The sequence below is a fragment of the Salmo trutta genome, chromosome 39 (genome assembly GCF_901001165.1).
Source record: "Salmo trutta chromosome 39, fSalTru1.1, whole genome shotgun sequence".
Taxonomy (NCBI): domain Eukaryota; kingdom Metazoa; phylum Chordata; class Actinopteri; order Salmoniformes; family Salmonidae; genus Salmo; species Salmo trutta.
In genome coordinates this window covers 18541131-18685309 of record NC_042995.1, presented here as the reverse complement: position 1 = coordinate 18685309, position 144179 = coordinate 18541131, and the positions used below count along the sequence as shown (strand labels likewise).

The window sequence follows — 144179 nt, the reverse complement described above, 5'->3', positions numbered from 1 at the left end:
CGTCAAGACACCAACCATGATAAAGGGTTAAACAAATTTGATTGAATATAGTAATGATCCCCTTTATAGCTTAATGTAATGATTTTTTTTGCAGATTATTATCGATGACTTATCAACAAGTTGTCCAGTTTAGGAAATCCTCACTGGTACCCTAGTTCATAGAAAGACCCTGCCCCCCCCCCATCTCTCTCTGCACACAGAAGGGGCAGGCCATCACATCACAGGGCGCTTACAGAATGTTTTTTAATGAGCCATCAGAAGAATTAAGGCTGATGTAAAAAAAAAAGCCCCGTATCCCCTAATTTCACCTCATTAATTAGACGGAAATTGCGCTCATCAAAGGGATCCTGGAAGCTTCCCTCTCTGTGGGAAACATGGTGGGGGGAGTTTAGTTCCAGGGCACTTAGTTTTCCTGCATGGAGCTAGCTAGGGTGCTTATCTGCATCCCCAATGGCACCCTATCCCCTATATATTGCACTACTAGGGCCCATGAGGCTCTGTTCAGAAATATTACACTATAAGGGGATAGGGTGCCATTTGGGATACAGGCTATGCCTAGTGTTCCTGCTTGGAGCTAGCTAGCCTCCAGACATGGGCCTAGCTCTAGCTGCCAGCCAAAGCAGGCTTCATCAGCACACAACGCTAGGGGATGAAGACAACTGTTGATTAAGCACATACACCAAGTAATTTCACAGTTTTGGAAGGGAATTTTTTTCAAATGATGAATAGACAAGGAGACATCATTGTACACTATGTTAATTACAATGACTTGACTTAGCTACTTAACTTGTTCCTTTTAGCTCCTTGTGGAGCAAAGGTCTTCAACAGTGCAACGTCAGTATGTTAAGAAAATCAACCTATTTCTTCATTGCTTGGATCCAGTGGAGGCTGCTGAGTGGAGGACGGCGCATAATCATATCTGGAACGGAGCTAATGGAATGGCATCAAACACATAGAAACCATGTGTTTGATACCATTCCACTGATTCCGCTCCAGCCATTACCACGATCCCGTCCTTCCCAATTAAGGTGCCACCAACCTCCTGTGATTGGATCACTTGAAATGAAACACACATAGGCCTACAATATGTTTGATGACGGTCATAGTACTGTTCCACTCACGCATCCGTAGAAAGTGTTCGGTTCATTGTGAAGACCGCATATTCTGCTATTGTTGCTTGCATCTTCACGTACAAAGGCGAACATTCAGCCATGGATTCTAGCAGCTTTTTTAATTCATCATGTCCTGACTCACCAGAACCAAGGTCGTGTACACCCCCTCTCAGCCTGCCAGCCCTTTATTTACAAAGGTCTGCCTGCTGAATTTTGAGAAGACCCACTGTCTACTGGAATTAAGTTAACACTGGCCAGAGGAATGGGTTGCAATTAGAGAGAGTTGAAATAGAAAAGAGTGTGAAGGGCGAGTTTGAATTAAAAAAGAGGGGAAACCAGCACCAGGACAGACAGTATAGCGCTCCTCTTCAGATACTGTACATGAACAGAATGCTACAGACATTTCAAAACAAACCTTTTTCTTTTCTCTGTAGCGCAAAAAAAAGGTACAATAATGGTTCTAAAAATAAAGATGTAATTTAGCGTAAACATTTGTTAACTTTTTAATTTGGCATGAACACAACCAGCCATGATGTTTTCATCATATTGTCAAACAAATCACTTCAGAAAGTAGGCTACCTGCGCATGTTCATCCACTGTTTAGATGCTGGAAAAACCTGTTCCTGGAGAGCTACTAATTAGCTGTTTGAGAAGCTGAATCAGGATGGTTACAACTGGAGTTGGAGCAAACATCCACAGGAGGGTCGTTGCTAAAAGTTTTGAGAATGACACAAATATACATTTTCACAAAGTCTGCTGCCTCAGTTTGTATGATGGCAATTTGCATATACTCCAGAATGTTATGAAGAGTGATCAGATGAATTGCAAAGTCCCTCTTTGCCATGCAAATGAACTGAATCCCCAAAAAGGATTTCCCTGCATTTCAGCCCTGCCACAAAAGGACCAGCTGACATCATGTCAGTGATTCTCTCGTTAACACAGGTGTGAGTGTTGACGAGGACAAGGCTAGAGATCACTCTGTCATGCTGATTGAGTTCGAATAATAGACTGGAAGCTTCAAAAGGAGGGTGGTGCTTGGAATCATTGTTCTTCCTTGGGTACCTGCAAGGAAACACATGCCATCATCATTGCTTTGCACAAAAAGGGCTTCACAGGCAAGGATATTGCTGCCAGTAAGATTGCACCAAAATCAACCATTTATCGGATCATCAAGAACTTCAAGGAGAGCGGTTCAATTGTTGTGAAGAAGGCTTCAGGGCGCCTAAGAAAGTCCAGCAAGGGCCAGGAACGTGTCCTAAAGTTGATTCAGCTGCAGAATCGGGGCACCACCAATACAGAGCTTGCTCAGGAATGGCAGCAGGCAGGTGTGAGTGCATCTGCACGCACAGTGAGGTGAATACTTTTGGAGGATGGCCTGGTGTCAAGAAGGGCAGCAATGAAGCCACTTCTCTCCAGGAGAAACATCAGGGACAGGCTGATATTCTGCAAAATGTACAGGGATTGGACTGCTGAGGACTGGGGTAAAGTCATTTTCTCTGATGAATCCCCTTTCCGATTGTTTGGGGCATCCGGAAAAAAGCTTGTCCGGAGAAGACAAGGTGAGAGCTACCATCAGTCCTGTGTCATGCCAATAGTAAAGCATCCTGAGACCATTCATGTGTGGGGTTGCTTCTCAGCCAAGGGAGTGGGCTCACTCACAATTTTGCCTAAGAACACAGCCATGAATAAAGAATGGTACCAACACATCCTCCGAGAGTAACTTCTCCCAACCATCCAAACAAAACATCGATATTTTGGGTCCATGGCCAGGAAACTCCCCAGACCTTAATCCCATTGAGAACTTCTGGTCAATCCTCAAGAGGCGGATGGACAAACAAAACCCCACAAATTCTGACAAACTCCAAGCATTGATTATGCAAGAATGGGCTGCCATCAGTCAGGATGTGGCCCAGAAGTTAATTGACAGCTTGCCAGGACGGATTGCAGAGGTCTTGAAAAAGATTGACTCTTTGCAAATATTGACTCTTTGCATCAACTTCATGTAATTGTCAATAAAAGCCTTTGACACTTATGATATACTTGTAATTATACTTCAGTATTCCATAGTAACATCTGACAAAAATATCTAAAGACACTGAGGCAGCAGACTTTGTGAAAATTAATATTTGTGTCATCCTCAAACTTTTAGCCACGACTGTACACTCTTGTAGCCTAAATTCATTGATGCACCTTGCTTGCAAAATTACCTTTTTTGTATTAAATTAAAGTTGGGACACCTGAAAAGGCCTGCAATACGGGACTGTCCCAGGATGACACACACACACACACACACACACACACACACACACACACACACACACACACACACACACACACACACACACACACACACTCTTTCTCTCTCTCTCTCTCTCTCCCTCTCTCTTTCTTTCTGAGGGACCTGCGATGCATCTGCATGAATTATTCCTTTCATTTGTCAGCCAGGTAAAACAGGAGGATGGAGAGGGATGAGAAGACGAACCGTGTTGACTGGTGAAAGATGTTAGCAGCCATTCCTCATGAATTCTAAATCACATTGAATTAATTCATGTCTAAACCGCACCACAAATAGACATTCTCTGCTGCAAGACAGAGGATCCTGGATCCCCATTTAGCAGGTTGTTTCTTGAAGTTGTTCGTTCATCAAGGGGCCGGGCTGTTGGGCAACTGTTTGTCAGTTCAGTTCAGGTAGCTAGAGATGGAAACAATGGTGCAACGTTAAGATACTGATGACAAATCAAATATTATATCTGGCAAAACTCCTGCGGCTTTTCTGAAGTGAATGATGTTCTGAAATGGATGACTAGTGTCAGTGTCAGCAAAGATTTGTGGATGATTCAGAGGATATATTGCCACTTAGTACAACCTCTGAACTAGCATGTTCAAGGTAGTTGAATACTGCTTGATAAACAGCCCATAATACTCTGGGAGACTAGATACGATGTTGGTTGATGCATGTACCACAGCATAGCATAATACATATAAAAGTGACTATTTTCACAGCATGAAATGACCTCTAGGTTATACAGAGCAGTTTTATGGTACATATAGGCTGTAGTCTAGTTTTTGAGACATAACTAGACATACATAACTATCTATATGTTGGCATTGTATATTCATTTTCCATTAATGTTATACTCAACCTGCTGTCAATTTCTGGATAATGAATTGTTGAGAGGCTTTCGTCGCAAGCCTCTCTCTGGGTTATTATGTTATCTTAGGGAAACAGATATTCAAACGAAAGGAAGGAGAACAACAGAAATTAGGTACAATTCCACCACTGGGAGATGGTGGACTGAAAATAGGTGCAGAAGCACAAAAACAAATTGGGTAAGGCGGAGAGAGACAAATCCAGTGGAGGATTATGTTATAGCCACATCAATTTCGTAAGCAATCATCAAAGAAAGGAGTAGGAGCCATTAAAACATTAAAACACAGACAAAGAGAGAGCTGCAGCCCTGGATTTAAGCAACAAGGGCGAATAGTGGAGACTTTGAACTGAACAAGCAGCTCATAAAAGAAAAGAAAGCTTTGAGCAAAGGATACATTTTCAATACTTTTTTACACTCGTCACAGACATACCATACCATTATTCGCAGTCTGGGAAACCATCAATATATTGAAAACACAAGAGAGCAACAACTGTATTGTGCATATGATCAAAAACCTACACCATACAATATAGAATTTACCTATAGACCTGAATTTACAGTTTTGTAGCAAAGATTTGTATAACTAACCCAAGATAGATCAGGGCTTGTCGTTTCCAATGGGAGCAAATTAATCATAGTGGCAGAACAAGCAAGGAGGTGGGCAGAGCCAAGCACGAGCTAGTGAGACTCTATTGACATCCTAGCATGTATTTGGATATTTCCATTATGGAACACCTATTCTGTGAAGTGCGCACGTGTAGTCCACTCTGTTCATAACATATTTTTGTTTTGGGAACAGAAAACTGTGTTGAGGTCAAATGTTTAATCGATGACAAAATGAGCAAAATGTCTGCCAAAATCCATCTCGCTCCATATTCTCCCACTGCCAGCCACTGGGCTTCCTCTCAATACCATATTTGGTGGCGAGTGGAAATGCCAACTGGATGCTTTAGATTCATACATCTGGTAAAACATCTGGTATTTTAGTATTATTTTGTCCTGTACACTGGTGCAGTATGTTGATGTCAGTCTAATAGGCGATAGCAAATACCTGTACAAAATATTAATAAATTAGAGTGTACCATGTGAAGTGACGTGTGTCATGTTGTATAAATCATTGTCATCATTTTGGTTTACTGTAGATGCATTTCACAGTGTACGTGAGCCATTGTAACCAACGATGCATGAACATGAATACACAATTGGCCCTTTTGGGCAATCAATCGCGACTTTCCAAGGATAGCAAATGTCGTCGAGTCCGACATCTCGGACAAGCTCACGTTTAAATCGCATGGAAACCAGTATCAGGGCTATGGCAAAATCAAGAGTTTTCTTTTTAAAAAAGTACATTTTAATGGTTAAATAACTGAACAGTGCAGCAGGAGTACTTGTTACTGTGATTCCTGAAATGCAGAGCCTGTTGGAGTATTTTTCTGAATCCGAAATTATACTTTTGTTACATTGTTTGCCAACTCAGTCGGTTAGCTAGCTCTCAGTCTCATTGGCCATAAAACGTTGCTAATCCATCTGGGCCAGAGGCCTTATTAGAAACACAGTTTGAGTTCATTGTGAGGGGATTCCCTCAGCGGTTGAATGGGGAATTGGTCTTCCAGGGAAGAGCTTAGTGAAGGGTAAATTGTTGTTGACCAATAGACAGTGGGAAATGACTGAACTGAGTAGGGAGAGGCTATACAGACACGCCTGGTGCTCATATTGATCACGTATGTCGCACTGCTGAAAGTCGAGTCAAGGCGAATGGATTTGGTTCGGTCAGTTCAGTCAATCATCCTGACGATGAGCCCTTCCTAGCTAGCTAGTTTATGCTGGCTAGCTGGCAACAACAGCACAATGGCGCTTGCAAAAGAAAGTCATGTTTATTTCGATGGGTGAGGGAGAAATAACTTGTAGTGTCACCGTGACATGCCAATTAGCTAATGTAATGACAAGCTGGTGTAAATGACCGGTGCAACGATGTTGTATCGAGGTGCTTCCCAGTTCCCACCAGTGTTGCTTCCCACTGGGCAGCAGTATCACATGTCGCTGGGGGGAGCAACGTGGGCAATTTGTTCCATCCCACTCAATTATATACTGCTCAAAAAAATAAAGGGAACACTTAAACAACACATCCTAGATCTGAATGAAAGAAATAATCTTATTAAATACTTTTTTCTTTACATAGTTGAATGTGCTGACAACAAAATCACACAAAAATAATCAATGGAAATCCAATTTATCAACCCATGGAGGTCTGGATTTGGAGTCACACTCAAAATTAAAGTGGAAAACCACACTACAGGCTGATCCAACTTTGATGTAATGTCCTTAAAACAAGTCAAAATGAGGCTCAGTAGTGTGTGTGGCCTCAACGTGCCTGTATGACCTCCCTACAACGCCTGGGCATGCTCCTGATGAGGTGGCGGATGGTCTCCTGAGGGATCTCCTCCCAGACCTGGACTAAAGCATCCGCCAACTCCTGGACAGTCTGTGGTGCAACGTGGCGTTGGTGGATGGAGCGAGACATGATGTCCCAGATGTGCTCAATTGGATTCAGGTCTGGGGAACGGGCGGGCCAGTCCATAGCATCAATGCCTTCCTCTTGCAAGAACTGCTGACACACTCCAGCCACATGAGGTCTAGCATTGTCTTGCATTAGGAGGAACCCAGGGCCAACCGCACCAGCATATGGTCTCACAAGGGGTCTGAGGATCTCATCTCGGTACCTAATGGCAGTCAGGCTACCTCTGGTGATTACATGGAGGGCTGTGCGGCCCCCCAAAGAAATGCCACCCCACACCATGACTGACCCACCGCCAAACCGGTCATGCTGGAGGATGTTGCAGGCAGCAGAACGTTCTCCACGGCGTCTCCAGACTCTGTCACGTCTGTCACGTGCTCAGTGTGAACCTGCTTTCATCTGTGAAGAGCACAGGGCGCCAGTGGCGAATTTGCCAATCTTGGTGTTCTCTGGCAAATGCCAAACGTCCTGCACGGTGTTGGGCTGTAAGCACAACCCCCACCTGTGGACGTCGGGCCCTCATACCACCCTCATGGAGTCTGTTTCTGACCGTTTGAGCAGACACATGCACATTTGTGGCCTGCTGGAGGTCATTTTGCAGGGCTCTGGCGGTGCTTCTCCTGCTCCTCCTTGCACAAAGGTGGAGGTAGCGGTCCTGCTGCTGGGTTGTTGCCCTCCTACGGCCTCCTCCACGTCTCCTGATGTACTGGCCTGTCTCCTGGTAGCTCCTCCATGCTCTGGACACTACGCTGACAGACACAGCAAACCTTCTTGCCACAGCTCGCATTGATGTGCCATCCTGGATGAGCTGCACTACCTGAGCCACTTGTGTGGGTTGTAGACTCCGTCTCATGCTAAGACTAGAGTGAAAGCACCGCCAGCATTCAAAAGTGACCAAAACATCAGCCAGGAAGCATAGGAACTGAGAAGTTGTCTGTGGTCCCCACCTGCAGAACCACTCCTTTATTGGGGGTGTCTTGCTAATTGCCTATAATTTCCACCTGTTGTCTATTCCATTTGCACAACCGGATGTGAAATGTATTGTCAATAAGTGTTGCTTCCTAAGTGGACAGTTTGATTTCACAGAAGTGTGATTGACTTGGAGTTACATTGTGTTGTTTAAGTGTTCCCTTTATTTTTTTGAGCAGTGTATTTAGACGAGGATAGCAGCCTATAAGAGAAATAACTTGTAATATTGGTATTTGCTAGTATAGTAACCATCTAGATATCACCGTGATACAGCCTACTGCTCATTGGGGAGAGTTTGCGCTACAAGCCGGCAACACAACAACATCCAACAGCGTTGCAGTTCTTGACAAACTCAAACCGGTGCGCCTGGCTCCTACTACCATATCCTGCTCAAAGGCACTTAAATCTTTTTTGTCTTGCCCAGTTACCCTCTGAACGGCATACATACATAATCCATGTCTCAACTGTATCAGAACTTAAAAATCCCTCTTAACCTGTCTCCTCCCCTTCATCTATACTGATTGAAGTGGATTTCACAGGTGACATCAATAAGGGATCATAGCTTTCACCTGGTCAGTCTATGTCATGTTTTGTACACCCAGTGCACATCGTCATCAATTTTGGTCACCAGGCTTGTCCGTCTAGCCTCACCCAACTGAGTAGGATGCATTTGAATATGTAAGGTTTGCAGTTTCCACAGACATCTCTGTGGAACAGTACTACGAGTTCAGTACTTTCATTGTGATAATACGTACAGTCTATATACTGAAAAAAATATAAAAGCAACATGCAATTTCAAGGATTTTACTGAGTTACAGTTCATATAAGAAAATCTGTAAATTTAAATAAATAAATTGGGCCCTAATCTATGAATTTCACATGACTGGGAATACAGATATATATTTTTTATTAAGTTAGGGGTGTGGATAAGAAAACCAGTCAGAATCTGGTGTGACTATATTTACCGCATGCAGCGCAAGGTAAATGCAGCGCGAGGCATCTCTTTCGCATAGAGTTGATCAGGCTGTTGATTGTGGCCTGTGGAATTTTGTTTCACTCCTTTTCAATGACTGTGCAAAGTTGCTGGATATTGGCCGGAACTGGAACAGGCTGTCGTACATGTCGAACCAGAGCATCCCAAACATGCTCAATGGGTGACATGTCTGGTGAGTATGCAGGCCATGGAAGAACTGGGACATTTTCAGCTTCCAGGAATTGTGTACAGATCCTTGCGACATGGGGCCATGCGTTATCTTCTGAAACATGAGGTGATGGCGGCGGATGAGTGGCACGACAATGGGCATCAAGATGTCGTCACGGTATCTCTGTACATTCAATTTACCATTGATAAATGCAATTGTGTTTGTTGTCTGTAGCTTATGCTTAACCATAGCATAACCCCACCGCCACCATGGGGCACTCTGTTCACAACGTTGACATCAGCAAACCGCTCACCTACACGATGCCATAGATGTGGTCTGCGTTTGTGAGGCCTGTTGGAAGTACTGCCAAATTCTTTAAAATGACATTGGAGGTGGCTTATGGTAGAGAAATGAACATTAAATGACCTGGCAACAGCTATGGTGGACATTCCTGCAGTCAGCATGCCAATTGCATGCTGCCTCGAAACTTGAGACATCTGTGGCATTGTGTTGTGTGACAAAACAACACAATTTAGAGTGGCCTTTTATTGTCCCCAGCACAAGGGGCACCTGTGTAATGATCATGCTGTTTAACCAGCTTCTTGATGCCACACCTGTCAGGTGGATGTATTATCTTGGCAAAGGATACATTCTCACTAACAGGGATGTAATCAAATTTGTGCACAAAATTTGGAGGCAAGAAGCTTTTTGTGTGTATGGAACATTACTGGGATCTTTTATTTCAGCTCATGAAATATGGGTCCTACACTTTACATTTTGGGTTTATATTTTTGTTCAGTATATATTTAAGTGATGAGGAAATTAAGGAAGTCTTGGAGGACAGTGGAAGTTCATTAAAGTGCTTCTTAATTATTAAAAGTATTATGAATAAATCTACTTTGCATGCGATTTTGACATTTTCAAGTTTTGACCAGGTGATCTCAAAAGGAACAGCCTTGTCATTCTCTAACAGAACATTTTAAGGAAGAAGCATTGAGGACAAGGAAATAATAATAACAATCATATTTTAAACTTTTATAGTGCTTTTCATTACAGACAGGATCTCAAAGCGCTTGTTAAGCAAAATTAACAAACAATTATTTAAAATGATATATAGGCTACCGCAGTACATTTTAGTAGACACCCTTATCCAGAGTGACTTACAGGAGCAATTAGGGTTAAGTGCCTAGCTCAAAGGCACAATGATAGATTTTTCACAGTGTCGGCTCGGGAATTCAAACCAGCAACCTTCCAGTTACTGGCCCAACACTCTTAACAGCTAGACTACCTGCCGCCCTACAGTAGCTAGATCAGCTTGATCAAGTCTGTTTGAAGCATCCAGCAGATGGGTAGCCACGGTCATGAGAGGATCTGGAAGCTCTGCTAGATGGTCAGCGGAGGTGGTGGTCGGAGGTGGTGGTCACGTCAGCATGTCCAAGGGCAGGCAGACAGGCAGCTGGGTTGTTGCCCTCCTACGGCCTCCTCCACGTCTCCTGATGTACTGGCCTGTCTCCTGGTAGCGCCTCCATGCTCTGGACACTACGCTGACAGACACAGCAAACCTTCTTGCCACAGCTCGCATTGATGTGCCATCCTGGATGAGCTGCACTACCTGAGCCACTTGTGTGATGAGGACAGGCAGCTCGATGTCATCAAGGCATCTCTGCTGTATGCAAGTTCTCTGTATTGAGACTGATGAAGTTTGAGCTCCCCACAGAATACAGCCCACTTCTTACTTCAGAAATGTCATCCTTAGCAATGTAAATCTGGCCCATTGCCAACTCTAGGGTCACCATTGGTGGAAAAACAAGCTAAAGTCAGTAGGTGTAATTCAAATTAAAACACACTCCTGCTAGCTAGCATTAGCTAGATTGTTGACAACACTGATTTTCATCGTTACGGCCAGGAATCCAGTTCAAGATATCAAGATTTGATTTGCACTCATTTATTTAGCTATTTACATAAAAACTATTAAGTATGATTAAATATGTATATACAGTGCATTCGGAAAGTATTCAGACCCCTTGACCTTTTCCACATTTTGTGACATAACAGCCTTTTTCTAAACTGGATTAAATAGTTATATTCCCTCATCAATCTACACAAAATACCACATAATGTCAAAGCAAGGCATTTTTGCGAATTTATAAAAATAAAAAAAATGGAAATATTACATTTACATAAGTATTCAGACCCTTTACTCAGTACGTTATTGAAGCACCTTTAGCAGCAATTACAGCCACGAGTCTTCTTAGGTATGACGCTACAAACTTGGCACACCTATATTTGGGGAGTTTATCCCATTCTTCTCTGCAGATCCTCTTAAGCTCTGTCGGGTTGGATGGGAGCGTCGTCGCACAGCTATTTTCAGGTCTCTCCAGAGATGTTCGATCGGGTTCAAGTCCAGGCTCAGGCTGGGCCACTCAAGGACATTCAAAGACTTGTCCCGAAGCCACTCCTGCATTGTCTTGGCTGTGTGCTTAGGGTCGTTGTCCTGTTCAAAGGTTATCTTTCTCCTCAGTCTGAGGTCCTGAGTGCTCTGGAGCAGGTTTTCATCAGGGATCTCTCTGTACTTTGCTCCGTTCATCTTTCCCTCGATCCTGACTAGTCTCCCAGTCCCTGCCGCTGAAAAACATCCCCACAGCATGATGCTTCCACCACCATGCTTTTGTAACAGTGTAGGTTCCGTCCCTCTCTTCGCCCCAACCCGGGCTCGAACCAGGGACCCTTGCACACATCAACAACTGACACCCCACGAAGCATCGTTACCCATCGCGCCACAAAAGCCGCGGCCCTTGCAACGCAAGGGGAAACCCTACTTCAGGTCTCAGAGCGAGTGACGTCACCGATTGAAACACTAATAGCGCGAATCACCGCTAACTAACTAGCCATTTCACATCGGTTACACTCACCCCCCTTTTGACCTCCTCCTTTTCCGCAGCAACCAATGATCCGGGGCACGGCACCAATGTAACAGTGTAGGTTCCGTCCCTCTCTTCGCCCCAACCCGGGCTCGAACCAGGGACCCTTGCACACATCAACAACTGACACCCCACGAAGCATCGTTACCCATCGCGCCACAAAAGCCGCGGCCCTTGCAACGCAAGGGGAAACCCTACTTCAGGTCTCAGAGCGAGTGACGTCACTGATTGAAATACTATTAGTGCGCACCACAGCTAACTACTAGCCATTTCACATCGGTTACACTCACCCCCCTTTTGACCTCCACCTGTTAGCGGTGATTCACGCTAATAGTGTTTCAATCGGTGACGTCACTCGCTCTGAGACCTGAAGTAGGGTTTCCCCTTGCGTTGCAAGGGCCGCGGCTTTTGTGGCGCGATGGGTAACGATGCTTCGTGGGGTGTCAGTTGTTGATGTGTGCAAGGGTCCCTGGTTCGAGCCCGGGTTGGGGCGAAGAGAGGGACGGAACCTACACTGTTACATTGGTGCCGTGACCCGGATCATTGGTTGCTGCGGAAAAGGAGGAGGTCAAAAGGGGGGTGAGTGTAACCGATGTGAAATGGCTAGTAGTTAGCGGTGGTGCGCGCTAATAGTATTTCAATCAGTGACGTCACTCACTCTGAGACCTGAAGTAGGGTTTCCCCTTGCGTTGCAAGGGCCGCGGCTTTTGTGGCGCGATGGGTAACGATGCTTCGTGGGGTGTCAGTTGTTGATGTGTGCAAGGGTCCCTGGTTCGAGCCCGGGTTGGGGTGAAGAGAGGGACGGAACCTACACTGTTACACTTTACAGTAGGGATGGTGCTAGGTTTCCTCCAGACGTGACTCTTGACATTCAGGCCAAAGAGTTCAATCTTGATTTCATCAAATTAAAGATTCTTGTTTCTTATGGTCTGAGAGCCATTTAGGTGCCTTATATTTTTATTATTTGAGATTCTTCAAATAGTCACCCTTTGCCTTGATGACAGCTTTGCACGCTTTTGGCATTCACTCAACCAGCTCCATGAGGTTGTCACCTGGAATGCATTTCAATGAATAGGTGTGCCTTGACGAAAAGTAAATGTGGACAGTTCTTCATTATCTTCAATATGTGCCTCCGAATTGGACAAGGACGCATGCAGTTGCATCCACGATGTGTCTTTCTTCACTTGTAGCCTGTGAGAAAGACCCGATCACATGATGGAGAGCCATGTGAATGAGAGGTGTTCGGAGCAAGCAGCATGAGGGCACAATGGCCACTGGGTGCAAAAAGCATGGATTTTTTTAAGGGGCATTATGGCCACACAAAGGGATGCAGCTGGGAAATTTGAGACATTATCAAGTGATGGTGAAATTGTGAATGAGAGACTGATGAAGTGTGTATATCCTGTGTAAAAACAAAAACAAAGCAGAGCTCATGCCTTTCATGCAATTCTTTTCAAATCATCAATAGAGAGAATGTATTAAAAATCTAAACATATATCCCAACGTTTGCATCACAACTAAAGTTACACAAATACCTCTAAATGAAGCATATGGGAGTACCTATTTCTTTGTTAATCGCTCAACACAGAATTGCCGCATGTGCACACTGTCACGTCCTGACCAGTAAAAGGGGTTATTTGTCATTGTAGTTTGGTCAGGGCGTGGCAGGGGGTGTTTGTTTTGTGTGTTTCGGTGTTTTTGGTTTATGTTCTATATTTTATATTTCTATGTGTATATCTAGTTTTCTTTTTCTATGTTGGGTTTTTGGCAATGACCTCCAATTAGAGGCAGCTGGTTGTCGTTGTCTCTAATTGGAGGCCATATTTAGTTGGGTTTGTTTTCACTTGTGTTTTGTGGGTGGTTGTTTCCTGTATAGTCTGTGCACCTTATGGGACTGTTTCGTTGTTCGTTTCTTTTGTTCAAGTGTTAATTCTAATAAACTAAGAAGATGAGCACTTTACCCGCTGCGCCTTGGTCCTATCCTTACGACACACACACTCCCTCAAATCGTTTGGAGAAAATATCCTTTCTATTTTATTCAGCTCTGTACAATTGTATCCTTCGTACTATAAAATACTACAAAATAATGCCAGGGAACTCTAAGCATATCTTGTCTGCTAAATTAACTGCCGTATGGCATAGCCAAATCAGGACCTAACATAAGGACAACTCAGAGTTTACTATTCTGTTCTTCTGAAATAGGCTACATTTTCTTCATATCATGTTTCTTTAGACATGGCTAAAATACATTTGTGGAAATGACACTCTCTAATTGTTTTATATTTTTTACATTTTGTCAGGAAATGCAGATCCTGCTCGGGTTCTGCTGTGGTGCTGTGGTTGCACAGCCTATCCTCTACAGGGAGCCAGGTTTTCCTGTGTCTACCCTTCTCAATGGCAAGGCTGTGCTCACTGAGCCTGTACTTTGTCAAGGTTTTTCTAAGGTTTTGATAAATAACCATGGTCAAATAGTTTGCCACGGCGTACTGTCGATTTAGGGCCAGATAGCACTGCATTTTGCTTTGTGCTTGTGTTTCCCGATAAGTAATGTAGTTTTGTTTTGACTGTGTTGTAATTTGGTTTATCTCTCTCTCTCTCTCTCTCTCTCTCTCTTTGTTCATTGTTCAGGCAGCAGCAGGAGAGTAGACAGTTGTTCTGTGCTAATGCTTAAACCATGTATTGTTTTGAAAGGAGTTCTTTCCAATGGGCTGTGTTCCGTCACGTCACGTCACGTCACGTCACCCACCCGTGTTCCAAATGGCCCGGGTCAAAAGTTGCGCACTACATAGGGAATAGGTTGCCATTTTGGACACAGAAGAAAGAAGCCAACTCAGGAACCTGGGCAGCAGAGAGGGTGCCTTCATAAATGATGCAGAAATGATCTTTAATTAAAAGTTTTCTTCCTGTGTGAGCCCAGCTCAAGTGGAGCATCTTTTCTTCCCTCCATCCTTCCTTCCTCCCTCCCTCATTTCTCTTCCTCCTTCCTTCCTCCTCCCCTCCTTCCTTTCTTTCCCTCCTTCCTTCCTTCCTCCCTCCATTCTCTCCCTCCTTCCTTCCTCCTTCCTTTCTCTCCCTACTTCCTTCCTCCTTCCTTCCCTCCTTCCTCCCTCCATTCTCTCCCTACTTCCTTACTCCCTACTTTCTCTCCTTCCTTCCTCCCTCCTCCCTCCTTTATCTCCCTCCTTCAAATGGTGTGGGTGGGTAATCCAAGGAGAGGAGTTTCATGTTTTAGAAGTGGGGAACAACAAATACTCTTTACCTTTATCGATGAACAGTTAGGACCGGTTTTCCTGGACACAGATTAAGCCTAGTCCTGGACTAAAAAGCACTTTCAGTGGATATTCTCCATTGAGTTTGCTTTCAGTGAAGATTCTCCATTGAGTTTGCTTTCAGTGGATATTCTCCATTGAGTTTGCTTTCAGTGGAGATTCTCCATTGAGTTTGCTTTCAGTGAAGATTCTCCATTGAGTTTGCTTTCAGTGGAAATTCTCCATTGAGTTTGCTTTCAGTGAAGATTCTCCATTGAGTTTGCTTTCAGTGAAGATTCTCCATTGAGTTTGCTTTCAGTGGATATTCTCCATTGAGTTTGCTTTCAGTGGAGATTCTCCATTGAGTTTGCTTTCAGTGGAGATTCTCCATTGAGTTTGCTTTCAGTGGATATTCTCCATTGAGTTTGCTTTCAGTGGAGATTCTCCATTTAGTTTGCTTTCAGTGGATATTCTCCATTGAGTTTGCTTTCAGTGGAGATTCTCCATTGAGTTTGCTTTCAGTGGAGATTCTCCATTGAGTTTGCTTTCAGTGGAGATTCTCTATTGAGTTTGCTTTCAGTGGAGATTATCCATTGAGTTTGCTTTCAGTAGAGATTCTCCATTGAGTTTGCTTTCAGTGGAGATTCTCCATTGAGTTTGCTTTTTAGTCCAGGACTAGGCGTAATCTGTGTCCAGGAAACAGCACATTTGCTTGTCTTTCTATTTAAAAGTATTTTCAGATAGTGCTTGATATCATGGTGTAAAAAAAATTATTGTTTGACATGTAGTTATCATTTGTTTCAATGAATCATGGCTACATCTACTTTTCCAAACTCAGATTGCATATTTTTCAGTTGTGCACTTTTGGGTAGCAAATGTTTTCTTCAGTTTTGATAGAGACCTTGAGTCTTTGTTGGTGTCTGCAGAAGCCATTGGCTTTCAATGTGCAAAACACACAATGCATGTTGTACTCATGACCAAGACTGGATATATTTGAAGTATGGTGTGTGTAAAAATTGTAAGCAAACTTGATCACTGCAGTCGACAAACACACATAGCCCATCTCCACCTCCTCTTCAAGTTTGAGTCACGTCAAATGCCTTTCACTGTACAGACCATTCATCAAACATCCAATTGAATCCAGTCTGTTTAAACCTCCTCACCAATGTCACATATGGCATACTCTGTGCCAAATCCTGATCTGCTCCGAAAAAAAAGCCAATGTTCATTCATGGCTTACAAATGAGTTTTGTGCCATCGGCCAGATAGCTAGGCTACTGTTCAGATATAGGCTGTGTACCAAATGGCACCCATTGTGTTTATAGACACTGTCTGCAGTTTCTGCTTCAGCCTCATGCTCTAACTCGGACTGAATTAGACAGGCTTAACGCCGGAGAGCGCTGGATTTGGGGAGGCGTTTCACACTGTTGCAGATGGAGAACAATGCAAAGCGAATGAGCAAAATAGTTCATAGACTTCTTTCTGAGAGTTTGAAATAGATATTCGAAGGAGAATAAAATGGGCCGGCTTTAATGAATTATCATTCAGAATCAGAAATACTTCCGTTGGGCTATTCTGTAACTTAATAGTATAATGAAGCAAATGAATATCCGTTGTTTTTTTTTCTCTTTACAAGCTAAATAACATATTGTTGGCTTGTGAGTCATTTGTTGGTCTGAGACTAGGCTAGTTTAGAGACCAGCTGGTGGAACATGGTACCCAAGCCAAATTGAATTATTCTCAAATGCAGACAGCCATAAGATCAATAGCAATTAAAAGCCTATTACAATTCACTTTATTCAGCTTGATTAACAATTAGAATACTGCAGGAACGTTTACAGGGTTGAGTCGAGTTTAATGTGATGATGGATGAACTTGATAGTTACTTCGAAATAAAGAATAGATCGCAAAGCACATTAGTCCACGCATACTTTTTCTATTGGTGGAAAGACATGAACCCATGATCCCAGCATTGCAAGCACTATGCTTGCAATTGAGCTACACAGGTGTAGGATCTTAAGTTGACCTACACTGATTATACCAACATTAGGAACACTTTCCTAATATTGAGTTGCACGCCCCCCGTACTCCGTTCAAAGGCACTTATATATTGTGTCTTGCCCATTCGCTCTCTGAATGGCACACATGCACAATCCATGTCTCAATTGTCTCAAGACTTAAAAATCCTTCTTTAACCCATCTCCCCCCACTTCATGTACACTGATTGAAGTGGATTTAACAAGTGACATCAATGAGGGATCATAGCTTTCACCAGAGGAAGAGAGAGAGAGAGAGAGATGAGAGAGAGAGAGAAGCGAGAGAGAGAGAGAAGTGAGAGAGAGACGAGAGAGAGAGAGAGAGAAGAGAGAGAGAGAGAGAGAGCTGGGGGAAGAGAACGAAGCGTTCAGACTGTGACAGTTAGACTGAGAGAGAGGCAGCTCAGCTCAACAGAGAGAGAGAGAGACCAGCTGCAACACTACTGTCAGCCAACAGTCCAGCTCAGAGATATTATTGTCAACCATTCACTATGACTTCATCATGAGGAAAAGCATGGGATCATTTTGAGCACAATTAAAATAAACATTTGATGATTATAACCTGAAGCATCAACATTTAAAGGATGGTCTCTTGAATTGTGATGACTCATTTGTCTGTTCACTGTAACATAATAATACAAAAAGCATTGAATCATTTTGAGTATAATTCCAAATAAATGATGTGTTGATTATTTAATTGCGTTGTCAGATGTGTCCTTGGCTGTGGAAGACATTTCAGGAAGAAGGGGGAGGCAGCATCTGCCTGTCTGTCTTTTTTTAATAACCCTACTTCATGGCTGTCAAATTCAGGACATGTTCCGTAATTGTTGACATATCCGCCTAGCAACTACTATAGTCCACGCGGGGATTTGTTTTACACCTGTGATCCAATGACTTATTTGCCCGTAGGGTTCTGAGTAAGTCTCACTGGAACACCTGAGCATGGGCAGTTCCAGGCACAGTTGAACCGAGTTCATGTAATATCAACAGACTTTTCACATAGTATACCTACATGTTACACTTTATAGACACAAGAAAGCTGATGGAACTTACTCAGTGGCACGCACGCACGCACGCACGCACGCACGCACGCACGCACGCACACACGCACGCACACACACACACACACACACACACACACACACACACACACACACACACACACACACACACACAGGTGACTGTTCTAATCTCCACACACAATTTCCACCTTCAAATGAGGCCATCGTTGGCAGCGTCCCCATGGGTTGCACTGCCACCATAGTATTTCCAGATAGAGCCAATGACTGACCATTACTGAACGGGACAATGTATCTGGGGACACTATAGTCAGCCTCTCCTTATGATCCTGTGGCTAGAGCTGGATAGAGTAATCAGTAATGCCTGTGAAGGATTGGGACACACACACATGCAAGCACGCACACACACAAACAGATGTTGATATTGTGATTTATGCAATCACCAGTCTCGCTGTTTAGGCCCAGTTAAATGGTAGCTATTAGCCAGAGGCTGGTTCAATACCTAATTGATTCTCCCAACCATTGGTGTCTACAATGATCAATCAATCAGAACCATGTTAAGATGTTCTTGATTTATATCGCATGACTTCTACACTCTCCTGTTATAGCGATGTCTGTTTCCTTCTAAAAATGTCAATGAGGGAAGATTTGTTTTTCTCAAGAGATAACAAAGAAGTGGCTAATTCCGAAGCTTCATTATGGCATGAATGGTTCATTGAAATGTGTCATTTCTGGTCTAGAAGTCACCAGAGCACCTCAGTCTGAACGCATCTTGATGGAAGTAGTGTACTTTACTACTGCTTCCCTCAACATAGGCTCCTGTAGCCTATAAAGAGAGCCTGGTAGAGTTGATGGACGGTCCAAGCTAAGGCCCCCTTCCGAGCACAGCAGAATGGAGACGTTGTATTGGCTAGGTTAGCTCAGGGGTCAAGGCCTCCCTCCCATCAAATGGTTAATATATCTGACACCCATTCAAATGTAGTTAAGTAGCTTTGTCAATATGTCACATTTTAAAAGAAGCTAATTTCAATAATGGAAGATAAACTATGAATCGTTTTTTCTTACTTTATTTTTCCAAGATTGATTGTGAACGCACAAGACAGAACAACAACAACTTCAAAACAGGAGCCACTGTAACGAAGACGCAGGGAGTCAGGAAGCAAGTGCAGTTGGAGGGTTTAAGAACAAGGAACGTGAAGATATACAAAACAAGAGAAGCGTACTGGACATTAAAAACGAAACCAATACCGCCTGAAGACTGAGACTACTGAGGGCCGGTGGTTAGCAGACCGGCGACGATGAGCGGCGGAGCGGGAGTAGGCGTGATAACCACATCCAGATCCATGACTATACATTGAGGCTATAAACCGCTCTGACCCCCCTATTGCCCTCTTAGCAGAGGAAGTTGTAACCGCTTGGACAGGGAGAAGAGAAGCTGCAGGGTTAGAGAGGCGGCACACAGGTGTTGACGTGAGGGATGGAGCTAGCAATACATTCCAGATGGGCAGCAGGTGGTGACTGCATCGACCCGAACCGAAACCCATCAAGCCATTCCAAGAATATGTCCCATGGATCCAACACCCTGTTTATGGCTCATTCTGGATGCGTCCCAATTGGCACTACAATAGTACACTACTTTTGAACAGGGCCCATAAGGGGATGAAGGGGCTCTGTTTAAAAGTAGTGCACTATGTAGGGAGAAGGGTGCCATTTGGGATTCAGACTCTGTGATCTGTTGTCCCTTACTGATGTGTACTCTGCTGTACATCATAAAGGACACAAGCCAAGCTATCCTATCCTTCTTTGATGCGTTTGGATGAATGATTTTTCTCCTACCTTGATCAGCTTCTGTGATCCTAGAGTAATATCCACAAACATACAGAAGACGACTCTCGTGCATAATATCTAACCTCAAGATGTCATATTACTGCAGACACTACATACAATACATTACTTATAATGTACTCAACAACAGAAATACCCAGTACACTCCTCATGAAATATAGAAACAAATACACGCAGGTGTAAAAAAATGATGTTTTTTTTGCACTCTGCACACAACTCCAAACATGTCCTGCAGCGTATCCTTTCCTCTCTTGTTTTATAAGAGGTATTCTGTGTCAGTGATCTTTCTGCGTCTGTGCGCTCGTCCACACATTAACCTCAGGGGCTCAGCTCAGCCTTGTTTTATGCATGTCCTCTCTCGGCGCGGGCGGGCGAGGCGGATGGGCGCCATCCGGTAATGCTTTCACAACAGGAGGGAGAAGTGGGGCAGTGCTGCTGATGCGTGCCAGTTACATGGGGTGTGGAAAGCCATTGGTTGTGGAGGGATGTTGCATGTCAGAGGGAGTGTTGCCCAAAGCAGAGCCTCTGAGCCTGAAGTGAGGGCTGGGCATTCTCTGCCTCTCTCTTTCACGGCCTGGATGGCTCTGAGTCAGTCATGGTCCAGTTATGGGCCAGTTATGGGTCAGTCATGGGTCAGTCATGGGTCAGTCATGGGCCAGTCATGGGCCAGTTATGGGTCAGTCATGGGTCAGTCATGGGCCAGTCATGGGCCAGTCATGGGTCAGTCATGGTCCAGTCATGGGTCAGTCATGGGTCAGTCATGGGCCAGTCATGGGTCAGTCATGGGTCAGTCATGGGTCAGTCATGGGCCAGTCATGGTCCAGTTATGGGTCAGTCATGGTTCAGTCATGGGCCAGTCATGGGTCAGTCATGGTCCAGTCATGGGCCAGTCATGTCCTCACGTCATGCACAGTATGAGAGCTAGAGACAAGATTAGAGAAAACAACAACAACAACCAAAATAACAACAACAACAACAACAAGAGAAACCCAATGAATTCCTAGAGCTACACAACTACAGTTGCATTGTCCCAGACCCATGGAAGACCTTCTAAGAGGTTTCAGAGAATTTATGATGAATAAAAAACAAATGGAGAGAGCGGGAGAGAGAGAACTTCTGGGAAAAGTGTATGGGTTGGACCCTGTGCACCAGGTGCACCTTGGCTGGCCATGTTCACATTACCAAGCCATGTAGAAGAGCAGTGTGAGTTGAATCCTCAGCTACTGTAGTCCGTTAGCTGGTTGTTATGTTTTAGTTAACTGACCGTCATCAGTTCACTGATACACTAGGCTACTATTATGCTTTAGCTTTGCTTTAAAGACCAGAACCCATGAGCCCGCTAGGCCTCTACCTTAAAGAGGTTCACAGTTGAAGTCTTGAAGATGAATTGTGGGTGATATAACTGGTGATGTCATACATGACCAACTATCTGCTCTTTTCAAAATGCATTTTATAAATAAAAAGTTGGTTCCCTGTGTGTTCGACTGCAGCAAAGAGAACTGCAGTTGAGTTTGTGCGACAGAGTATTAGACCAGGTCAGAATGTTCTGGTCAAACGAAGACATATGTAAAAGCACAGGTTGCGTGACAGAATCCCATATGTAGTGCACTACTTTTGAACAGAGCTCTATGGGTTTCCCTATAGGCCCTGACCAAAAGTAGTGCACTAAATAGGGAAAAGGGTGCCATTGGGACACAAACGCAGCCTATTACACAGGTCTCTGTGACAACACGTATTAAAAATGGGAGTGAGATGGACTCCTACATGAATAGTATACAGTATGGGAATGCCTCAAACCTTACCATTAACAAGTTCACAGTGTGACTTTGAGTGAAATACATGACAAGAAGAGGTTGAGGGGTGACGGTTCTTTTTCATAGAGAGACTATTAGTCCCAATGCAAAAAAACACACGCTGGTGAAGGATTTCATGCTCGGTGCTCATATCTAAATATACTGTAGCTTCAGTCCCATATTTCATGGTATTTCACTGTAAATTGACACAGTCATTGATTTAGCAGTAATTGTTTTATGTAATGTCTGTCTTTCATAATAGGTCATGGGTTTCTTCTCAATGACTGGAATGGTGTTGCCAAAACAGACAATTACGGCAGATGACAAATTGGAACCATGTATTTAACCGTGTTTGGTGCACATACTGTATTTTGGTTTGGCTTGGAAAAAATGTAAACTTTTAAAATGTCTATCGCATTTCTCTGATGTGTATCGGTGTTCACAAATGTGAAATGAATGAATCAATGCATAAGTATAGCTGTTTTGCTACTTAATTCAGCAGCTGCAGCATTTTGACATCCCTAGATAGACACCAACAATAGGCTGCTCAAACAAATGAGCTTTCAGATTGCCCAAGGCAAATAAATACATAAAATACCATTGTTTTTCATGGCAGTGGCAATCATAACATGTTTTGCATAAAGCCGAGGGTAAGTACATGAGCATTTCCATCAACAGTGTGTGTGTGCCCAGGCCGCAGCCTGTCAGGAAACACTCCATGTTGCCATGTTTGTCCCGCTGCCCCTCAATGATCTTGACATCGATGCTACTGATCCAAACTAACACACTTAAACAAACAAACTATAGGGCCGGTTTGCCAGAAACAGGTTAAGCATAATCCTAGAGTAAAAAGCACTTTAAATGGCAAAAATCCGTGAAATATGCTTCTTGCTAGGCTTACTCTGGGTCTGAGAAACCGTTCCCTAAAACAGTGAAAGACAGGAACTCTGTGGATAAATGTTGAAAGAAGCCGTCATTCACCAGAAGCCCACTGTGTAAGACCCTCTCAGTTTTGCCTTTTTAGATCATAATGAATAAGACTATATTGACAGAGAAGACCTGATCCTAGATCCGCACACTGTTTTATGTGAACGGGCTCAGGTGTTCTGCAAAGACTCCTCGTGATAGAACCTAAGGCCTCCTGTGCATTCCACGTTCCACACTCCACAGCCACCCAGGACAAGAGGTGACTTAGGGGCTTAGGTAAGAGAGCATCGCATGTTCTGTTAGGTAATCACCAACTGAAGTGTAAGGTACAAAGGTATAGCACAAACATTACTTTTAGAGGCCGGTTTACATTTTACACCGCGGTAATGTTCGAAAAACAAAGTATGATACCATACAAAAAATATGGATAGGCAGAAAGATTGAAGGCCAACCCCTGTGACAACAGAAGTCATTGCTGCTAATGATTTACAATCTGTTCTCGAGTCCAGTCAATCATCATAAACCCCATTTAGGAGGGGATTTTGAATCCACTGGGAATCCAACAGTCCTCGTCGTCTCATTCCCCTGATTAACAGAGTCCTTTATTGAGCATCCCAGGCCTTATTCACAGTCCAACCGTTGAAGGGGCCTCTCGTTGACAAATTAGCTAGGCTAAAGACTTCCTAATCACCCTCAGAATGGAGGAATTTCACACTCCTCCCCACTGTGTTACAGATCATCATAATCTAGCTGAGAGCCATTTTACTGTAGACCAGACATAGAGAACTTCATTAGTTCACCACACCGGGATCCAGTATGTTACCGTAGCATCCGGATTCAGTCGAAGAAGAGGGTGTGACCGGAGATGATTTGTGGTGATCATAGCCAAGTTGATTGGGAAATGGTGAGTCAGTAGAGGTCATAGATGACCAGGAACCAACATGTACACTATAGTCAAGACATCATAGATGCGGCTAAAGGGGATCAGTGGTACAGTAAATGACGAGAGAGAATCCGGTAAGAAATACCTAACAGCGATAGTCAGAGGACTTTGACCGTTCTTCATTATTGTGATCGTGGTCTTTTGTTATGTTGGATATCTACCAAACCTATTTCTATCTGAGTGTATAACAAACTGTTTCTGTCTATCGTGCTCACTTGCTGTGGCAGCCCCCATTTGTGATTTTGATCAAAAGGTCTGGACTTTCCATGTACAGAGGTGGGGCTGGCGCAACCCCTATGGGCATAAAATCACTCCAAGTTCACGAGGCTCAGAGTCGTCTGGGCACCAAACTTTCCTCACTTTCCTCCAGCAATAGCTTTGTCTTGTAGAGTAAACAGACCACTGACATGCAGGGGCAGATACCAAACAGTTTCAAATGCCACTTAGCTCCTTACTGTATGTCTACCAGTGTGACCATTGACCTTTTGTGTTCCTGTTCATTTTAAAATGAAAATGACGTGAATATTACATTATTACAGTAGCTTTAGCAACTCTTTCCTCCAGTAACTGTAGTGGTCTGGGTGTAGCTAGTGCAGAGGAGTCAGGCGCAGGACAGCAGAGATGAGTAACACAAGTAACTTTACTCAAATATTCCAATAACATGTCGTAATACCGAGCTCACAATAACGGAACGAACATACATAAAACAATCACGCACAAAAACCATGGGGAAAACAGAGGGTTAAATAATGAACATGTAATTGGGGAATTGAAACCAGGTGTGTAAAACAAATGGATCGGCGATGGCTTGAAGGCGGGTGACGTCGACCGCCGAACGCCGCCCGAACAAGGAGAGGGACCGACTTCGGCGGAAGTCGTGACAGTAACGTTTTTTTAAAATAATTTGCATAACATTATAATCCGAAAGAAACCTGTAACTGTTGAAGGTTATCTTGCTTTAAAGAATCCCCTTTAATTTATCTAGGCAGAGCGAGTTATTAAATAATGATTTAATCATGAATTCATTCCTATTTAACAGACATGTTAATATTCGTATAGCAACTCTGATTTGATATATTTACTAAGCCAAGTAGGTACCCAAACTAAAGACTAAGTGTCACGGTTGTCGTAGGATGAAGCGGACCAAAGTGCAGCGTGATTATCGTTCCACATATTTTATTGAACTGTGAAACTATGCATACATACAAAATAAACTGAATGAACAAAAACAACGAACCCTGACGAAGAGTTAACATACACTTACTCAGAATCAATCTCCCACAAACCCATGTGGGAAAAACACCTACTTAAGTATGATCTCCAATTAGAGACAACTGTCACGGTTGTCGTCGGTGAAGGAGGACCAAAACGCAGCAGGCATGCATGCGGTTGTTCATTTTGAACATTTATTAAATCAAAAAAGAACACTCCAAAACAACAAAACAAACTACAGACAGTCTGGCAAGGCACAAGGCTAAACTCAGAACAATCTCCCACAAGTGACAAACAAACACACCCTCATATATGGGACTCTCAATCAAAGGCAAAAGGGAAAACACCTGCCTTCAATTGAGAATCCCAATCCCAATTAACCAACCATAGAAACACACTTACTAGACTACACATAGAAATACATAAACATAGACCATAAACCAAAAACCCGGAAATACTAAATCAAACACCCTTTTACCAAAATACCACCCCGAACCACATAAAACAAATACCCTCTGCCACGTCCTGACCAAACTACAATACCAATTAACCCTTATACTGGCCAGGACGTGACAGTACCCCTCCCTTAAAGGTGCTAACCCCGGAAGCACCTTAACAAAAATAGCCCCAAACAACAACAAAAGAAAAATTCCCCCCTACTAAAGGGAGGGAAGGGAGGGTGGCTGCCGTCAACGATGGCACTGTGCTACACTCCCCCTCCCCAACCCACCTATATCAGGAGGTGGCTCCGGCTCTGGCCGTTCCAGGCAGTCGGGGCAGTCTGGCAGCTCGGGGCAGTCTGGCAGCTCTGGCAGTTCGGGGCAGTCTGGGCAGTCTGGCCGTCGGGGCAGTCGGGGCGCTCGGGGCAGTCGGGGCGCTCGGGGCAGTCGGGGCGCTCGGGGCAGTCCGGCAGCTCGGGGCAGTCGGGGCAGTCCGGCGACTGTTGACTAGCGGGCAGCTCTGGCGACTGTTGACTGGCGGGCAGCTCTGGCGACTGTTGACTGGCGGGCAGCTCTGGCGACTGTTGACTGGCGGGCAGCTCTGGCGACTGTTGACTGGCGGGCAGCTCTGGCGACTGTTGACTGGCGGGCAGCTCTGGCGACTGTTGACTGGCGGGCAGCTCTGGCGACTGTTGACTGGCGGGCAGCTCTGGCGACTGTTGACTGGCGGGCAGCTCTGGTGACTGTTGACTGGCGAGGCTGGGTTTACGCACTTCAAGCCTGGTGCGTGGTGCTGGTACTGGGCGTACCAGATTGTGAACACGCACCTCCAGGCTAGTGCGGGGAGCGGGAACAGGACGAGTCGGACTGGGTTGACGCACTTCCGGGTCCGCACGAGAGACAGGAGCTGGAAACCCAGGGCTATGGAGGCGCACAGTCGGTCTTGATCTTACCTCCTGCACAACCCGTCTTGGCTGGATGGAACTAGTAGCCCTGTACGAGCGGGGTGCTTGTACAGGGCAGACTGGGCTGTGCAGGGACCTTATGGTAGCCGTGCGTAGAGCGGGAGTTGGGTAGCCTGGTCCTCGGAGGCGTACCGGCGACCAGATGCGCTGCGCAGGCATCCTCCTACCAGGCTGGATGCCCGCTCTAGCACGGCACCTGCGAGGGGCTGGAATAACGCGCACCGGACTGTGCGTGCGTATGGGTGAGTGTGCGCTCCTCAGCGAAACATGGCGCTCTCCACCTCATACGCTCCTCCATATAACCACGGGTAGCTGGCTTCCGGCTCTTCCTATGCCTAGCCAAACTACCCGTGTGCCCCCCCCCAAAAAATTATTGGGGGTGCCTCTCGTGCTTCAAAGCCAGTCTTGATCCTCGGAAACGTTCCCGGTCCTTACCAGCCATACTCCATGGGCCTTCTCCGGCCATAACCTGCTCCCATGTCCATCTCTCCACATAGTCCAACTCATAATCCCACTGCTCCTTCCTCTGCTGCTTGGTCCTGGTTAGGTGGGAGATTCTGTCACGGTTGTCGTCGGTGAAGGAGGACCAAAACGCAGCAGGCATGCGGTTGTTCATTTTGAACATTTATTAAATCAAAAAAGAACACTCCAAAACAACAAAACGAAACGAACTACAGACAGTCTGGCAAGGCACAAGGCTAAACTCAGAACAATCTCCCACAAGTGACAAACACACCCTCATATATGGGACTCTCAATCAAAGGCAAAAGGGAAAACACCTGCCTTCAATTGAGAATCCCAATCCCAATTAACCAACCATAGAAACACACTTAATAGACTACACATAGAAATACATAGACCATAAACCAAAAACCCGGAAATACTAAATCAAACACCCTTTTACCAAAACACCACCCCGAACCACATAAAACAAATACCCTCTGCCACGTCCTGACCAAACTACAATACCAATTAACCCTTATACTGGCCAGGACGTGACAACAACGATGACCAGCTGCCTCTAATTGGAGATCATCCCAAACAAAACCCAACATAGAAATACAAAAACTAGAACATAACAACATAGAAAATCTAAACTAGAAAACCCCCCCTGTCACGCCCTGACCGACTCTACCATAGAAAATAACAGCTTTCTATGGTCAGGACGTGACAGTAAGAAATTCCTGTTTCATATAACTTAGACTGGTCTGCAGTGTGGTGTTCAATGCGCAACCCAAATGATACAGATGTTGGAAGTTTTTCCAAACATTATTGTGGACACAGAATTGGGGTCTTTGTTTAATGTAAATCATTCATCCAAAATAGGAAAAAGACAAAAGGAAAAAGTTTTTAAATGTACTCACAATGCGGTTGGCAATGCCGATGGAAATGCTGGATTTCTCGGAGAAACTCAAACATCACAAATATTGTATGAGTGAATCTACGCTTTATAGTTGATACAGTATACACCAGAGGCTGGTGGGTGGAGCTATTGGATGAGCTCATTATAATGGCTGGAATGAACTCTAGGGAGTCAAACACACTGTTTCCATTTGTTTAACGTGTTTGGTACCATTCCATTGATTCCATTCCAGCCATTACAATGAGCCCGTCCTCCTATAGCCCCTCCCACCAGCCTCCTCTGGGACACACCTAATAGATTCTGCATTTTTACAGTAACTTCAGGAAGAGGAAAAGCTATATTGAGATAAGAAGAGTGCGTTCAAAATGTCAAGAGAGAGAATGGTTGTCGTCTACAGACTAGGCAAACTTTCAGTTTCACAGCAGTTAATTGGCTAAAAAGAGGACCAGAACACATCGAAATTTGTATAAATAAAAATAACAAAAATGAGAATGTCATCGTTAACATGTGATGAGAATGTTTATATTTCTGACGAGAATGTTGGATGGTTCTGCGTGACTCTTACCTTACATAGACTGTACAGGCGTGTGTGTGTGTGTGTGTGTGTGTGTGTGTGTGTGTGTGTGTGTGTGTGTGTGTGTGTGTGTGTGTGTGTGTGTGTGTGTGTGTGTGTGTGTGTGTGTGTGTGTGTGTGGCCCTAGATTAGAATAATACGCTCAGTGATGTTTTGTCACCTCTATGTTTTAAAACAATGGGTGCTTGGCAGTGGCTTTGAGATTAAAGGGATTGTTAGGGATTTTGGAAATGATGCCCTTTATCAATTTCTCCAGAATCAGATTAACTTTGTGTCCAGCATGAAGGAAGTTAGAGAGGTAGAACTATCCCTTTCATGCTAGCTGTTTCCAGTAATTGCGCTAATGCTAGTTGGCAACTTCCTTCAAACTGCACGCAGAGACATTCAAATGGTATCCACAAGTTAATCTGACTCTGAGGAAGTAGATTAAGGGCTTCAGTGCCAAAATCCCTAACAAAAATAGTGCAATATGTAGAGAATAGTGTGCCATTTGGGACACAACGTATGTGATTCTGTCCACACTGGCCTCTGACTGACGACACCATGTTGTGGTGAGGTGTTGTAGTGATTATGAGGAATTTGGCAACCCAACCCTAAGGGAAATGGTAAACATGACTTGAAGGCAATTTATTAGCCTACTATAGTGACGTTTTCGTGCGTAGAAAGTTAAAATGTGTTGGCCTTAACAGACAAGCAAATAGCGCCGAGGTTATTTCAGCACCACGGACAGCGGTACAATTTGGATCCCGCGATCTAATGTTCAGCACCAAAGGACGTTGGACAGCGACCGTAAGGCGCTGCCAGAGGATCCCTAAACAGAAACACAGGAAGTAAGTGCCTTTCACAAAATCATTCAGCACAGGCTACATGCTAGTACACCTTGGTGAATTAAAGACTGACTTATACAAAATTAATTTACATCTAGGCTACTTTGTAGGCTAATCTCTACATTAAATAGACAGAAATGTCAAATGATTTGACATAGGTTCGATGCGCTAGTGAGGGTTTCCTTATTTCCGTCTCAATAAAGCTGGGTGAAGCAAGCATGGGCACGGCAGAGTGAACAGCGTGTGACCAAAGTTGGGGAAAGCTGAACTTTATACAAATACTCCGTGACATCGCGTTGCTATTGACCAATCGAAGCTCACTATAGTTTCCAGCCCCGAATGGATTGGCTGTTGATACCTAGCACTACCTAGCCTGCTTGCTAGCTTGCTAGCACCAACATGAGGGCAAAGCAAACTTGGTTATCAGAATTTACGTTAGGCTGCCGGAGGCGACCACATTCATCTATGCTGGAAACAGAACTCAAGAGGGAGATCTATTGGTCCCTTTGATCATGTCTCACTTGGTCTGTCTATCGGCATGTGTGGGATAATGCATACTGTAGTTAACTTTTACATGTTTTCTCTGCAATGCAGGATAAAATATGTATAGCGTTGGGCCAGTAACTGAAAGGTTGCTTGTTCGAAACTAGATTAAAAATCTGCCGATTCGCCCTTGAACAAGGCACTTAACCCTAATTGCTCTTCTAATTCGTTCTGGGTAAGAGCGTCTGCTAAATGACTAAAATGTAAATGTATGTTTCCATATAATTGTTTCTTGCGTTTTGGCACAGTTGGCTTCACTCTGCTGGTTGAAAATCCCAAAGAACTTTTTCACTTCGTGTTATTATTCAGTTATTGATAGCTATAGGGCACGGTGTCACAGCCAGTTTAAGGGCAGATTACCTCCATTTAAGCTTCATTAAATATATATGAAAACACTAACAGTTCAAATAAGATACGTCAGTGCTTGGCTACCGGATCGAAACTTTGCTTAAGCTGAATTCATGTTGCATATCAGGTGTAAGGAATTGGCTCGTTGTATAGCTGAAGAGTTTGTTAATAGATATTTGATACACGTTTCATTACAGGTACCTACATGGGTCGAACAGCCAGCCTGGGTGAATATGATCAGCAAAACAAAACTACAGTATGCCGTACTGCACCTGCTACCCTCCTGTCCTTTCCTCACGGATGCCAAAACTGGTCCATACTGGCAGCTGGTTAACAGTGATGGAGAGAATGCGGCAATCCATTGGCTGCAGGCTTTGTACATTTCATTTAGTGTAGTCCAATAGCAACTGGAGCTGGAGAGAGGGAGAAAGTGAGAGAGCGAGAGAGAGAGAGAGAGAGAGAGAGGGGGGCGCCCGACTGAACAACCCTGGTCTTTCCATCCTTAATCTCTCGTCTTTGCTGTCCGATCTCTCCTCGCTTTCTCTCTTACGGAAATTAGATGCAGCACAATTGACCGTGCTACTACAATGACTTACTGAAATGACCTTATAGGCGACGTGTGTCATTAACACCCGGAAACCTCAATTTTTCTTTTCTGCATAGAACCTGAAGCGGAGTTTGACTGTTTTTATCTGGACCCCACTGTCACGTTGGGATTTTCAGAGGAGCGCACACTGTGGAGTTTTATTTTTTTCCCGTGTGGTGGTGTATATTTTATTATCACATCCCTTGAAGTCAGGACTACGAGCTAAATTCACACAGTGGGAATATCGCAAAGGTAAGTCTTGTTATTAGCCTACAAATAGTCAGTAAACCCATTTTCTCTTTCACACAGTTTAGTTTAATTTAGACCACCTATAATTTGTTTGTTTTCTGGCTGTTTTCTGACGGCTTTCCGATTATATGGCTTGTCCGGACTCGCGCTGCAGACATTTTGAGAAGAGCTTGACTACCACAGGGAATTAATTTCTGTCATTTGCTTAAAGTGCGTGGCGCGCAACCTGTTTTTCAGAAATGTGTATGATCATTATTCAATGTAATAATGAAAACAAGCCATGTGTTGAACGAAATCGCCTGGCATTGCAAAGATGATTGAGCCATGCTCTACGCACTTTAAAGACGTGTTGAGGGGTTTCTTTGCTCAAAGCCAGAATGATCAAATTGTGGTTTATTCGCTTCTTATGTAAAGGGCCACAGCAACATGCGTTGGATTGGATAATGACAAATTGGCCATGGAGAAAAACGCGCAAAAACGTATTATAGCCTAAGGGACATGCCATTCACAACCCTAATCGGCTGTGGCCACATTATTTCACACAAGCCCTAGGAAAGGGCTATCTGTGTTTGAACAGAGAGCAGCACCCATGATGTCCAGTGCTATTTAATCCCTGCAGACGACAAAGCGGCTCTTGGCAGCACTGCTATGGAGATGCCATAATTAATGCCATTTAAGTATATAGGCTGGCTATAAGTGCAACTGTAACCATACACTCACCACCAGTGTTGAAGGGCCAGGTCCACTGTCTGTCTGTCTGTCTGTCTGTCTGTCTGTCTGTCTGTCTGTCTGTCTGTCTGTCTGTCTGTCTGTCTGTCTGTCTGTCTGTCTGTCTGTCTGTCTGTCTGTCTGTCTGTCTGTCTGTCTGTCTGTCTGTCATCTATATTCCACATAATAGCAGGCTCTTAGAATGGGAGAAGAGCGTCTTGCAGTGAATGTGTGTTTGACCCACCATTAAGCATAGCTTGAACACCTCCGTATACCTATCAAAAGGTGTGAGGTGCATTGTAGACTGCAGATTCCCATCCAGGCTGAATCTGGCAACACATCACCAGAGTGAGTTCAGCGGAGAACCACAAGATGGTAGTGTGGATATCTGGTAGATATTTGGGGACGAGACAAATTGGAAAAAATGCGTAGACTACTGTCTTGAACATTCACCTTAAACGAATCCTGCTATGTTCTGCTACCTTGAAAACTGTAAGCCCTTTTTAAAAAAATCTTGCTTGCATTTTAAGATTTTTAAGATTTTTAGTCTTTGCGAAAGCGAGATATCATATTTTCATGTCTATGTAGGCTGTAACCTCCAGTACGCAGGCAGACAAGCTTGAGAGAAGGCTGTCACTCTCCTATGAATGATTCTTCAAGCTGTCTTCATGTCTATTCCACCAACCCCTTGCCTTCCTCCAGATTATAAATAGGCGTGTGCTATTCGAATTGACACCGAGAATAATATTATAGACATTGTCAGAAATGTAACAGGGTTTAACTGTATTATTTGGAATGAATGAAAGGTCAACATTCTGGTCCCTAATAGGCCTGCGTGCATTTTGATTAGATGTGATGGTAGGCTGAAAGCTTTGGAGAGGCATCAGGTCTCAACCCAAATACTTACTGTAAATAATTGGTCTATATTGTCATAACACAATGTAAGTGTATTAATGCATTACAAAATACGTTATAAAGCTTCATAGGTATGTACTTTATGGAAAGTGTTACCAAATAGGCTTACTTTTTACATGATTTGAACATTAGGCCTATTTCAAATACACTTTTACATATTTGGAGTGACACACTGTTATCATAGCTCTCCCAGTTGGTGACATCATTATAGGCCTATTTGAGTCAGTCAGTCAGGCCTACCCATCAGAAGAAAAAACAATTTAATTCACAATTGGAGACATTTTACCTCACTAGTGCAATTTTCCTCAAGAATAGGCCTATGGGTGACAGGCCTATAGACGACATTCTGGGTATAACATGGCATAAGTGTCAAAATAGAATGCCTATCCAAATACACTGTACAGCATTTCAATTTGGAATCCAATAGTAGGCATAGCCATTCACTGTAAGACCGCATAAAACAACTGTATTATTATAATATACAATTATCCATCATTTATCTCCAAAGTTACTATTGTGCCTGCATACATTTTCATATGGGTGGCCCCAGTGGGAATCAAACCGACAACCCTGGCCTTGCAAGTGCCATGATCTACAAACTGAGCCACACAGGACCTACACTGTGTTAGCCTACTGAAGTAAAGTTCAATAGTTCAGCACTTTGTTACATGCGTCCCATACCATTTAGTAAATTGATATTTGGATGTTACTGGAATACACATTTTACCCATGTCTGCTGGCATGGTTACAGAGAGCAAGGTTATTACAGTATCACAACGTCATGAGCTATCCTTATCAAATCAATCCTGTTTAAAAAAAAAGAAGTATTTGCTCCGTCCAAGTTCAACATGAATTGTCAACAAAACTATCATTACAAATGGCGCACACTTTTTTCCCAGTGTGGGCTCAGCGGTTGACAATATCTTCGTGTTCAGTACTGTCAACTTTGATAAATATCAATCCTTTATTGGTTGTCAAGGATCTCTGTTGGCCCTCTATCTCATTTTAGTGAGGGAGGAAGTCTGGCTTCCTTTCCATTGTTTACATTTACCAGACGCTCTTATCCAGAGCGACTTACAGTAGTGAATGCATACATTTCATACATTTTTTTTTTCATACTGGCCCCCCGTGGGAATTGAACCCACAACCCTGGCGTTGCAAACACCATGCGTTGCAAACACCATGCTCTACCAACTGAGCCACAGGGAAGGCCCCTGTGTAGTGTTCATGATCATCTTTAAGAGGCCAATAAAAGATGTCCTGTATGTGCATCACGAGAAGGTCAAGTAAAGTTGATGTTGAGTTTTGTTTGGTTCGCGTCCCAAATGGCACCCTATTCCCAATGGGTCCTGGTCAAAAGTAGTGCACTATATACGAAATAGGGTGCCATTTGGGACGTTGATTAGTGATGTTTTATTTTTTGTCCGTTCAAGGACATTTTCTACCGACTACCTATTTCAGTGAGGAGATACAGCTCCCTGAACCACATGTTTTATAATAATTAAAATGCAAATGATGGATTCAGCCTTTATTGAAATTCAAAAGACTTATCTCTTGTAATCATACAGACAGTGAGAATAGTATGCCCCATCTCTCCATCTCTTCCATCTCTTCATATTCCATCTCCCTCTTTTTCTCCTCACTCTCTCTTTCTTGTGTGTTACTGGTAAGAAGGCAGACTGAATGTATTGCGTTTATACAGGAACTGCTGAAATATATGAACATAGTCCATTCCACCTTATTATTTCCTCAATCAACATTAAACTGGACCATAATCTTGGATCACATTCTTTATCCTGTCTTTGTTAAGAATCTGGTTCTGTTTCTTACATTCAACTTTGACTTATTTATTGAATTATTCCATTTTTGATGTCAAACAGAATATACGAAGTCAACAATGGCAGTTAGGCATCCGATGCAATCCCCCTGGCAGTGTGAGTGCCATTGTCATGCTGTGTTACAAGAGTGGGAAAGTAATTCATCGACGTCACTGATTTGACAAGCAGACCACCATCGTCTCAGTCTCAACACCATCCGAGGGCATGCAGCGGAATGAGGCAAGAGAAGAGAGTCTCTTCTTCCTCCGAAATGAAATGAAATGACCTGCTGCATGCATAAGCCATCTGCTTCTGACACAAATGTCTGTGAGAGGCTTCTTAATCGGCCAGCGCTCCTATTCATGAGGCTTCACACGTAAGCTCCTTGGTGGAGTAAAGTACCCTAAGAGAAATAATCTACTCAGTAGACTGGAGTGTACCCCCCCCCCTTGCTTGGCTGCGATACTACTAACAGAATGCTGATAGATTGTATTGAAGTGTAGGAGGATCTAGGTAGGCTAGTTTTGTGAATGGGGTGCTCTGGTTTTATATGGATAACCATGAGGAAATGTTTCCTACACTGTGGAGTGATTCCCATATCAAAAAATACTCAAGCGTGAATACAGTTGAAGTCGGAAGTTTACATACACCTTAGCCAAATACATTTAAACTCAGTTTTTCACAATTCCTGACATTTAATCCTAGTAAAAAGTCCCTGTCTTTGGTCAGTTAGGATTACCACTTTATTTGAAGAATGTGAAATGTCAGAATAATAGTAGAAAGAATGATATATTTCAGCTTTTATTTCTTTCATTAAATTCCCAGTGGGTCAGAAGTGTACATACACTCAATTAGTATTTGGTAGCATTGCCTTTAAATTGTTTAACTTGGGTCAAACGTTTCAGGCAGCCTTCCACAAGCTTCCCACAATAAGTTGGGTGTATTTTGGCCCATTCCTCCTGACAGAGCTGGTGTATCTGAGTCAGGTTTGTAGGCCTCCTTGCTCGCACATGCTTATTCAGTTCTGCCCACACATTTTCTATAGGATTGAGGTCAGGGCTTTGTGATGGCCACTCCAATACCTTGCCTTTGTTGTCCTTAAGCCATTTTGCAACAACTTTGGAAGTATGCTTTGGGTCATTGTCCATTTGGAAGACCCATTTGCGACCAAGCTTTAACTTCCTGACTGGTCTCTTGAGATGTTGCTTCAATATATCCATATAATTTTCCTACCTCACGATGACATCTATTTTGTGAAGTGCACCAGTCCCTCCTGCAGCAAAGCAACCCCACAACATGATGCTGCCACCCCTGTGCTTCATGGTTGGGATGGAGTTCTTCAGCTTTTTACTCCAAACATAACAATGGTCATTATGGCCAAACAGTTCTATTTTTGTTTCATCAGACCAGAAGACATTTCTCCAAAAAGTACAATCTTTGTCACCATGTGCAATTGCAAAACCGTAGTCTGGCTTTTTTATGGCGGTTTTGGAGCAGTGGCTTCTTCCTTGCTGAGCGGCCTTTCAGGTTCTGTCGATATAGGACTTGTTTTACTGTGGATATAGATACTTTTGTACCTGTTTCCTCCAGCATCTTCACAAGGTCCTTTGCTGTTGTTCTAGGATTGATTTGCATTTTTCTCACCAAAGTACATTCATCTCTAGGAGACAGAACGCGTCTCCTTCCTGAGCGGTATGACGGCTGCGTGGTCCCATGGTGTTTATACTTGCGTACTATTGTTTGTACAGATGAACGTGGTACCTTCAGGCGTTTGGAAATTGCTCCCAAGGATGAACCAGACTTGTGGAGGTCTACAGTTGTTTTTCTGAGGTCTTGATTTCTTTTGATTTTCCCATGATGTCAAGCAAAGAGGCATTGAGTTTGAAGTTAGGCCTTGAAATACATCCACAGGTACACCTCCAATTGACTCAAATGATGTCAATTAGCCTATCAGAAGCTTCTAAAGCCATGACATCATTTTCACAGGAGGCAGATGGTTGAGCTCCGATATTTATTATAACAAAAGGGGTAGGCAAAAGGCAGGTCGGGGACAGGCGAGAGTTCATAAACCAGGTCAGAGCCAAACAGTACCAGGCAATTATTTTTTTATTTAACCTTTATTTAAGAACAAATTGTTATTTACAATGACGGCCTACCAAAAGGCAAAAGACCTCCTGCAGGGACAGGGGCCTGGGATTAAAATAAATAAATACAATATAAATATAGGACAAAACACACATCACAACAAGAGAGACAACACAACACTACATAAAGACAGACCTAAGACAACAACATAGCAAGGCAGCAACACTTGACAACACAACATGGTAGCAGTACAAAACATTGTACAAACATTATTGGGCACAATCAACAACACTAAAGGTCAATTAGGTAGAGACAACAATACATCCCACAAAGCAGCCACAACTGTTAGTAACATTGTCCATGATTGAGTCTTTCAATGAAAAGATTGACATAAAACGGTCCAGTTTGAGTGTTGTTGCAGCTCGCTCCAGTCGCTAGCTGCAGAACTGAAAAGAGGAGCGACCCAGGGATGTGTGTGCTTTGGGGACCTTTAACAGAATGTGACTGACAGAACGGTGTTGTATGTGGAGGATGAGGGCTGCAGTAGATATCTCAGATAGGAGGGAGTGAGGCATAAGAGGGTTTTATAAATAAGCATCAACCAGTGGGACTTGCAACGGGTATACAGAGATGACCAGTTTACAGAGGAGTATAGAGTGCAGTGATGTGTCCTATAAGGAGCATTGGTGGTAAATCTGATGTTTGAATGGTAAAGAACGTCTAGCACTCGAGAGCACCCTTACCTGCCGATCTATAAATTATGTCTCCGTAATCTAGCATGGGTAGGATCGTCATCTGAATCAGGTTTAGTTTGGCAGCAATAGGCAGGCTTGAGGTCAGGACAGGCAGGGGTTCAGTAATCAGGTCTGAGTCCAAAACAGTACAAGGGGATAGGCAGGCTCGAGATCAGAACAGGCAGAGTGGTCAGGCAGGCGGGTTAGGTGTCAGGACAGGCAAGGGTCAAAACCAGGAGGGCTAGGAAAAACAGAGACCTGGAAAAGGAGCTAGGAAAAACCGCTGGTTGACTTGGCAAAACAAGACGAACTGGCACAGAGAAACAGGAAACACAGGGGTAAATACACTGAGGATAATAAGCGACATCTGGAGGGGGGTGGAGACAAGCACATGGACCGGTGAAATAGATCAAGTCGTGACAGTAGTATTTACTATAGTATTCAACAATACACAAAAAATACTAAGTACTACAGTACACATGATCAAGAGATACTACATTGTGTAGTATAGTATTCTACAGTATCCTACAGTTAACTACATAATTCTATAGTAAGTACTGTAGCATTCTATGGTAAACTGTAGTATTTTTTTGTGTGTTGTCAAATTTTGGGCTGCATCCTTTTTCTCCCCCCTTTTCCAGAAGTGTGTACTTGCGCACTTCCTGTCATGAATTTACAAGCATTGGATTGGTGTAATCATTGACTAGAGAGTTTCCACCATTGTTAACTCCATAATGGCAAGTGTGCAAGTGTACACTTTAGGGAAATGGGTGGAGAATCATTGGGATGCAGCCTTGGAGTTTTTTATTGAAACTGCCGCTATGTGCAACATTATCCTGACCATAACGATGATGTCACACAAGGTAATAAAGCAGTTTGCCAATATAATATCTCTGTTGTTGATTCCACTCGAAACCACACTTTTATGTTGTTGTCTATTCCATGCTATTGATTTGTTAGAAAGATACAATTTCAACTATTGGAAGGGATTTGGACATCATACTGTATGTAGCCTTTGATGTGTGGAGGATTAACTTCCATGTCCCATTCTGTCTTCCCTGCAGGGTAACCAACCAAGCTGGAACTGGGTCGACGAGCAAAGACATCTGGAGACAAATACAGGCACTGCACCCCCGACCAATGACCTACACGTAGACCCACTCTCTTGGGATGGGGGGCACCGAGTTGCACAAAACTGCTCTGATTGGCTGGAGCTCCGTCTGTCAGCTGTCAATCACAGCCTGAGGAGCAGATTATTGGTCTGGGCTGCTGTGGGGGGTGGGAGAGGAGTTCCGGAACTTCCAGGACCACAATCTGCTTGGCTGAGTCAGGCAGGAGCATGTTGAGGGGAGCCAGGCCAGGGGGAACCAGTACCTCTCCATTGAGCTCTGGAGGAGCCACTATAGCCCATGGAATGGGGATGGTCTACTTATCCAAGGTCTGCCTTCTCTTATGGATTGGCTTCCTGTTAGCGTCTGTGTGTCTGCCGGTCGTGGCTCAGACCCCAGTCCATCCTGTTGTCACCACGAATTACGGGAAGCTGCGGGGGTTAAAGACGACGCTGCCCAATGAGATCCTAGGGCCCGTGGAGCAGTACTTGGGGATCCCATACGCTTTGGCCCCTACAGGGGAGAGACGCTTCCAGCCCCCCGAGCCACCCATGTCCTGGCCTGGGATCAGGAATGCTACCCAGTTCGCCCCTGTGTGTCCACAGTACCTGGAGGAAAAGTTACTCAACGATATGCTGCCGGTGTGGTTCACAGCCAACTTGGATACAGTGGTAACCTATATGCAGGATCAGAACGAGGACTGCCTGTACCTAAACATTTACGTGCCAACTGAGGATGGTATGTCACACCTTGATTAACACAAATATCTTGTTATCCTCTGTTTGCCTTTTTGTTTGTTTTGCCATTTCACTTTGTTCTGAAGCAGTTCAAAGTGGCCGGGATAACTTGGCCGGGATAACTTGAACCAGAAACAGTGGTGTGCTTCTGATCAAAGTGCAATACTTTTACCAAAGGGCACAATGCTTTTTTGACTGAAGGCTTGAAATGAATGTGGACTACTGTATGTGGTGTAATAGAGAGAGAAAATAGATATTTAGACCTCCCTACTGTCTGAGGGCGTAGGATGTCCCACTCCTGTCTGTTCTGTAGCAGTCAACCTTCTCTCCTGTTGATTGGGTGCAGTGCAGAGGTCCCGTTTGAGGTTTGAGTAAGCACTCCTGACTCGGAGTAGTCCTGACACTTACAACACTGATGTAATGCACTTACCCCCTTCAGGCCCCACTGTCAGACTCCTACAGCAAGATAAAAGAAAATAAAGAGTTGGTTAACAGTGCAACTGGTCAACCATGAACTGTTGCTGGGCTGTCGCTGTCTCTTCTGAAGAGACAGACTCTTTCCGGTCTATTAAGGTCAATGTGAATAGAATTCTCCAATGTATTCATACTGAACTCTACACCTCTCTATGCTACATTTAGTCTGAGCTCTTGCGAGATTAAATACCACAGAAAGCGATAGATAATCTGACAATCCCAGTCCGGATGCACAGCCTGGGTCATTACTCTGACGTGCTATTCCACAATCTCCAGAGAATTATAAGAACAGTTCTTATAATCACTGGCGTGCACTGAAATCTCTATTCCCTGTGTGCAATTTTTCATTTACATGTAGGAAACTGGACTCAAATATGTAGGATGTCCTAGTGTATCCATTCTATCCAGTTAATTCTGTTGTAGTGTGGCTTTACCAATGATGTGATAGGAAAGATATGGTTGTAGAAGTGGAGTGGATGGATCAAGGGTTAGATTTCTGGTGGACAGACAGTTGCTGCCGTCTATCCATTGGTTTAGCAGAGGCCTCTGAACTCCTTGGTCTGTGTATTGGTAATATTAGACCCTCAGGTAATATAACTAGCCTCAGGTATCTTTCATTTGGATACATTATGCCTTTTAACCTGAAGTCGTAGATGTCAATTACCGTTAGAAGGCAATTTCAGTATCAGTATATTACGATACTTTTGCTGGCATTAAAATGTATGAATGCAGGCCATGAATGTTGATGTATTAAAAATCTCCTGAACTAACGCTACAGTTCTTAGCTTAAGGCAAAATTGGCCTGAAGGAAAAACTCAACAGGAGTCAAGAAGACAACTCTCTCCATATTCTTTTTGAGTGCATCCCAAATGGCACCCTATTCCCTACATAGTGCACTACTTTGGACCAGGGCCCTATTCCCTACTACGTAGTGCACCACGTTTGCCATTTGGGACACAGCCTCTGTCTCCTCTTGAGGAGTCAGTCAGTGCTTCATGGAAGACAACTCTCTCTCCCTGTTCTGTTCATCACCTTCTCCTCCACACTGCCGGCTGCCCGTCATCCTTACAGACGCCCTCAGAGTTGGCCTTTTCAAATCCTGTGTAAGGTTCAGACCTCCTGACAGCCCGGGACCAGAAAAAAGGACTTATAGTTTTATAGTTCTCCTCTTGAAATGGACTGACAGATTAAGAACGGCCTTCCATTGTGTCGTCTGATTTAAGTACATAAGACTACGCCATATATAGTTAAATATTGATAACCTGCACAAGTTCTGTTCTTTTGTATCCTTTTTGATTGTGCAGTGTGGGTGGGGAATTCTGTTTTGACTAGCAAGGGTTGGCTTGTGAAAAGTGGTACATTTGGGATTCTATTTTAATGCCAGAGCTCCTTTACTTTTAGGTGCTTGGTTTGTCTGTGCAGACAAAAATCTGCATTGTCTGTGTGTGTTTGTATGTCTGTGTGTGTGTGTGTGTGTGTGCATGATAGCTCCTGGAGCTTTTGCTGGAGCTGGCTTTATCAGCCTCCGCAGTGGCTGCAGACTGGGTACTACTGCAGAGACCCGGGAGGTAAACCTGTTTTATTGTGAATTAATCAGAGCGAATATGGAGCCTCTTGAGGGCTCTTCTGGGTGAGAAGACAATACCACACCAGGACCGTGTCCCAAATGGCACCCTTTTCCCTATGCAGTGCACTACTTTTGACCAGGGCCCATAGGTCTCTGGTCAAAAGTAGTGCACTATGCAGAGAATTGGGTGCAATTTGGGATACATCCCAGGCCTCATCTCTTTCTCTCTCCATCTTTAATTATGAACACCCTCCTACATTAGTACTGTTTTACTATTCAACACTGGAACAGAAATAGAAAGCAGAAATTACAATAAATGTATTGCTTGTTACCTACATGTGTGCTCCCAGAGGTAATGGCCTCTACAATTCAATGGCGAGCTGTGATTTATCAGATCTTTGTTGGTTATAGGGGTGTATGGCTGTGGCCCACACCTTGGCTACAGTACATGCAAAATGGCCCCCTGTTCATGAGGCTCTGGTCAAAAGTAGTGCGTTTTATAGGGAATAGGGTGCCATTTCAGACTCACACCCATCAATGGCATAGTGCAGCAGATAACCTGTATTCTTGCATTTCATTATGAATCAAATTCTCCTTTGCATAGAAACACAAGAGGGAGAAAATCTACAGTACATTGAAGAAAGAGAACAAATACATTGACAGGGCTTGAATGACAGCTCAATACAGTATTATAGTACCTTGCCCTAGTGCTTTTTCTTGTGTGAGTGGCTTGTGTAAGAGAGAGCCGTGCTCTTTGGACCCTTCCCAAATGGCACCCTACTCCCTAAATATTGCATTACTTTTACCAGGGCCTATAGGGAATGTCCACTAAAAGGGAATGGGGAGCCATTTGGGACGCAGGCCCTTCTCTGAGCATAAGTAGCCTGCCAATCCCAGTTGGGTTCACAGCACTGGAGCCTGAGCTATTAGCTGCCAGTCTGTCTGTGGTGAGTGTGTGATTCAGACAGCCAGTCATACGCATGGAGAGGCAGGCGAGGCCAGGCAGGCAGAGAGAGGACAATATCTCCAGGCTAGGTCATGAGACAGCACAAATGGCACCCAGAAGGCTCTGTTGAAAAGTTGGTACACTATAGGGACTAGGGTACCTTTTTAGGGAAGAGGAAGAGGGCTCTGGTCAAAAGTGGCGCACTATAGGGAATGGGGTGCCATTTGGGATGCAACCTCCAACGACGTGCATCACTACAAACATTGGACAACCCTGCATGCTCTCAGTTTTCCCTTTGACTTTTCCAAGGGCAACAAACAAACCAAGACTCAGTCAAACACTGAGACGGGATTCTTCTTTCATCTGGTCTGACAGATGTGCTGGGTGTCTGTCTGATGGTCGTGCAGTGAGTGAGTGCAGGAGCGCATGCACGTGTGCGTGCACACGTGTGGGTATGGACATTCTGTACCGGACAGATGTGGGAGTTTATGGTTTGCTGCGCTAAACTGACATGCCACTTGCCTTTGTTTGTACAGCTTGAGATACCGTTAACTGTGAGATTACAGGCCTGTTCAGTTGTGTGTGCGTGTGTGTGTGCCAAGCCTTAGGCCTCATTATGTACTAACTAGCTAGCGATCAAGTGGCTCAGAGACACCAGACCAACATAGTGTCAAAACAAACAGTTATCATAGCAATGTTTGTTGCTTTCTTTAAATTAGATAATATTTTAATTGGAACTGGAATGCAATCCAAATGGCACCCTATACATTGTATAGTTAACTACTTATCACCAGGGCTCATAGGGCTTTGGTCAAATATAGTGGACTATATAGAGGATAGGCCCTTATGGAAAGATCACATGAATTTCACGTGAACACGAGAAGTGTTCCAAAAACACATGTTTTCATGTGATCACGTGATCTCATGTGAAGTTAATGTGATAACGTGTAAAGCAACATGTGATCACATGAAACTACACGTGAAAATATGTGATCGCATCCCACTGGGCACAGACGTCAATTCAACATCTATTCCATCTTCCACGTCATTTCATTGAAAAGACATGGAAACAACATTGATTCAACCAGTGCGTGCCCAGTGGAACGCAAAGTGTCCCAAAAAGACGTTTTCGCACGATTTCACATGTGAAATCATATGATCTTCCACGTGTCTAATCGTGGTTTCTCTTGAAGGCAGGCGGGATGCAACCACAGTCTAAGACCAGCAAAGTGGCTACTCAATGTTACAGGATGCTACTCCTGTCTCAGCTGTCGTAATCTTAATGATCATCGTTATTACTCTGATGGGTCTGTCAGTGAGTCAATCTGCAGTGCCTATCTGAGAATGAAGTCTATAATCAACTAGGTATTCTCACACCACAGCAGGCTAACGGTCAAGTTGTAGATCTAGCAATGGCTAATTACATCATCTTAACAACACGTCCATCTCAAATAACATAAGACCCAAATCAGACCCCTGTAGAGAACGGGTCTAACACTACCTGCACAGTACAGTACAGACACTATTACAACCCATACAGCCCCTGTATTCATAAATCACACACTGTTACCGGGCTGGCGATGGAAATCACCTCATTGTCTCCAATGCCTTGAGGTCATAACACTACTAAATCAAATCAAATCAAATGTTATTTGTCACAAGGCAATCGAACAAGCGAAATGCCGGTACAGGGACAAAGTGGAGTCGCAATTCAACGGCTCAGACACGAGACGTATGCGGCAGGGTCTACAGGAAATCACGGACTACAAAAAGAAAGCCAGCCACATCACAGACACCGAAGTCACGCTTCCAGACAAACTAAACACCTTCTGCCCGCTTTGAGGATAATACAGTGCCACCGTCGTGGCCCACTAACAAGGACTGCGCCCCCACCTCTCCTTCTCCATGGCCGACTGCTAACCCTCCCAGACGGCATCCCTAGCCGCATCTTCAGAGCATGCGCAGACCAGCTGGCTGGTGTGTTTACGGACATATTCAATCGCTCCCTATCCCAGTCTACTGTCCCCACATGCTTGTTCCTGTACCCAAGAAGGCAAAGATAACTGAACTAAATGACAACCGCCCCGTAGCACTCACTTATGTCATCATGAAGTGCTTTGAGAGACTAGTCAAGGATCATATCGCCTCCACCTTTCCGGCCACCCTAGACCCACTTCAGTTTGCATACCGCCCAACAGGTCCAAAGACGATGCAATCGTCATCACACTGCACACTGCCCTATCCCATCTGGACAAGAGGAATACCTAGGTAAGAATGTAGTCCATTGACTACAGCTCAGCATTCAAGTTTGCAGATGACACAACAGTAGTGGGCTTGATTACCAACAATGACGACACAGCCTACAGGGAGGAGGTGAGGGCACTCGGAGTGTGGTGTCAGGAAAACAACCTCTTACTCAACGTCAACAAAACAAAGGAGACGATCGTGGACTTCAGGAAACAGCAGAGGGAGCACCCCCTTATCCACATCAAAGGGAGGGCAGTGGAGAAGGTGGAAAGTTTTAAGTTCCTCAGCGTACACATCACAGACAAACTGAAGTGGTCCACCCACACAGACAGTGTAGTGAAGAAGGCACAACAGTGTCTCTTCAACCTCAGGAGGCTGAAGAAATTTGGCTTGTCACCCAAAACCCTGACAAACTTTAACAGATGCACAATCGAGAGCATCCTGCCGGGCTGTATCACTGCCTGGTAGGGCAACTGCACCACCCTCAAATGCAAGGCTCTCCAGAGGGTGGTGCAGTCTGCACAACGCATCACCGGGGGCAAACTACCTGCCCTCCATGACACCTACGGCACCTGATGTCACAGGAAAGCCAAGAAGATCATCAAGGACAACAACTACCCACACCACTGCCTGTTCACACCACTACCATCCAGAAGGCGAGGTCAGTATAGGGGCATCAAAGCTGGGACCGAGAGACTGAAAAACAGCTTCTATCTCAAGGCCATCAGACTGCTAAACAGCAATCACTAACTCAGAGAGGCTGCTGCCTACATTGAGACCCAATCACTGTCACTTTAATGAATGGATCTCTAGTCACTTTAAATAATGCCACTTTAATAATATGTACATACAGTTGAAGTCGGAAGTTCACATACACTTAGGTTGGAGTCATTAAAACTCATTTTTCAACCACTCCACAAATTTCTTGTTAACAAACTATAGTTTTGGCAAGTCGGTTAGGACATCTACTTTGTGCATGACACAAGTACATTTTCCAACAATTGTTTACAGACAGATTATTTCACTTATAATTCACTGTATCACAATTCCAGTGGGTCAGAAGGTTACATACACTAAGTTGACTGTGCCTTTAAACAGCTTGGAAAATTCCAGAAAATGATGTCATGGCTTTAGAAGCTTCTGATAGGCTAATTGACATCATTTGAGTCAATTGGAGGTGTACCTGTGGATGTATTTCAAGGCCTAACTTCAAACTCAGTGCCTCTTTGCTTGACATCATGGGAAAATCTAAAGAAATAAGCCAAGACCTCAGAAAAACAACTGTAGACCTCCACAAGTCTGGTTCATCATTGGGAGCAATTTCCAAATGCTGAAGGTACTACGTTCATCTGTACAAACAATAGTACGCAAGTACAAACACCATGGGACCACGCAGCCGTCATACCGCTCAGGAAGGAGAAGCGTTCTGTCTCCTAGAGATGGACGTGCTTTGGATCAAAACGTGCAAATAAATCCCAGAACAACAGCAAAGGACCCTGTGAAGATGCTGGAGGAAACAGGTACAAAAGTATCTATATCCACAGTAAAACAAGTCCTATATCGACATAACCTGAAAGGCTGCTCAGTAAGGAAGAAGCCACTGCTCCAAAACCGCTATGAAAAAGCCAGACTACGGTTTGCAATTGCACATGGGGACAAAGATCGTACTTTTGGAGAAATGTCTTCTGGTTTGATGAAACAAAAATAGAACTGTTTGGCCATAATGACCATCGTTATGTTTGTAGGAAAAAGGGGGAGGCTTGCAAACCGAAGAACACCATCCCAACTGTGAAGCACGTGGGTGGCAGCATCATGTTGTGGGGTTGCTTTACTGCAGGAGGGACTGGTGCACTTCACAAAATAGATGGCATCATGAGGCAGGACAATTATGTGGATGTATTGAGGCAACATCTCAAGACATCAGTCAATAAGTTAAAGCTTGGTCGCAAACTGGTCTTCCAAATGGACAATGACCCCAAGCATACTTCCAAAGTTGTGGCAAAATGGCTTAAGGACAACAAAGGCAAGGTATTGGAGTGCCCATCACAAAGCCCTGACCTCAATCCTATGGAACATTTGTGGGCAGAACTGAAAAAGCGTGTGCGAGCAAGGAGGCCTACAAACCTGACTCAGTTACACCAGCTCCGTCAGGAGGAATGGGACAAAATTCACCCAACTTATTGTGGGAAACTTGTGGAAGGCTACCCAAAACGTTTGACCCAAGTTAAACAATTTAAAGGCAATGCTACCAAATACTAATTGAGTGTATGTCAACTTCTGGCCCACTGGGAATGTGATGAAAGAAATAAAAGCTGAAATAAATCATTATCTCTAATATTATTCTGACATTTCACATTCTTAAAATAAAGTGGTGATCCTAACTGACCTAAGACAGGGACTTTTTACTAGGATTAAATGTCAGGAATTGTGAAAACTGAGTTTAAATGTATTTGGCTTAGGTGTACGTAAACTTCCGACTTCAACTGTTCCTACCTGTACTAAACAGCTGTGTTTTGTTAACTGTTCTTATCAGAATGCTGTGTTGGTGCTCCTAATTTTCTGTTATGCTATCCAATTGGTTGAACCACTTACTGTTAGAATTAATATGTTTCCACAATAATTTTATTCTCAACACAAACGGCAAAAATATGGAAAGTTTTCAATGCATTTTTAGTATTTGTTTTTGTTTTTTTCCAAGAGCCAGTTTTTTTTTATTTTTAAATTTTTTTACATATCTGTCTCCCCTCATCCCCTCTACTTTTCTCCCTCCTGTTGTTGACCGTAGGAGCCAACTCAAACAGTCAAGGCGGTGATTTCACCAATAATGATGGTGACGAAGACAAAGGTATTTTTCTGTCTTTTTCTCTTTTTGACCCCCAAAAAGAAAAGCCTGATATTCATGCATGTACAAAACTATTTTTAGATACATTTTTTGTGAAGTTTTTTATTTTTTTTTATTTCCCTTTTTATCCCTTGAAGTGCATATCAATGGGCACATCTTGGATCTTCCTTTTTTTTAACAACCTCTTTCCTCTTTGGAGATGCAGATCATAATTTACAGCGAATCAGAAGGTTGTGTACTAAGGGTGAAAGGTCACCTATAAATGGGGAATGAGGTGTACGCTCCAATAGTCACCACTTACAAGAATCTCCCGCCTCACTCCCAACTTGCTGCAAAGTGAAAGATGTTAAATTGAAACTCTGCATGTATTTTCTCTGGCCTCCTCGGAGGTGAAGTTATTAAACAGTCATGTTTTCCCTTTAGTTGATTTTCTTCTTTCTTTTTCTTCATTGCTCGGTGAAGCATGAACACTACACTAACCCACGTTTGTTCAGTTTTGACAGTTGGAAACCTTGTTCATTTGTAACTCTGTCAAAGTCTCTGTCATATGTTTTCTGTTCGCTTTCTTGTGCTTGGTACTATTAACCCAAAATGGTGGTTCGATTGTGTTTCTCTAAAGATCTGGGGATGGCTAGGAGATGAGTGAAAGCACTGGGGAAATGTTTCAGTGACGCTAAGGCACAGGTTGTCTTCATGGTTTTAAAATCAAAGGGCAGAGCTCTGACATTTTTAGATCACTGTGCTACAGCGGTTGGCATTCTCTTTCTCAAAAGCTGCAACACTAGAACGTGTTGTTTTTATCTCCTCAGAACATACCAGGCTTTATCCAGGCATTTTCTACCTCTCAATGACGTACTGTAGAAAATCCAGATTGCCGCCTTATAGCCGTCTTGATAATGTGAAAAGGTAATAGGCATAGGTAGGTAGGAGTGAAAGCTGTGAAATAAGGTTCACCTTCAATCCCTATTAGGGGAGATTGCTAAAGGCCATGCTGTGTGCATTAACTTTTCTTCATAACCTTTTTCTCATGTCATTATCAGACATGTTTATTTGTTCTTTTTGTACCCCTCAGAAATCGTCAAACGTTTTTCAAGTATATATTGTCCCCATTAGAATCAACCGGTAATTGCCATGAAAGCCTTTACTGTTTTCTCAGTGTGTATTGTCTGATCAGCTGGGTAAGAATCTCTCTCTCTGTGTGTACAGATGCACACGTTTAACTAAATGTTCAGACTGTTTCTGTTGAAGAAAGCAGCACTCAGATTTTGAAATGCCTGGACAAAACATTTTATCCATCCAGCCATTTCAAAAGTACACGGCAGTACTTCATTTTAAGAAGTACTGCCGTGTCGTGTCAAACCCACGCCTGTGTTTTCAAGAGTGCTACTACCAGTGCAGGATCGATGCTCACTGACTGTTTGAACATCTGAGCTGGCAATGAATTACCCCCCCCACCCCCACCCACCCCCATCCCCCTGAGGTTATAACTCTGCTGCCATAGAGTACAGAGACACCTCCCGCACACATGCACGCATTCCCGTGCACGCGCGCACACACACTGGCGCACGGAAAGGACGCACACACACATGCGCACACAGACACACTGACGCACGGAAGGGACGCACACACACACACGCACGCATGCGCACCTCGCTCACAACACAACAACGCAGCTCACTGAGTCCCTCCTTCCTCTAACTACTACCTTCTCTCCTGCAGTTCCCTCACTAAAAACACTCACCTAAGGCTTAAATGAGATAGAGGCGTATTCCTGTTCTCTTGGAAGTTTTAAATGACTGCATTTGAAAACCATTTTTTTCCCCCTTTGGCCTCAAGGAAACTTTGAAATGAGCGATCAAATATATCCTTATTATTTCATGACTTAGTTTGGAGTAAGAAAGAAAGGGTATTATTTGAAATGTCTCTGTAATTGAGACCATGTCTAAGTACATTAGAGGTGTGGAGTGTGTACGTCCGTACTTCAAAACTATAGTGTGGTAGCTAATATTATGCCTTTGAGACATCTGACACTAAGCTCTGCACAATTTTATTTTTGTTAATTGCTCTTCTGTTTTCCTTGACAGGTCTCTGTATGGCACATAAAGACGTGTGTAGAGATTGTGTTAAAGCAAGATCGTATCCAGATCGACACCAAACTGGATAATTTTTTTTTTACTGAAACGGGGAGGGATTACCTCAACTTGTCCAATAAGAAACACTAGTTTACGGTTGCGAAACATTTTGCTACGATGTGCTCTAATGATTACGACCCAGCTCTATCAAACAGGAACAGGAAGTGTGACCAGCTACTTCCTGTCTGACTATGGGTTTGGAGGAGCTCACTGTTCCCCCTGTATGGTCATTAACTGCCATCTCCCATCCCTCCATCCCTCCCTTTCATCCCTCTATCCCATTACTAACACTTGGAAAATGCTGAAACCAATGGAAAATTCTGATGACCCACCCTTCCCTACTTGCTCCCTCCCTTCTCCCCCTTTCTCACTCCTCTCCCTCTCTCCCTACTCTCCCTCTCTCCCTACTCTCCCTTCTCTCTCTCCCTCCCTCTTACCTCTCCCTCTTCTTTCCCTCCTCTCTCGCTCCATATAGAGATGAGTAATGTGTGCGGCGCCGCTGTGCCCATGGAGGAATATATTATCCCCCCAGCCCGGTATGGCAGTGATGAATATCTAGGGCATGCTCACTGCGGAGTCACCCAGCCAGGGACCTCTCAGCTAGGCAGCTCCATGCAGCTCCTTTACAGAGACAGAGACAGAGCACAGAGAGAATAGAGAGAGAGGGAGAGAGAGAGAGTGGGGGAGGGGTAAGAGGGATGGGGAGAGAGAAGAGAGATAGGTAGAGGGAAGAGAGAAGCGAGAAAAGTGTTCTCTTCTCTCCTCCTCTCTGTTCTCTCTCTCTTTCGTGGCGCTCTCTCTCCTTTATCTCTGTCTCCACTCTCTTCCCTCTCCCTTTCTCTATTTCAAGTGCTTTGCAGTGACCGGATGGGGACACGCTGGGACAAGGAGACCCTAAGACGACCGCTCCTAAAATCTGCCATGGTCTTTTAGAATGGATCAAAGTTGCTTAACTGTCTTAGTCTCCTCGAGTTCAACATCCCCAGAGCAAGTCAACATTAGAGATGTAGAGTGACAGTCAATTTGCCTTCTATGTTTGATCGAAGGCCAACCAAATTCCATCTCAGAACATAGAACTCAGAGCCTAGCTTTAAAGAAGAGCCTGAAAACTTCACATTTTTAAAAACATTTTTAGGGGTGGATCAGCTTAATATTGCGGAAAGATTGTTGCTTCCATCAATGTAATTGTCTGCAGAATTTCCAATCCCCCATATCTCTTTTTAGTAAATATATATATCCATATACAGTTGAAGTCGGAAGTTTACATACACCTTAGCCAAATACATTTAAACTCAGTTTTTCACATTTCCTGACATTTAATCTGAGTAAGAATTCCCTGTCTTAGGTCAGTTAGGATCACTACTTTATTTTAAGAATGTGAAATGTCAGAATAATATTAGAGAGAATGATTTATTTCAGCTTTTATTTCTTTCATCACATTCCCAGTCGGTCAGAAGTTTACATACACTCAATTAGTATTTGGTAGCATTGCCTTTAAATTGTTTAACCTGGGTCAAATGTTTCGGGTAGCCTTCTACAAGCTTCCCACAATAAGTTGAGTGAATTTTGGCCCATTCCTCCTGACATAGCTGTTGTAACCGAGTCAGGTTTCTAGGTCTCCTTGCTCGCACACGCTTTTTCAGTTCTGCCCACAGATTTTATATAGGATTGAGGTCAGGGCTTTGTGATGTGTAACAACAGTTGTCATGGAGAGAAGACCAAGGCGCAGCAGGTATGTGAATACTCATATTTAATTTAAAATAAAGGAGTAGAGTATTCACTTAACAACAAAAAAGGTGACAACAGTGACAGTTCTACAGGCTAATACAAGCAGTGTAAAAAACAACCACCCACAACCCCACAAGGCAAAGTAGGCACCTTATGTGTGACTCCCAATCAACCACAACCCTTAACCCTCTACAGCTGTGCTTGATTGGAAGTCACACGGCCAAAATCAATGAAACAATAACAAACACACACTCCCTCCTGCCACGTCCTGACCCAACTACCCCCTCTACTGGTCAGGACGTGACAGTACCCCCCCCTCAAGGTGCAGACGCCGGGATGCACCTAAAAAAAAGGAAAACAAGAAAATCCCCAACAAAATTAAACACCTAAACAATAAGGGAGGGAAGGGAGGGTGGCTGCCGTCACCGACGGCACTGTGCTACACCCTCCCTCCCCGACCCACCTATCCTGGAGGTGGTTCAGGTGCAGGACGTGGACCTCGCTCCACCTTCGGCGTCGCCCACTTTGTTGGCGCCGATAGCTGCGCCGGGCAGACGGGCCACTCGGGCTGACCCTGGCAGACGGACCACTCTGGCTGGGTCGGAAGGCATGCGGGCCACTCTGGCTGGGCCGGAAGGCATGCGGGCCACTCTGGCTGGGCCGGAGGGCATGCGGGCCACTCGGGCTGGGCCGGAGGGCAGGAGGGCCACTCGGGCTGGGCCGGAGGGCAGGAGGGCCACTCGGGCTGGGCCGGAGGGCAGGAGGGCCACTCGGGCTGGGCCGGAGGGCAGGAGGGCCACTCGGGCTGGGCCGGAGGGCAGGAGGGCCACTCGGGCTGGGCCGGAGGGCAGGAGGGCCACTCGGGCTGGGCCGGAGGGCAGGAGGGCCACTCGGGCTGGACCGGAGGGCAGGAGGGCCACTCGGGCTGGACCGGAGGGCAGGAGGGCCACTCGGGCTGGACCGGAGGGCAGGAGGGCCACTCGGGCTGGACCGGAGGGCAGGAGGGCCACTCGGGCTGGACCGGAGGGCAGGAGGGCCACTCTGGCAGAACAGGGCAGTCTGGCCACTCTGGCAGAACAGGGCAGTCTGGCCACTCTGGCAGAACAGGGCAGTCTGGCCACTCTGGCAGAACAGGGCAGTCTGGCCACTCTGGCAGAACAGGGCAGTCTGGCCACTCTGGCAGAACAGGGCAGTCTGGCCACTCTGGCCGATCCTGACAGGCCGGGCACCCTGGCAGATCAGGGCAGTCTGGCACCTCTGGCAGAACAGGGCAGTCTGGCCACTCCGGCAGAACAGGGCAGTCTGGCCACTCCGGCAGAACAGGGCAGTCTGGCCACTCCGGCAGAACAGGGCAGTCTGGCCACTCCGGCAGAACAGGGCAGTCTGGCCACTCCGGCAGAACAGGGCAGTCTGGCCACTCCGGCAGAACAGGGCAGTCTGGCCACTCCGGCAGAACAGGGCAGTCTGGCCACTCCGGCAGAACAGGGCAGTCTGGCCACTCCGGCAGAACAGGGCAGTCTGGCCACTCCGGCAGAACAGGGCAGTCTGGCCACTCCGGCAGTTCAGCGCAGTCTGGCCACTCCGGCAGTTCAGCGCAGTCTGGCCACTCCGGCAGTTCAGCGCAGTCTGACCTCTCTGGCGACTGTTGACTGGCGGGCAGCTCTGATGACTGTTGACTGGCGGACAGCTCTGACGACTGTTGACTGGCGGACAGCTCTGACGACTGTTGACTGGCGGACAGCTCTGACGACTGTTGACTGGCGGACAGCTCTGACGACTGTTGACTGGCGGACAGCTCTGACGACTGTTGACTGGCGGACAGCTCTGACGACTGTTGACTGGCGGACAGCTCTGACGACTGTTGACTGGCGGGCAGCTCTGGTGATGGTTGACTGGCGGGCAGCTCTGGTGACTGTTGACTGGCGGGCAGCTCTGGTGACTGTTGACTGGCGAGGCTGGGCTGACGCACTAGACTCCTGATGCGTGGGGCTGGTATTGGACTCTCCAGCCTGGAGACACGCACCTCCATGCTAGTGCGTCTAGCGGGAAACACCGGACCGAAAGGGCGCACTGGCGGTCTTGAGTGCAGGGTTGGCTTCACCCCTTCCGGCTCGATGCTCCCCTTGCCCTGGCACCTGCGGGGCGCTGGTACTGGGCGAACTGGGCTGTGCGTCCGTATAGGCGAGATGGGGCGCACCACAGCGTAACATGGCGCCCTCCACCTCATACGCACCTCCCTGTAGTCACGGGTAGCTGGCTTACGGCTCTTCCCTGGCCTGGCCAAACTACCCGTGTGCCCCCCCCAAAAAAAATCTTGGGGCTGCCTCTCGGGTTTGAACGCTAGTCGTGTACCAGCAAAACATTCCCGTTGGTTCCTCTGTCCAGCTGCCTCCACTCTCCTGAGTGCCTCCACCTGTTCCCATGGGAGGCGATCCCTTCCGGCCAGGATCTCTTCCCAGGTGTAGGCTCCCTTGCCGTCCAGGACGTCCTCCCATGTCCATTCCTCCTTTTTTTTCTCCTTTGGCTTCCTCCTCTTCTGCTGCTTGGTCCTGGTTTGGTGGGTGGTTCTGTAACAACAGTTGTCATGGAGAGAAGACCAAGGCGCAGCAGGTATGTGAATACTCATATTTAATTTAAAATAAAGGAGTAGAGTATTCACTTAACAACAAAAAAGGTGACAACAGTGACAGTTCTACAGGCTAATACAAGCAGTGTAAAAAACAACCACCCACAACCCCACAAGGCAAAGTAGGCACCTTATGTGTGACTCCCAATCAACCACAACCCTTAACCCTCTACAGCTGTGCTTGATTGGAAGTCACACGGCCAAAATCAATGAAACAATAACAAACACACACTCCCTCCTGCCACGTCCTGACCCAACTACCCCCTCTACTGGTCAGGACGTGACATGATGGCAACCTTGACTTTGTTGTCCTTAAGCCATTTTGCCACAACTTTGGAAGTATGCTTGGGGTCATTGTCCATTTGGAAGATCCATTTGCGACCAAGCTTTAACTTTCTGACTGATGTCTTGAGATGTTTCTTCAATATATCCACACAATTCCTCATGATGCCATCAATTTTGTGAAGTGCACCAGTCCCTCCTGCAGCAAAGCACCCCCACAACATGATGCTGTCACTCCCGTGCTTCACGGTTGGGATGATGTTCTTCGGCTTGCAAGCCTCCCCCTTTTTCCTCCAAACATAACGATGGTCATTATGGCCAAACAGTTCTATTTTTGTTTCATCAAACCAGAGGATATTTCTCCAAAAGTACGATCTTTGTCCCCATGTGCATTTGCAAACCGTAGTCTGGCTTTTTCATATCGTTTTTTGAGCAGTGGCTTCTTCCTTACTGAGCGGCCTTTAAGGTTATGTCGATATAGGACTTGTTTTACTGTGGATATAGATACTTTTGTACCTGCTTCCTCCAGCATCTTCACAAGGTCCTTGCTGTTGTTCTGGGATTGATTTGCACTTTTCTCACCAAAGTACGTTCATCTCTAGGAGACAGAACGCGTCTCCTTCTTGAGCGGTATGACGGCTGCGTGGTCCCATTGTAACGGCTGTTGAATGGAGTAGACCAAGCGTGGTTAGTGTTCATCGTAATATTTTAATGGAACACTTTAAACAAAACAAGAAACGAACGACAGCCAAAACAGTTCTGTCAGGTAACAACACTAAACAGAAATTAACCACCCACAAAACCCAAAGGAAAACAGGCTACCTAAGTATGGCTCCCAATCAGCAACAACGAAGTACAGCTGTCCCTGATTGAGAGCCATACCAGGCCAAAACAAAGAAATACAAAACATAGAAAAAAGGACATAGAATATAACCCCAAAACCACAAAACACACAGAAAAACACCCCCTGCCACGCCCTGACCAAACTACAATAACAAATAACCTCCTTTTACTGGTCAGGACGTGACACCCATGGTGTTTATAGTTGCGTACTATTGTTTGTACAGATGAACGTGGTACCTTCAGGCATTTGGAAATTGCTCCCTGTAACGGCCGTCGTCAGAATTAGACCAAGGTGCAGCGGAGGATGTCTGTTCATCTTAGAAATGTAATATGAAAAGAGAACACTTTACAAAAATAAACCAAAGACGACAGCAAAACAGTCCGGTCAGGAAAACTCTCAACAGAAAACAATCACCCACAAAACCCAAAGGAAAAACAGGCTACTTATGTGTGACTCCCAATCAGCCACAACGAACTACAACCAAAGAAATCAGCCAACATAGAAAAATGAACATAGAACGCCCACCCAATGTAACACCCTGGCCTAACCAAAATAAAGAACAAAAAAAACCCTCTCTATGGCCCAGGCGTTACAGTACCCCCTCCCAAAGGTGCGGACTCCTGCCGCAAAACCTGACTCTGAAGGGGAGGGTCCGGCTGGGCCTTCCTATGGCGGCGGCTCAGTTGCGGGACGTGGCCTCCGCTCCACCCTCGGCTTCGCCCACTTAGGTGGCGCCCCTGGCTGCGCCGGAGGACTCGCGGGCGACCCTGACTGCGCCCAGCTGGCGACCGACCCTGGCTGCGCCCGGCTGGCGGGCGTCCCTGGCTGCGCCCGGCTGGCGGGCGACTCTGGCTGCGCCCGGCTGGCGGGCGACTCTGGCTGCGCCCGGCTGGTCGGGCGACTCTGGCTGCGCCCGGCTGGCGGGTGACTCTGGCTGCGCCCGGCTGGGGAGACATGAAGGAGGCCTGGCTCTGGGCGCAGGCACAGGACTCACCAGGCTGGCGGACGGCTCTGGCGGCTCCAGGCCGGCGGGCGGCTCTGGCGGCTCCGGACTGGCGGGCGGGCGGCTCTGGCGGCTCCGGACTGGCGGGCGGCTCTGGCGGCTCCGGACTGGCGGGCGGCTCTGGTGGCTCCGGACTGGCGGGTGGCTCTGGCGGCTCCGGACTGGCGGGTCGGCTCTGACGGCTCCGGACTGGCGGGCGGCTCGGACGACTCTGGCCCAGGATTCACCAGGCTGGGGAGACATGAAGGAGGCCTGGCTCTGGGCGTAGGCACTGGACTCACCAGGCTGGGGAGACCCACAGGAGGCCTGGTCCTGGGAGGAGGCACAGGATAGACCAGGCTGGAGAGACCCCCTGGAGGCCTAGTCCTGGGAGGAGGCACAGGATAGACCAGGATGGAGAGACCCCCTGAAGGCCTGGTCCTGGGAGGAGGCACAGGATAGACCAGGCTGGAGAGACCCCCTGGAGGCCTGGTCCTGGGAGGAGGCACAGGATAGACCAGGATGGAGAGACCCCCTGAAGGCCTGGTCCTGGGAGGAGGCACAGGATAGACCAGGCCGGAGAGACCCACTGGAAGGCTGATGTGTGGTGCTGGTACTGGAAGTGCCAGTTCGGGGACACGCACTTCAGGGTTAGTGCAGGGAGCGGGAACAGGCTGAGTTGGACTGGGCTGCCGCACTGGAAGCCTGATGCGTGGTGCTGGTACTGGAAGTGCCAGTTTGGATACACGCACCTCAGAGCTAGTGCGAGGAGCAGGAATAGGACAAGTAGGACTGGGCTGACGCACTGGAGGCCTGGTGCGTGGGCCTGGTACTGTCTTTACCAGATGGCTAGCACGCACCTCAGGACAAGTATGAAGTACTAACTCAGGTGACATTATTTCTAGGACACGCTCTGCAGGGCGAATGCCGTGCCTAGTACACCAACACAATAGCTCTCTCATATTCTTCTCCTCCAATTTACCCATCAACTCCTTAACAGTCTCTGCTTCGCTCCCCTGCAATTTTACCCCGACTGGCTCTGGTTCCATCCTCGGCTCCGCCGATCTGTCCATGTGCCCCCCCCAAAAAAATTATTGGGGCTGCCTCTCCGGTTTGAACACTATCGGCGTTCCACTGTAATATTCCCGGTCCTCCTTTGCCTTCTTCCATGGGCCCACTCCGGCTCTGATCTTCTCCCAGGTCCACGACTCCCGATAGTCCATATTATTGTTCCGTCGCTCCTTGTGCTTCTCCTTCCTCCACTGCTTGGTCCGTTTTTTGGTGGGTGATTCTGTAACGGCCGTCGTCAGAATTAGAACAAGGTGCAGCGGAGGATGTGTGTTCATCTTAGAAATTTAATATGAAAAGAGAACACTTTACAAAAATAAACCAAAGACGACAGCAAAACAGTCCGGTCAGGAAAACTCTCAACAGAAAACAATCACCCACAAAACCCAAAGGAAAAACAGGCTACTTATGTGTGACTCCCAATCAGCCACAACGAACTACAGCTGTGCCTGATTGGGAGCCACACACGGCCAAACCAAAGAAACCAGCCAACATAGAAAAATGAACATAGAACGCCCACCCAATGTAACACCCTGGCCTAACCAAAATAAAGAACAAAAAAAACCTCTCTATGGCCAGGGCGTTACACTCCCAAGGATGAACCAGACTTGTGGAGGTCTACAATTTTTTTTCTGAGGTCTTGGCTGATTTCTTTTGATTTTCCCATGATGTCAAGCAAAGAGGCACTGAGTTTGAAGTTAGGCCTTGAAATACATCCACAGGTACACCTCCAATTGACTCAAATGATGTCAATTAGCCTATCAGAAGCTTCTAAAGCCATGACATAATTTTCTGGAATTTTCCAAGCTGTTTAAAGGTACAGTCAACTTAGTGTATGTAAACTTCTGACCCACTGGAATTGTGATACAGTGAATTATAAGTGAAATAATCTGTCTGTAGACAATTGTTGGAAAAATGACTTGTGTCATGCACAAAGTAGATGTCCTAACCAACTTGCCAAAACTATAGTTTGTTAATTAACAAGACATTTTTGGAGTGGTTGAAAAACGAGTTTTAATGACGCTAACATAAGTGTATGTAAATATCTGACTTCAACTGTATATAGACATACATACTTTTTTTTAGAATATACCTTTATTATTCCCCACAAACCCTACCACCCTTCCCCCAATTGGAGTAAACTAATAAACAGTAACACTTAGGCTTCTACCTTCAGTTTATACACATACTGTCACGTTATCCTTTGATAGCAGGAAAGGGGTAAAGTCAAGCGCAGGAGACTGAGGTCCGTTGAACAGACATTTAATAATCCAAAGAGCAAATGCCGCAACAAGGCAGGGTGCACAATCAAAATAAGGCAGGAGGACAACTCCAAAATCCAAACTGATGGCGCGCAGCCCGGCAACCCTAATGCCTAACAAGATACGCGGCATAACACAATTCATTAAAAAATCCTGCCCACCACAAAAACAAGCAACAATCCCGCACAAATCCCAAACTAAATAGACAAACTAAATACCCCTCACTAATGACAAACAATGAACAGGTGCAGACTAAAACAGACATAACCAAAAGACACCAAAACATGGATCGGTGGCAGCTAGTAGGCCGGCGACGACGACCGCCGAGCACCGCCCGACCGGGGAGAGGCGCCACCGTCTGTGGACGTTGTGACACATACAGACACATTTTACAGACGCAATCTATTTTACAATAGTTATATTTTGTTTGTTTTTAGTCCTTCCTCTATTTCTGATGTCCACCCAGTTTGATTTCTATTTGTAACTGTGTTATTTCACAAAATGTTTTAACCTAAATCCATTTTATAGACCCGTATGTTTTACATTGGTTATCTTATTAGTCCCACCCTTCAGCTCCATTCAACCCCTCCCATCTTTCTCTTAATACCATCCACTTTGGATTTCTATTTGTCATATATTTTTCAACTGTGCTGTGATGTTTCACAAAAGTATTGAACCTTTCTATTCTCATAGCTTCTACAGATTGTAAATTAAAGGTAAACGTTTTTGCTAAAATAAATATTATATTATTGATTGATTGACTATGGCTTTTCAAATCATCCAGTATTGCTATCTGCATTGTTAGTTCTAGGCAAATGTTACAATTCTTCAGCCATTCCTGGACCTGTGACCAAAAACGAGCTACATATGGACAGTACCAAAATAAATGATCTAATGACTCTGCCTCCTCACAGCAAAATCTGCGGAGCTGGGAAGATTGTATCCCCCATATATATATAACATTCTATTGGTTTTGAATCCGGCGTTGTTTTGCGTGTCAATTCACAATTCATCATCAAAAATCTCTTCCCAACTATTTAGCAATTTATATGACACAGCTGTCAATTTTTTGGTCCTTAAATAAAATTGGTATATGTTTTAATTTATCACACTCTTCTTTAACCATTTATGTTCTTTAATGCAGGGCCGACAGACAAGTTCTTTACTTTTTTCCCCTTCTACTTGCCTTTTCCATTTTTGTGGTAATGCTGCAATTAGTTGGTTGTAATTTTGGGTAGAGCAGACATTTCCATATGTCTGTGTTAGCTACGTGTGTGACATAACTCCACCAGTCCTATTTATGATATCATTCACTAAAATTATACCTTTTTGAAACATTTCATCGAAAAACACGTTTTTTTTAATCAATTGTTCTGTCTTTTCAGGTGGATTCAACTGAAATTGCAACCAACTTTCTAAGGCTTGTTTAAAAAATAACTATATTTTGGAGATTATTTCCTTTTCAAACAACTGAAAGTGAGCAGTTGTAATCTGAATAAAGGGAAAAAGGCCATTCTTGAACATGGGGTGAGACATTCCTACCAATTTACTAGAGAACCAGTTTGGATTTAAGTATAGCTTTTGTATGACTGATGCCTTTAGTGAGAGGTCTAATGCTTTAATATTTTATCATTTCTGCCCTCCGAATTCATATTCATTATATATATAGGCCCTTTTAATTTTGTCTGTCTTGCCATTCCAAATAAAATTGAACATTTTTTGTTCATATAATTTAAACACTACACTAGGTGTAGGCAAAACCATAAGCAAATAGATAAACTGTGATATGACTAAAGAGTTAATAAGGGGGAATTTTCCACAAATAGACAGGTATTTTCCTTTCCATGGTAGCAAGTTCTTATCTATTTTTGCTAACTTTCTATAAAAATGTATTGGGGTAAGATCCTTTCTTTCTTTTGGGATTTGTATACCGAGTATGTCCACATCCCCGTCAGACCATTTTATTGGTAAACTACACGGTAATGTAAAATGTGCATTTTTTAGGTTTTTGGTTTTGGTTTTAATCCAGAGAGGTTAGCAAAAGTATCTAGATCCTCTGAGGCTGCGGAGGGATTCTAATTGTGGTTTTAAAAGAAAACATGAATCATCTGCATACAATGACACCTTTGTTTTTAAGCCACGGATTTCTAATACCTTAATATTATTGTTGGATCTAATTTTAACAGCTAACATTTTGATGGCAATAATAAATATATGCCGATAGTGGACAACCTTGTTTTACTCCTCTAGACATTTTAAAACTTTCTGAGATGTAGCCATTAGTTAATATTTTACACCTAGGGTTACTATACATAACTTCAACCCATTTTATAAGAGATTCCCCAAAATTGAAATATTCTAGGCATTTATATATAAACTCCAGTTGTACTTTATCAAAAGCCTTTTCAAAATCAGCTATGAAAACCAGGCCTGGTGTTCCCGATATTTCATAGTATTCTATTGTTTCCAGTACTTGCCTTATATTATCTCCAATGTATTGTCTATGTAAAAAACCTGTCTGATTAGGAGGAATAATATCTGACAATACTTTTTTAATTCTATGCGCCAAGCATTTAGCTAGGATTTTTGCATCACAACACTGAAGTGTAAGAGGCCTCCAATTTTTTTTATGGACTCGATCTTTATATATTCCACTTGGGTCCTGTTTCAGAAATAATGATATCAGACCTTCTTGTTGCGTGTCCAATAATCTACCATTTATATAGGAGTGGTTAAAACATGCTAATAATGGTCCTCTGAGTGTATCAAAAAAAGTTTGGTGTACTTCCACTGGTATGCCACCCAGCCCTGGAGTTTAGTTGCATCAAGAAATTCCTCCTCTGTAATTTGGCCTTCACATAAGTCTTTCTGTACAGATGTTAATTTGACATTATTATTAGGAAAAAAATCAATACAATTAGCTTTGGTTAGTGAAGATGGTGGAGACTGAAACGAAAACATATTCTGAATCATGCGTGACTCCATCATTTGTAACAAGTTTCAATACATTTTTTTTGGTAGCATTTCTATATTAAAAATTGAAAAATAATTTGGTGCATTGTTCCCCCTATTCCATCCAGGTCGCTTTATTTTTTATAATATATTACACTGGATCTTTCTTGAATAAGTTCTTCCATTTTGTTTTTCCTCTAATTTATTCTGTGAGCCTGACAACTTCATGTACACATGGTTTCAGCAGCTCCTATCCTACTAATAAATTCAAATAAGAACCTTAGCATGGAATGTTGAAAGTGGCCCATTAAATAAGTTAGAAGATATGAGTTAGTTACCCTTCCTCCAACTCATCTCGTCGACCCAGTCTATCTGTGAAGTGCAATGTATTTGGCTGTCTGCCCAAGAGGAGCGTGGCAGAGGTGAAGAGGGGGTCCTTCTCAAGACGGCCTCGGCCACAACAGCAGACTGCAGGCTACACACTGTATAGGCTAGGCTGGTGCTAATATGTGAGGAGTTGTGAAATAGATACATTCACATTATCGCAGCACTAGGCGCCCACTCAGAACACAGCGGAGATTAATAACCACTGTGGGTTGTTTTCCACCTCTCCTTTCTATATATTGTTGTTTTTTTGCGTAGGAGGGGAAGCGATATACACACACGCACGCACACAAGCTTACACACAAACACGCACACACACACAGCTGAGCTCCAGTGCAAGGCAGTCGTCTGTCTGCCCATAGGCCCTGCTACTCACTGCCAAGCCTGCGGAGGCAGAAGCAATGTGACCTAGAGGCCAGCCAGGCAGCTGGCCCGCCCCCTTTTCAGCAGCAGCCAACGGCGGATGCAACAGAAACCAATAATCGGAGTGTACTGAGAGAGCCTTGGTTGAATACCAATTACATAGTTCGGGTCATGGCTGGGTAAACCCTGACTCGTTTAGCACGCTGCCTGCTATGACCAATGCTTTGGTCCCTGCAACGCTAGACCAAGTGGAATCTTATTTATTTGGAATTCCATGATTTGAAATAGCATTGCAGTTCACACACATTTACATTGCTGTACACGCTGACAAACATCATCTCACACATACTCACATTGAGGATCATCATACATACTCAAAAATACATTGGTGAGTCACACATACGCACACTCACATTGACTGTTATCCAAACCTGTTGAGGGGCCATGCTATGATTTTCCCTCGTTGATGCTCTCATCCTTGGCGACATTTTAAAGAATTCCATAGAGCCCTGATGATGTGGTCTGATGATATCTGCTCATCGAACATCTCATTCCAAAATCATGGGCATTAATATGGAGTTGGTCCCCCCTACATCAGCCTCCTCTCTTCTGAAAAGGCTGTCTACTAGATGTTGGAACATTGCTGAGGGGACTTGCTTCCATTCAGCCACAAGAGCATTAGTGATGCCGGTCACTGATGTTAAGCAATTAGGCCTGGCTAACAGTCGGCGTTCCAGTTCATCCCAAATGTGTTCGATTGGGTTGAGGTGAGGGCTCTTTACATCTTCACTGGAACTAAGGGGCCTAGCCCGAACCATGAAAAACAGCCCCAGACCATTATTCCTCCTCCACCAAACTTTACAGTTAGCACTATGCATTCGGGCAGGTAGCGTTCTCCTGGCATCCACCAAACCCAAATTCGTCCGTCGGACTGCCAGATGGTGAAGCATGATTAATCACTACCGAGAACGCGTTTCCACTGCTCCAGAGTCCATGCTTTACATCACTCTAGCCGATGCTTGGCATTGCACATGGTGATCTTAAGCTTGTGTGAGGCTGCTCGGCCATGGAAACCCATTTCATGAAGCTCCCGACAAACAGTTATTTTGCTGACGTTGCTTCCAGAGACAGTTTGGAACTCGGTAGGGAGTGTTGCAATTGAGGACACATTATTTTTCCTCGCTACATGCTTCAGCATTCGGAGGTCACGTTCTGTTAGCTTGTGTGGCCTACCAATACGTGGCTCAACCGTTGCTCCTAGACATTTCCACTTCACAATAGCAGCACTTACAGTTGACCAGCTTTAGCATGGCAGACATTTTATGAACTGACTTGTTGGATAGGTGGCATCCTGTGACGGTGCCACGTTGAAAGTCACTGAGCTCTTCAGTAATGCCATTTTACTGCCAATGTTTGTCTATGGAGATTGCATGGCGGTATGCTCAATTTTATACACCTGTCAGCAGCGGGTGTGGCTGATATAGCCAAATCCACTAATTTGAAGGGGTGTCCACATACTTTTGTATATACAGTGCATTTGGAAAGTATTCAGACCCCTTTCCCTGTTCCACATTTTGTTACGTCACTATCAGGTATCAAGGTAAGACCCAGATGCAGACCGTGTCAAAGTAACAATGTTTATTACAGCAACAGGGGCAAAGGTACAAGACGGCAGTCAGGGTCCGGTCAGGCAGAGGTTGGTAATCCAGCGGTGGGGCAAAGGTACAGGACGGCAGGCAGGCTTAGGGTCAGGAACATGCAGAGTGGTCAGGCGGGCAGGTACAGGGTTGGGACAGGCAAGGGTCAAAAACCAGGATGACGACAAAAGAGAGACTGGGGAAAAGCAGGAGCTGACACAAAAATGCTGGTTGACTTGTCAACAGACAAACAGAGAACATAGGTATAAATACACAGGGCATAATGGGGAAGATGGGCGACACCTGGAGGGGGTGGAGACAATCACAAAGACAGGTGAATCAGATCAAGGTATGACAGTTACAGCCTTATTCTAAAATGTATTACATTTTTAAAAACACGTTTCAATCTACACACAATACCCCATAATGACAAAGCGAAAACAGGTTTTTAGAAATGTTTGCAAATTTACAAAAAACTGAAAGACCCTTTGCTATGAGACTCGAAATTGAGCTCAGGTGCGTCCTGTTTCCATTGATCATCCTTGAGATGTTTCTACAAATTGATTGGAGTCCACCTGTGGTAAATTCAATTGATTGGACATGATTTGGAAAGGTACATAAAAGCAACTTTTATCCGAGACAGGATTGTGTCGAGGCACAGATCTGGGGACGGGTACCAAAACATTTCTGCAGCAACGAAGGGCCCCAAGAACCCAATGGCCTTCATCATTCTTAAAGGGAAGAAGTTTGGAACCACCAAGACTCTCACCCGGCCAAACTGAGCAATTGGGGGAGAAGGGCCTTGGTCAGGGAGGTGACCAAGAATCTGATCGTCACTCTGACAGAGCTCCAGAGTTCCTATGTGGAGATGGGAGAACTTTCCAGAAGGACAACCATCTTTGCAGCACTCCACCAATCAGGCCTTTATGGTAGATTGGCCATAAAAGGCATATGACAGCCGGAGCAAAGTACAGAGAGATCCTTGATGAAAACCTGCTCTGGAGCACTCAGTACCTCAGACTAGGACAAAGGTTTAACTTCCAACAGGATAACGATGTTAAGCACACAGCCAAGACAAAGCAGAAGTGGCTTCGGGGCAAGTTTCTGAATATCCTTGAGTGGTCCAGCCAGAGCCCGAACTTGAACCGGATCAAACATCTCTGGAGAGACCTGAAAATATCTGTGCAGCGACGCTCTCCATCCAACCTGACAGAGTTTGAGAGGATCTGCAGAGAAGAATGGGAGAAACTCCCCAAATATAGGTGTTCAAAGCTTGTAGCGTCATACCCAAGAAGACTCGAGGCTGTAATCACTGCCAAAGGTGCTTCAACAAACGACTGAGTAAAAGGTCTGAATACTTATGTAAATGTGATATTTCCATTTTAATTTTAAATAAATTTGCAAACATTTCTAAAAACAATTTTTTTCTTCGTCATTGTGGGGTATTGTGCGTAGATTGATGAGGGGAAAAAACAATTTAATACATTTTAGAATAAGGCTATAACCTAACAAAATCTGTAACAAGTCAAGGGGTCTGAATACTTTCCGAATGCACTGTATAGTGTTTCTACCCAGAGGCTAGAAGAACACCTTCTATTTTTTATTTAAGTAATGAAATCCTTGAAAAATCCCTCCTTCCCCAAATCACTGATTCCAAACTCATTGCTTCTCCACCATGTCCTAAGGAGGTAGAATGTGGAAAGCAGTGGTAGAATGCTGAGCTATGACTTCTGAAATGATGGACCCATAGGAATCCACTGTAAGTCAATGAACAACACCCTAATGAGGCCTGTGACTGCTGACTGAACTGAGTGTTGATTTATCCTGCTAGCAGGCTGTTGTTCGTGGAACATGATATCCCTCTCCAATCTTCTCTCATACTAAGAATCTACCCTCTTAATTTATAATCAACAACTGCACATGTACTAATCAGAGTAGGGAAGCTCCAAAATAAGGTATTCATCCTACCTAATTGTACTGTAGCAGTCATGTTTGTCTGCGTCACAAATTACACCCTATTCCCTTTATACAGACTCTGGTCAAAAGTGGTGCACTATATAGGAAACATGGTGCCATTTGGGAAACAGTCCTTGTGTGTTGGTGTTATTCCAAGAACATAGTCCCTGTACAGATATCTGCAGAATGATGGCGCTATCACATATTTAAAGAGAGCAAGTTTTTCCTCTTACGGTCTCTCCAATACTACAGTACTTACAGTGAACATATCGCATCCAAAAGCGTTTACATATGACACCCACATTGAACTACCCATATTCCATTGGCCTGCTGATTTTTAAAATGTCAACAACGTAAGCATCTAAAGTAAAGGATGTGGCTGGCCCCTTCCTAACCACCCAAAATGACGCCCTATTCCATATGTCGGAGGTCCGTAGGGCGACGGTCCAAAGTAGTGCACTATATAGGGAACAGGGTGCCAGTTGGGACGTGCTACCAGACTCAGTGTTATCTGCAGGCGCTCATGCTCGTTGCTCTCCTTTCCAGACATCCACGATGAGAACGGGCTGAAGCCGGTCATGGTGTACATCCATGGTGGATCCTACATGGAGGGAACGGGGAACATGATCGACGGGAGTATCCTGGCGAGCTACGGAAACGTCATCGTCATCACCATAAACTACAGGCTCGGAGTGTTAGGTATGTCACAGCATACCATTTGGGTCTTCTTGGCGCTTTGTGATGTGTTCTCTATGGATTGGTGGATTCATCCATGTTGTGTGTTTGATGTGTGTTTTGGTTGGCTGTAGTACTGTGAATGCTGGCGATTCAAATTGTGAGGTTTATGTGGTATAATTTGTATTTTTCATTCAGTATTTTCTCAACTGATGGCACAGCAGGAAATAAACCCATACAAATTGAATGGGGAGTAAATAAGATGAGGATTTTAAGATTTTTCTTTTACTTCTACCTGATTTGGCAGAAGTTTACATCTCAAATAACATTGCTCTAATAGTACAAGAGAGGAGAATGTGATAGTAGGAGAGAATATTTACAATAGGAGAGGTTTCTGGTAAAACAACGTTAAATGTTCAGACATGGAATTAAGCAATTTTCCCCCAGCATATCAACTCCTGTAACTCCAGTATGAACTTTGGGGATAATGGAGTCGGAGAGGTTATCAACCTGATAGGCTTTGTCATCCCAGTTCATATGTGCCACATTATGCTTGGTCCCTGTATCTATTTTTACCAACAGCTATATTAGTTAGAAGCATCTGGAAGATTTATCCATGTCTATTTTCTAAATCCACTGTACAGTGCATTTCACTGTTCTTTCTGCAGTGTTCAAATAGACTCCTAATCTCATCCACCAGCGGGTCTGTCTCGTTCACACCTCTCTGTCTATAAGTACAACACCTCACTGTCTATACACGGTAATAATTGAGCCTGGGGACGAGCTGAGACTATACCTGGCAGTTTCATGGAGACCAAGATGCTGAAGTGTTGCTAAGCCCATAAGAAAATAAAAAGCTACGTCCAGGGTGTTCAATTCATATTCACACCCCGGTATCCACTGCTGCTCTGCTTTCCATTTGTTATGAAGCTGAGCTGTCTGCACCGCTCGCTATATTTAGTTTCGCGATTGAGAGCCAGGGGGAAAAGGTGTTCTGGAAAAGTGTGCACTGCAGAAGAAAGGGGAAAAAACGTAGAGAGAGGAGAAAGGAGGCCCTCGTTGAGTCTGTACCTCTGCTTCTTTGATAGACTGGTTGAGGAGAGAGATGAGGGGTGTGCGTGTGTGTGTGTGTGTGTGCGTGCGTGCGTGCGTGCGCGTGTGTGTGTGCGTGCGTGTACATGTTTGTGCATACCTATACATGCACGCGTGTTTGTGTGTCTCGCAGAGTAGAGGTTCAGGCTAGAGCATCCCTCAGCTACATGGTCTCTATTCTCCCATGTAAATAGAAATGTATTCATCCCAGGTAAAGATAAGGACCAGGAGGTTAATTCTCCTCAGACACTCACCACCTTCCTCTCCCAGAACATTGGACAGTCTCTGCAAGATAGGCTAGTGTCTGAATAGTTTATTCAGGTAGTCTAATGTCTGAACAGTGTGATCAGATAGTCTAATGTCTGAATAGTTTATTCAGGTAGTTTAATGTCTGAATAGTGTGATCAGGTAGTCTAATGTCTGAATAGTTTATTCAGGTAGTCTAATGTCTGAATAGTTTATTCAGGTAGTCTAATGTCTGAACAGTGTGATCAGATAGTCTAATGTCTGAATAGTTTATTCAGGTAGTCCGATGTCTGAATAGTGTGATCAATTAGTCTAATGTCTGAATAGTGTTCAGGTAGTCTAATGTCTGAATAGTTTATTCAGGTAGTTTAATGTCTGAATAGTTTACTCAGGTAGTTTAATGTCTGAATAGTGTGTTCAGGTAGTCTAATGTCTGAATAGTGTGTTCAGGTAGTCTGATGTCTGAATAGTTTATTCAGGTAGTCTGATGTCTGAATAGTTTATTCAGGTAGTGTAATGTCTGAATAGTTTATTCAGGTAGTCTGATGTCTGAATAGTTTATTCAGGTAGTCTGATGTCTGAATAGTGTGATCAATTAGTCTAATGTCTGAATAGTGTTCAGGTAGTCTAATGTCTGAATAGTTTATTCAGGTAGTCTGATGTCTGAATTGTTTATTCAGGTAGTCTAATGTCTGAATAGTTTATTCAGGTAGTTTAATGTCTGAATAGTGTGTTCAGGTAGTCTGATGTCTGAATAGTTTATTCAGGTAGTCTGATGTCTGAATAGTTTATTCAGGTAGTCTAATGTCTGAATAGTGTGTTCAGGGAGTCTAATGTCTGAATAGTGTGTTCAAGTAGTCTAATGTCTGAATAGTGTGTTCAGGTAGTCTAATGTCTGAATAGTTTATTCAGGTAGTCTAATGTCTGAATAGTGTGTTCAGGTAGTCTGATGTCTGAATAGTTTATTCAGGTAGTCTGATGTCTGAACAGTTTATTCAGGTAGTCTAATGTCTGAATAGTTTATTCAGGTATTCTGATGTCTGAATAGTGTGTTCAGGTAGTCTGATGTCTGAATAGTTTATTCAGGTAGTTTAATGTCTGAATAGTGTGTTCAGGTAGTCTAATGTCTGAATAGTTTATTCAGGTAGTCTGATGTCTGAATAGTTTATACAGGTAGTTTAATGTCTGAATAGTGTGTTCAGGTAGTCTGATGTCTGAATAGTGTGATCAATTAGTCTAATGTCTGAATAGTGTTCAGGTAGTCTAATGTCTGAATAGTTTATTCAGGTAGTTTAATGTCTGAATAGTTTACTCAGGTAGTTTAATGTCTGAATAGTGTGTTCAGGTAGTCTAATGTCTGAATAGTGTGTTCAGGTAGTCTGATGTCTGAATAGTTTATTCAGGTAGTCTGATGTCTGAATAGTTTATTCAGGTAGTGTAATGTCTGAATAGTTTATTCAGGTAGTCTGATGTCTGAATAGTTTATTCAGGTAGTCTGATGTCTGAATAGTGTGATCAATTAGTCTAATGTCTGAATAGTGTTCAGGTAGTCTAATGTCTGAATAGTTTATTCAGGTAGTCTGATGTCTGAATTGTTTATTCAGGTAGTCTAATGTCTGAATAGTTTATTCAGGTAGTTTAATGTCTGAATAGTGTGTTCAGGTAGTCTGATGTCTGAATAGTTTATTCAGGTAGTCTGATGTCTGAATAGTTTATTCAGGTAGTTTAATGTCTGAATAGTGTGTTCAGGTAGTCTAATGTCTGAATAGTGTGATCAGGTAGTCTGATGTCTGAATAGTTTATTCAGGTAGTTTAATGTCTGAATAGTTTATTCAGGTAGTCTAATGTCTGAATAGTTTATTCAGGTATTCTGATGTCTGAATAGTGTGTTCAGGTAGTCTGATGTCTGAATAGTTTATTCAGGTAGTTTAATGTCTGAATAGTGTGTTCAGGTAGTCTAATGTCTGAATAGTTTATTCAGGTAGTCTGATGTCTGAATAGTTTATACAGGTAGTTTAATGTCTGAATAGTGTGTTCAGGTAGTCTAATGTCTGAATAGTGTGATCAGGTAGTCTGATGTCTGAATAGTTTATTCAGGTAGTTTAATGTCTGAATAGTTTATTCAGGTAGTCTGATGTCTGAATAGTGTGTTCAGGTAGTTTAATGTCTGAATAGTGTCCAGTGAGTCTAATGTCTGAATAGCGTGTTCAGGTAGTCTAATGTCTGAATAGTGTGTTCAGGTAGTTTAATGTCTGAATAGTTTATTCAGGTAGTCTGATGTCTGAATAGTTTATTCAGGTAGTCTGATGTCTGAATAGTGTGTTCAGGTAGTCTAATGTCTGAATAGTTTATTCAGGTAGTCTGATGTCTGAATAGTGTGTTCAGGTAGTCTAATGTCTGAATAGTGTGTTCAGGTAGTCTGATGTCTGAATAGTTTATTCAGGTAGTCTGATGTCTGAATAGTGTGTTCAGGTAGTCTGATGTCTGAATAGTTTATTCAGGTAGTCTGATGTCTGAATAGTGTGTTCAGGTAGTCTAATGTCTGAATAGTGTGTTCAGGTAGTCTGATGTCTGAATAGTTTATTCAGGTAGTCTGATGTCTGAATAGTTTATTCAGGTAGTCTGATGTCTGAATAGTTTACTCAGGTAGTCTGATGTCTGAATAGTTTATTCAGGTAGTCTGATGTCTGAATAGTTTATTCAGGTAGTCTGATGTCTGAATAGTTTATACAGGTAGTCTGATGTCTGAATCCTTTCTTTTTGAAGACCAACTCAACCCTTTTACCAAAGAGCACCTTCTGTCTACCAACATTTACTATTGTGTACCTTAGTAGCGCTTCCCTTCCTCCTCTTTCTACTAGTTTATACAGGTAGTCTAATGTCTGAATAGTTTATTCAGGTAGTCTGATGTCTGAATAGTTTATTCAGGTAGTCTGATGTCTGAATAGTTTATTCAGGTAGTCTAATGTCTGAATAGTGTGATCAGATAATCTCAGTTCATAATGGTGTGTTGGGTTCCTGTAAGGTCACATTTACCAGGAGTAAACAGCAAAGCTTTGCGTTTTGAAATATGAAAAGAAAACGTCCTCATTTTGTGAACTCAATGCACTTTCACACTGTATTGATTCATTAATTCAAACTAACTCATCACTCCGCTGGGTTTGAAGATTCAATTCATTTTATAAAGAAGAGAAGTGTTATATTATGTAACCAACCAGTGCTATATTATGTAACCATCTATCATGGTGACGGATGGTATCTTTAGCCTCTTAATCTCACAAACGCACAGAAGGATGGCATGGTGTCCGTGCAACAGAGTGTGTGTGAGATGGAATCAAAAGCAGTCAGTGGGTCATCTGTGCAGTGTGTGTGTGTGTGTGTGTGCATGTGCGTGTATGTGTGTGCAGCATCTCCGGCTCTGTATCCAGTGGCTGGCCCTGGCTGTGGCCGCATTGGTACCATGCCATGCCTCCACGCTGCTTTCGTAACACTGCACCATCTGTGTCCAAGCGCCACATGGGCCGATCTGTGTGACGAGCTCTCCCTGAGCTCCATTACTCTGAGCTGGGATGTGTCAGAGCCACATGGCACTCCGCTCCTCTCCTCCTCTCTCCTCTCTCCATCCTATTATGGCGAGACGTGAGGGGCCTGCTGATGTCTCCCTGATACAGACGCATGTGTCTTGTCTGCCTTCACTTAACCCTTCCCATTCTTACCTTCAGCCACACCTTCTCTGCCTATCTCTCTCTCTCTATTTCTGTCTCTCGTTCTCTCTCTCTCTTTCTCTCTCTCTCTCTCTCTCTCTCTCTCTCTCTCTCTCTATTTCTGCCTATCTCTCTCTCTATTTCTGCCTCTCTCTCTCTCTCTCTCTCTCTCTCTCACTCTCTCTCTCTCTCTCACTCTCTCTCGCTCTCTCTGCCTGGTAAACGCAGGTTCTGAGTGTTTGGCATCTAGGTCTTAAAATACAATTTGATACCAACTTAATCCAGTCCAGATATAGGTCCAGATAAGGGTTTTTACATCCTTACAAGGTCTGGAAATATAACGGGGATTACCAAAAGTTTGTTTTACTGGTGAATCTGTAATGGAATGGAAATATTGTTTTCGGAACACGATATGTCCCACATTCTTGGCCTATTCAGTCAGATGAGTAGAACAATTTTAGTACAATAGATATGGACACTGATCTTGATACAGTGTCCATATTAGGATAGCCTCTGCCTCAGCTGGACCTGTCAGTGTCCGTGGATCTTAAACAGCTTGAAGCCTCTATTCCTCCCTGACCCTGCTGATTTTGTCAGCAGACACATATTTAACTGCAGTTTCCTGCACTCTGAAGAGGTTTACGAGAGAGAGCATTACATTTATTCAATACTATTATATCAAAGGAAATGTCATGTAAAATTGTGTCTATTGTTGTATTCTTTTTATATATATACTGTATCGTACATTCGGAAGTATTCAGACCCACTGACTTTTTCCACATTTTGTTACATTACAGCCTTATTCTAAAATGGATCCCATTGTATTTTTTCCATCATCAATCTACACATGATACCCAATAATGACAAATCCAAAACAGGTTTTTAGAAATTTTTGCAAATATATTAAAATTAAAAAACTGAAATATCATATTTACAAAGTATTCAGACCCTTTACTCAGTACTTTATTGAAGCACCTTTGGCAGCGATTACAGCCTCAAGTCTTCCTTGGTATGACGCTACAAGTTTGGCACACGTGTATTTGGGGAGTTTCTCCCATTCTTCTCTGCAAATCCTCTCAAGCTCTGTCAGGTTGGATGGGGAGCGTCGCAGAACAGCTATTTTCAGGTCTCTCCAGATACAGTATGTTCGATCGGTTTCAAGTTCGGGCTCTGGCTGAGCCATTCAAGGATATTCAGTGATTTGTCCCGAAGCCACTCCTGCGTTGTCTTGGCTGTGTGCTTAGAGTCATTGTCCTGTTGGAGATGAACCAGTCTGAGGTCCTGAGAGCTCTGGAGCAGGTTTTCATCAAGGATCTCTCTATACAGTGCTCCGTTCATCTTTCCCTCGATCCTGACTAGTCGCTCAGTCCCTACCGCTGAAAAACATCTCCACAGCATGATGCTGCCACCACCATGCTTCACCGTAGGGATGGTGTCAGGTTTCCTCCAAATGTGATGCTTGGCATTCAGGCCAAAGAGTTCAATCTTGGTTTCACCAGACCAGAGAATCTTGTTTCTCATGGTCTAAGAGTCCTTTAGGTGCCTTTTGGCAAACTCCAAGCGGGCTGTCATGTGCCTTTTACTGAGGAGTGGCTTCCGTCTGGCCACTCTATCATAAAAGCCTGATCGGTGGAGTGCTGCAGAGATGGTTGTCCTTCTGGAAGGTTCTCCCATCTCCACAGAGGAACTCTGGGGCTCTGTCAAAGTGACCATCGGGTTCTTGGTCACCTCCCTGACCAAGGCCCTTCAACCCAGATTGCTCAGTTTGCCGGGTAGCCAGCTCTAGGAAGAGTCTTGGTGGTTCCAAACGTCTGACATTTAAGAATGATGGCCACTGTGTTCTTGGGGACCTTCAATGCTGCAGAAATGTTTTGGTACCCTTCCCCAGATCTGTGCCTCGACACAATCCTGTCTTGGAGCCATACAGACAATTCCTTCGACCTCATGGCTTGGTTTTTGCTCTGACATGCATTTTCAACTGCGGGATGTTATATAGACAGGTGTGGGCCTTTTGAACCATGTCCAATCAATTGAATTTACCACAGGTGGACTCCAATGAAGTTGTAGAAAAATATCAAGGATGATCAATGGAAACAGCATACACCTGAGCTCAATTTCGAGTCTCATAGCAAAGGTTCTGAATATTTATGTAGATATTTATATACATTTGCCAAAATTTCTAAAAACCTGTTTTCACTTTGTCATTATGGGGTGTCGTGTCTGTGACTATCATTACATGTGAAGACTGTTATTTTATCAAATCAATACTCTATGTGTAATAATTACGTGATATTACGTGATTCAACTAGTCATGTAAACTTTAAAAACTAGGAAGTTGGGGCACCACAGGAAAATATTTCTAGAGTCTCTATTTCCCGAATTGACTCTTCAGATATTTTCATGTCATATCGATTAGTCATTCTCATTAATGTATTATTACCTCATCATTTCTCATTACTGAATGTCGTAAACCCCTGGATATCTGCACGAACCCTAGTCTCCAAAAGGAATCAGCGATATACAAATTGGTTTAATTATTTATTTACTAACTAAACAAATCACATAAATACATAATCAAACAATATAGTTATTGGTTACTAACACAATGCATTGATAAGTCCCTAATGGGTTAAACCGGTATGACGGCTTGGTAGACATTGGAAAGGGGTGGGACAGATAAAAAAGCGGGAATGACTAAATGGATTCACTACACAGAGTTGATAATTATATTAATTGAAATGCTAATCCTTTGCACATGAACGGCCGCTCATTCGAAAATAATTGCAATGTATATATTTACGCCCGTATGCCGTTGTTGTCTTCTCTATTGGAATCACCAGTCTGTCTGCTGGAGAGTCAGTTCATCAGAGAGACTCTGGTTAACTTCCCCAGAAGTCACAATGTCTTTCATGGTTCTAGCTTTCTCCGCGGCTCTGGATAGTGTCTGTTGTAATGGATACGTCAGGCTTACAGATGGTTGTTCCATAGTATAGATGCTTCAGCGATTGTTGGTATTCTCGTACTAGACTTACGTAATTTCCAGCTGCAGACTAGCAATTCTACGTTTAGGATTTGCTCTTATTCTGTAGTGATCGATAGTCTCAGAGTTTAACCATATCCAGCCGTGTAGCCAACACTACACGCTGTCTGGTCTCCTGGGCCTATAGAGTTGTACTTCCTAACCATTTCAACATGTAGCGCCAGCTGCATGTTTTCTAGTCTAATGTTAATTTCGTCAAGAGTGGGTTTTATACACTTCTGAGAAAAGGGCGGTCCATGACGCCGATGTAATGTCTACGCTCACGTGGGCATGGCCACTGATTTGGTTAACTTTATATGAAAACCCATATTTTCTCATTTAGAAGGTTAGTTTCATGTTTAATCACATACGTGTCACAATATTTAGATGTAAACCCCATAATTAAGAAGTGTACACAACCAAAGACACAGTAATGAGTGTTTTCTGTCATTCATGAGATCACCAAATGAAACACACTCGTCATGACTGTCCCTTAAGTGTCCACGGACCACTCCCACGTTCTCAAAAATAGAAATATTGTTTAATTATTCAAACTTTTGATGTCCAAGGGTCTCTCTGTGACCCACACTTTACATCGTCACGGGAGAGTTACGACAGGGTTATTGTGTGTAGATTTTGTTTTTATTTAATCCATTTTAGAATAAGTCTGTAACGTAACAAAATGTGGGCGTCTGAATACTTTCCGAATGCACTGTAAGTCTGTAATGTCTATGTTAATGTTGTAAATGTATGTAAAATGGTGATTTGGATACATACCACCAGTATTGACTGCTTCTATTCATCAATTAATCAAAACAAGATTAAGCAATAAGGAAGGTTTTACTGTAGGTTGTAGATTTCAATAGTCTATAGGCTGCTGTATTAGTGTGGCCATGGCATCAGTGATATTGAGACAGAGACACATAAGAAAGATGCTGGTCAGTTCCTGGTTTCTTAATATTGACAAAGCAGAATTTCAATGTCCTGAGATTCTGTCATTTATTCAGTTTGTTTGTGAACGTAAAGAAGCATTTGTGTACCAGACACCACTGGCCACATCAACAATTGAGAGAGACAGTGAATGATGTGTCTCACAACAACATGTCATAGTATTTGTGTTTCTACTGTCTACAGATATACTGCTGTGTTTTTTGTGTTTTTTTTCTATGCTGTTGTGTTTTATTAGGGCTATTGTTAGTCTTTAGTGGTGGCCCTAGGGGCCCCCAGAGGGCCTAAAGGGGACCCTGCTTGACTCCACTCACACTGGGCCAAGGACAGCTAGTGCCAGGAGGAGGTCAGATCTGAACTCCCTGTTGATTTCCCCCAGCTAGTGAGGGGTGGAGACATGTCGGCCGTATCACCCTTTGTTTGGGAAGAGAATATATGTGTAGACTGGAGGGACTGGAAGGCTGAGAGGCTGTTCATGACATATACTGTACAATAAACACACTTATTCTGAGTCACGGAAAGGAGAGAGTAGAGGCCGCTTTGACGTGACAGAGATGAGAAGAGAACACAGTCAGCCCAATGCCCCAGTGTTGATGCCTGGTCAGCTCTCTTTCAAATAGCCCCAGCTCATTTAAAATGTAGAACAACTAACAAACATACATTTCCTTTAAGAAAACGAGAGCAAAGCATTCATTAGCATGACAAATGGTCCTCTCTCACTCTGCTCCTTTTGACGATGTGCGCCAGTCTCATGCCTACTTTGACGAATGAACAGTCGCCACTCTGACTGCTATTAGCTACCCTTTATTCCACACAAAGCCTTAATATCAGATTCAGCTCTGATGTGTCTCAGGGAAGATGGCGGTGTGTGATAGATAGAAAGAGGAGTTGACATGCTCAGCTCAAAAGTTTGTCGTAACAAGTCCTTGTGTGCCGGGTTCAAAAGGAACATCCTGGAAGAAAGTCAAAACCTGCACTCAGTTGAATATTCTTTACATTGCAATGTATTTTTTTTTGCAGCAGCATAGGTCAGAACATTCTGAAGACATTCAAACTTAATATTTCAGTGAGTGAGAGTTTTTCCTCTCTTATGGTGTGTTATAGATCACATTGAGCTATTTTACATTTTAGTCATTTACCAGACACTCTTATCCAGAGCAACTTATAGTAGTGAATGCATATATTTCATACATTTTTTTTTTCCCATACTGGTCCCCTGTGGGAATCGAACCCACAACCCTGGCGTTGCAAACACCATGCTCTACCAACTGAGCCACACGGGACTTAGTGTTTGACTTAGTGTTCCACTAGGCTAGTTCTTTCTTTATTTCACACTGTTTGATTTGGACTTTAACTGTAGTAGTGGTAAATAATTGTAAAAGAGAGTACATTCTCAGTCAACTTACCTGGTAAAATAAGTGTCAATAAAAACGGCATGGACGTCATGTTGACTGTTTGTTTATTATTTCATGGTTGATTCAGATCCTTGTATAACAATTAATTATGACAATTTTTTTGGAACAGTTACCTTTTAGATAAGAATGAGTAAAGCATATGACTATAACAACAAAGGCGTTGTTAAAAATGACTTTGCAAATCAGAAATGAAACAAATTACTAGTAATTTCTGTTGAGTAATTGTCAGATCATTATGGATTAAAGTTGGCTTTTATCGTGAATATGAATAGCTCGTTTTGGTTTGGAAGACCTTTAGAGGAGGGATGTGATTGAGCTTTTCACGTCCTGCTTTTTGTAACAATATTTAGCAAAACAAGGCTGATAGCAGACAGGCTAACTTTTAAAGGTCATTGTTGTCATGATGGTTCGGTAGAAGAGCACCCATTGTAATTGTAAACAAAACACTGAAATATATTGATATTGGTATTGATGTATTCTCTCTCTTCTCTGTGGTTTGTAAATGTTCCTTTCGGGGAAAAAAGTACTTGGCCAAAAATAGTGCCCATTATTTTCATGTCCTCATAAGGCACATACTGTAAATATGAAAATGGACAGTATCTAAACACACAAGCCAGCTATGTTTTTCTGGAAGTAGGCATGTACTGTAGGCTCTCTCCAAGATCACCTTATAGATATATTTTATCACATTCACATTCATTCACCTTTAAGTGTTTTATTAGCTTTTGAGCTGCTTGAGCTACACACAGAGCTGACACAGTTGTGTCAAGCAAAGCTACAGTACACTAGATGCACTAGAGAGATTTGGGTAGTGCCACACAGGCCCAGATGGAGAGGAGAGGGGACTTGGACATCATCAGTGTGTGGATCAACACACGTCCACACTCACGCACAAACAAACGGCACACACACACACACACACACACCACACCACACCTCACACAGCACACACACGCATGCACACACACACACACACACACACACACACACACACACACACACACACACACACACACACGCATGCACACACACACACACACACACACACACACACACACACACACACACACACACACACACACACACACACACACACACACACACACACACACACACACAGGACACACACACAGAGACAAAAAAGTCTCTGTGTGTGTGGGTCTATATGTGTGTGTGATGTACTGATAACAGCAAATACTGAATCTCAGAAGAGTAGAAAGATCGAGGGATGATAAAAAGAAAGAAAGCTGGGTGGAATTTTAAATGGATTTGGTCAGTGGCTCAGTAAATCTCCATGTTACTGAAAGCATCCTATTTTTACGCCAGAGGATGACCGCAAACGGCAAATGATGCCCTCCTCTCTCACCCTCTCTGTCTTCCTCTCCTCTCCCTAATGCATTGTTTATCCTGTAGAGTTTGTTTTAAGTAAGTGGCCTGGTACACAGAGTATAGTGAATGTAATTGCACGCTGCATTGAATTTTGGCAATTACAAGCGGTTGAGATGACCGAGCATCGCACGCTCATCTCCCCCCATGGTTTAAGAAAGCCTCAGCCTCCGCTATACAGTCTGGTGGATAATGAGACAGGATGGAAAATGCCACGGTAAACATTAATCAATGAGACTCAGACTGCCGAAAAATGACTGATTTGCAAATGGCTAAGTAGAGTGGCATGGTGGCCATAATAACTGTTTAGTTTTGACAGTCACTACACAATGGGGGAGTTGATTTGATTCTGCTGGGGGCTAGTAAACGGGTAAGGATGGTGGCAATGTTTCCACCTCTGGGTTAACCAGTTTGGCGGACTGTGTGGCTGAACAACACCAGGTCATCACAGTCTATTTCTCCCCGTGACTCCCTCCATGTTTGGAGGTCGCACATTTCACGACCCACACTTTTCAGGTTCAATTGCTTATTATACCAGCTGTAATGTGAAGCAGTAGAAGCATAGGAGAGTGTGGTGGGTGGGTGTGCCTGCCTGTTTCTTGTGGATACTGTTTGCTATAGTTGTCAAAAATATATATATATAGTTGATCTCTTACAGTTTTATATATGAACGTAATTGTCAGATAGTAACAAAAATAGCTTTAAAAAAACACAAGAAGGACTTAACATAGCAAACACGTCATCTGACATCAGTTGACTATCACTATTATTCTGAGATTACAGTGAGTCTGTTGAGGTTTAGAAGACATCAAGAGACAGATTTAATCAAAACCCACCCAACCAAGCAACAATAAACTTGTATCGCTCAATGTTATGTTTCCACGGTATGGGACTTTACTGTAGAGCCAGGCTTTTTGACTTTCTTTATTGGAGTGGCTCTGAATTGAATACGCATACAGATTCAAAATATCTGTGACATTACAGCTATATTAAGCCACATGAGTTGCAACCCAGATATGATTTCCTGTTGCAGTTTACTGAAATATGGCCATACACTTGTATATATAGATGAATAGCGAAGAAAAGTGGTCATATTTTTGTTATTTTATATGATGATCATCATCATCATCATCATCATCATCATCATCATCATCATTATTATTATTATTATGATGATGTCAACTCGCAGTGTAGTACCAGCACTGATGCTGTTCATTTCTGCTCAGCGGTGCTGTCTTATTGTAAAAGTGTTTGACCTTCTCTTACACAGTATTCTGTTTTTAAAGGTTTTGGGAGCCTCTAAGCGTCACGATTTAGTCAAATGTTTTGCATATTCATGTTCAGAGTTTGTTTATTTGCAAAGCTCAAGGTGTTAATATGCTTCAGTTCCTGAGGTGGTGATGAAGACTCACTTTAACAGTAACAGACTGGCAATGTATAATACTGAGGAAAGGAATTGAGCAAGACTATATAATGTAATTTTACACAAAAGTCCTTCAAATAGTCTCCTTCTTCCGTAACATGCAGGGGCGTAACTTTCACTGGGGACGGGGGGGACATGTCCCCCCCACATTCAGAAATTTAAATTTTGTCCCCCACCTGTTTTATAATTGGAATGTGATATAAAACGAGGCAACGGTGTGCTTTAGGACCATGCGGACGCCTCCGAGCGGTCGGGTAGGCTGTTTGGAGTGTTTATCCGAATAGATTAGAAAAATTAAAATTATGTCCCCCCCACTTGTGCCCCTGGTAACATCAGAGACACAGCACTTCATCCAGTGTAGACTTCTTAAGCTTCTTTTAGAGGATATTACGAAAATGCTCTTATCTGTTCATGCTTATTCCTACACTCAGGCGAAAGTGGTATGGAAATGAGAGGTAGGTAGCGTGAGCGAGAGAGAAACAGGAAAGAAGGGATGTTTCCTGCCATAGCCATATAGCCACAGGGATTATTTGATCATGTTGTCAACTGTACTTGTACCTACGGGGACAGCCAAATAACCCTTTAAGGTTCTAGATAGCACCTTTTTTTCTAAGAGTGTTGTCAACGTTGCTGTGATGTTCTACACAAGTAAGGGATGAAGACATTTTGAATTATGACAGTACAATACCACCTAGATGAGCACTTTAATGACAGCAAAGCCACACGCAGTACGGCCAGGCTGTATAACTCTGGAAATGAGGAGATAATTGATTATTCTTGACATCTGAAATTTTATGACACTTAAATACCAGGGAGATGCAACAGGCACTTCAGCTTTGTGTCGAACATTCACTGTTTTGCAGATAATGGATTTTTCTAGATCGTGCTTGGTTAAAGATGTGTTTGATTTGTTGATGAGCAGTGGTATTCCCATGTCAGGGGATTATAGTTGATATGTTTTCATAACACATATCGATGCAGGACATGTATGGTACTCTGATTAAAATGAAGTCTATAGTGCTATACAGTTTGTGTATGATGTTCATGATTAAAGTAAAGTCAGTGTTTAAGTATTCAGTTAACAGACATATAAAAGAAAGTTAATAGCGTGACACTAATTACAGCCTGCTGAGTCATTTTAATTTCATGAGCTGGAATCCGATTAGCACTTTTCCTGGATGCATGCTGGAAAATATTGATCCCGCAGGCTTTTAAGTATTGTTCAAAGAAGCTACTTGTTGAGATGGAGGGAGAACACTTTAGATTAGGTACACATATTTTTTTTTAATGAAGAACATAATGAAAAGATGATTTAAGACAAAGTTTAAGAACATGGATTTATGTCTGGTTGCTAAAGGACCACGTTACATTGCTAATTAAGAACACTTGCGAAATTCTCTTTGCACGCTTTAAAAATCTTCCAAATGCTATGTTGTTTACTTCAGGTGACAGATTTTAGCATAGCATTTGGGCACTAAGTCAATGATATACTGCAGACGCTTTAGATATGCCTACTGTTTTTATTTCATTTTGAAAAATATACATTTACCAGTTATCTCTCTTGGAAATAAAAAGCAACAACATTTTAACCCCAGTATGGAACAAACTGTATTTTTCTGACAGCTAAATACAGATGGTAGTTTACTGCAATAAATCAACATGAATCAACTGTGTGTTTATGGCTTTCCAGTCTTTCCTTGCAGATGTTATCTCTGCTAGTCTGTTCCTTCCTTTACCGCTGTATTCAATGAGTAAAATGTGATCATGAGCTGGGCACAAACAGTACAAGATGTGTATAATCTGAAAGAAAGGTCTTAAAAAGATGTATATACAGTATGTCCCCCAAATAAACCTTTGAATGCATTGTAAAATAACATCTAATGGTCCACGCTGTCCCCTACAGATAAACAACCATAGGCTACACAATTCACTTTGCCTCATACTGCTCTGAAATTTCAGGGCCATTTTGTCTTATAATGTCTTCAGAAAGGACATGATATTGTATTTCTTCAGGCTCTTCCTATAAGGATAGGAATGCCTAGGAGGTCATGGCTTTATTCTGTCTGGAGCATTAGCCAGTACATTCTGCTGGGGCTGGCTATTATTGGCCGTAGACACACCACTAAGACTTGAGAATAGACAAGGGGGAGGCACAACAAACCAATGTGAGCGTGCTCACTGACCCAGGTGGCCACCCACACTGTGTTTGTGTGCGTGTGTGTGCATGTGAGTGTGTGTGTGTGTGTGTGTGTGTGTGTCCACCCGCCAGACACCTCTCTGGAGAGGAGCGTCGGATCACTTTCGCTCCATCCAGCTGGAAGCTCAAACAGGCCACCACACTGTGCCCAGAGCTGAATTGGTGGGTTAAGGGGTACAATTCTGTTCCTCTAAGGCTGGGGAATAACATAAGAACTCTCTTATTGGTCAACTTAACCTGTGCAACCAACCTATGATATAGTGTCCTCACACAGCTGGATATAGTATATACAGTATGCATATTTAGCAATACTGTATGACAAAGATATAACATGAAACTATGAAACTTTGAGTACCAATCCACTAGTCTTTGCCACAGTGATTCCTCAGATTAAGGAATCAATGAAGCAGAGAGTTTTGGGTTGGGTTCATTTGCATCAGATTTCTTTAGGGTAGAATTCTCCTCCCCAGATGAAAAGCTTATTAAAATGTAATGTTGTTCAACAACTGGAGGGAAGATACAGAGAGAGAGCAATAGAGAAAGGGAGGAGAGAGAGAGAGAGAGAGAGAGAGAGAGAGAGAGAGAGAGGCTAACCATCTTTGATGTTCAGAGACTGTTTGTACTTTCCCTAATTAACCAGACTGAATCCAAATGAATGTGCATACATACATAGTATGTAAAAATTTGGTTAGGAACTCATGTAAATCTGCTCTTTTACAAACAAAGCATATTTCTAAAATTGTATTTATCTTTTCACTGCAGTGGGCTAAATCAGGGTCACATAGAGTGATTCTTGGTGGTCTTAAACACATCTACTTTGAAACAGAAGTATACATCTCACACACATGGTTATGGGCTAATAAAAGAAGATATCTGTACCATGTCAGATATAGAGATTAAATGTATTATATTTTGAATTTGCATCCCAATATTACACTTTATATACATCACAGAAGACTGAAATATAACAAAACCGTTTGAAAAAAAAACCCACCAGATTTTCAACGTTTAAAAAAAGAGAATGTTTATTAATTATGAAATTAAGAAAAATATGAATAACATTCCACCCATGAGGACACTAGAGGGCAATTTGGTCATGTGACTGTAGGAAAGGCATCTATGCTCAGCCAAACAGACTTGATCTAGCTGATCTAGCTACTGTTGTAGCCTATATTTATTTTGAAATTGCTACTTGTTGTTTATTTTGCTTTACAAGCGCTTTGAGATTCTGTCTGCAATGAAAAGTGCTATAAAAGTTTAATAAATTATTATTATTATTACTCAACGTAATAACATGTTCTTATTCACAGACAGCGAGTTAGTCATAGCAATAAGTGAGCCTAGAATTCATCAGTTGTCATATACAAGGCAAAGGTTGTCAAAAGCAACAGTCAAAACAGTGCAAAGGTTGTATGGAGGAGAGAATGAGGTGTTCAAAGAAAATTGGAATGTCACCATGGCAACATCTAACTGACAGCAAGAGAAGACAGGGTGTTTTTTCTGACAAATTACGGTTTGATTATTGAAGGGCAATTACTATTTTTTAAACATGTCCTAAGGGGAAACCAAGGACAAACAACAAAATAAACAAATAACAATCTATGCAATTACTGTATGACAGGCTTTTTTATCACCCAATTAGAGCACTGTGGCACATTGATTTTCTAGAGAGGGTTTTTGGAAGCCTCCACTTCACCTCATTTACACACAGCACTCGTTCCGTTCCAAATGGCACCCTAGTCCCTAGTGCACCACTTTTTACCAGGTTCAATAGGGCTATGGTCAAAAGTAATGCACTTCGTAGGGAATATGGTGCCATTTGGGATGCAAGTCAGCCATCAGACAGTGTTGTTGTTGGATTGAGTTACTGTAAGAGCTGTGCCTCTTGTAGACAAAAAGGATTATCCACTTCTTGACATGGTTACGTATTTGCTTAGTATCGATTCCCTGTGTAATGTGTTCTCTGCCTCGATCCCAGGCACCTACTTCTGTTGACTAAACATCGGTGGAGAGGATGTGTGGAGTAGCACCCTATGTGTTGCCAGGCAAGCCAATAAAAAAATACGGCAACAACCAATGACACGTACACTCTTCGATCACTGCCACTTTGGGGTCCTTTGACTGTGTTATCCTTAACGATTCCCATTTTAGATAAACAGTTTGGTCGTATTTCTTTATGTTTTGCAGACAGTTAGTTAATACAGGGGTGTCTTGATGTTTTTTATTGGTTACACTATTTGGGGTAAATCATGCTCAGTGTGGGTCTTGGCGAACCACTCAGAAGGTGCTGTAATAGTGCTATAACACATTATTTGGCAGCATGCTGCTTGGGGCTACGCATCTACAGTACTTGGGCCAATGCCTGGTTGAGGAAAAGCAGATGTATTTCTGTGTTAAGGGTTCGGATGCATGGACCAGTCACAGCTAACTGGCAGTACACCATTGTCAAACAGCATTTTATGTACAGCAAATGTATAATTTGGTTGCAGACAAAACTGTGTCGTCTTATAGTCTTGTCTGTATAGAAAAGATAGTGATCACTGTTGTTTTATGTTTTCTAAAACTCACTCGCCTCATCCTGACTCAAACAAATAGATGTTTAACTGCTGTACCCTATATATTCCATTTTCAATTCCCAAGGAAGGACATTTGGAATCCCTTATCTCTCGTTGAGCTGAGGCGGGGTGACAATCCATAGGAGTTCCTCCGATGTGTTTATGTGCCGCTAAATCATTAACCATCTTACTCTGCTGGCTGGCTTGCAAACCTGTTAGCTTTGAAGGGTGACAGACACTGAACACTGAACACTGAACTCCCCCATGCTGTTGAGCTTGAGCTGCAAGATAATGAGGCTGTGCTGGTTCTCAATATGATGCAGAAAAAAACATTACACAAATTGTACATTATGTTCGCTTTTTGCAATGCTTTTTGAGTGTGGACTTACTGTGTTTTTGTATTTCTGGATTAAATAGTTTAACTTATACCAACTAAGAGACTTCCTATCTACAAGCCTGGGAGAGTGTGATGGTTTCCACTATGTAGTTATTGATCTTTAAATGGAAAGCAATAGCATGGCTAACAGAGCTGTGGATTCTCCTTATGATGCTCTTTAATTCGTTTTCTTCAACACTCAGTGGGTGTATATCCTATATATAATTGAACTGACTATTGCACCACTAGAAATATCGCAAATTGTACCTATAACTGGGAAAGTGGACTATTTTGGCATTGTATATTGTAGCATGGCTAACAGAGAGGTCAGGATAGTTTTAGCTGTAGCATGGCTAACAGACGGGTCAGGATAGTTTAAGCTGTAGCATGGCTAACAGAGGGGTCAGGGAGTTTTAGCTGTAGCATGGCTAACAGACGGGTCAGGATAGTTTAAGCTGTACCCAGACTAGAACAATATATGGGATTTATCATTTACATTCATTCAGAGTGTATGTCACTGTTTGTCATAGAATGTTTCACAGAGGGCACCTTTCCTTCACCAGGCGGTCCGTTTGGATAATTTTTTCCAAATTGGAGTATACCCACTTCTCCAGGCACCACTGCACCACTGCGGCTAACAGATAGTTCCGAGTAGTTTTAGCCGTAGCATGGCTACCAGAGAGCCCAGGGTGTCTGTCAGATGGCTGGTTCATGTGGTCCGTTCCTGCAGAGGGAGAGAGACCTGTCTGTGATGCAGCCTTCACGTCATGTTGGAAACCCGGACCTTCCAAGTTAAAATTAAAGTAAGTAATTTGCGTAGAGCTTCCTATTGGTTGATTCTGATGCTTAAGTGGGAAACATGGTATTATCTTTCTTTCTACAACGAGTAAGCAATTCGGAAATGTCCAAGTTTACGAAATGTCGTGAACGTGGCATGAAGCCCTATTGGATTTGGTAGCCCAGCTTTGGAGGACAGATGGTGTGCATGGAGGTGATAGGCTGTGGCTGTGCTGTGGTGTGTGTGGTGGAAGGGCGGTACTTGATAAACAAGGGGATTTAATGCTTCATGACCCAGATCTGCACTGAGCAGTGATGTTTCCCCAGCATGTGTGTGTGTGTGTGTGGTGAGGCTCAAATTAACGTGAATGAAGAGTGACATAGACATTTTGTGTGTGCATGAAATGGTGAAGCTGAAGGGAGGAGTGACTGGGACAGCTGTGAGTGTGTTTGTGTTTGTGTGTGTGTATTTGTGCATGTGGGTGTGTGACATCTGGGAAGTGTGGCAGAGTGTCTGTGTGCTTGAGCTGCTCTGTATCCCTCCTCCTCCATCACTGTCACACAGCTGTCCCCTACCTGGACGACCTGTCACTCCACAGAGTCTGTCATCATCTCTCACTCTCTCTCTCTCTCTCTCTTTCTCTCTCTCTCCCCTCTCTCTCTCTATGTACAGTCGTGGCCAAAAGTTTTGAGAATGATGCAAATACTAATTTTCACAAAGTCTGCTGCCTCAGTTTGTATGATGGCAATTTGCATATACTCCAGAATGTTATGAAGAGTGATCAGATGAATTGCAATTAATTGCAAAGTCCCTCTTTGCCATGCAAATGAACTGAATCCCCCAAAAACATTTCCACTGCATTTCAGCCCTGCCACAAAAGGACCAGCTAACATCATGTCAGTGATTCTCTCGTTAACACAGGTGTGTGTGTTGACGAGGACAAGGCTGGAGATCACTCTGTCATGCTGATTGAGTTTGAATAACAGACTGGAAGCTTCAAAAGGAGGGTGGTGCTTGAAATCATTGTTCTTCCTCTGTCAATCATGGTTACCTGCAAGGAAACACGTGCCGTCATCATTGCTTTGCACAAAAAGGGCATCACAAGCAAGGATGTTGCTGCCAGTAAGATTGCACCTAAATCAACCATTTATCAGATCATCAAGAACTTCAGGGAGAGTGGTTAAATTTTTGTGAAGAAGGCTTCAGGGCGCCCAAGAAAGTCCAGCAAGCGGGAGACCGTCTCCTAAAGTTGATTCAGCTGCAGGATCGGGGCACCACCAATACCGAGCTTGCTCAGGAATGGCAGCAGGCAGGTGTGAGTGCATCTGCACGCACTGTGAGGCGAAGACTTTTGGAGGATGGCCTGGTGTCAAGAAGGGCAGCAAAGAAGCCACTTCTTTCCAGGAAAAACATCAGGGACAGACTGATATTCTGCAAAAGGTACAGGGATTGGACTGCTGAGGACTGGGGTACATTTTCTCTGATGAATCCCCTTTCCGATTGTTTGGGGCATCCGGAAAAAAGCTTGTCCGGAGAAGACAAGGTGAGCGCTACCATCAGTCCTGTGTCATGCCAACAGAAAAGCATCCTGAGACCATTCATGTGTGGGGTTGCTTCTCAGCCAAGGGAGTGGGCTCACTCACAATTTTGCCTAAGAACACAGCCATGAATAAAGAATGGTACCAACACATCCTCGCTGAGCAACTTCTCCCAACCATCCAGGAACAGTTTGGTGACGAACAATGCCTTTTCCAGCATGATGGAGCACCTGCCATAAGGCAAAAGTGATAACTAAGTGGCTCGGGGAACAAAACATTGATATTTTGGGTCCATGGCCAGGATACTCCCCAGACCATAATCCCATTGAGGACTTGTGGTCAATCCTCAAGAGGTGGGTGGACAAACAAAAGCCCACAAATTCTGACAAACTCCAAGCATTGATTATGCAAGAATGGGCTGCCATCAGTCAGGATGTGGCCCAGAATTTAATTGACAGCATGCCAGGGCGGATTGCAGAGGACTTGAAAAAGAAGGGTCAACACTGCAAATATTGACACTTTGCATCAACTTCATGTAATTGTCAATAAAAGCCTTTGAAGCTTATGAAACGCTTGTAATTATACTTCAGTATTCCATAGTAACATCTGACAAAAATATCTAAAGACACTGAAGCAGCAAACTTCTCATTCTCAAAACTTTTGGCAACGACTGTACTCCCCACCCCAACACACACCCAGAGGCTTGATACCTTTAGCACCTCTGTCATACTACAGTACTGTTTTGTCATACTACAGTACTGTTTTGTCATACAACAGTACTGTTTTGTCATACTACAGAACTGTTTTGTCATACTACACTACTGTTTTGTAATACTACAGTAATGTTTTGTCATACTACACTACTGTTTTGTCATACTACAGTACTGTTTTGTCATACTACACTATTGTTTTGTCATACTACAGTACTGTTTTGTCATACTACACTATTGTTTTGTCATACTACAGAACTGTTTTGTCATACTACAGTACTGTTTTGTCATACTACAGTAATGTTTTGTCATACTACAGTACTGTTTTGTCATACTACAGAACTGTTTTGTCATACTACAGTACTGTTTTGTCATACTACACTACTGTTTTGTCATACTACACTACTGTTTTGTCATACTACAGAACTGTTTTGTCATACTACAGAACTGTTTTGTCATACTACAGTACTGTTTTGTCATACTACAGTAATGTTTTGTCATACTACAGTACTGTTTTGTCATACTACAGAACTGTTTTGTCATACTACACTACTGTTTTGTCATACTACACTACTGTTTTGTCATACTACAGTACTGTTTTGTCATACTACACTACTGTTTTGTCATACTACAGTACTGTTTTGTCATACTACACTACTGTTTTGTCATACTACACTACTGTTTTGTCATACAGTACATGCCATCTGTAGCTACAGCCTAAGACAACATGTACTGAACACGTGGAGAAGCTGTGTTCAGACACAGCGTGTTCATGGAGCGCATCACCTGGCCAGAATGGTTGATAACCTTTATCATGTCACAAGGACAAGCACAATAAACTAAACGAAACAGATGCCAATGGAGATTTATTTTGTAAACCCTTTCCATGTTTTCATGCATGTCATTAACTGTTCATTATCTACCATCATCTATGTACACTAGATTAAAAATGACACTAAGTATTGAGATCTGTTTGGGATTGTTTTTACTGAGGGATTAATAACAGCTAGATAGAGATTATCATTTTATTAGACTTTGGGGCCATTACCCATGCAAAACTCATAGCACAGATATGCATGGTATGGTACCGTCCAAATCATCACAATCATCTCTGTGTCCTTGTGGAAGGTCCAAAATGTCCTTCTGTCTATATGACTAACCGGCTAGCATCATACCCCCGATGTTATGGAAAAGAGACAGGGCTAGCATGTTAGAGGGCCAGGGCCAGGGCTTTCCGTAACAGGGTAGAGTTAGTCGGACAAGTGGGTGGGTGAAGGAGGCCATTCCTTCCTCTTCAGTGATCGTGTTTGGATGTATGGAGGTTTGTCAGAGATACTACATACTTCATGCTCTCGGGTCTCCCTGCAGAATATCATCAGTCACGTGGAGTGCTGTGACTCGGATGATTCCAGAATGTTGTCACATGGAGTGCATTTCTGAGACTGATGATCTCACAAGACTTAATGATATGATGTGAGTCAGAGTTGGAGGAGAGCAACAGCCCTGCCTCAGGCTGAGGGGGTAATGGATGTGTCATAGATGCCATGCAGCCGCAGAATGACAAGCCATAAGTAGGACGTGGCATTGACTCAGGCAAATAGCAGCAGGGTGGTCAATACTTGTTTTACATGGCTGTTTTTAGAGTGGGCAACACTTGAAAAGTCATATAACTTGGAAACAGACAGACGTGTCAAATCGTCAGGGGTGGCATTTAGTATACTGTTATTTTTTAAAATAAATTCACAGTAGGCGTACAGAAAGAAGTACTTAACACTATTCTTGTGTCGTACCTCATACTACAGCATTTCCTGTAAAACAGTTGCTACTGTAATGCAGTTCAGCGCTGTGGGGCCTGGGGAATGTCTGTGCAGTTATGAACTCTGCAAGCGGTGCAAATGTCTCTGGTATGGTATCCGATAGATTTGAATTACCTCCGCACGATTTAATGAACATACGCTGGTGGATCACAGGGGTTGTACCCTAACTCCGTGGATGTAACCAATTGCACTCTGTGCGGTTGGTAGAAACATACTTCTCTCTCTCTGTCTGTCTGTCTGTCTGTCTGTCTGTCTGTCTGTCTGTCTGTCTGTCTGTCTGTCTGTCTGTCTGTCTGTCTGTCTGTCTGTCTGTCTGTCTGTCTGTCTGTCTGTCTGTCTGTCTGTCTGTCTGTCTGTCTGTCTGTCTGTCTCTCTCTCTGTCTCTCTCTCTGTCTCTGTCTGTCTGTCTGTCTGTCTGTCTGTCTCTGTCTCCTCCCGCCAACAATCTCTCTATTGATTGTTGGCGGGAGGAAAGGTGCTCAAATCTCATTGACATTCTGAGTTATTTCAAATGAGCTGTTCTAATGGTACATATGTAGGATCTTAATTTGAGCCAGTTTGCTACAGCAGGGATATAATCCTGCAGCAACAGGAAATGTGAATTCTTATGTGGATTATAATTAATGGAACATTTTTGTAGGGGTTGACACATTTTTCATTAGGGCAAATCAAGTCTGACATTTTAAAGTGGAAATTAGAAACTTTTGAAGCCTTTTTAAACCTTGAATACACTACAAATTTGCATTTCCTGCCGTGCAGGGAAATTCTCAGCAACAAACAAGATCCTACATCTGTAACTTTCTAATAAGGTAGAAAGAGAAAGAGAAAGAGAAAGAGGAGAGAGGAGAGAGAGATTGTACTGCAAGAGTTATTGTCACATTATTTGAATTAATGTTCATTAAGAAGTACAAATGAATGAATATTATTAATTCAGTCAAAAAGCTAATCAAAATGTTAATTTCCCATTTGAACGCCGTGAACCTAATGTTGCTGCATTCTTTGATGTTGCCAAATCCATATATTTTCATGAAGGTAACAGAATTGCTGCTGTTTTGACCACTTGGCTTCATACTGAGAGAGAAGCCAGCTCTCATCAAAAGATGTTTCTTCAAAAACCCATATCAGGTATGCATTGTTCAGCAACATCAAATTGCTTCCCGGAAATAACCACATCCACATGTCACAATAATAATGTAACTGTTAGGAAGAGAGTTTTCCAGGTTAATGAATCAATCATCAATCCCAACTTTCCATCAAAGCAGAACACCATGACAGGATGTTTTTTGGTCATTTATTGTTACTAGTATGAATTATTTACTTAGCTACTGATTTGACAACCCAGAGTGACCTGTACTTTTTCCCCTCATCACAAACCTCTAATAAGTCAGCTTTAAACCAAATGATTATGTATAGCCCCTGGCCTGCCTGTGCACACAGAACACACACACACGTGTGCGCGCACGCGTGCAGCAGCAACCACATTAGGGCACAGCCTGCTGAATGTGCAAACGATGACGGCCAGGGAGGAGAAGAGAAAAAAGAACTGGGAGGAAATGTGTCTTTTTCACTCATAATTATAATGCCATTTGGAGTGTAAGTAATCGCTCTGCTGTCATTTTCAATCCGCCACCACTAATATGGCCAAATTTACCAGCATCAGTGAATGCACTTTGACAGCTGCTATGTTTTGCTTCCCCGGGTCGCTGTCTGTCAATCACTGAGGATTATGGGTAACCAGCTCACCTGCCTCTGATGTACTCTAATTCTGTGCCATGATTATAGACTCAAACTGAATGAGATAGATAGCAGGACAACGCCTGTTTCCTTTGTATGGATTAATCTATTATGTCCCCATTTTGCACAAGTCCACATTTTCACACACATTATTCCGTTGCTATATCAAACGAACAGATACAGGCTCTACTTCAACATACCCACTTAACAAGATAGGCTACATTTGTCTATAGTGGATGCAATGTCTTTCATTGTGATGGGGTTATTTGGTGGCTTGCAAACGTACATCTATAAAGGATTATAAACCATTTACATATTGAGGGTTGATATGACAGACTGGCCAGTGACAACAAAGTTGTGAGAGTTCCCAGCTCCCCGGGACTCGCCAGAGGAAATCATTTTTGACAGACATACAGACAGAGGTTGAGATTCAATGTCAGCATCCCTAATGGCACCCTATTCCCTATATAGTGCACTACTTTTCACCAGAGCCCTGTGAGATAAAAGGAATAGGGTGCCATTTGGGACGCTAGCCAATCACTGGCTTTCACTGAGCTAGCTGTAGCTGTGACCTGACCTTCTTGAGCAGCTAATTCCAAACATTACCCCTCACATCTCTCCCTTTGATAATTACCATTTCATCTGAGAGCCACGGGGCAGATTATTCCCTGGTCAGAGAGCACAGTTAGACACTATTACAATGAATGTCTGGATAGATGGATAGACGCCGGTCAGAGCTTTTTCTTCCTTGCTCCCGTGTGTTCTGTTGATACAAAAAAAGTCAGGCTTGTCAATTCAATACCAACTATGGTTTGTTTTGTCTTGGTGAAAGACAAGGCTTGGGAAAATGAAAAGACTTGTCTCTCTCTATTAAGAGAGGCGTACAATAGGAAAGGCCGGTGGTATTAATTGGTCAGATCAAGTTGTAGATACAGGCTATGAGGCAAGCACCAGCTGGTGGCAAGAAGCTTGAAAAAACACTGTAATGTTTGGTGTCAAATCAAAATATATTGCTCCAGAAATATAGCTACTTCATATTCTCTGTGCATTGACTTCCATGTGTTTACAGACGTGATACAGCAGTGTACTATACATTGAGTGTACAAAACATTAAGAACACTTTCCTAATATTGCGTTGCACCTCCTTTTGCCCTGAGAACAGCCTCAATTCGTTCGGGCATGGACTCTGCATGGCGTTGTAACCATTCCATAGGGATGCTGGCCCATGTTGACTCCAATGCTTCCCACAGTTGTGTCAAGTTGGCTGGATGTCCTTTGGGTGGTGGACCATTCTTGATACACACAGGAAACTGTTGCGCGTGAAAAACTCAGCAGCGTTACAGTTAAATATTTTGTCTTGCCCATTCACCCTCTGAATGGCACACATGCTGTACACAATCCATGTGTCAATTGTTTCAAGGCTTACAAATCCTCCCGTTCATCTACACTGAATGAAGTGGATTTAACAAGTGACATCAATAAGGAATCATAGCTTTCACCTGGATTCACCTGGTCAGTCTAAGCCATGGAAAGAGCAGGCGTCCTTAATGTTTTGTCCACTCAGTGTATGTTGTGCTCTTAGCCTACCAATAGGCTAGCACATTACGTGGAAAATCTCTTGCAGACCCATGGTGTGTAATCGGTGGAGTCATCCTGTCAATGTACAGCATGGTTCCACAGGATCAATACCATTTAAGTAAAGTGTCCACCACAGGAGGTTGGTGGCACCCTAGTTGGGGAGGACTGGCTCGTGGTAATGACTGGGGCGGAATCAGTGGAATGGTATCAAATACATCAAACACATGGTTTGATGCCATTCAATTCTCTCCATTCCAGCTATTATTAAAAGCCGTTCTCCCCTCAGCAGCCTCCACTGGTGTCCAAACATATCCAATAGACAGCAGCACCAAATGGCCTGGACATGGAAGGGATGTGTCTGTCTGACTACAGTATCTTGACATTTCAATGAGAGTACATGCATTTGTCATAGTCCTGTATCATACTGTAGGCCTTTTGCACACACAGTATCAAAGCCGTTACATGCTTGGTAACACGGACGGAGCCCTTTACTTGCCGTTCCAAGTGGCATTAAATGACAGTGTGGCCAAGCAGACCACTTATGTCACAGCTGCCATTCAAACCCGGCTGGCAGCTAGGCCAACTAGTGTGCTTGCATACTCTCTTAAAAGACCTTTGCTTGAAAAAACAATACAAAAAAGTGTCAATAGTACTCTTTGGCCATTGTGAGACACCGTAGCCAGTATACACTTTCTCAAAATAGTCTGAATTAATCTAAGATAACTCAAGAAATCTGTCATACGTTGTTACGTTTTTGTCGAGATCTTAGTCACGCAACTTTACATCTAACTAAGATGTTCGGTCCCTGAACTTCGGCTGGCCTCGAGAAAAAACGTTGTGTGCCCGAACAGCCGAAAAATCCCTCACCGAAGTCCAAAACGAACAAAAACGTCACACAATGTTGTCATAATATACAGTGGGGGGAAAAAAGTATTTGATCCCCTGCTGATTTTGTACATTTGCCCACTTACAAACAAATGATCAGTCTATAATTTTAATAGTAGGATAATTTTAACAGTGAGAGACAGAATAACAAAAAAATCCAGAAAAACGCATGTCAAAAATGTTATAAAATGATTTGCATTTTAATGAGGGAAATAAGTATTTGACCCCTCTGCAAAACATGACTTAGTACTTGGTTGCAAAACCCTTGTTGGCAATCACAGAGGTCAGACGTTTCTTGTAGTTGGCCACCAGGTTTGCACACATCTCAGGAGGGATTTTGTCCCACTCCTCTTTGCAGATCTTCTCCAAGTCATTAAGGTTTCGAGGCTGACGTTTGGCAACTCGAACCTTCAGCTCCCTCCACATATTTTCTATGGGATTAAGGTCTGTAGACTGGCTAGGCCACTCCAGGACCTTAATGTGCTTCTTCTTGAGCCACTCCTTTGTTGCCTTGGCCGTGTGTTTTGGGTCATTGTCATGCTGGAATACCCATCCACGACCCATTTTCAATGCCCTGGCTGAGGGAAGGACGTTCTCACCCAAGATTTGACGGTACATGGCCCCGTCCATCGTCCCTTTGATGCGGTGAAGTTGTCCTGTCCCCTTAGCAGAAAAACACCCTCAAAGCATAATGTTTCCACCTCCATATTTGACGGTGGAGATGGTGTTCTTGGGGTCATAGGCAGCATTCTTCCTCCTCCAAACACGGCGAGTTGAGTTGATGTCAAAGAGCTCCATTTTGGTCTCATCTGACCACAACACTTTCACCAGTTGTCCTCTGAGTCATTCAGATGTTCATTGGCAAACTTCAGATGGGCATGTATATGTATTCTTGAGCAGGGGGACCTTGCGGGCGCTGCAGGATTTCAGTCCTTCACAGCGTAGTGTGTTACCAATTATTTTCTTGGTGACTATGGTCCCAGCTGCCTTGAGATCATTGACAAGATCCTCCCGTTTAGTTCTGGGCTGATTCCTCACCGTTCTCATGATCATTGCAACTCCACAAGGTGAGATCTTGCATGGAGCCCCAGGCCGAGGGATATTGACAGTTCTTTTGTGTTTCTTCCATTGCGAATAATCACACCAAATGTTGTCACCTTCTCACCAAGCTGCCTGGCGATGGTCTTGTAGCCCATTCCAGCCTTGTGTAGGTCTACAATCTTGTCCCTGACATCCTTGGAGAGCTCTTTGGTCTTGGCCATGGTGGAGAGTTTGGAATCTGATTGATTGATTGCTTCTGTGGACTGGTGTCTTTTTTACAGGTAACAAGCTGCGGTTAGGAGCACTCCCTTTAAGAGTGTGCTCCTAATCTCAGCTCGTTACCTGTATAAAAGACACCTGGGAGGGGGTCAAATACTTATTTCCCTCATTAAAAAGCAAATCAATTTATAACATTTTTACATTAGTTTTTCTGGATATTTTTGTTGTTATTCTGTCTCTCACTGTTCAAATAAACCTACCATTAAAATTATAGACTGATCCTTTCTTTGTCAGTGGGCAAACGTACAAAATCAGCAAGGGATCAAATGCTTTTTTCCCCACTGTATGCACAAACTCTTCCGAACTGTTTCGGCTAGGAAGCATGTGGATGCCTTAAGCCTGAGACGTAAAAAATGCATTGGAAGGACATTGTCATTTCTGCGTCGACCCTGTGATATTGTTGTTACAATATTAACATTCAGCAAATAACATTTTACTCAGATGCATTCCCAGGCAGAGTAAGATCAATACTAAAATACTTTGTGAAATATATTGCGGAAGGAATATTTTATTTCTGAAGAGCAAGTTTGATTAGCTACATTTTTATGGAGTTTTAAGATGTGTTGTCTGTGACAGTGAATTTAATCAGGCATTGTGTCGCACTTCTTTTGATACAGATGAAGATAGTTTCTTCCATGCAAACCCTTGATATTGATGTTAAATATACTAGCATAGTGTGTTTTTACAAGCTTTGCAATAGCAGTTATAGCAGTTATCAATATCTGTTCAAGTAGTTGAAATATCTTCAAAGCTCATGTCCATAATACATCTTAATGCAATGTTCTCCTCGGTAATATCCGCAGCAGCTTCTTGACATGGAAGCTTTCACTAATCTTTTCACACACCCTGAGGAGTTACTGGTGGGCTATCCTCTCTGCTCCGCTCCCCTTCGCCCCAGCTCCTCTTCTCAGACAGACATGGTGAGTGGAGACTGAGGAGAGAGAGAGATAGATGGAGAGAGAGGGGGAGAGAGGAGAAAGAGAGAGAGAGAGAGAGAGAGAGGAGCAAGCTGAGGCCTGGAAGTCAGGAGTGTGAGTCCTGCCAGGGGCCTTGTAATCCCTCAACACCCTCTGCTGCTATCACCTCCACCACATGTCTGTCTGTCCTCCCCCTCCATCCCCCTATCCCCTCCACCCTCCTCCATCCCTCCATCTCCCTATCCCCTCCACCCTCCTCCATCCCTCCATCCCCCTATCCCCTCCTCCATCCCTCCATCCCCCTATCCCCTCCACCCTCCTCCATCCCTCCATCTCCCTATCCCCTCCACCCTCCTCCATCCCTCCATCTCCCTATCTCCTCCACCCTCCTCCATCCCTCCATTTCCCTATCCCCTCCATCCTCCTCCATCCCTCCATCCCCCTATCCCATCCACCCTCCTCCATCCCTCCATCTCCCTATCCCCTCCACCCTCCTCTATCCCTCCATCTCCCTATCCCCTCCACCCTCCTCCATCCCTCCATCCCCCTATCCCCTCCACCCTCCTCCATCTCCCTATCCCCTCCATCCTCCTCCATCCCCCTATCCCCTCCACCATCCCTCCATCTCCCTATCCCCTCCACCCTCCTCCATCCCTCCATCTCCCTATCCCCTCCAGCCTCCTCCATCCCTCCATCTCCCTATGCCCTCCACCACTCCTCCCTCCATCCATCCATCCCCCTATCCCCTCCACCCCTCCTCAATCCCTCCATCCCCCTATCCCCTCCACCCCTCCTCCATCCCTGCTACCCCCTCCATCCCCCTATCCCCTCCACCCCTTCTCCATCCCTCCACCCGCCTATCCCCTCCACCCCTCCCCCATCCCTTCTACCACCCTCCATCCCCCTATCCCCTCCACCCCTCCTCCATCCCTCCATCCTCCTATCCCCTCCACCCCTTCCCATCCCTTCTACCCCCTCCATCCCCTATCCCCTCCACCCCTCCTCCATCTCTCTATCCCTTCCACCCCTCCTCCATCCCTTATGCCTTCTACCCCTCCTCCCTCCCTTCTACCTTTCCTCCATCCCTTCTACCCCTTCTCCATTCCTCTATCCCCTCAACCCCTCCTCAATCCCTCCATCCCTTCTACCCTTCCTCCATTCCTCCATTCCTTCTACCCCCCTTCATTCCTCTATCCCTCTATCCCCTCAACACCTCCTCTATCCCTCCATCCCTTCTACCCCTCCTCTATCCCTCCATCCCTTCTACCCCTCTTCCATCCCTCCATCCCTTCTACCCCTCCTCAATCCCTCCATCCCTTCTACCCCTCCTCTATCCCTCCATCCCTTCTACCCCTCCTCCATCCCTCCATCCCTTCTACCCCTCCTCAATCCCTCCATCCCTTCTACCCCTCCTCCATCCCTTCCACCCCTCCTCATCCCTCCATGCCTCTATCCCCTCTACCTCTCCTCCAACCCTTCCACCCCTCCTCATCCCTCCATTCCTCTATCCCCTCCACCTCACAGTCAGACCATGACTAACTCGATCTGCTCCCTATCACAGGGCCACAGGACATCTTTCCTTTTCTCCCTCCTCCTCCTTTTCCTCCTTCTCTCCATCCTTTCATCCGATTTGTCCTGTAGCCTGTAGACTGCTCTGTCTGGTCTCTCCCCCCTGGGATGGAAGCGGAGAGCTGAGCATGTGTCTCAAAGGACACCGTATTCCCTACATAGTGCACTACTTTTGACCAGGGCTCTGGTCAAAAATAGTGCACTATGTAGGGAATAGGGAACCATTTGCGACACTGCCCGGGGGCTGTCTGTGCCAGGGGCTCGGCTTAGAGATCCAAGGCCTGGCGCTTGCGAGGACCAGACACCCCGGTGGCCGTCCCTCGCAGGCTCTAAAGGCCCACCACCTAATGGGTTTAGACAAATCAGCTAATTTGTCAACAAGTTTCTGATTTTGACAAGCATATCAACAAGCTTGTCTGTCTGGCCTGACACTCGGCTGTATAGAGTCAAATCCAAGTCAAAGCCATGTAGTTGAATTCAGACTATGAAAAAGGAACTTGCCTTCTCTCTCTGTCTGTCTCTCTATCTGCATATTCGACTGTATAGTTGAAGCCAAACCAAGTAAATGTTGACTATGAAAAGGAGCTTCGCCTCTCTCTGTCTCTTCCGCTCTGTCTTCTCAGTATAATGGTGGTTCGGTTAGAAGCACTCCAGCCATCTCAGGTTGAATGACTGAGGGAGTACAACCCTACATTATCCTACATTATTCTCTTGATCTTAACAGCAAGTGATGATTCCCAGGTCATTAGGAACTACTGTGACTTACTGAAGAGTTTTGCTATTTGACTGGATAATAAGACTGGAAGCACGCAGGTGTTGCTGACTCGCTGAGGGCTTCAGTTCTTATCAATAGAACAGTAACAATTGGTTCCATGAGGATGGTTCCGGTCCCTTTGTGTTGTGTTGTACAGGCTATTTCTACCTGGATGAGGTCATCCATTATTTCACTGATCGTTGGAACTTACGTCAATGCATTCACGTCACATTTACCTCCATCCGTTGGGGTGAGAAATATAGTGTAAGACGGGCTATTACTGTATGTTTTGAGTCACCTCCTAGGGGTGTAAGTACTGTTCTTTGGGTGTGTGTGTGTGTGTGACGGTAACTGTACTGTGTTTCCTTGTCCCATGGTCCCAAAGACAACAATATCAACAATGAAAAGTGTTAGCAGGTGCAATAATGTATTCATTTAAATTAAATGTGCTTGTATTTACATGTTATGCTTTATTTATTTATGTAATTTGCTTTATGATACATTTCTAAATCACCACCAGGTACAGAATATTGTCCAATATGAATTTTCCGTCTGTCTCCCCTCTGTTTCAATGACAAGCTGTTTTTAGAGGGAGATCAAGAAGGAGGTGATTAATGAGTTTGTTCTGTCCCTTGTTGTTCACACAGGCTTCCTAAGCACAGGGGACCAGGCAGCCAAGGGGAACTATGGACTGCTGGACCAGATCCAAGCCCTGAGGTGGATCAAAGAGAACATTCAGGCCTTCAAAGGAGATCCAAAGAGAGTGACAATCTTCGGCTCTGGTGCGGGGGCATCGTGTGTTAGCTTGCTCACGCTCTCTCACTACTCAGAAGGTATGTATAGGGTATTTTTAGTCCCCACAAATGTTCCCTTACCTCCTTGGAAATCATTGAGATTATGCTATATTTTTTAAGTCCTTAAAGTCAGTGAATACAATTCCTTTTTAATGTTTAATGAATCATAAAATGAATCATTCTCGGCACCCACTGTGAGATTTATACACTGCAATGAATTATTATTAATTCAATTCATATAGTCTTATGAACTTCAGCTATCATTTTAGAATGTAGTAATGAAATAAATACCTGTGGGGAAATGTTTTATTATATGTATTGCTTTATTTGATAGATATCTTCAGAGGGATTTTGTTTCAAACAGGAATATCTCTCTCGCTGGGAGGGTATGGTGGTGTCCCAAATAGCACCCTATTCCCTACATAGTGCACTGCTTTTGACCAGAGTCCTATGGCGCCTGATCAAACATACCGCATTACGTAGGGAATACGGTTCAATTTGGGACGCATCCTAGGATTTATTTCAACAGTCAGAATACACCATCATGACTTTTCAGAGAACATGTAGCGTCACATTTCATCGCCACATGGCAGGGATAACAACTAGTGTGTTCACAGGTTCACTCAAGTGTCAAATATTGCCTACCTCAGTCACTAGATATTTGTGTGACCAGCCAGAGAAAAGTGGTAGGTGGGTATCAAGAACGTTAGAATGGCTCACCGCCGTAACATTATAGTACATTTATATCTTGTTGTTTTTTTTATTACCATTCGAAAGTAGTATCCTAGAAATGTGAGTGTCATTAAGTGTCATTGTTGTTCTCCTACAGCCCAGTGCACCTCTCATAGTAGAAAGGCAAAACAGAGTCTGCGTCCCAAATATGATCATATTCCTTATAGTGCACTTCATTTTTCTGGTCAAAAGTAGTGCAATATATAGGGAATAGGATGTCATTTGGGACGCACTCAGAGATAGACAATTGAATAGCTAGCTGTACTCTTTCTCGCTCTCTTTCTCTGCAGCTGAATCTCACCAGGAGCTGTTTGAGTAAATGACTGTGAAAACAGCATTACCTAATTAGTCTCCATAGGGCAAAATCCCAGATAGATCTTAACCGGCACATCTCGCAACTTCAGACTTTATTTCCGTCAATATCAATCAATATCAGTTATGGCAGGAAATGGACATGTCTTGCACTCGTCAATGGACTTTTAATTCCTCTCCATGTCCGCTGTTGCTACTGAGTGACAACAGCGAGAGTAGCCTCAGGGGAAAACATCTAGTTCTGAATTATGTCCAATAAAAAACATACCACGATGAATTTTTCTTTCATCGTCATTCTCTCAGAAATCCAATTCAAACATTGAATGCCAAGAGTGTGCAAAGCTGTCATCAAGGCAAAGGGTGGCTACTTTGAAGAATCTGAAATATAAAATATATTTTGATTTGTTTAACACTTTTTGGGTTACTACATGATTCCATATGTGTTATTTCATAGTTGTGATGTCTACAATGTAGAAAAGAGTAAAAATAAAGAAAAACCCTTGACTGGTACTGTATGTACAGTTGAAGTCGGAAGTTTACATACACCTTAGCCAAATACATTTAAACTCAGTTTTTCACAATTTCTGACATTTAATCCTAGTAAAAAATTCCCTGTCTTAGGTCAGTTAGGATCACCACTTTATTTTAAGAATGTGAAATGTCAGAGTAATAGTAGAGAGAATTATTTATCTTTCATCACATTCCCAGTGGGTCAGAAGTTTACATACACTCAATTAGTATTTGTTAGCATTACCTTTAAATTGTTTAACTTTGGTCAAACGTTTCAGGTAGCCTTCCACAAGCTTCCCACAATAAGTTGGGTGAATTTTGGCCCATTCCTCCTGACAGAGCTGGAGTAACTGAGTCAGGTGTGTAGGCCTCCTTGCTCGCACACGCTTTTTCAGTTCTGCCCACACATTTTCTATAGGATTGAGGTCAGGGCTTTGTGATGGCCACTCCAATACCTTGACATTGTTGTCCTTAAATCATTTTTCCACAACTTTGGAAGTATGCTTGGGGTCGATTTGGAAGACCCATTTGCGACCAAGCTTTATCTTCCTGACTGATGTCTTGAGATGTTGCTTCAATATATCCACATAATGTTCCTGCCTCATGATGCCATCTATTTTGTGAAGTGCACCAGTCCCTCCTGCAGCAAAGCACCCCCACAACATGATGCTGCCACCCCCATGCTTCACGGTTGGGATGGTGTTCTTTGGCTTGCAAGCCTCCCCCTTGTGACCTTGTGAAGATGCTGGAGGATACAGGTACAAAAGTATCTATATCCACAGTAAAATGAGTCCTATATCGACATAACTTGAAAGGCAGCTCAGCAAGGAAGAAGCCACTGCTCCAAAATCACCATAAAAAGCCAATCTAGGGTTTGCAACTGCACATGGGGACAAAGATCGTACTTTTTGTAGAAATGTCCTCTGGTCTGATGAAACAAAAATATAACTATTTGGCAATAATGACCATCATTATGTTTGGAGGAAAAAGGGTGAGGCTTGCAAGCCGAAGAACACCATCCCAACCTTGAAGCACGGGGGTGGCAGCATCATGTTGTGGGGGTGCTTTGCTGCAGGAGGGACTGGTGCACTTCACAACATACATGGCATCATGAGGAAGGAAAATTATGTGGATATATTGAAGCAACATCTCAAGACATCAGTCAGGAAGTTAAAGCTTGGTCGCAAATGGGCCTTCCAAATGGACTTTGACCTCAAGCATACTTCCAAAGTTGTGGAAAAATGGCTTAAGGACAACAATGTCACGGTATTGGAGTGGCCATCACAAAGCCCTGACCTCAATCCTATAGAAAATGTGTGGGCAGAACTGAAAAAGTGTTTGCGAGCAAGAAGGTCTACAAACCTGACTCAGTTAAACCAGCTCTGTCAGGAGGAATGGGCCAAATTTCACCCAACTTATTGTGGGAATCTTGTGGAAGGCTACCTGAAATGTTTGACCCAAGTTAAACCATTTAAAGGCAATGCTACCAAAGACTAATTGAGTGTATGTAAACTTCTGGCCCACTGGGAATGTGATGAAAGGAATCAAAGCTGAAATAAATCATTCTCTCTACTATTATGCTGACATTTCACATTCTTAAAATAAAGTGATGAACCTAACTGACCTACAACAGGATTTTTTTACTAGGATTAAATGTCAGGAATTGTGAAAAACTGAGTTTAAATGTATTTGGCTAAGGTGTATGTAAACTTCCGACTTCAACTGTATTTTTATATACACTGCTCAAAAAAATAAAGGGAACACTAAAATAACACATCCTAGATCTGAATGAATGAAATAATCTTATTAAATACTTTTTTCTTTACATAGTTGAATGTGCTGACAACAAAATCACACAAAAATAATCAATGGAAATCCAATTTATCAACCCATGGAGGTCTGGATTTGGAGTCACACTCAAAATTAAAGTGGAAAACCACACTACAGGCTGATCCAACTTTGATGTAATGTCCTTAAAACAAGTCAAAATGAGGCTCAGTAGTGTGTGTGGCCTCCACGTGCCTGTATGACCTCCCTACAACACCTGGGAATTCTCCTGATGAGGTGACAGATGGTCTCCTGAGGGACCTCCTCCCAGACCTGGACTAAAGCATCCGCCAACTCCTGGACAGTCTGTGGTGCAACGTGGCGTTGGTGGATGGAGCGAGACATGATGTCCCAGATGTGCTCAATTGGATTCAGGTCTGGGGAACGGGCGGGCCAGTCCATAGCATCAATGCCTTCCTCTTGCAGGAACTGCTGACACACTCCAGCCACATGAGGTCTAGCATTGTCTTGCATTAGGAGGAACCCAGGGCCAACCGCACCGGCATATGGTCTCACAAGGGGTCTGAGTATCTCATCTCGGTACCTAATGGCAGTCAGGCTACCTCTGGCGAGCACATGGAGGGCTGTGCGGCCCCCCAAAGAAATGCCACCCCACACCATGACTGACCCACCGCCAAACCGGTCATGCTGGAGGATGTTGCAGGCAGCAGAACGTTCTCCACGGCGTCTCCAGACTCTGTCACGTCTGTCACATGTGCTCAGTGTGAATCTGCTTTCATCTGTGAAGAGCACAGGGCACCAGTGGCGAATTTGCCAATCTTGGTGTTCTCTGGCAAATGCCAAACGTCCTGCACGGTGTTGGGCTGTAAGCACAACCCCCACCTGTGGATGTCGGGCCCTCATACCACCCTCATGGAGTCTGTTTCTGACCGTTTGAGCAGACACATGCACATTTCTGGCCTGCTGGAGGTCATTTTGCAGGGCTCTGGCAGTGCTTCTCCTTGCACAAAGGCGGAGGTAGCGGTCCTGCTGCTGGGTTGTTGCCCTCCTATGGCCTCCTCCACGTCTCCTGATGTACTGGCCTGTCTCCTGGTAGCGCCTCCATGCTCTGGACACTACGCTGACAGACACAGCAAACCTTCTTGCCACAGCTCGCATTGATGTGCCATCCTGGATGAGCTGCACTACCTGAGCCACTTGTGTGGGTTGTAGACTCCGTCTCATGCTACCACTAGAGTGAAAGTACCGCCAGCATTTAAAAGTGACCAAAACATCAGCCAGGAAGCATTGGAACTGAGAAGTGGTCTGTGGTCACCACCTGCAGAACCACTCCTTTATTGGGGGTGTCTTGCTAATTGCCTATAATTTCCACCTGTTGTCTATTCCATTTGCACAACAGCATGTGAAATTTATTGTCAATCAGTGTTGCTTCCTAAGTGGACAGTTTGATTTCACAGAAGTGTGATTGACTTGGAGTTACATTGTGTTGTTTAAGTGTTCCCTTTATTTTTTTGAGCAGTATATATAGTATATGAGATTATAGGGACGGAAAAAGACACTCAAGTTGGGAAGAGATATTACCAGACAGAGTCAGGGATCTTCTTATCCCTTTTAGCCCAGTAGTTGTCTTTCCTTAAATTAATATTTTTTTTCATTAGTACACTTTTGATCCTGTCCCAAAATGTTTTGCATGTCAGCAATCAAGTTTTCAAGATATAGAACTTTCAAAAGCCTAATTTCCACATCGTCATGATGATGTGTTTTGCACTCACACTGGGCCAAACATTTTACCAATACCCCCCGGAATATAATCCCTCTCATGAGATTTGGTTCTGGGTTACCGAGGTTAGCCCAGTATCCTATCATCTGGATTGGTGTTGTGATAGAATCGGATTTTCTAGGGCTGTTGTTAGTCAGGCAGCTATGTTCTTGCATCACTCCCTTTAGCCAGACCCAGGTGGCATGGAAGCCGTAGCCCCTCATCGCTGCTCCCTTTGTAGGACATGATATGTTTCTCTTTCACGGCTCCGCAGGCACGCCTCAGCAAGCAGACTGAGGTAAACACAGGAGGCATATGCAACGTATTTAAATTCACTTCTGGTGAGTCAGGCTTTAAACTGATATTCTTCATCCAGAGGAAATGTGGGAAAAAAGCTAAATAAACCTCTGTTGCTAACTAGGCCTTGCGGGAGACATTCTTCTGTGGCTCGGAAACATGCTTTTCAAGTCGTCCTTTTTGAGTCACCATCACAAGGATATAAAAATAACTTCGAAAATACTGGAAGAAATGTAGCATACAAGAAGTGTTCCTAGTGCGCTGTGGCCTATTCGCGGAGTGGCAGTGGCAGACAGATCGTGACCATAATTCAGGATGAATAAGTGGCCCGAAGCCTCATTGTAGAATAAACAAATGTCTTTTATTTTCAGTCTGATTCATTTATTATGACCAGCGTTGACGAGATGTGGTGTCCCTGTCCATGTCCTTAATCATCCTTTTGCTGCATATTGTGTCAGTATAGGAGAATATGCAGTATAGATGTATCTCTGTCTGATGAATCTCTGTGGATGTTACAGGCATAATCTTGCAAAACATTTTTTACTGACTATAGCACTCACTGAAGATGTTACATCAGAATGACTTAAATAATACCAGAAAATACCAGTTATTTCTATACTGAGTTAATACCAATGTGGTTGTTCCAGGTGTGTGTATTCTTTTAGTAGTTTTATTGCAAAAAATGTTTTACATTTGTGAAAAACACCAAACACCATGTGTGAGATTAGACTTAGACTTGTGTCTGACATCAGTTTTCACCCTTTCAGATCTTTTCCAGAAAGCCATCATCCAGAGTGGAACAGCTCTGTCCAGCTGGGCGGTTAACTACCAGCCTGCCAAGTACACACGGATGCTGGCTGAGAAGGTGGGCTGCAACATGCTGGACACCATTGACCTAGTGGAGTGCCTCCAGAGCAAGAACTACAAGGAGCTGATCGAACAGAACATCTTACCCGCAAAGTACCACATCGCCTTCGGCCCCGTTATCGACGGCGACGTCATCCCGGACGACCCCCAGATCCTCATGGAGCAGGGCGAGTTCCTCAACTACGACATCATGCTGGGGGTCAACCAAGGCGAAGGGTTCAAGTTTGTGGAGGGCAGCGTGGACAGTGAGGATGGCGTCTCGGCCAACGACTTCGACTTTGCCGTGTCGGACTTTGTGGATCACCTCTACGGCTACCCAGAGGGCAAGGACACGCTAAGGGAGACCATTAAGTTCATGTACACTGACTGGGCCGACAAGGAGAACCCTGAGACAAGGAGGAAGACGTTAGTTGCGCTCTTCACCGACCACCAGTGGGTGGCGCCGGCCGTAGCCACAGCGGACCTCCATGCCCAGTATGGTTCGCCAACGTATTTCTACGCCTTCTACCACCACTGCCAGAGCGACATGAAGCCTAGCTGGGCTGACTCGGCACATGGGGACGAGGTTCCCTATGTGTTCGGGATCCCCATGATCGGACCCACGGACCTGTTCAACTGCAACTTTTCCAAGAACGACGTCATGCTCAGCGCGGTTGTTATGACCTACTGGACTAACTTCGCCAAGACAGGGTAGGTTGTCCAATTCTATTTTTACTACTGTCTGTCAGATTGTTTATTTGAAGTGGATAAATATCCGTCATGGATGAGAAGACACGTAGCAAGTTATGGGAGCATATCTTCACCTAAACTGAGCAAATCAGTGTTTCTAGTCTTATAGAGGCTTTGGTTTTCATTAAGGCATTGCAGTTTGCAAATATCACTTGATATTTGGATCACGTCTTTGTTTCCTGAACCCTGGGATTAGCCAGGTAGCAGGATGTTTGCGACCCAGTCACACTGAAAATAAATTTTTAGGTGAATAAATACATTCTTGAAAAGCTTCATAGGCTGTAGAATTCCCTCCCCCAGCTCTCCGGCTTGGCTAGTGTCCAACTGATGCCAGTTCAGCAGGGGATAGATTGGCAACATTATTGGCATGGGGAGGCTCTTTTACTCTGAGTGCTTTTTGCTTACCCGTAGTGCTGCTTCAAACAAAGTAGGAACCAAAAGCAAATTCATCGCTTCGAGGGTGCCCGTTTTTCACAAGAGTCTCTCCAACTGCAGGCAAACACTCCCGTTGCGATCCTCAATTTCCTCGCTAGATTGAGGGTTTTTCAGAAAAAAAAGGCTCCCAACAATAGACAGGGGATTCGGAGGGATGAGAGGCATATCATTAACTACGCATCTCAGTGCTTTGAAATGGAGTGAAATACAAAATAGAAAAGTACAATACACAGGTAAGCCTTCTTCTTATTCGTAGTGGATAGAGGCCTGAACAAGGAGTGAGGCGTGTGTGTATCCATGCGTGCATGGTTGCGTGCGTGCATGTTGTTTCTTAGTATACACTGCACATACAGGCTATAGCCAAAACTAAAAATGAAGACAGCTGGGAACACATGGCAGACTGGAAAAGCAGAATAATTTTTTTCCTCTGCAAAGAGAGGCTTTGTGTCAAGCAGAGGGAGATAGGATTGAATACATTTGTGAGTATCTGAGTAGATACATGAAAGTATTATGTGCAAGCCACCTCCCTCTGGTGAAAAAGCTGAATCTGGGTAGACCGACATGCGGTTTATTTATATCTGTGACTTTGCTATTTCCATAAACCTGCGACGACAAGTCTCTTAGGAGGTGTGGACTAGCCTTCCATCTGAATGTACTTGTTATCACTCAAAACAGATTGACTGCATGGTGGAAGCATATGTTTTATGGACCTTCTGAGATACATGTGAATAGCTTGCTAAGTATTTATCAGCCTGATGGGCACAGGATGGCTGGAGTGTTGTCTTTATTCCAAGTCTTTGGTGTTGGAGAAAATGGCATATTGTTACAGCAGGTGCTTCCATATGATTTTATCAGGGCTACGGGCCTTAAGTGATATTGTACTGGGATCCACATGCTAGCTGGAACATATGCACATACACTATGTATGTAACTATTACTAGACAGTCACTGAATCCATTTCAGGGAGATTGTCTTAATTTACCCAGAAGTGACATTTTGACGGTGTAAAACATGTCAAATGAGAAGATGTTACTAACAAAGAATGTAGTGTTTAAAAAATAGTCAGCAAGGCACTAGGGTTTGACACAAAGTAATGTGAGCAATATACCCATTTTGGTAACATCTTTGCAATTGTATAATAGTAAATGTGGCCCATGACGTTCAAAGAGTGATACAACCAAATATACAAGTTCTCTCAAATAGAATGACACAGCAAAATGACACAAGATTAGCTTTGTACTGAACAATAGCATATTGCATCAGATCTAATTGAATCCCACTCTCCAGGGATGCACAGACATATTTTCAATTTTTTTCTCTCTCTGTCCATGCTTCCATTTACAAGTTGGTGACATACTTAGATCCTGCTGTGATCGGTAAGGACAGGATTAAACAGTGCTCCATCAACCGGAGATACTGTCATGCTGGATTAGCCAGTTAAATGTATCCTGATCCCCTGAGACCACTGTTATCTAGTAGGCCGGCTGATGGATGGATGGAGCTGTGATAAAAGCAGCCTTCTCCCAGTCTCACAGGCTCTCTGTACTCTAAGAGCTCGTTTTGGAAGCAGAGCAGACCTCTGGGTACATAGCTATTTTGACGTCCATCAAATATATTTTAGCGTTGGCTCTAGTCTGCCTGGAGTGCCAGGTGGGCGGCGTTTGCTGTTTTCCGCCCGTTCAATCGGTTTCATTGGGTCAAGCAAGCTAAATCAAACCCAGCTAAAGTATTTTCAGTTATTTCAAATAGTATTTGAACCCATGCCTGCATCCGAGGTCATCTTGAATGGTCTGATGGGTACTGAGTGTCCCCTGGTGCCTGAGTGCAGTGTATGACTCAAGATGAGGCCTTCATTTCTGTTCAGCATTCAGCTGGACATTCCCACTTCCCATTCCATTCCTCTTACCCTTCCACTCACTCAACAGTGTCAGGCTCCAAGGTTGTCGTCTTGACTGTACTCCTTGTACTCTCCCTTTGAAAGTTAATGAAATCACAGTCACAATGTCACAGGAGATTTGCTCGATTCGAACTCTGAGGCAGTGCACTATAATGTCTAGTTTAAAATGTCAATGGGAGAATAAAATGGCTACACTACAGTAAAATATTAACATGATCTAGGACATTGGGACATTTCATACTATTGCAGATTTTTTCTATGAATAACAGAGGTGTTTGTTATGAATGTTAAAAATGGGGGCACAGGATATGCTTTGTATTAATCAATTATTTGAGTCTTGTAACTGTACAGTAGGATGACAATAAAGTGAATCTAATGGGTAGTTTTAGTGGCCATTTGTGACTTTATCTGAAGATTCCCTTCAGTGGGCTTAAAGAAAATCTAAAAAAATATATTACAGAGGTAATAATGACCCCATTGACTCACTTGGGAGGAATATATCATAACATTTCTTTCTAGTATATTTTAATATTTTGGGTCTATAATTTTCAATTTCACGAGCATTGACTCACAAGCCTGGAGATAAAATAGTGCTTTGGTGGCCATTATTCAGAATGCTTCCCTTTTTTCTCTCTTCTCTTCTCTCTTTTTTAAACATTTTGTAGAATACAGTCCTGAAAAGGACAATTTTTCTAATGATTTCATAATTACAAATGTTTTTTTAATCTTCTCTATTTCAGAGATCCAAACCAGCCCGTTCCTCAGGACACCAAGTTCATCCATACAAAACCCAACCGCTTTGAAGAGGTTGCCTGGTCGAAGTACAACCCCAAGGACCAGCTCTACCTGCACATCGGCCTGAAACCCAGGGTCAGGGACCACTACCGCGCCACCAAAGTAGCCTTCTGGCTGGAACTAGTTCCACACCTCCACAACATAAACGAGTTGTTCCAGTATGTATCCACAACGACCAAGATACCGCCGCAGGACACCACCCCGTTTCCTTACACCAAGCGTTTCCCGGGGAATCGGCCTTCTACCACCCGCCACCCTGGGGTTCCCTCCGCTAACACCAAGCAGACCACCGACCAGCGGAAAGGTGAGGACCTCACCGACGAATCAGCCGTGGTTATCGAGACTAAACGGGACTATTCCACGGAGCTGAGCGTCACCATCGCCGTGGGAGCCTCACTGCTCTTCCTCAACATCCTGGCGTTCGCGGCGCTCTACTACAAGAAGGACAAGCGGCGGCATGAGTCAAACCGGCGCGGGCCAAGCCCACAGCGTATCTCCGCCGGGCCGGCCAACGCTGCGGCCAACGCCAATGACATCGCCCACCTGCAGAGCGAGGAGCTGATGTCCCTGCAGATGAAGCAGCAGCAGCAGATGGACCACGAGCACCACCACGAGTGTGAGTCGCTCCAGGCCCACGACACACTGCGCCTCACCTGCCCGCCCGACTACACCCTCACGCTGCGTAGGTCGCCAGACGACATCCCGCTCATGACGCCCAGCACCATAACCATGATCCCCAACTCGCTGGCCGCCATGCAGCCGCTTCACAACTTCAACACGTTTGGCGGCAGTCAGAACAGTACCAACCTGCCCCATGGACACTCCACCACCAGGGTATAGCTCAATGTGGAGAAGTCAGACGTCCATGTGGCCTGGCCTATGTTGGACAAACACTAAGAAGAGAGAGAAGAGTGACTGAATGTGTTTCACACACAACTCATCTCAGTGGATGAGATGTTATTTTGCTACCATGCCTTCTTGAACAGTATATCAAAGTCAAATATGAACTTCTAATGACATGTTTGAAAAGTGAATGTTACTATAGTAATACTGTTTTCGGAGTGAAGCTTCTCAAACGAATCGAAGAGAGTTTTACCAAAAGAGCAACACCTGAAGACAAGTGGAATAATCGGCTGTAGAATGCTTGAATAAACAATACAAAACATGAAGGGTTACAGTGATGACAAGGATTCCTCAAAAAGCTTTTTGTGCCATTAAGTACATCAGAGGACAATAACACACAATTGTACAGTGAAATACCACTCTACTGCATTGGTAAAGTATGACAGACTAGTCATGGGCACTGAATTTAAAACTCCCCCCAGCCTGAAATGTATTTATGAAAACTTTGTAAAAAAACTAAAAACAGTATATAGTTGTGAGTGAAAATAAACAAAAAAGAGAAATTTAAAGAACTTCTATTGTTGTTTAAGTTTAACTATGGCTTTTCCAAGCGTGTTCTTTCTGTTGAGGTGCGTGTAAATAAACAGTATCAGTCATTATTAATTTTTTTGTATTAAAATCTTTGTTTCATTGTTTTCACAGCAGCAGATAAAAAAAACACTATCCATTTATGGGAGAATACTGTGCATCGTCTAGACAACCATTATATTGTCCTGTGTATCCTTTGTATCCATTTCTGACACAGCGCATGTCTGAGAACTGCTTTATAATCTACATTTTCCGACAGCATTCTGATTCTGTCTCAAAATGAGGTTTGATAGCTTGAGTCCATTTTTTTGTCACCTGATTCATCTTGTTCTGCTTTTAATCGTTTTGTTTGTAGGCTTTTTATGTCTAGCTGCAATCTCACCACTGCCTGAGCTTCAAATGTGACCAGAAATGTATTACTTAGAAAAAAGGCAGTGGATTTTGGTATCAATATTAGTTGGATATGTTTGTAAAGTAGTATATGTTAGATATTTCAAATTGTCATATGCTAGCAATATGTAAAGTATTGTGCCAGGCTTTTGATATGTTGGGTTACTACAACACAAGTGAATGAGTGTAAATAATAATAATGATAAATGATATTGATATTATTAATAATAACAGTTATAAGTTCAATATAAAGTCAACATTAACCCAAATTATTTCCGTTCTGCATCCTATTACAGAAAAAAACTAAAGCAAGTACATATAAAAAAGGTTTATAATAATGCTACGTTTGTAAATTCAATGAAAGATATATCCTTACCATTGGTCCATCAACTGTCAAGATACCAAGGGTTTTGATGTAGGATTTGAAATGATATAGTTTGTCTGATATTGTTTGCAGTTTTGCCTTAAGTGATAGATGATATTTCTGGCTGGACACCTGTATAAAGATTTTCTGCAGCATTTTTAATAAAATATCACAGTATTTTCTAAAGAAAAGCTTCATGGACATTTTTTTTAAATGTGAGTGTGCCGGTCTGTGTAAGAAATGTTGGATGATACGCAGGATTTGGAACACGTGCTATTGAATAAGACTCCTTCTTCATTTGCTGTCTAACACAATGAAGACATGCGTTTCCATATAAATGGATATACTGTGTCTTGTTGCAATTCCGTCCTCTACTCCTATTCACTTTGTGCAGATGCACTCTTCATGAACCTCATGAAGTTAACAATTTAGAGTTTATCAACGCTGGCAATTTAACAACCAAAACTTTTCAAATGTTATATTGGAATTTGTAAATAGTTTAGCCGAGCCAAATCCATTGACTTGCAGACTTGATAAATTACCACTTTGCTCAGTAAGTGGAAAGAAAATATTGACACACATATGAGCTGAATAGCCAAGTGTGTAGCTGCATTGGGTTTGCAGGGTCTCTAGTGGTATTTGCATACAAGGGTTTGCATCCTGTATGGCATAACATTGCCTTGCAATACTGTCCCTCCTTCCTTCCCACGGGTCAATGTATTGATCTCTCGTCAAACTAACTTGACAGAAGGAAAATCTACATTTGTAATATTTTTTTTTTTGCACTTCCTGGGGCGAAGTAGATGTCTCTATACAATCTCTTTGACATTTGTTGACCTACAGTGTATGATGCAAGAGGTTGGGGGCGAAGAAAATTGTTGTCATTATGAGGCATAAAAAAAAACGTAATATGTTGTCTTCATTAGCTACATGATCTGTCTAGTCTGGTTATGTCTCAAACTACATGTTAAAATATGTATCTTAAGACAACCAGTGAAAACACAGGACCATGCATGGAATGTGTCTGTAAAGTAGACCAGGGCTCTGTCATAAACTGGACCCTATTCCCTTTATAGTGCACTACTTTTGACAAGAGCACTATGGTCCTATAAAGTGAGTAGGGTGTCATTTTGGAAGTGCAAACAGCACTTCTTCTTAATTGGCATGTTGTTTATGCTAGGGGTAATGGGGTGGGGTTCACTGAGCATGAATACTCCAGACTCGACTGGAAGATAATTAAGCCGGCTACAGCGTTCCGTCACTCAGCTCAGAGTCAGGCAGCTCAGCCTGGGACATGCTCAGCTCGGTCCCACCACCGTCTGTCATTCAAGTCCCTCGGCTCTCCAAGCAGCCATTACCGAGTGGTATCGATCGCCATGGTGACAAGGTAGCAAACCAAATAAAGAGTGGGCAGGAATGAGGGAGGAGTCTGACTCACTACCATTGGGGAAGGGCCCATAAAGGCATAAAGTCCACTGTAACCAGCTTATAGCTCGCTAGTACATGGCCATTGCTGCTACTACACCCTCCCTTCACATTATTGCTGTGTGTGGTGTTTTTCTTCCAACGATGAATTAAGATGCAGGTAAATACCTCTTGCATCGAAGTCAGTTGATTGCATTCCCTCCCTAGGTGGCAGGACCCTAATAGATGAATATGAAATCTTCTAAGCCAATATATATGCTGAACAGTTAAGTGGAGAGGAACTCTCATCTGTGTGTGGTGAAGACCTGACTGGCTGCCAAGGTAATAATAATGGCCTAGAGAAAATTCCCCTTTTACTTTTTACAGGATTTTTACTTTGAGAAAAATATTGTCCTCTTTTCACCTTCTCCGTACTTGTCAATAGTTTTGAAATCAGTTGTGCAGAGAGAAAGAGAAAGAGATATGGAGCTATTTCAGTGGCAACAAAAATTGTATTTGAATTCCATAATGTCGATCTCATATTAGGATATTACATTTGAATTCCACAATTTAGTATTTGTATTAGGATATGGAATTAGAATTCCATAATTTTAAATGTGTATTAGGGTATTACATTTGAATGTAAGACTTTTTAATTTGTAATGCACAAATGTAATAATTGAATTCATAAATTAGGCTTGAATGAATATTGCAATTCGTTTTAAAATTAAATAAAAACGTGTGTCCCGTTTCAAGAAGCTAGGCGTATGTCGCACGTATTTTGTTTTTTTAGGCAGAAATGCCTTCTGGAACATGTGGACTTTCATGTGCCTTAATAACAAACTTGTATGCCATCTGTAAATACGAATAAAATTGTTAAATTACGAGCCTAGTTGGTTTAGCCATGAAAAAAGACAAGACTCTTCCAGCTAGCCATGATTGGCTGAGATAATGTCAAGAGATGAGTTTGGTCTGCCATGTAACACGCTTCTGTCTATAATGTGAGCTTCTCAGTATGTGTAGATAATCTTTGCTATCGTATCATTTTTGAAAGATATAACGTTTGCCATGGGGAACCTCAAAAGTGTTGCTATTGCTCTCAACAACATTTCTGCCAGGAATTTAGCAGGCGCTATTGACAAAGATCAGTGGGAAAAAGTTGAGATGGACTACTTTCTGTACACGATCAGTGTGAACCGGGGTGCCTTGACACAACAACTGGCCAAGCAAGCTGTAGCTAGCTACAAACCAAACGTAAAAGACACGCTGCCTTGAAGTGTTCATCCATGTATACGGGTAAGTCTAACTACATTTTCAGATATTATATGTTTCTAATTTTGTCAAAAAGTCATTTTCATTGAAAGTTAAAGAGTACTGTTAGCTAGCTAGCAAATGTTTGCTTGCTGGCTCGCTAGCTAATGTTACGTGTATGATCTGTGTAGTAATATTATATGTATCTCATTTGCATTCCTAGTTATAGACTAATGTTAGGCAGTTAGCTAACATTGAACCTGGTTGGTTAGCTTCAGCTACCTGCAGATTCATACTCCAGCATTTCATGCATGGTGGCTAGCTATGACAATCCATTTGTACTGTAGCTATGGGTTGGGATTATGGTTCATTTTTTAGCTAGCTAGTTAGCTACAAGTATAAACAAAATAGTCTACTTTGCCAAATGATTACATGACTCATCAAGTTAGCCAGGTGTGTCTGGGGGTGATTACGGCCATCTATTTGTATCTGGACAATTTCAAAGTCAGATTGGAATATAGGCCAAGGACTAGATAAAGTGTATTTTTACCTGCCGTTTTTCCTTATTGTAGGCTACTACTTTCACCATGTTGTTTGTTTACTACACTACCTTACTCACTCTGTTTAGCACTTGGCCTCACATGTAAATCCTTAAAGAGATGGGTGGAGCTAAGGCTTAAGAGGGTCTAAATTATTTGCAATAGGTGTAGATAAAAAAGAGCTCTCCAGTAGGTGTACCAAAACATTCAAGGGGTATTTTCTCAAAAGTGGGGCTAATATCCAGTGTAAAAAACACAACTTCAAATTTTGCTACATAAAACCGAATCGATGCGGTCGGTTACATTTAATTGAATATTCAAATTCATTATTTATATAGTCAGTTTCAAAATGGTATATATTGCATTCATTACCTGTGTATCAAGTTTACAAACAATAATTTAAAGTTCATCAGTCAACTTACCTGGTAATATAAAGAAAACAAAAATCCATATATTCAACTTCTCAGATGCATTCAGTTTCAGATCACAAATGTAGCTCTCTAAATTCAGATTCAAAGCCAGAGACAAAATCCGGGTACTTTTCCAACCAGGAAAGGTAGAGAACAGATAGCATTAAACACTCTTTGTTGTAAACAGAAGCTCCTGGCAGCTTGGCAGCAATGTGGCATGTAGAATTGATTTTCTTCCTATGAATTTGGTTTTAGTGTTTGAACCGTTTTGGGTATAAGCTAATATGGCCCAATTCATGAAAGCTAAGCTTCTCTGGAACATGGACGTGCCTTCTGTTTCCCTCTATGATGATCACAGGCCATGCAAGACATGTTAGAAGGAAGTGTCCCCCCAAAAATGTTATTTGGCCTCAATAAGAATTTAATTGAATAGCTCTGTCATAGCCATTCTAAGGATAACCTTTCCACTCCCTATTTTATCTTGCTCTTGTGACTGACTGGGTTTGAACCAGGTCTCCTGCATGTCACAAGACTGTGTTAGCACACTTAGCTAAAGCCCATGGGGAGGAGCTCAGGAAACTAACACAAGTCTTCAAGTGTCCAGCAAAGTTACTAATGAAAGATTGTGGTTCATCGAATCACCTCGGCCACATTTCACCACTTTTTGACGTCATACTCCGAGATCACGGCACCATATATAACTGACTGGGTTCGAAATCAGACCTACAACATGACTTTCTGTGGCAAACAGAAGCAGAAGGATCTGCGCAGCCCATTTAATGGGCAACTATACCTGAGACCTGAGGACAAGTGTTAGTTTGACTGATGGGGTTCTAACCCAGGTCTCCTGTTCGCCAGACAATGAAACTTTTCAGGTCTCAGAAAAGTAACTCATCACGCGAGTGTGGTCACCGAACCACCTGTTTCACATTTCACTCCCCTTTGACCTCCTTGAAGAGACCCATCCAAGTCACAGGACCAATGCCTAGGCTTTAGATCAGCAGGCTAACACAGTCTTAACCCAGTCAATCACATTGTTGTGGAAATTCTTACACAGGAACACTGAAAGTCAATTTTAAATGAATCATTGTTTATTTGTCTGCACGCTGGAGAGGTTCCAACCAACTCAATGCACTCTGTCGGGGCAGTCCCAACAGTTGTCTTATATATCTACCATTCCAGTGTTTAATTGCTATATTGTAATTACTTCACCACCATAGCCTATTAATTGCCTTACCTCCCTTATCCTACTTCATTTGCACACACTGTATATAGACTTTTTCTACTGTATTATTGACTGTATGTTTGTTTATTCCATGTGTAACTCTGTGTTGTTGTATGTGTCGAACTGCTTTGCTTTATCATGGCCAGGTCGCAATTGTAAATGAGAACTTGTTCTCAACTAGCCTACCTGGTTAAATAAAGGTGAAATAAAAATAAATAAATAAATAAAATATGGCTATACACAGACAAGTTATATTTGCATGATTTAGCATAATTAATGAATCATTACCGTTTTGTTTCATTCATGTGACCAACCAATACTGTTTCATAACATGTGACAGACCAACACCTCACGAGGCTTCTTCTCTCTATGCTGAGACCTTGAAACTGATATATCTTTCGTTTGTTCTCAAAACACGGTCATTCGTTCTCAAAACACGGTCTGGGCGTACTGCAAAATTGCAGCTACTGATAGGTGTGATTTGTACAGTCAGCCACTTGCATGAACACAGAAATTGGTTAATAGAATAGCACATGAAAAGAACACAGAAATTAGTTATAAGAATATTATTAGTTATAAGAATAGAACAAACATGAACATTTCCCTTACATTCCCTCCTCTTATCACTCTGTTTGATAATAGTCATTCAATTTAGATTTTAGCTTCTATATCAAAATATTCTACACTCCATTAAAGTAAAGGAAATCAACACAGAGAAAAAAACAGACATAATTTATAACATTTCATTCTGGGTTGTACAATCCACTTAGTAGGGTAATACTATAATCATAATAAAGGTTATACTTTATTAATAGGAGTGAGTATCAAAAATACACAACAGATCTGTAGATTCAGAGGTGAATAAATCTCTCGATGTTAACCATTGTTTCCATATTTCTCGGGTTGCATTGACCTATGTTTTCAGTAACTGTCCCTGGGACATCCACCTAGTCAAATAGAAAACCCAGTTGTTTAACAATTCTGCTAAGACCTTCAAAAGGTTGGTGCTGGATCATCAGCTCAGTGTTCCACATAATGTAAACAGGTTAAGGGTTTAGATGACCTTACCCTCAATTTATTAAAAGAAAACAAACTTCAATCTAACTGTTTCACCATCCTCTGGAGGAGTAGAAAACAAAATAGCTGCTGAATTCTTATCAGCTAGAGAGGCACATGGCCTTACAGCATGTTAATAACATTTCACAGGGAAGAGAAAGAGAACAAGTTATAACAGTTTCACACCAAACTTGCTAAGAATGAGATTGTTGCAAGGTTAGCGCAAGCTACAATCTAGTGTCTCTCCTCTAACTCTACGGTGCCCCGTATAGCTGAATTGGGCACCTTCTAAAGTAAACACTTGTAATCTTAATCTTTTTGACCTTTTGCATTGATATACAATTCTGTGCGAACTGTCCCAAATTTCCCCACTGTGTCTCTCACAGCCTGTTTGAGTTCAGTGTGTACTGGCGGCTATCTATTGTTCCACGGGAAGGTTATCTTTAATCCAAACAACAGATGACATAAACAAGAGAGCAGTGGACCAGGCCTTGAAGAGTGAGCAGCCTCTAATTTAATATCAGTCCCAAAGCTCAATCCCTCTGTTTTACTCCTTCAAATGTCTAAGATATTGTATTATTAGATTGTTATCTGAAAGCCAATTATCATTCACTTTGTTACATTCACTAGTCTCCATAATCTGTTTCCTTCAATTAAAACCCTTCTACTCTTTCCAGTAGAAAAATACCCAGTCTCAATCAATCCTAATACGCACGGATCACTCTCAAACCACATTTGACTTTTTTTCCCTAATGCAAAGGTTTAAAACAAAACAAAGCAAAAATGATAGCTGTCTCCATATTGTAAAGCATTGTTTTCATTTTAGTACACCTTCAAAAAGTTACTCAATATTTTTATTACCAATCTCTGTTGGATATTCTTCAATATTTATGAAATGTTTATTATTTTAAGATTCATATGTAATGCTTTGGAGGGATCAATATGTATTAACTGGGTTGGCACTGACTCATCCACAGCAGATGTTGCACTCGGTCCATAATAAGTCTGGCACATGAACATAACACAGAAATGAGTTGTAAGAATATTAGTAGTTCTAAGAATAGCACAAACATAAAAATGTCCCTTACAACATGTTACCCTTATAATGACTACCCTTGATGGTGACTTGAAACTATGTCTTCCGGTTGCTCATCACATAAGCACGTATCACCAAACAGCGCTCTTTTGATGAATAACCCTGCTGGATCTTGAGGACTGTTAATGTAGCAGATGGGGATCTGTGAAACTCCCTCCTTAGACTGAAGTGTCCCCCCTTAAGCAATTGCAGAAGGCAATTTTAAATAGCACGATGCATTGGAATACTTCAGCAGGGCAGTCACGTGTTTTCAAGGCAGAAGTCCTGAGTTTGAGTCTCCGTTTGAGCTGAAGCAGGGGGAGCGGTACTCTATAAGCAGGCAGTGTGATGTCCTTTACAATGGTGCCACTGGACTCGGATCTACAACTGCGCTCAGCTCAACCCCTGGAACTGCTGTGGAGTGAGTTTGGGGGGGTGAATGTAGAAGATGGGATCTGTGAAACTCATCAGCCTGAAGTGTCGCCCCTTATGCAATTGACAAAGGACCTTTTTCAACAGCGCGGTGGGTTGGATCTCTTCAGGAGGGCGGTCAGCCGTGTGTTTGCGAGGCAGATGTCCTGAGTTTGAGCCTCGATATGAACTGAATCAGGGGGAAGCGTGACTCGATAATCAAGCAGCATGTCGTCCTTTACATGAACTTCCTGAACTTATCCTTAAAGGCTTTAGCTAAGTGGGCTAACACAATCTTGTGACATGCAGGAGACCTGGTTCGAATCCAGTCAGTTCAAATATTAAATAGGGAGTGGAAAGGCTATGTAATTTTTTTTGTGACACTCCCTTCCAACCTGTCCTGCGTGACCTGTGATCATTTTAGCGGGGAACAGAAGGAATGTCCGTGTTCCAGAGAGTCTTAGCTTTCAGGAATGGGGTAAACACATCAAATCTTATAGCCATAATGGTGCAAACACTAGAGCCAAATTAATAGGAAGAAAAAATAAATGCATGTTACATTAGCTTCAGACACCACCAGAAGCTTAATTTTGACTTTCCAGCTGGTAAAGTACCAGGATGTTGTCTCTGGTTTTGAATCTGAATTTGGAGAACTGAATTTGAAAACTGAATCTGAATGCAACTGAGAAGTTGAAAATATAAAAGGTTGATAAACTTTAAATACACACAGAATATATAAATATTACATTTAAATATTCAATTAAATCTACATTTTATTTTAAAACTTAATGCAATATTCATTCAGTTCAGTTTCAAATAATGAAATGCAAGTTCAATTTATGAGTTTAATGATTCAGAGAGCGAGAGAGAGAGAGAAAGAGAGAGAGAGAGAAAGAGAGAGCAAGAGAGAGCGAGAGAGTGAGAGAGAGAGAGAGAGAGAGAGGGAAAGAGAGAGAGAGAGAGAGAGAGGGAGAGAGAGAGAAAGAGAGAGAGAGAGAGTGAGAGAGAGGGAAAGAGAGAGCAAGAGAGAGCGAGAGAGTGAGATAGAGAGAGAGAGAGAGGGAAAGAGAGAGAGAGAGCGAGAGAGGGAAAGAGAGAGAGAGAGAGTGAGAGAGAGGGAAAGAGGGAAAGAGAGAGAGAGAGAGAGAGAGAGAGAGAGAGAGAGAGTCTATGACTGTGGGACACAGAGAGAGAGAGGGGGGAATTTGCAGAATTAATTTCTCTGTAAAACTTTACTTGACACTTTTAGTGTCATGACACATTATGACACTGTCATAACCATGTCATAATATGTCATTGCAATTGACATAACTTGTCATGACCTTTCATAATATGGTCATAACATTGTCATGACATATATTTACACCTGTTGTGACGTATATTGCGCTATTTTATGGCTGGTTATGACACCTACATAAGAGTTTCAAAACCCACATTTATTCCAATTCGTTTTTTTCCAGCCAAGTTCCTTTTCTTTGTTCTGACACTGTCATGCAGCATTTTGACCATCCTGTGTCACTTTACTTGGACTAAGAAAATACACTTTATGAAACTGTCAAGAAGCATTAAGACCATCTAAATGCCAGATAGGCCTTTCACGTAGTACGTACAAATCAGTCATCAGTCAAAAAGAGGGTGTCTTGTCCTGCTCCTGAAATCTGCTCCTGCATTCATCCCAGTCATCAGCAACAGAGTATTGGGGTAGGTCCATGTCTAACATCAATATGTGCACAATTACAATGATAATTTAATATGGTCAATTTACATACTGTTGACACGTAGGCTATGGTGTAATGGAATGTTTTGCCTTGTGTGATAGGTTTAATGGGTTGTGACACTCTTTTGGAGGTGTCATAACCAGTCATAAAAGAAAACCATTTCTGTTAGAACAGGTCTAAATATATGTGTCATGACCATATTATAATTGGTTATCACAAGTTATGTCGGCTGTTATGACATATTATGACATGGTTAAGACCGTGTCATACCGTGTTATGACGCTGGGTGTCAAGTAAATTGTTACCAATTTCTTTCCTTAAGTAAATAGATTTTTCTTTATTCTTGATTTTTCTTAATTCTATCAGTGCAGCTTTTGTCATAACAAACACACTCACACCCTCACAGAATAACCATTAGCGGTCTGAGTGCTGTTTGATGACGCAGATGGTAATACATCAGGTACCTGTGTTTGTGTGTGTGTGTGTGTGTGTGTGTGTGTGTGTGTGTGTGTGTGTGTGTGTGTGTGTGTGTGTGTGTGTGTGTGTGTGTGTGTGTCTGTGTGTGTGCGTGTGTGTGTGTCTGTGTGTGTGTGTCTGTGTGTGTGTGCATGTACAAGTGTATGTGTGGATGTGCGTGCGCAGGCATGTGCATGGTGCGTGGGTGTGCAAGATTTTTCATTGGCATTCGCATGTGTTTCTGACTGGTATGTTGTCTTTATTTTAAAATCTGCAGCATTGCAAACTAATGACACACCCTGATAGCTTTGTCTGTCTCATTGAGGCCTTCCAGCTTGCCTGTTGTTGTCTTCCTAGCTGACAGGCCTCTGAGTAACACAGAACGCACTACACTGACGTAGACGTTGATGAGACTGGATTTGCTGTCAATCAAAGTGATATCGAAATACCTATAGGCCTTTATGTTCTCTCTTTGGTTTGCCATCATTCACCATTATACAGTGCATTCTGAAAGTATTCAGACCCCTTGACTTTTTCCACATTTTGTTACGGGACAGCCTTATTCTAAAATGGATTAAATTAATTGTTTTCCTCATCAATCTACACACAATAGCCCATAATGATAAAGCAAAAACAGGTTATTAGACATTTACAAAAATGTATTATAAATAAAAAACAGAAATAAATTAATTTACATAAGTATTCAGAATATTTGATGAGACTGAAATTTGAGTTCAGGTGCTTCCTGTTTCCATTGATCTTCCTTGAGATGTTTCTACAACTTGATTGGAGTCCACCTGTGGTAAATTCAATTGATTGGACATGATTTGGAAAGGCACACACCTGTCTATATAAGGTCCCACGGTTGACAGTGCATGTCAGACCAGCAAAAACCAAGCCATGATGTTGAAGGAATTGTCCGTAGAGCTCTGAAACAGGATTGTGTCAAAGCACAGATCTGGGGAGGGGTACCAAAAAATGTCTGCAGCATTGAAGGTTCCCAAGAACACAGTGGCCTCCATCATTCTTAAATGGAAGAAGTTTGGAACCACCAAGACTCTTCCTAGAGCTGGCCGCCCGGCGAAACTGAGCAATCGGGGAAAAGTGCCTTGGTCAGGGAGGTGACCAAGAACCCGATGGTCACTCTGACAGAGCTCCAGAGTTCCTCTGTGGAGATGGGAAAACCTTCCAGAAGGACAACAATCTCTGCAGCACTCCACCAATCAGGCCTTTTTGCTAGAGTGGCCACATGACAGCCCACTTGGAGTTTGCCAAAAGGCACCTAAAGGACTCTCAGACCATGAGAAACAAGATTCCCTGGTCTGATGAAACCAAGATGGCCTAAATGCCAAGCGATGAAACCAAGTTGGCCTGAATGCCAAGCGTCACGTCTGGAGAAAACCTGACACCCTCCCTACGATGAAGCATGGGGGTGGCAGCATCATGTTGTGGGGATGTTTTTCAGCAGCAGGAACTGGGAGGATAGTCAGGATCGAGGGAAAGATGAACAGAGCAAAGTACAGAGAGATGAAAACCTGCTCCAGAGCACACAGGACCTTAGACTGGGGTGAAGGTTCACCTTCCAACAGGACAACAACCCTAAGCACACAGTCAAGACACGTATCTGAATGTCCTTGAGTGAACTAGCCAGAATCCGGACTTGAACCCGATCTAACATCTCTGGAGAGACCTGAAAATAGCTGTGCAGCGACGCTCCCCATCCAACCTGACAGAGGATGAGAGGATCTGCATAGAAGAATGGTAGAAACTCCCCAAATACAGGTGTGCCAAGCTTATAGCGTCATACCCAAGAAGAGATGAGGCTGTAATCGCCACCAAAGGTGCTTCAACAAAGTACTGAGTAAAGGGTCTGAATACTTATGTAAATGATATATTTCCGCTTTTTTTTTGTTTATACATTTGCAAAAATGTTAAAAAAAACATTTTGGGGTTTTATCATTATGAGGCATTGTGTGTAGATTGATAAGGGAAAACAAACAATTTAATCCATTTTAGAATAAGGCTGTAATGTGGAAAAAGTCAAGGGGTCTGAATACTTTCCAAATGCACTGTATATACTGTATGTTTCTACACAGTAGTGTGACTGTACACTCACAAGTGAATAAAACAAGTCCTGTTTGTGTCTAGTATTGTATTTCCTTTACAAACAATATATTTCAGCTTTGGGTCAAGGATTTCGCTTGTTATTCACAGCATTGTTGCTGAAAGTATACTATCATGCCTACGCAGTAGCTTCTTATTTCCAGTTGTATTGATTTGCTTGGTAGGAAGTAGTGAGGTTGAGGAAATACTTTTTGCAGGACATTTTGCTGAAAGATTGAGAGATTGAGCATGCATCTCAAATGGAAACCTATTCCCTATACAGTGCGCTACTTTTGATGAGAGCCTTGTGGGTCTTGTTCAAACGTAGTGGGAATATGGTGCCATTTGGGACTTATAGCGCTGGGCATCTGGACATACAGCAGTGCCTCCTTAATGTAGCTCGTTTCTCTCAATGTTTAACTCTCCCACCGTCACAACATTCAACTAATACCAGTCAATTAAATAATGAGAGAGAGAGAGAGAGAGAGAGGGAGAGAGAGAGAGAGAGAGAGAGAGAGAGAATTAATGAGAAACGTTTTTTCAGGGGGGGTGAAACAAAATTACATAATTGGAAGTGTGTGACTTCACAGCACAGATGCAGTGCCATCTTGTGTGCTAAGCAGCTCTGTCATGGATCTGATCCAACTTCTCGCCTTAGCGGATGGCAGACATGTGTGAGGCGTTAAAGAGAGATAGACTGTATTATTATGGTTTGCTCTTGCATTTCTATAGTCGGGAGAATTGCATCTGCTCTTGAGGATATCTGTCTGAGCAGCCTGGTCTCATAGACTAGACGTAACATAGTAAACTAAATCCGAGACGCTTAATTGTACTGAATAAAACTATAAACGCATGTTTTCATGAGCTGAAATAAAAGATCCCACAAATTTTCCATACACACAAAAAGCGTTTTTATGCATTTTTTGGTGCACAAATTTGTTTACATCCCTGTTAGTGAGCAGTTCTCCTTTGCTAAAATAATCCATCCACCTAACAGGTGTGGCATATCAAGAAGCTGATTAAACAGCAAGATCATTACACAGGTGCACCTTGTGCTGGGGACAATAAAAGGCCACCCTAAAATGTGCAGTTTTGTCACACAACACAGTGCCACAGATGTCCCAAGTTTTGAGGGAGCGTGCAATTGGCATGTTGACTGTAGGAATGTCCATCAGAGCTGTTGCCAGAGAATTGAATGTTAATTTCTCTACTATAAGCTGCCTCCAATGTTGTTTTAGAAAATTTGGCAGTACGTCCAGCCGGCCTCACAACCGCAGACCACGTGTAACAACGCCAATCCCCCAGGCTTCTTCACCTGCGGGATTGTCTGAGACCAGCCACCCGGACAGCTGATGAAAATGTGCACAACCAAAGAGTTTCTGCACAATCTGTCAGAAACCGTCTCAGGGAAGCTCATCTGCGTGATTGTCGTCCTCACCAGGGTCACCTGGGTCTTGACCTGATGCAGTTTGGCATTGTAACCGATTACAGCGGGCAAATGCTCACCTTCGATGGTCACTGGGACATTGGAGAAGTGTGCTCTTCACAGATGACTCCTGGTTTCAACTGTACCGGGCAGATGGCGTCGTGTGGACGAGCGGTTTTCTGATGTCAATGTTGTGACCAGAGTGCCCCATGGTGGCAGTGGGGTTATGGAATGGGCAGGCATAAGCTACGGAAAACAAACACAATTGCATTTTAACAATGGCAATTTCAATGCACAGAGATACCGTGATCTTGAGGCCCATTGTCATGCCATTTATTCGCTGCCATCACCTCATGGTTTCAGCATGATAATGCACGGCCCCTGTCGCAAGGATCTGTACAAAACAAGCTGAAAATGTCAAAGTTCTTCCACGGCCTGCATACTCACCAGACATGTCAGCCATTAAGCATGTTTGGGATGCTCTGGATTGACGTGTACGACAGCGTGTTCCAGTTCCCGCCAATATCTAGCAACTTGGCACAGCCATTGAAGAGGAGTGCGACAACATTCCACAGGCCACGATCAACAGCATGATCAACTCTATGTGAAGGAGATGTGTCGTGCTGTATGAGGCAAATGGTAATCACACCAGATACTGACTGGCTTTCTGATCCACGCCCCTACTTTTTTAAAGGTATCTGTGATCAACAGATGCATATCTATATTCCCAGTCATGTGAAATCCATAGATTAGGGCCTAATGAATTCATTTCAATTGACTGATTTCCTTATATGAACTGTAACTCAGGAAAATCTTTGAAATTGTTGCATGTTGCGTTTATATTTTTATTCAGTGTATGATATGTTATGTTTGGTATGTTACATAAGATAGAAGGTTACTTATGGCAAAATTGAAAGTAGGGTGGTTGGTCGGGGTGAATGGGTGGCAGTATAATGAAAATGTTATTTGAATCTCATCATGGACTACGTTAGCATTTGAGCTAATTAGCAACTTTTCAATGACTTACTACTTTTTAGCTACTTTGCAACAACTTGGCATGTTAGCGAACCCTTCCCCTAAAGCTAATCCTAACCCTTTTAGCTAACTCCTAACCTTAAACCTAACCTTAAAACCTCTTGACGTTACCCTAGGATAGGGGGCGCCACAGCGCATTTTGAAAAAAAATCGTGCCCATTTTAAACGGCCTACTACTCAAACTCAGAAGCTAGGATATGCATATAATTAATACTTGTGGATAGAAAACACCCTAAAGTTTCTAAAACTGTTTGAATGGTGTCTGTGAGTATAACAGAACTCATATGGCAGTCAAAACCCCGAGACCGATCGAAACAGGAAGTGGAATTCTGAATTGTGGACTCAACTTCACATCTTTGCCTATTAATCACACCGTGAGCTATGGTTCATTGAGCACTTCCTATTGCTTCCTCTATATGTCCCCAGTCTTTACAAAGTGGTTTGAGCCTTCTACTGTGGAAACTGACAGAATGACACACTGTTGAAATTGGTCACAGGAGGAGGGCCATCACCATTATGACGCCGGCGGCCCTGTCTACCCCCTCCTTTCGAAACACAATGCATTCGTCCCCCTCGAATCTTATTGGCTCTCTTGTTGAAACAGGCCCTGAAGATTTATGTTATACAACGTTTGACATGTTTGAACGAACCTAAATGGGGGAAAAATGTTTTTTTTCAAAATGGCTGTCCCGCGGCCGACGAAGGTTTTGGAGCAGCCTTCAGACGCGCTAACAACAGCAAGCTAATGGAACATAAAGGATGGACTTTTTCGAACGAAAATACATTTGTTGTGGACCTGGGATTCCTGGAAGTGCTTTCTGATGAAGACAACCAAAGGTAAGGGATTATTGACAATAGTATACAAGATTAGATGTGATATGCGATTGTTCCAAGATGGCGCCGAGCTGTATTTACTAGGTAATTTTCTGAGTATCGCATCCCCTTTTATCGCAAAGTGTGATTACCCAGTAAAGTTATTTTTAAATCTGGTATTACAGGTGCTTTCAAGAGATATTCATCTATAAATCTTAGAATGACAATATTACATTTTAAAAATGTTTTCGAATAGTAATTGAGTAAATTGTAGCACTGTTTCCCGGGATGCATTTGAGGGAAAATAGTTAGTCAAAGTCACGCGCCGATGTAAAATGCTGTTTTTATATATAAATATGAACTTTATCGAACAAAAGAATGCATGCATTGTGTAACATGATGTCCTAGGTGTGTCATCTGATGAAGTTTGTAAAAGGTTAGTGCTGCATTTAGCTGTTTTTTGGTTATTTGTGATGCATGTGGTTGGTCGGAAAATGGCTATGTGGCTACTTTTACCATGTACTGCTCTAACATAATCTAATGTTTTGCTTTTCCTGTAAAGCCTTTTTAAAATCGGACAACGTGGGTCGATTCAGGAGAGGTGTATCTATAAAACGATATGAGACAGTCCTATATTTGAAAAAAAAAATATATTAAATTTCGTTACGCTAATGTCGATAGGAGTTTTTTGCTGGATGTTCGTCCCGCTTACGGGACGAGAGCCTCAATTAAGCTAACCCCTAACCCTAACCCCTAGCCTAGCTAACGTTAGCCAGCCAGCTAACGTTAGCATTAGCCACCTAGCTAACGTTAGCCACAACAAATTGGAATTAGTAACATATCATACGCTTGCCAATTCATAACATATTGTATGTTTTGCAAATTCACAACATATTGTATGAATTACAATTCATAACATTTCATACGAAATGGATCCACAAATTAATACATGCCATAAGAAACGTAACATATCATTCTAAATTGGGTTTTTCGGATTTCCTTACTGAATAATACGAAATGCTCTGAGACTAGGTTTGTCTGAGACTAAGAATGTCACTCATCAGATGAGCTCTTGTTGATGTTTTGTGTGTCCCATTTGATTCTTAGACACAGCAGTTTTTTAAAACAGATTATGCTTAGCCCTTTAAACAATAACCATTTAAGTTAACACATCAGTCAAATGTGTCTTAATATAGGTTTAATTTTGATGGAAACATTGAAATCAATACTGATGTGATAAAAATCAAGTACCTGTATAAAATGCACACACTGAATGACAAAAGGGTCGCCAGGGATTAGTTTTGCCCTATCGCTTTCCACAGTGAGAATGGAGGCTATGATTTATGTTGTATCTCAGGATGACAAGACCACGGCGAACAACTTTTCAGTAGCAGATGCAACAGAAAATTGGGTTACTCACAAAATGCAAAGGGTTCTGTCTCAGGCTAACAAATTCAATCAGTCACTCCTTCCCGTGAGGTCATTTTAATAATGCGGGATGACATGGAGCTCTCTGGCCACACAAAATGTAATCTTTCCTCTGCCTCTTTCGGGAATTCAAAACATGATTTTTTTTGCCCTTGCTGGTGTGTAATCTGTGGACAATGCTTGTTGCTGGGTATTGGTGTTAAATTGAGGCGTTTCTTTCACATATTGAAAAACATATTACCGACAATGACGAGCGTATTAATTCAAACCTTCACTATAGTATCCTCTCCATAAAAATATTAAGTTATGGGTATTTATTGTACTATTTTCTCCATTCAAATGTCAATATCTGTTCATTTTGCTCAAATGTAACATGGACATGAGCAAATGCAAGGCAGTCAGTGATCATCTGTCTAAGGGCTTATCTCACAGATCAAACAGCTACATGGATTCCAAGCAGCCCTATGTTACTGGTCTAGTTGAGCGATCTAATTAACACATTTTTTAACAACTTTGCAACTACCTAGCATGTTAGCCAACCCTTCCCCTAATCCTAGTCTTGACCATTTTAGCTAACCCTTCCCCTAACACTAACACTAACCTTAACCCTTTAACCTAACTCCTAAAATGAACCCTAACCTTAAACCTAACCCCTAGCCTAGCTAACGTTAACCATGTATTACTGTATCTTTGGCCTCGAGAGGTGTTTAAATTCCTCTTGTGTAATTTAGAATTCTGGCCACTTCAACATTTGCTTAATGTAGGCTTCCACAGCAAGGGACAGCTCCTTCACAGAAACTCAGCATCAACCCTGGTAGGTTACTGTGGTAGTCAAATGCCTGTAGTGGATTAGCTTCATAATTCTGTATGAACACACCTCATTGTTCCGATGAAGGGGTAATGCCAAATTTGCAGGTATTACAATAGTATTTGTCATGGTCTTACAGGCTAACAAATCTCTCCTCTCTGTGTGTGAGGCTTGGGTGTGAATGAATGATATGGCACTTATTTTCACACCATATTTGCTATATTTTGATCAAATCTGATAGACCGTGCTCTCAGTGACTGACTTCAATTTGCAGGATCAGAAATCTGTAATTACCTGACTTTGATCCTCTTAGGGTTCTTAAAGATTATGCTGCACGCAGTCTATACTACACACAGCAGCCTCTCTCTCTCTCTTTCGCTCTCTCTCTCTTTCGCTCTCTCTCTCTTTCGCTCTCTCTCTCTTTCGCTCTGTCTCTCTCTCTCTCTGTCTCGCTATCTCTATCTCTCTCTCTCCATAGAGGGAGTAGTGTGTTTGTGAGATTAGAATACTTTTCTTTCATTTCAAAGGGCCAATTCTATTACTTTAAAATAGGTTTTGTAAATACGAGGCTGTATCATGCAAGTTACATTCGCTACAGTTGTTCCATTATACTCTGTTATGTTTAGGGGATTCGATTATTTTCTAGGGCTGGGGTGTCAAACTCATTCCATGGAGGGCCTAGTGACTGCAGGTTTGAGTTTTTTCCTTTCAGTTAATAAGCCCTAAACAACCAGGTGTGGGGTGTTCCTTACTAATTAGTCACCTTAATTCATCAATCAAGTACAAGGGAGGAGTGGAAACCCACAGACACTTGGCCTTCCGTGGAATGAGTTTGATACCTGTGTTCTAGGGCTTCCATTCAACAGTTCTATGTTCTAAATTCTATCACAGTAATTGAAAGCTACGTGTTCACATGTTTACAGCTGTTGCTTGGTTTATGGATAGTCTAATACAATTGGTATTCTAGTCGCAGAGTGCTGAGTAAGGCCTCTGACCCTGTCAATAAACCCATGGTATGGTCACATGTTACAAGTGATAATGAGAACAACTTTCTAAATAGAAAGGATTCACACATGACCAAAAGGTCTTATGCATTCTCATTTACTTTTAAGGACATTTAAAAAATATATATTTGGCAGACATACTGTACATTCCACTGAATCTCATAAAAATGTATATTTTGTATACCCAACTGATATTTCAGCGTTCCAATTGCAGGAGTACATGCAGACCGATATATTTATTGAACACTAAGTTGGTTTAATATTGATACTGAACAAAAATTAGGATTGGGGGAAATATTTTGCATTGCTATGTCAAAGGTGGAGGAATACATGCTTTATTAAATCCCCCTAAAACGTAATGTTAATTTCCTCCTTTTCATTACGAATTAAAGTTTAGGAGTTTTAGGATTGGTTAATGAGCGCATTGAAAACCCTTAGCAAGGACATTATCATCTAGAGCTCTTCTTCTCTCCCATAGAACTATCCTGTGGTTAATGGGGTCACCCGTAATTATCATGCCATTAATATAACGCCGTGCCCCTTCCTGTGACTCCAGATAAAGAGAGAAGATGGAAGCAAGCAGCAATCCAACAAAATGATTTGAAAGGTTCTTAACAGAGGACAAAGTTGTTGTCTCTCTCTTTCTCTCTTTCTTTCTCACTCTCTCTTCACCTGAGGCCCCTGTTCTCTATTCTAAGTGGACAACATTATCATGCAAGCGAGCATCGCCCTTAGGACGCCAAGGGATCTAATCAGGGCCAGGTAAAGACCTGTCAAAGCGGGAGGAAGACAGGGAGGTAGTGACAGCCGGAGGAGATTGTATTGATTTTCAGTTCACCACATCCCTCTACGTGTTTAATGTATACAAAGCTCCTGTATTATGCAGTAGGAAACAAATGGCAGCGAAGAGACGCGCGGAGGCAATAAACAACACTGTCTCACAGGTATACCCAATAAATGAAAAGTGCTAAACCAACATGAATTGAAAGTGGTAGATGTGTAAATGTATGTCACGAATCAACCCCCGGCACCATCTTCACCATCACCATCAAATTTTCACACCTCTTGTGTATCTGCTGAAGGAAAATGATAACACCAGGACGTTTACAATCATGTGGTTTCCCTCCACGGGTAACGTGTAAATATGAATGAGCTGGTTTGGATGTAGCCGACCCAGTTGATTAAACAAATAGCAGATGCTCCATTGATATGATCACTTTTATCTCATTATCTATTTTTGATCTATTATCTCCATTATTTGTAAATGTATTTGTCAAACGCTCTATTAATGGCAGAGGGAAGGATAATTATGGGTTGTATATGCTATATACTGTATAATTATACAATATTTTATTGTACTATATTAATATATATGATTTACAACTCTCCTGATTTGGTTCACAAACTTTCATGTCTCTGACACCGTAGTAGTATAACGTTTAACCAATCATAGTATAATACACAATTCCCAGAAAGGATTTCTCTTTAGCACAGCGCCTGCTTTTCTCGCCAGCGAACCCATCGAGGAGCAGTGTAGCAGAATAAACGGCTGTAACTCCATCTAATGTCCTTGAGCTGCTCGGAGAGAGACCTCTGGTCTATAAACATGGGATCCACTGCAGCTCACAGGGAAAGCGCGCCGCAGTGCGAAGGAAACCTGTCAACTAAAATCAAGACGTTGCATCCCCAGCTCCTGTATAGCACCACAGAATGGAATGCCCTTTAAAGTTCCACTAGATTCTGTTGATTGGGAAAGTAAGAAGGGAAAATTACATGCTATGATTTCAGGCCATATCGGTGAATATGATTTGCTGTTAAAATTTCTGATATTTTGTTTAGCCAATTTTAAGTTAGTCGTCTTGGTAGAGCATGGCACTTGCAATGCCAGGGTTGTGGGCTCCATTCCCACGGGGAACCATTATGAAAATGTATGCGCTCTGGATAAGAGCGTCTGCTAAATAACGTAAATGTTAAATGTAGTTCATGAATGTTACTTTTAGACCTACGATTGATTGAGAGATAGGTGTGTGAGTACCCTCACCAAGGCTTACATGTACCCACTGAACATGTCTGGGGAGTTCAGCACACAAAGTAAGGATTTGCAGCTTGGGAGCTTTGTTGACTTTGTCACACTGCAGTATGACAGAAATTGCCTTCAATTCACATGGAGGAGGCTGGTGGGAGGAGCTATAGGAGGACAGGCTCATTGTAATTGCTGGAATGGAATCAATGGAGCGGAGTCATTACATTCCAGCCATTACAATGAGCCAGTCCTCCTATAGGTCCTCCCACCAGCCTCCTCTGAATTCACAGTATTCATTGAAAAATCTATGACCATATTTCCCCCAGCAAATTTTTTAAAATCTTAAATGTTCTACAATCATAACCATACAAAGCCTACATGCCTGTATGTAATAACTATAATCACTAATATCCTTTCCCACAATTCTTTCAGTTCAGCATAAATACCACTCACTGATAAAGAGGCATTACCCCTCTCTGAGGGTGTCTCAGGGGGAGTGGGATATGCTAGACACCTATTTCCATTTCACACCACACACTTGTACAGGTTACATATTTGTACATATTGTCACACCCTAATCTGTTTCACCTGTCTTGTGCTTGTCTCCAGGTGTCTCCGATTTTCCCCCATTATCCCCTGTGTACTTGTCTTTTCAAGTCTTACCAGCTTGTTTTCACGTTTTCCAGTATCTCTAGTTTATGTTTTCAAGTATTCCCAGTTCTGATCATTCTGCCTGCCCTGAGCCTTCCTGCCGTTCTGCCCTAGATTAACGCTGCCTTGGATTACTGACCACTGCCTGCCCTTGACCTGCCATTTGCCTGCCCCCTGTTTTGTAATAAACATCTGAGATTCTAAATGTCTGCTGCCTGTGTTTGCATCTGGGTCTTATTCTGTGTTGTGTTAGCATGACTGACCCGGCAGACTCGGACCAGCTCCGCAACACCGTCCCCATTGGAAGACACGAGGAGTTACTTAGAAATCTGATGGAAGCATTCCAGATCTTGGCGGCACGCCATGACCACACTTTCAATACATTGCTGGAGCAATTCCGTGGAGTACCTTATAATGCTGATGTCTGGGAGGGCTCTCGCCTGGGCTACGGTGGTGTGGGAGCAACAATCCGTTGTCCAGGAGAGAGGCTGCTCGGAAGCTGCTCCTACTACATCAAGACTCGCTTAGCATGGCAGACTATCCAGTTGATTTCTGCACGTGGCCACCAAGAGTGCCTGTAACCCAGAATCCCTGTTCAATAATGTTCCTTAATGGATTATGGGCGGAGGTTAAAGAAGAGCTCGCAGCCCAGGAGCTGCCCCATGGATTTCGATTCTCATCGCCTTGACCATACGGATCGATGGGCGGCTAGGAGGTCTGTTCCCAGTCACACTCGCTCGTCCAAGGATCCCTCCTCGCCTCCGAGGAATCCCGGAAGTCCCCAGCATCTACATTACCGAGAAAATCCGAGGTTACCCAAGTTCCCCCAGGAATCCCCTGAGGTCTGCCGACTCGCCTCCTCCGGAGCCTATGGAACTTGGCAGAGCTAGATTGCCTCCTGTCGAACGTTTATGCTGACTGGACAACAAGAGCTGTCTGTATTGTGGAACTACAGGTCATTACATTTCTACCTGTCCATTAAAAGACCAGGCTCATCAGTAGGTACAAGTACGCTGCTGGGCAATGGGGAGATTTCCAATTTCCCATTACACATACCCCTCTCCATGCCATCCAGCTGTGGGGTGACAGGTCAAAATCTCTCCGGGTACTCATTGACTCTGGGGCTGACAAGAGTTTTATGGACACTACCTGGTGTCAGAGATGGAAATACCAACTCAACCCTTCTCCATTCTCATGGACGTCAGGGCGCTGGATGGGCGCTCTATTGGCAGTGTCACCCAAAATACGGTTCCTATCAACCTGCAAGTGTCAGGTAACCACAGTGAGTCTATGCAATTTTTGTTCATCGAATCTCCTCAGGTACCCGTGGTTTTGAGGTTTTCATGGTGGAAAGGTACATCTGCCTCCCCCGCCATATATCCACTACTGTGGCCTTAACTGGATGTTTGTCCCAGACTCTTCTCGGTTCCCCGGTCCTGGAATGGGCTCATTCCTCTTGACTTGCCTATCATCCTAGCTTCCGTCAGACCCTGGCCCTTGTACAACAACATTTTTGGTGGCCCACCATGGTTTCTGATGTTTCCGCATTCATCGCCGCATGCACTGTGTGTGCTCAGAATAAGACTTCGCAGCAAGCTCCGGCTGGCCTCCTTCAACCACTCCCTGTTCCTCACCGTCCCTGGTCCCATATATCACCCTCCCATATATCACCCTCAAACAGTTGGCAAGACCACTATCCCTATGGTGGTGGATAGGTTTTCCAAAGCCGCCCATTTCATTCCCCTTCCAAGTTGCCCTTAGCCAAGGAGATTCTTAGCCAATTTGCTGTTCGTCTTCTGTTGCCACACACCCTTCGTATACATTCCACTTTTCATGTGTCTAGGATTAAACCTATGTCTCACAGGCCTTTGTCTCCCACCCCTCTCCCGCGTCTCATCGGTGGCCATCCGGTGGACACGGTGTGGCGCCTCCTGAGTGTTCGACCTCAGGGCAGGGGATTCCAGTACCTGGTTGACTGGGAGGGTTATGGCCCAGAAGAAAGGTGCTGGGTCCCCACTAGGAACATCCTGGACCAAACCCTCATCGCTGAGTCCCGCTGCCGGCACCTCTGTCAACCAGGTATGTGCCTGGGTAGGAAACCAGGTGGCGCCCCTATCTGTTTCACCTGTCTTGTGCTTGTTTCCACCCCTCACCAGGTGGCGCCCCTATCTGTTTCACCTGTCTTATGCTTGTTTCCACCCCCCACCAGGTGTCTCCAATTTTACCACATTATCCCCTGTGTACTTATACCTGCATTTTCTGTTGGTCTGTTGCCAGTTCATCTTGTCTTGTCTATGGTTTTTTCTTGTCCAACGTGTTTTCAGTATGTCTGGTTCTGTTTTCTAGTCTTCCCGGTTCTGACCATTCTGCCTACCCTGAGTCTGCCTACCGTTCTGCCAGTGATTGACGCTGCCTTGGATTACTGACCTCTGCCTGCCCTTGACCTGCCATTTGCCTGCCCCCTGTTTTGTAATAAACATCTGAGATTCGAACTGTCTGCCTCCTGTGTCTGCATTTTGGTCTTATCATGAGTCGTGTTACATGTATAGAACAGGACAAATATAAGCACCCCCTATTTGACCTTTGATTAAAAGAGAGCTGTATGTCATGTAATGCCGTAGAAGTGAATTATATTTCCTTGGATTGTAGGTAAATGCTCTGTGCTTTCTCGATAAATCAAAGCAGAAGAGAATGTTTCATTTTCTGACTTAGATGACCGCCATATCGTTATCATTAGGGATATTCAGCAAAAACCATAGCAACAGTGGCAGAAAACATACAGGGTAGAGAGGTAGAGTATGGGATTCCTGAAACAGTCTTCAGTACCCTAGAATTCAGTAATGTTCCTTTCTTAAAAATATACTTCCTTTGAGTCATGACATGACAAATAAAATTCAACCAAAGATTTCAGGAACTGTATCTGTTTTTTTGTGGCCAATTTCTTTTGCCTTGAGCTCTTGGATGTCCTTGCCAGTCTGAATGAGAGCAAGAGCGAGTGAGTGAGTGTGTGAGCGAGAGAGAGAGAGAGAGAGAGAGAGAGAGAGAGAGAGAGAGAGAGAGAGAGAGAGAGAGAGAGAGGAGAGAGAGAGAGAGAGAGAGAGAGAGAGAGAGAGAGAGAGAGAGAGAGAGAGAGAGAGAGAGAGAGAGAGAGAGAGAGAGGAGAGCGAGTAAAACAGACTAATTAGCAATTTTGAGTATGGGTTAATTGCTACAGAGACACACAGTGTGAGTCCTAATCAACACTTTACTTGCCTGAGCTACTCAAGCGAAAACAGGTACAGGCAAATACACACACTCACTCACTCACTTGCATGCAAACATTCACGCGCACACACTCACACACACAATGCACACAGCCACACACACACACAGGCAGGCACAAATACACACATGTACACAAAAAACACAAAGTAGGACAGAGTGTCTTTCATCTGTGTCTACACTGTACCCCATCCTCACCACAGGAGGTAGCTTTTGTTAAGTTAAGGCTTAGTACTGAGGCTGGGTTCTAAATACACACACACACACACACACACACACACACACCAAATCAATGACAACAACACTATGTGTGAGAGTTTGTTGACAATCGGCCAATATTATCACAGATGTGGATGTTGAGGGGGACAATAATACGTGACACAGGGCTGCTAGAAAGATATTACTCTGTTGTTGTAACATTTTGCATATGTTTTTGTTGCTTGTGCATAATATGCATAAAGACCAGAAATATGTGATTTTACTGCCTGGCAATCATCCAGCCAGCTCCAGAATTTTTTTTTATTTTTATTTTTTTATTTCACCTTTATTTAACTAGTTAGGCAAGTTGAGAACAAGTTCTCATTTACAATTGCGACCTGGCCAAGATAAAGCAAGCAGTTTGACACATACAACAACACAGAGTTACACATGGAGTAAAACAAACATACAGTCAATAATATAGTAGAAAAATAAGTCTATATACAAAGTGAGCAACTGAGGTTAAGATAAGGGAGGTAAAGGCAAAAAAGGCCATGGTGGCGAAGTAAATACAATATAGCAAGTAAAACACTGGAATGGTAGATTTGCAGTGGAAGAAAGTGCAAAGTAGAAATAGAAATAATGGGGTGCAAAGGAGCAACATAAATAAATAAATAAATACAGTAGGGGAAGAGGTAGTTGTTTGGGCTAAATTATAGATGGGCTATGTACAGGCACAGTAATCTGTTAGCTGCTCTGACAGCTGGTGCTTAAAGCTAGTGAGGGAGATAAGTGTTTCCAGTTTTAGAGATTTTTGTAGTTCGTTCCAGTCATTGGCAGCAGAGAACTGGAAGGAGAGGTGGCCGAAGGAGGAATTGGCTTTGGGGGTGACCAGAGAGATATACCTGCTGGAGCGCGTGCTACAGGTGGGTGCTGCTATGGTGACCAGCGAGCTGAGATAAGGGGGAACTTTACCTAGCAGGGTCTTGTAGATGACCTGGAGCCAGTGGGTTTGGCGATGAGTATGAAGCGAGGGCCAGCCAACGAGAGCGTACAGGTCGCAGTGGTGGGTAGTATATGGGGCTTTGGTGACAAAACGGATGGCACTGTGATAGACTGCATCCAATTTATTGTGTAGGGTATTGGAGTCTATTTTGTAAATGACATCGCCGAAGTCGAGGATCGGTAGGATGGTCAGTTTTACGAGGATATGTTTGGCAGCATGAGTGAAAGATGCTTTGTTAATAAGAAGCGAATTCTAGATTTAACTTTGGATTGGAGATGTTTGATGTGATTCTGGAAGGAGAGTTTACAGTCTAACCAGACACCTAGGTATTTGTAGTTGTCCACATATTCTAAGTCAGAACCGTCCGGAGTAGTGATGCTGGACGGGCGGGCAGGTGCGGGCAGCGATCGGTTGAAGAGCATGCATTTAGTTTTACTTGTATTTAAGAGCAGTTGGAGACCACGGAAGGAGAGTTGTATGGCATTGAAACTCGTCTGGAGGGTTGTTAACACAGTGTCCAAAGAAGGGCCAGAAGTATACAGAATGGTGTCGTCAACGTAGAGGTGGATCAGAGACTCACCAGCAGCAAGAGTGACATCATTGATGTATACAGAGAAAAGAGTCAGCCCAAGAATTGAACCCTGTGGCACCCCCATAGAGACTGCCAGAGGCCCGGACAACAGGCCCTCCGATTTGACACACTGAACTCTAACAGAGAAGTAGTTGGTGAACAAGGCGAGGCAATCATTTGAGAAACCAAGGCTATTGAGTCTGCTGATGAGGATGTGGTGATTGACAGAGTCGAAAGCCTTGGGCAGGTCAATGAATACGGCAGCACAGTATTGTTTCTTATCGATGGCGGTTAAGATATCGTTTAGGACCTTGAGCGTGGCTGAGGTGCACCCATGACCAGCTCTGAAACCAGATTGCATAGCAGAGAAGGTGCGGTGGGATTCGAAATGGTCGGTCATCTGTTTGTTGACTTGGCTTTCGAAGACTTTAGAAAGGCAGGGTAGGATAGATATTGGTCTGTAGCAGTTTGGGTCAAGAGTGTCCCCCCCATTTGAAGAGGGGGATGACCGCAGCTGCTTTCCAATCTTTGGGAATCTCAGACGATACGAAAGAGAGGTTGAACAGGCTAGTAATAGGGGTTTGCAACAATTTTGGCAGATAATTTTAGAAAGAAAGGGTCCAGATTGTCTAGCCCGACTGATTTGTAGGGGTCCAGATTTTGCAGCTCTTTCAGAACATCAGCTGACTGGATTTGGGAGAAGGAGAAATGGGGAAGGCTTGGGCGAGTTGCTGTGGGGGGGGGGAGTGCAGTGCTGTTGACCGGAGTAGGGGTAGCCAGGTGGAAAGCATGGCCAGATGTAGAAAAATGCTTATTAAAATTCTCAATTATAGTGGATTTATCGGTGGTGACAGAGTTTCCTATCCTCAGTGCAGTGGGCAGCTGGGAAGAGGTATTCTCCAAGGACTTTACAGTGTCCAATAACTTTTTTGAGTTTGTGTTGCAGGAAGCAAATTTCTGCTTGAAAAAGCTAGCCTTGGCTTTTTTAACTGCCTGTGTATATTGGTTTCTAACTTCCCTGAAAAGTTGCATATCACGGGGGCTGTTCGATGCTAATGCAGAACGCCACAGGATGTTTTTGTGTTGGTTAAGGGCAGTCAGGTCTGGAGAGAACCAAGGGCTATATCTGTTCCTGGTTCTACATTTCTTGAATGGGGCATGCTTAGTTAAGATGGTGAGAAAGGCATTTTAAAAAAATTAACCAGGCATCCTCTACTACTAGAATGAGGATAATTGGGTGAGCGTCAGACCCTGGTGTCCACTGGCTGAGGGGAGGCTAGCAGGGGGCACACATAATCTATGATAGGTTGAATTGAGGTCACCCAGAAGGTCAACTCTTGCTTGACAGCTGAGTTATTAGTCTGGGAATGGGAAGGTAGGCCTACTGTATGTACAGTGCATTTGGAAAGTATTCAGACCCCTTGACTTGTTTCACATTTTTAGGCCTTATTCTAAAAGTATTATTTGTTTATTTTCCTCATCAATCTACACACAATACCCCATAATGACAAAGCAAAAACATTTTGCAAATGTATATACATTTTTTTTTTGAAAGATTACAGTACTTTGTTGAAGCACCTTTGGCAGCATTTACAGCCTCGAGTCTTCTTAGGTATGATGCTACAAGTTTGGCACAGCTTTATTTGGGGAGTTTATCCCATTATTCTCTGTATATCCTCTCAAGCTCTGTCAGGATGGATGGAGAGCGTCGATGCACAGCTATTTTCAGGTCTCTCCGGAGATGTTCGATCAGGTTCAAGTCTGGGCTCTGGCCGGGCCACTCAAGACATACAGAGAGAGACCTGTCCCCAAACCACTCCTGCATTGTCTTGGCTGTGTGCTTAGGGTTGTTGTTCTGTTGGAAGGTGAACCTTCGCCCCAGGTTTTCATCAAAGAACTCTGTACTTTCCTCCGTTCAGCGTTCCCTCGATTCTGACTAGTCTCCCAGTCCCTGCCGCTGAAAAACATCCCCACAGCATGATGATGCCATCACCATGCTTCACCGTAGGGATGGTGCCAGGATTCCTCCAGATGTGATGCTTGGCATTCAGATTAAAGAGTTCAATCTTGGTTTCATCAGACCAGAGAATCTTGTTTCTCATGGTCTGAGAGTCCTTTAGGTGCCTTTTGGCAAACTCCAAGCGGGCTGTCATGTGCCTTTTACTGAGGTGTGGCTTCCGTCTGGCCACTCTATCATAAAGGCCTGATTGGTGGAGTGCTGCAGAGATTGTTGTCCTTCTGGAAGGTTCTCCCATCTCCACAGACAAATTCTGGAGCTCAGTCAAAGTGACTATCGGGTACTTGGTTACCTCCCTGACCAAGGCCCTTCTCCCCCGATTGCTCAGTTTGGCCGGGCGGCCAGCTCTAGGAAGAGTCTTGGTGGTTCCAAATGTCTTCCATTTAAGAAGGATGGAGGCCACTGTTCTTGGGGACCTTCAATACTGCAGACATTTTTTGGTACCCTTCCCCAGATCTGTGCTTCGACACAATCTTGTCTCAGAGCTCTACGGACAATTCCTTCGAACTCATGGCTTGGTTTTTGCTGCTCTGACATGCACTGTCAACTGTGGGACCTTATATAGACAGGTGTGTGCCTTTCCAAATTATGTCCAATCAATTGAATTTACCACAGGTGGACTCCAATCAAGTTGTAGAAACATCTCAAGTATGAACAATGGAAACAGGATGCACCTGAGCTCAATTTCGAGTCTCATAGGAAAGGGTCTGAATACTTAAGTAAATAAGGTATTTTTTTGTTATTGCTAAATTAAAAAAATATCTGTTTTGCTTCATCATTATGGGCTATTGCATGTTGATGGATGAGGATTAATACTATTTTTTTATCCATTTTAGAATAAGGCTGTAAAGTAAAAGAATATGCAAAAAGCGAAGGTGTCTGAATACTTTCAGAATGCACTGTATGTATGGTTAGACAGGCAGCCTTAGAGATGACCAAACTGAAGCTGTACTCAATTCCTCTGGGATCTGGTCCAGTTTGTCCACTGGTGCTTTGTGTTACTTGTTTCAGACGGTTGAGAACAACAGAACAGACGGGTGACCAAAGCGTATTGGTTACTCTTGAGTAACCTCGGTTCTCTGAAGGAGAGAATGATATGTCAGCACTAACGTCCCTACATCCAATTCAATTAAACACATCTTAGGTAGCATATGCACCACCCTCAGCAGGTCGGCAGAAACCGAATGCATCCGGTCTTCAGGGGAAATGTAAAAGAGAGCCTGTGAAATGACATCCACTATTGGACGGTAACAAGGCAACACTCCATCTTAACTCTTCATCGATATTTACTGAATTGGTTGAACAGCGCTGAAGAGAACCTCCCTGGACAGATTTTTTTTTCTCATCAGGAAAAAAAAGAAAGAAAAGACGCTATATTAGGTTAAGTAAACACTTTAAACAAGCCTTCATTACAAGGTCCACGATTTCTTGAATGGTAAAAGTCTAGGGGTTTTTCTTCATTCAAGGACCTGTGAATAATGATTGTCCACTTGTGATTTAGCAATACAACATGGTTTTAGCTTGCAGACAGAGGAAAGGTCATTGTCTTACAGCTCCTCTTGAATGATAATGAGCAGCTTCTTTGCTCTCATGTTCTTAATTCATGTGATTCTTTTGTCTGTAGATGCATCCCAAAAGGCACCCTATTCCCTTGATAGTGCACTAATTTTAACCAGGGCCAATAGGGTTAAGGTCAAGGAGTAGGGTGCCATTTGGGACGCAAGCCATATCTCATTAATAATCTGTCACACACGATTGCCTTCTATGTTAGAGATCTAGAGGTTATTTGATTCAGTCTTTCATGTCACTATGTCAAATACCTGTGAGTAGTCTGATGCAAATTATATATAAATGATAAAAAAAAAAAACTAAAATCATGTATTGGCATGGATATGCATGATGTTATGAGAATTGATATGTTAATGTTATGTTCCCAAGAAAGCTAAGGTAACTGAGCTAAACGGCTATCGCCCCATAGCACTCACTTCCCTCATCATGAAGTGCTTTGAGAGACTAGTCAAGGATCATATCACCTCCACCCTACCTGACACCCTAGACCCACTCCAATTTGCTTGCCGCCCCAATAGGTCCACAGACGACGCAATCGCAACCACACTGCACACTGCCCTGACCCATCTGGACAAGAGGAATACCTATATAAGAATGCTGGTCATTGACGACAGCTCAGCATTTAACACCATAGTACCCTCCAAACTCGTCATTAAGCTTGAGACCCTGGGTCTCGACCCCATCCTATGCAACTGAGTCCTGGACTTCCTGACGGGCCACCCCCAGGTGGTGAGGGTAGGAAACAACATCTCCACCCCGCTGATCCTCAACACTGGGGACCCACAAGGGTGCGTTCTCAGCCCTCTCCTCTACTCCCTGTTCACCCATGACTGCGTGGCCATGCACACTTCCAACTCAATCATGAAGTTTGCAGACAACACTACAGTGGTAGGCTTGATTACCAACAACGACGAGACGGCCTACAGGGAGGAGGTGAGGGCCCTCGGAGTGTGGTGTCAGGAAAATAACCTCACACTCAACGTCAGCAAAGCAAAGGAGATGATTGTGGACTTCAGGAAACAGCAGAGGGAGCACCCCACCTATCCACATCGACGGGACAGTAGTGGAGAAGGTGGAAAGTTTTAAGTTCCTTGTCGTACACATGTGGTGGATGAATCAGAATTAGTTGGGTAACATAGATAATTAAGATTTTTTATTTGCATAATATGCTTATGTGAAATACTTGTCATATGTGAATGTATCTGTTAAACCATGTGAAGGGATGGCGTGATTAATGGGGAACCAATTACTTGTCTCCACAATGTCTGTGCGCAAGTCACTCCCTCCTTTGGCATTGGGGGAAGGTGTATGGCAGTGTCTGGACTATTGTACATCCCCTCTGATGTTGCACTTATCTTGGGATAGTGTATGACCTAGAGGCTTACTCCCCTCAGTGAGCTTGTCCAGGAGTGGAGTCAAAGAGGGGGTTTACTTGAGATGGGAGTATCTAGAGTTGTCAATTGATTTATGCCATTGGATGAGCTAATGGTTCTGTTCTATACCGTACCAGGGAGAGACGGTTCCAGTTTGGAGTAGGAGGACCAGACACTGGTCTATACAATGAAAACTGTTGACACAGCAGTTGCTGTCCACTATGTTTTATAGATATCTTTCATACAAAACTTAACCTTGCGACCCATTCTATGTATCTGAAGTTCGTCATGTACGTTGAGAGGGGTGTATCTTGGCTATAAAAGATCTTTGTACTTTTGTGTAATCACTTTTCAATGGTTCATTAAAGATAGCGCATCATTGAAAGTCAAAGTGCTTTTGCAAAAGCTCTTAATTATTAAAGATGTAGTTTAAGTATAACTCTGACTGGTGTGTAAAGTTTGTAACTCTCCTCATTTGGTAATTAGCCACCACACACATCACAGACAAACACAAATGGTCCACCCACACAGACAGCATGGTGAAGAATGTGCAACAGCGCCTCTTCAACCTCAGGAGGCTGAAGAAATTTGGCTTGTCACCAAAAACACTCACAAATTTTTACAGATCCACAATCGAGAGCATCCTGTCGGGCTGTATCACCGCCTGGTACGGCAACTGCTCTGCCCACAACCGTAAGGCTCTCCAGAGGGCAGTGAGGTCTGCACAACGCATCACCGGGGACAAACTACGTACCCTCCAGGACACCTACAGCACCCGATGTCACAGGAAGACCAAAAAGATAATCAAGGACAACAACCACCCGAGCCACTGCCTGTTCACCCCGCTATCATCCAGAATGCGAGGTCAGTACGGGTGCATCAAAGCTGGGACCGAGAGACTGAAAAACATCTTCTATCTCAAGGCCATCATGTTAAACAGCCATCACTAACATTGAGTGGCTGCTGCCAACATACTGACTCAAATCTCTAGCTACTTTAATAATAAGAAATTGGATGTAATAAATGTATCACTAGTCAATTTAAACAATGCCACTTTATATAATGTTTACATACCCTACATTACTCATCTCATATGTATATACACTGTACTCCATACCATCTACTGCATCTTGACTATGCCGTTCGGCCATCGCTCATCCATATATTTATATGTACATATTCTTATTAATTCCTTTACACTTGTGTGTATAAGGTAGTTGTTGTGAAATTGTTATATTAATTGTTAGAATTACTGCACGGTCGGAACTAGAAGCACAAGCATTTCGCTTCACTCACATTAACATCTGCTAACCATGTGTATGTGACTAATATAATTTGATTTGATTTATGTTTGTCATTTGGTTTACAAAGCATCTGCAATATGTCTAGTACTAGTGCAGGTTATCATACTATATGATTTTAATCTGGACATGAATGATCGATCTCTCAAGATCTCTCAACACAATCCTTCTCACATCTATGACGTGGTACTTCTTTCAGTCAGTGGCAGTGCTGCTGGTGATATCTCACCATGGTCACAGTATCACACATGCCAGTCAGACTTAAAGTGAGTTAAATGGCCCCTGGGAGCAGCATTGCTCTCTAATGGTGCAGAAGGAACAGACAGACAGGCAACCTGTCGCTGCCCTCTGGCATGCTCTGACACTTCCTGTGTGGAAACTGACGGCCATGTTGGCTTTGCCTGGGGAGCTGCGGAGCCAGAATGGCTGGTCATGGAGTCAATCTTGTCTGGGATCTTCCCGTGAAATGTAAATGCTCCCTGACTGATCTGTTGGTGCGGCAACACAACTCAACAACCAAGTAAACCCGCTCAAGGCTCAGTGGTAGTTGTAGTAACTGTGGCACACTTGAAAGAAATCAGATCAGAGGAGGCATTTGGGAATACTGTATTTCCAGCAAACTGTGAACATCCCTGGAAAATTAGCTAAGTTCCCATTAAGTTCAAGTTAAGGTTTTATCTAACATTAGGATGATAACATCCTAAAAACATTCAAATAACGTTGTTGATAAAAAAATAAATACATCTGGAAATGTTTCAAATTAAATATACTTGGAACATTCTCCTAAAATTCACTAAAATGTTGTGCACAACATCTGTAACAACCACCAGAGAGTAACCACCATTCTCCAAACATTCTTATTAGGTATCCAGGTAAAGTTCTTGCAACATCAGGCAAATGTTTTATACAAACATTGTATAATCATCAGCACAACTGGACAGGTTTTTTGTTATGAGAATATTTGCCGCAACCTAATGAATGTTCTGGGAACTTTCACAGAACCAATTTTGGTTTGCTGGGTTACCAAAAGAAGGGAAACACCAACATAAAGTGTCTTACAGTTTTTTACAATCGCTAACATCCTTTTGTCCAATCTGTAGTCACATTTTCAAAACTCTAAACACAATTAGCACAACATCCGTCTGTTGTGGACCATACCATTACAATTCATGCTGTTTTCACAGA

The 144179-nt window shown here is 43.3% G+C and overlaps 1 protein-coding gene across 2 annotated transcripts; it reads left to right on the top strand.

Annotated features, from left to right (window-relative positions):
• Window positions 1–30140: 30140 nt before the first annotated feature.
• On the top strand, window positions 30141–111053 carry LOC115179449 (neuroligin-4, X-linked-like). 2 transcript variants are annotated; one of them, XM_029740990.1, is made up of 7 exons: window positions 30141–30732; window positions 38053–38835; window positions 46854–46913; window positions 65673–65825; window positions 98410–98595; window positions 104722–105511; window positions 108623–111053. In XM_029740990.1, the coding sequence occupies exons 2-7, from the start codon at window positions 38328–38330 to the stop codon at window positions 109515–109517; spliced, it is 2592 nt and encodes an 863-aa protein (XP_029596850.1). In that variant the 5' UTR covers window positions 30141–30732; window positions 38053–38327; the 3' UTR covers window positions 109518–111053. The 2 variants fall into 2 exon arrangements, with proteins under 2 accessions (XP_029596850.1, XP_029596852.1); XM_029740992.1 differs by lacking the exon at window positions 46854–46913.
• The last annotated feature ends 33126 nt before the right edge of the window (window positions 111054–144179 follow it).

Bases quoted from the DNA above. Each gene is read 5' to 3' on its own strand.
- LOC115179449 (XM_029740990.1), top strand. From the start codon at position 38,328: ATGTTGAGGGGAGCCAGGCCAGGGGGAACCAGTACCTCTCCATTGAGC. The intron at 46,914-65,672 runs GTATTTTTCTGT...TCTCCTTTCCAG, and splicing joins TGATGGTGACGAAGACAAAG to ACATCCACGATGAGAACGGG. The intron at 105,512-108,622 runs GTAGGTTGTCCA...TCTCTATTTCAG, and splicing joins ACTAACTTCGCCAAGACAGG to AGATCCAAACCAGCCCGTTC.